Source organism: Salvelinus fontinalis, chromosome 39 (genome assembly GCF_029448725.1).
Source record: "Salvelinus fontinalis isolate EN_2023a chromosome 39, ASM2944872v1, whole genome shotgun sequence".
In the NCBI taxonomy this organism is placed as follows: Eukaryota; Metazoa; Chordata; class Actinopteri; order Salmoniformes; family Salmonidae; genus Salvelinus; species Salvelinus fontinalis.
The window spans coordinates 17,432,601-17,543,474 of NC_074703.1; the positions used below are offsets into that span (position 1 = coordinate 17,432,601).

At 43.8% G+C, this 110,874-nt stretch overlaps 5 protein-coding genes, 2 non-coding genes and 1 pseudogene across 7 annotated transcripts; 7 read left to right on the plus strand and 1 right to left on the minus strand.

Moving 5' to 3' along the window:
• Window positions 1-333: 333 nt before the first annotated feature.
• LOC129838778 (tetratricopeptide repeat protein 41-like) lies at window positions 334-14,258 on the minus strand. Its single transcript, XM_055905953.1, has 17 exons — window positions 14,027-14,258; window positions 9,264-10,103; window positions 8,876-9,062; window positions 8,495-8,712; window positions 5,977-6,134; window positions 5,341-5,824; window positions 4,929-5,168; window positions 4,495-4,684; window positions 4,093-4,286; window positions 3,916-3,975; window positions 3,696-3,826; window positions 3,207-3,396; window positions 2,916-3,066; window positions 2,571-2,723; window positions 2,225-2,361; window positions 1,975-2,101; window positions 334-1,853 (listed from the first exon to the last, which is right to left on the minus strand). Exons 2-17 carry the CDS (start codon window positions 10,066-10,068, stop codon window positions 1,208-1,210), a joined length of 4,071 nt encoding a protein of 1,356 aa, XP_055761928.1. The 5' UTR covers window positions 10,069-10,103; window positions 14,027-14,258; the 3' UTR covers window positions 334-1,207.
• Window positions 14,259-14,607: 349 nt separating this feature from the next.
• On the plus strand, window positions 14,608-15,357 carry LOC129838838 (endoplasmin-like; the record flags this gene model as incomplete). The annotated part of the gene is made up of 2 exons (XM_055906056.1): window positions 14,608-14,688; window positions 14,804-15,357. Coding segments are annotated over 2 exons (255 nt in total), but the record flags the coding sequence as incomplete, so codon positions are not given.
• Window positions 15,358-15,631: 274 nt separating this feature from the next.
• On the plus strand, window positions 15,632-20,956 carry ankrd16 (ankyrin repeat domain 16). Its single transcript, XM_055906055.1, has 7 exons — window positions 15,632-16,109; window positions 17,249-17,469; window positions 17,599-17,641; window positions 17,824-17,932; window positions 18,148-18,309; window positions 18,411-18,489; window positions 20,730-20,956. The coding sequence occupies exons 1-7, from the start codon at window positions 15,775-15,777 to the stop codon at window positions 20,882-20,884; spliced, it is 1,104 nt and encodes a 367-aa protein (XP_055762030.1). The 5' UTR covers window positions 15,632-15,774; the 3' UTR covers window positions 20,885-20,956.
• Window positions 16,246-16,333, plus strand: trnay-gua (transfer RNA tyrosine (anticodon GUA)). Its single transcript is given in 2 exon segments — window positions 16,246-16,282; window positions 16,298-16,333. It is a non-coding gene; the product is annotated as a tRNA-Tyr (tRNA).
• On the plus strand, window positions 16,906-16,993 carry trnay-gua (transfer RNA tyrosine (anticodon GUA)). Its single transcript is given in 2 exon segments — window positions 16,906-16,942; window positions 16,958-16,993. It is a non-coding gene; the product is annotated as a tRNA-Tyr (tRNA).
• A 2,251-nt stretch (window positions 20,957-23,207) lies between the features above and the next one.
• Window positions 23,208-35,109, plus strand: LOC129838835 (rab GDP dissociation inhibitor beta-like). The gene is made up of 11 exons (XM_055906054.1): window positions 23,208-23,369; window positions 30,330-30,437; window positions 30,773-30,872; window positions 31,244-31,378; window positions 31,674-31,872; window positions 32,171-32,302; window positions 32,635-32,734; window positions 32,840-33,011; window positions 33,412-33,556; window positions 33,643-33,697; window positions 33,831-35,109. Exons 1-11 carry the CDS (start codon window positions 23,325-23,327, stop codon window positions 33,984-33,986), a joined length of 1,347 nt encoding a protein of 448 aa, XP_055762029.1. The 5' UTR covers window positions 23,208-23,324; the 3' UTR covers window positions 33,987-35,109.
• A 7,793-nt stretch (window positions 35,110-42,902) lies between these two features.
• On the plus strand, window positions 42,903-44,388 carry LOC129838840 (ankyrin repeat and SOCS box protein 13-like; annotated as a pseudogene).
• Window positions 44,389-44,639: 251 nt separating this feature from the next.
• Window positions 44,640-51,610, plus strand: LOC129838839 (ankyrin repeat and SOCS box protein 13-like). The gene is made up of 6 exons (XM_055906057.1): window positions 44,640-44,799; window positions 45,099-45,286; window positions 45,512-45,668; window positions 45,743-45,877; window positions 46,044-46,235; window positions 48,814-51,610. The coding sequence occupies exons 1-6, from the start codon at window positions 44,754-44,756 to the stop codon at window positions 48,939-48,941; spliced, it is 846 nt and encodes a 281-aa protein (XP_055762032.1). The 5' UTR covers window positions 44,640-44,753; the 3' UTR covers window positions 48,942-51,610.
• The last annotated feature ends 59,264 nt before the right edge of the window (window positions 51,611-110,874 follow it).

Consider the following 110,874-nt stretch of genomic DNA (forward strand, 5'->3'; position numbering starts at 1 on the left):
CATGAGCTACCAAAATTATTATGAAGTGTGCCAGGCCTTGCAGTCCCAAGATAGAAGGGTGGGAGAATTTCGGCAAGCAAGAAAATGGCCTTGTCGAACTCCCTTCTAATTTCCATCATTTTGTCTCTAGAGTCAAATGCTTTCTGTGGCACACATCAGAGTCAAATACTTTCTGTAGAACAAACTTCACGTCAGGATAGGCAACCGAAATTAATAATTAATGTATGTGTGTTATATTAAATAGGAGGGAGTAAAATGTAGGCAAGCGATAAACATTTCAGAACGACTACGAGTCGAATAAGACATGGGAGAGATGACGAATTTTGGCAGAGATTTATTTCTTGACTAATACACTTGAAACAAATAGGCAAACCGAAAACTGCAGACATTACTAGTGAAATTTCAACTAGCAAGCAAGTCGCAGCAATGAAGAATTGAGTGTGTGCGTGTTCACCCGAAGGGGGGGAGAATTCCGTCAGGGGGGAGATTTTCTGCACAACACCTGTCGGGTTCCTATTGGTCAGTTACCCCGCTGCCTGTCCGCAGCATGAACCATTCCGATCGTATTGATTTATTTGATACCATTCCACTAATTCAGCTTCAGCCACTACCACGAGCCCGTCCTCCCTTATTAAAGGTGACACACACATACACTCAATTATACACAAACACACACCTTTGAACTCATGACCCAAACTCTACATTACATGATAAGGTCCAAACCGGCGTAGTCCTACTTCACAGCATCTGTAACATGTTGCTCAATTAATGCTTTCACTCACATCGTTTACTAGTGCTTACAATGATTGATTACATCACCCACTTTTGGGTCCTAGAAATACTATACGTACTGCCTTCTGAGAGAAAAGGTCAATGTTGTTGCGCAACAGGATGAGGAGCTAAACCATCTTACAAAACAGTTGATCAATATTTAGATGCAACCTTACAGAAAACAAAAAAGGATCGATTCATTTGACAACATGAAGTGAAGTCAAATAATTTATTTTTTGTACAAAATAGGGGCTATTTCACTCCATTTAAACATGCAAAAATAATATTTGAATTTATATGGAAAAAAATGTATTTTGAAAAATGTCAATATTGAAAAGAAAACAGCTGATTGGTATCAAAAGTGGTAAAAGATTAAACACTCAAACAGTTCAGTGGTCACCATGAGAGCAGTCTTCTCTAGATCTTTCTCTTCTCTCTAGTGCTTTCTGGCGGAATAAGACACTCTGTCTCTCCAGCTCTGTTCTCCTCCCTGTCCCTGTCCCTGTCCCTGTCCCTGTCCCTGTCCCTGTCCCGTCTGTCTGACCAGCAGTGTGCATCTCTGTGTGTGCAAAGGGAATCCAATCTCTCTGTTCAAAGCTGTTACTGTGCGTTCCTCTAGAACGTACCTGCCTGGTAGGTGGCACCAGCCTGCCCTACGCAGCACTCGGGTCCTGTCTATGGAACGAAAGCCCGGTGCTGAAGCAGGACTGGGTTTGAGTTCTGAGATCAGGTTTCTGATGTCACTCTGTGGCCCGAACACTGTGGTCTGGAAGGCAGACCGGGGCCTGGGAGAAGAAGACAGCCGGTTCTGTCTGTTGTTGAGGTTCTGGTACTCCACTGGTTCTGGTTTCAATTCTGGCTGTGTATTGCGGGACTTGTTGGATGGGGATGACAGGGATCTGTTTACAGAGGGGTCCAGAAGGGTGTGTGTGGTGCCCCTGTACCAGGCCAGGTGGGAGTGGAGGGGTGCGGCTCTGTTGGGTCTGGTCCCACTGCTTAGTCTCCTAGTGGAGAGGTGGGAGAGGGGTCTGGACCTGGGGACCCGAGGGGTCAGAGGTCTCCTGGATTCTGTGTTTAAAACCCTAAAAGGACAAAGTTCAACTCTGTTAGGTCCAATGACCTGTAACTTTCTCTTAGATCCTATGGAAATGCAAGAAGAAAATGTTAGCATTTTAAATTGTGTAGGAGCTAAAGAAGGTTTACTGTTGTAAGTCCCTGGTCAGTGTGTGATCAGACCCCAGGAAGCAGATGTACAGGTCCAGAGCTCTCTGCAGCAGTTCAACAGCCTCTCTACTCTCTGTCTTACCGGAGCCATGAAATATCTGCCTGCCTGCCATGACACACACAAGCTAAACATATTACACTCTGTGCAGTTGCTAACAGTCTAGAAAAAAAGTGTAAGAATGATTTGTGGTGAGTTGTGGTGCTTCTGTTTGAAAAATGAAATAATTACCAAGTTTGACCAAGGTGCCTGCGAGGCTGCATCCCTTCGCCTGAAGAAGTGGCGATGTGGGGGAACAAAGCTTCATGTCCTGGTCTTTGACGTGCACCGTGTGTCGATACAGCTCCACTGCTAGCCTCTGCCTCAACCTGAACACGTCACATCTTCACCACACTGTAACATTCATATACTGGGACTGACTGAGTAAACTACTGAGGAGGGGATGGGAGGAGGAAGAGAGAGAAGAGGGAGAACATTGACAGAGAAGAAACTACTAAGGAGACAATGGAGGACACAATTAATGATGAAGAAGAGGAGAAGAAGAACTAGAAGAACACTAGAAGAGAAGTATTTTCACCCTGCTGTGTCAGCGCAGGTGTCGGCCAAGACGTCTGCCAGGCACTCCTCCACCTCCACCACTAGAGGGTGTTCTTTACCATACCAGCGCCTCCTGGTCTTCAAGGCAACCTGGAAGTGCTTCTCAGCACCATGTGGGTCTTGCAGGCTGAGTCTGTCACATATACATTTTTTTAAAATCATGACATTAATCTAAGCTTGCCTAAATTGAGACATACAGTATCAAAAGTCATTCACATGGGTTTAGGTCTAACAACAGCAATAGACATAGAAACGCCAGTAGCTGAATCTATGCATAGAAACGTCACACATGAGACTATACCTATTGATGCTATTTAATACACACCTGTGTATCCCACAGAGCAGTGATACAGTGGCCTCAGCACACAGGTGGAGTTTGTGGTGTCCCATATTGATGATGTCACTGAGTATCTGAGAGGCCTCGACGGTTTGGAGGTCTGCAAACAGCAGCTGGCAGAGTACACAAAGCAACTGACCTGATAGGGGTGAAACATGAAATACATATCATTTCAGCACACTAAAAGCATTTACTTACTTTGTGAATGAAACAATGCATCATCAGGTTGATTATTTAAAAACACGAGACCCATAGTGCTCCAACTCTCTGGACAGATACCCTTTCTAACAGTGATTCTCTCATGTCTCTCAAGGCAGGTAGTGGTGAGAATCTGGGCGGTCTCCAGAGCTGATCTACAGTATGTCTCTGCCTCTCTGTGCTGGTCCGTCTCCACATAGAGCTCAGCCAAAGTCTGACGCACTGTCAGCAGTAACATCACACTCTCCCTGTTTCTGTCCTGCTCACCAGCCTAAAATGACAGGAAATTGGGAAGCAGAGCGATCATTTCAGCAGGCTGTATGAAAGCCTTTCATAAACATAACATGGTATTACTAGAGCAATTACAGTGTTAAAGCAAAATCTTAGCATCGTCGCTAGGTTTTAAAGGGATAATCCACTCAAAACTATCTTCTTGTATTTTTTTAATTAGTCCACTGTTGATATAGTCCAGAAATGTTTCATCATCATGATGATGTAGCCGGTATCGACAGTGGACTAATGAAAGAAAATAAAGTTTCCCTTTAAGAGTGAGTGGTGGGTCTAACTAACCTGTGTGAGGGTGTTCTCAGCTTGCAGTAGGATCTGCTCTGCTTCCCCCTTCCTGTTCAGACAGAGCAGCAACTCAGAGACCAACATCTCCACTCTCCCTTTCACACCTGGATCCCACTGACAACCATCTTCTACAGGTGGGGAACAAACAACAAAAACAGTCATAATCATCCCTGAGACATCATCAATAATCAATTTGTTATCAGGGATGAATAATTACCTTTGCCGTCACTTTGGGACTCAGTCACGAAGGCCATGTTGCTGTGTACCTCTCTCTGCTCTGGATTGAATGGAGACAATAGCTGCATTATTTACGGATGGTATATCTACAGTTTTATGATGTTATAACTGATCGCCACTGAATGCATGTTGAAATATGTAACCATGATGATTTTACCTGTATGTGTAGCAGGAGGGAATGCCCATCGCCCTGATTGGATAAAAGTAGGAGGGTGGCTTCCCTTACCCAGCAGGCTCTGGTACGAGGTGTAGGGGTCATAACCTCTGAGGATCAGGAGAGTCCAGTACCTGACAACATCCATTCTCAGCTGAGGAGACTGGCTCCAAGTTGTAGACAGGTGCTCTACAGTCCTAGGGTCAGATAGTAAGTGGATACCGTTATGTAAACAAATGATGGATAAACATGTGAATCTGTAATCTGATAAAAAGGCTCACCCAGTTTTGAAGTGTTAGGTTAAATATATGATGACAGATAATCTGCGGCTAAACTATTTTACCCAACAGTAACTGTGTGTGCCCCTAGTGTCCTTATGTGTGAAGTGTATGTCCATGCTCTTACTGTGAATCTATGAAGAAGGTGTGTAGCTCCCTCCAGGCCTCACTCTGCTCCAGGTGCCAGGGGAGCTCCTCCAGGATCTGAGGCCAGCTACAGAGCTCCCTGCCCTGCCTCTGGAAGAACTGGGCCAGGCTGAGATGGTAGCCCCGTCTGGTCCTCCTCAAGCCCCCTGAACCTTTACCGGGACGGACCCCTACAGATCAAAAAGTAGAAGACTAAGGAGAAGTGGAAATTAAATGATTGGTCAGTTGGACTCCTTAGTGCAGAAGAGTTCCACTTACATGCAGATACTCCACTTTCATTTTTAGACAAAGATGATCAACCAAGTAAAAAGCACCACCATGTTGGAAGGACCAACAAATGAAGGCCATTGTAAAATGTCCATTCTATGCTTTCTATTTCTAGGCTTGTAACTTCCGCTCCCGTCTGCCACTCACTCAGCAGGAGGAGGTCCATGGCTTGGCCCATTGATTGATGGGTAAGGCTCAGTGTTCCATTGGGTCTCTCCTGTACCCAGGGCCCAGCAGCAGTGCGGAACCGGGCCCACTCCAGAGGTAGAACCCGTATGGACCCAGGATAACCAAGAACCTCCAGCAGGACTAGGACCTGCTCCTCAGTCAGCCCAGCATGGGAGAGGTGAACCAGGCATAGAGTGTCCCATACCCAGCCTCTGAGATCTGGAGAGAAGGAAGCAGTAAGGTTAGATACAACAATTCATCATAGAGTGCCTACCTAACAATGTTCATTCTTCACCTTTATTGAGAAAACATTACAGTGGTTATTCTCGCTGTACGGCACTTAAAAAAAAAATCACAACTGAATAACTAGAGAGGGTAAAGATGATCCCACCTATGTTGGACACCTGAGAGGTAGGTCCTCCTGTTCCTTTGGCTGGACTGGCCGTATCCTCACTGACCCCGCCATAGTCATTGATCCAGCGCTGAATCACCCTGGCCCACAGCTCCGCCATAGAATCCACTTCCACATACTCCTCTATCAACTCCTCCTCCTCCTCCTTTCCCCTCAGGATGCGGCACGTCTGCAGCTCGCTAGCCACCACCGCCAGGAACAGCGGCAGGCGGCCCATTCCCAGCCTTGTAGTGGTTCCCAAGATGAATTGCAGTAGGGTCCTGTGCGGTTCCTGGCAGGGCAGGGTAAGGTGTTGGAGCAGGACGCTGCGGCGGACCCAGGGGTCTGATAGGCCGGGCCAGGGGAGGGTGTGAACGTCTGGGCGGAGGGTCAGCCTCTGGTAGGTGACGTCTGTGGAGGTCGCTGTGATGAGGATCTTACACTGGGGAGGCAGAGGGTCCGGGAGCCAGCATAGGTCCTTCACCTGACAATGAATGAATAAACGTTAGGAAATCATGTTCACTATATGAAATAATATGCTTTGTTTTTTATCTTGATTTATTTGAATGCTATCAATGTAAAATACACTGTACAAGAACCACCACTGGTAGTGGTCTGGGCAAAGTAAGGCATTACCTCCTGCATTGAGAGCCCGAGGGTCCCGGTAAGTCTGTCTAGTCCGTCCAGAACTAGAACACAGGGTCCCAGAGCAGCCGCAGCAGAGAAGGCCTGTACCACAACATGATCAGGCTTTACATGGTGCTGCAACCCCTCACTCCACTCAGCCTGGGGCCCTAGTACAGAGACACAATAACAACCCCTCACTCCACTCAGCCTGGGGCCCTAGTACAGAGACACAATAACAACCCCTCACTCCACTCAGCCTGGGGGTCTAGTACAGAGACACAATAACAACCCCTCACTCCACTCAGCCTGGGGCCCTAGTACAGAGACACAATAACAACCCCTCACTCCACTCAGCCTGGGGCCCTAGTACAGAGACACAATAACAACCCCTCACTCCACTCAGCCTGGGGCCCTAGTACAGAGACACAATAACAACCCCTCACTCCACTCAGCCTGGGGCCCTAGTACAGAGACACAATAACAACCCCTCACTCCACTCAGCCTGGGGCCCTAGTACAGAGACACAATAACAACCCCTCACTCCACTCAGCCTGGGGGTCTAGTACAGAGACACAATAACAACCCCTCACTCCACTCAGCATGGGGCCTAGTACAGAGACACAATAACAACCCCTCACTCCACTCAGCCTGGGGCCCTAGTACAGAGACACAACAACCCCTCACTCCACTCAGTATGGGGCCCTAGTACAGAGACACAAAACAACCCCTCACTCCACTCAGCCTGGGTCCCTAGTACAGAGACACAATAACAACCCCTCACTCCACTCAGCCTGGGGCCCTAGTACAGAGACACAATAACAACCCCTCACTCCACTCAGCCTGGGGCCCTAGTACAGAGACACAATAACAACCCCTCACTCCACTCAGCATGGGGCCCTAGTACAGAGACACAATAACAACCCCTCACTCCACTCAGCCTGGGGCCCTAGTACAGAGACACAACAACCCCTCACTCCACTCAGCCTGGGGCCCTAGTATAGAGACACAATAACAACCCCTCACTCCACTCAGCCTAGGGCCCTAGTACATAGACACAACAACCCCTCACTCCACTCACCCTGGGGCCCTAGTACAGAGACACAATAACAACCCCTCACTCCACTCAGCCTGGGGCCCATATTACAGAGACACAATAACAACCCCTCACTCCACTCAGCCTGGGGCCCTAGTATAGAGACACAATAACAACCCCTCACTCCACTCAGCCTGGGGCCCTAGTACAGAGACACAACAACCCCTCACTCCACTCAGCCTGGGGCCCTAGTACAGAGACACAATAACAACCCCTCACTCCACTCAGCCTGGGGCCCTAGTACAGAGACACAACAACCCCTCACTCCACTCAGCCTGGGGGTCTAGTACAGAGACACAATAACAACCCCTCACTCCACTCAGCCTGGGGCCCTAGTACAGAGACACAATAACAACCCCTCACTCAACTCAGCATGGGGCCCTAGTACAGAGACACAATAACAACCCCTCACTCCACTCAGCCTGGGGCCCTAGTACAGAGACACAATAACAACCCCTCACTCCACTCAGCCTGGGGCCCTAGTACAGAGACACAATAACAACCCCTCACTCCACTCAGCCTAGGGCCCTAGTACATAGACATAACAGTAAATGTGTAGCCTTAACAACGACTTAAAGAGAAATACCACTCAAAAACGATATTTTGGTATTGGTTTCATTAGCCCACTGTTGATACAGTCCCAAAATGTTTTGCATGTCATCAATCAAGTTTTCAAGATATAGAACTTTCTAAATATGTTTGATGCGTGCAGTAATGAAACAAATACCAAAATATTGTTTTTTTGTAGAATTTTCATTTGAACAGTTTTCCTCCTTGGCTGCAGTAAAAAGAAAAAACAAAAAGCACTAATAGCCTCTGTCTATGGCCGTCTGTTTATGCCATGGCCATGTGTGTCACTGAGCCACAATGCATCTGCATGTGTGACACGGTTGGTATATCTTGTAGTTTATTTTTTGCTGTTTTCTTGTATTATCATGTTGATTTGTTTATTGTTTGTTCTCAGTGCACCATTGAGAATGAGACCCTGGTTTCAATTAGGTTCCCCTGAATAAATCAAATGTATATATAAAAAATAGAAATACCACACTAGTTACTTAGAAGAGTGAGATGAGAGGGAACCATCGGTATGTCTCACCGGTCTAGACCAGACGAGTGGTATGACAATGTTGACCATGTTTCTTTCTTAAGAACAAGGTCAGTGTTTGGTTTCTCACAAAGTAAAGACATATTTTCTTTATAGTCAGTATTGAAGTACATCTTATCTAGCAGTAAAGTTTATATTCACAGGAAAAGTAATTGAGTGTAAACAAATTTCTGAATAAATGTCAAATTGGGAATGTAAGTATACAACAGTGCTACAACGGGTTACATTTGGAATTGATGGGTTAGATGACAAAGGAGTGAATAGGTTGATGTTATTGTAGTCATTTCTATCCCTCACAGACATAGGCAATAACACTCCGGAGTGTCTACCATAATGGGCCAGGTGTAGCTCAGTGGTGATATGTCTCAGTACAGATCTGATATCCACACTGGAGCTGCTGATTCCACAGAAGTGAGGGATGGCCGGGATTCTAGGATTCTTCTTCCGGAACTCCTGAAGCCACCAGGCGGCCAGTGAGGACTTCCCACAACCCCTCTCACCACAGAGCAGGAAAATAGACCCCTCGGAATCACGCTTATCATAGTTGCTGAGGGCAAAAGGAAATAGGAAGGACAGAAAAAATATGTTTTCCATTGATTACAAAAATATCTGAACACTATGAATGCATAACTCCATCTACTTTTAAGTATGGCAAATCTCACACTAATTCATCACTGATTCCAGCTTAATGTGGACACCAAAATTCTTACCCTGTTAACCTAATGGTTGAATTCCTTGAGGTTGCTAGACTCTGAGACGTGTCAGAATGAGTGAGAGAGGCAGTAAATGTGTTGAGTGCCTCCAGGACAGCAGTGATCTGGGTGGAGGGGGCAAACCAGCGACACAGAGCCTGGACAGCACCTTCATGATAACATCTATCAAGGGAGTCCAGGTGGCCTAAAGCGCAGGGGAGAAAGCATTGCTTTAGGGCTCGGAAGATCAGGCAGATCACTGAAAAACACAAATATGAACCAGACTGAGCTACGTTAGTCATCTTCGCCGTCTTTTCAAAGCTGGTTGAACTAAATGGAATTAAACAAAGTAGATGTAAACAGAACTAGATCAACTAACAGAACTGAGCTGCACTGGTTCACTTACCTGAACAGGTTGGCTGCAGGTCCAGGGACCCATAGAGCTGTTCCATGAGGCTCCTCCAGTCCCTCTTCACTAGGTCCCCCAGATCCTGCAGCGTTCTGAAGAACCTTACAGGTTGTAGGCTGTACACTACCCTGTTCTTCAGCTCCCTGGCTCTGTGTCTCTCCTCCTCTGTCAGTTTGGAGAACACGCTCAGCAACGACCTCTGACTTTCATCTGTGTACCTGTCTTCATCCTCCTCTTCCCCATGGAAAGAGTAGTCTCTGAAGTAGAAGAAGCAGTGTCTGGTGTCACCCATCAGGGCTGCCTGGGTGATCTGCAGCTCTGTCAGAGAGCACTTCTGGTTCCTCCCTGTGAGGACCCAGGGGTAGCCTCCATCCGCTGCAACATGCAGGTTCCTCTCCACCACAGAGAGGGCTTCTCGTTCTGGACCGGCAGCTGGGAGAGGTGTGGGGTCCTGCTCCGGCCTAAAGGGGCCGTATCGGTGGCCCAGGAGGCAGAGGAAGGAGGAGGAGCGGGTGATAAGGTCTAGGCTGATCTTCAACTGCTGGGAGGAGATGGAGGTACTATTGTCAGGGAGGTCAGAGGGACGATGGCTCTCCCGGTCAACCCACTGGGTGTCCAATGGTCTGAAGCAGGTGCCTCTGGCCTGGCAGAGGGCATCCAGGTGGGGGAACACCTGTGTTCTCAGGTAGTGCCACTCCTGAGACAGATCTCCAGGTACGGAACATAGCACAGGCTGGAGAGGAGCAGTAACAGGAGTGGCGGTGGAGTACGACCCTCCCCGGCCTCCCTCCTGTGGGTCCATCTCAGGCCGTTGTAGCTGTGACCTGCTGTGCCTGTCTGAACAAAATAATGAAAAACAAGCATAACAGGAATAATCATCAACTAGATATCTAGCCACAGTGTTTGGCAAGTACATGGTATTATTGGTGTAAATATTAGAGGTTGACCGATTAATTAGGGCCGATTTCAAGTTTTCATAACAATCAGTAATCGTCATTTTTGGACTCCGATTATGGCCGATTACATTGCATTCCACGAGTAAACTGCGTGGCAGGCTGACCACCTGTTACGCGAGAGCAGCAAGAAATCAAGGTAAGTTGCTAGCTAGCATTAAACTGATTGTTTTTTACAAGATAAATCTTCACATAATCACTAGTTAATATCGTGGTTTGTTGATATTACTAGGTTAACTAGCTTGTCCTGCGTTGCATATAATCAATGCAGTTGTAACGTTCGTTCTCCTCATCGGACCAATATGCAGCGAGGTATGAAGACATAATGATTTATTTAAATAATAATAACGAAGACGAAAAACACTAAATAAACTACAAAACAACAAACGACGTAAACAGACCTGAACATGAGAACTTACAGACAACGAAGAACGCACGAACAGGAACAAACTCACAAACGAAACAGTCCCGTGTGGCATAAACACTAACACAGGAACAATCACCGACAAACAAACGGTGTGAACAGCCTACCTTAATATGGTTCTCAATCAGAGGAAACGTAAAACACCTGCCCCTGATTGAGAACCATATCAGGCTAATTAACAATGAACCTAAACATAGAAACACATAACATAGAATGCCCACCCAGCTCACGTCCTGACCATACTAAACAAAGACAAAATAAAGGAAATAAGGTCAGGAACGTGACAGCGGTGCCTGTTAATTTATCATCGAATCACAGCCTACTTCGCCAAACGGGTGATGATTTAACAAAAGCACAATCGTTGCATGAATGTACCTAACCATAAACATCAATGCCTTTCTTAAAATCAATACACAGAAGTATATATATTTTTTAAACCTGCATACTAAGTTAAAAGAAATGCATGTTAGCAGGCAATATTAACTAGGGAAATTGTGTCACTTCTCTTGCGTTCATTGCACGCAGAGTCATGGTATATACAACAGTTTGGGCCGCCTGGCTCGTTGCGAACTAATTTGCCAGAATTTTACATAATTATGACATAACATTGAAGGTTGTGCAATGTAACAGCAATATTTAGACTTAGGGTTGCCACCCGTTCGATAAAATACGGAACGGTTCCGTATTTCACTGAAAGAATAAACGTTTTGTTTTCTAAATGATAGTTTCCGGACATGACCATATTAATGACCAAAGGCTCGTATTTCTGTGTTTATTATATTATAATTAAGTCTATGATTTGATATTTGATAGAGCAGTCTGACTGCGGGGTGGGAGAGAGCAGGCTCGTAAGCATTCATTCAAAATTTACTGTGTTTGCCAGCAGTTCTTAGCAATGCTTGATGCACTGCGCTGTTTATGACGTCAAGCCTATCAACTCCCGAGATTAGCCTAGCAATACTAAAGTGCCTATTAGAACATCCAATAGTCAAAGGAAAATGAAATACAAATGGTATAGATAGAAATAGTCAACGAGTCATAATTCCTATAATAACTACAACCTTAAACTTCTTAACTGGGAATATTGAAGAACTGGGAATATTGAACCACCAGCTTTCATATGTTCTGAGCAAGGAACTTAAACGTTAGCTTTTTTACATGGCACATATTGCACTTTTACTTTCTTCTCCAACACTGTGTTTTTGCATTATTTAAACCAAATTGAGCATGTTTCATTATCTATTTGAGACTGAAAAGATTTTATTCATGTATTATATCAAGTTAAAATAAGAGTGTTCATTCAGTATTGTAATTGTCATTATTACAAATATATATATACCATTTTTTATAAAAATCAGGCGATTAATCGATATTGCCTTTTTTTGGTCCTCCAATTATCAGTATCGGCATTGAAAAATCATAATCGGTCGACCTCTAGTAAATATGCACTGCAAATTCATGACATGCAGGGAACAGTGCATATTTCCCACATAAAACTGCTCAGTGACTGGATATCTACAGAACTAGAGGGGAACATTTAAGAAAAAATAAGACAAACTGTCACGTCCTGACCATAGTTCTTATGTGTTTTGCTTGTTTTAGTGTTGGTCAGGGCGTGAGCTGGGTGGGTATTCTATGTTGTGTGTACATTTAGTACATTCTTGTGTGTCACGGTACGTGTACGTTGGTTCTTGTGATTTTCGTGTTTCTCACTTTATTGTGGTGGAGCATTACTTTTAGAGTAGCGTCGTGTTTTCACCCGTGTGGGGAATTCAATTTGGAACGCTACTCTGAACTCTCTGTCTCCTGCGTTTGACTCCTTCATCCACTACACCCTGGGCATTACACAAACATCTAAATTAAGATGAACTCACACCTAATAAAACCCAATTTGTGGAAACATCTAGCTTGATGTAGGCCTAACCTGTAACATAAATGTGTGTGTGTCAGATATGTCACATGTTTGGTGGACTGTTGACAGGACCCATTTGAAGCTGCATCGCGGTGTCTTCTGACTGGCCATTCTTCTGGCAGAAGTTACGGGAAGCGAAGGCATAGAGAAATGGATTCAGGCAACTGTTGGCATAGGTCAGTAATACAACAAAATACAACTTGGTAGAGAAGTTTTTCAAGTTTTCAGACTTGGCCAAATGTCCAGACATGTTTAGCATGATAACAACTTGGAATGGCATTGAACAGATGACAAAAGTCACAATGATGCTGGTCTGGTCATCCTGGACTTTCGGAAGAAAGCTGAATGTTTCACTCTCTTATGGAGGCGGATGTAGGATGTTAGCAGGAGGGAGACAGATAATACTAATCCAAGTATCACCATCACCAAACCTCCCACCCCAGGGCTATACTTTTGTTTATTATAAGAGATGTTAACACAATGGAGATGGTTGTCCTCCCCCTCCACCATGTTGACTGTCAGGAACGGTGAAGATATTAAAACCACAACACCCCACAGTGTGGGAAACAACCACCTCCCCAAACTCCCCTCACGCCACCTGGCCCAGCACTGGGGTGCAGAACTTGGTAGTAGCGCTGGACACTCGTCGAGAGGATGGTCAGCAGGCTGGAGAATGTACAGCAGTAGGCAACGAAGACAAGGAGCTTGCAGAGACTGTTGCCCAAGTCCCAGCTGAAGAGTATTGCATAGACCAATAGCGGCACACATGCTCAGCATATCTGACACACCAGGCTCAAGAACAGTTTCATACTCAAGTTGTATCTGTACAGATGCCAACAGCTGATCACAGTTTTCACTGCTATGTTATGCCCAGAAGATAGCAGAGAGCCAGGACCACTCCACTGATCATGGTGCTAGTCGGTGGAATCAGGGATTCCAGAGGTGCAGTTGAAGTTGGAAGAGTTACAGGTGGAGGAGTTGAAACTGTCAATCGTTGTGAGACTGAAGATGAGGGAGAATGAGTTGAATTGAATGTAGACGAGCAGCTGAATGTTGTTAGCAGTTGAGATGTGGGTTGGTAGTGTCTGCAACTGAGTCGCTAGCAGGGTTTCAAAACGAGGAAGGAGAAAAACTCTGATCACATGAAAAAGAAAGGGGAGGGTCTATTCCATACCAAATATGTTGTTTTGAGATCTACAGCCTGTAACAATTGCACAAGCAAGTGAATGCTGGCATTTGAAATAGATGAGTAGCTATTCCAGATAGACTAATTTCATAAATCAAAGCAGAGATGCACATGCACGCACCTGGACACGCACGCACGCACACACACACACACACACACACACACACACACACACACACACACACACACACACACACACACACACACACAGAAAGACACAAACTATGCCACGTGTGAATGGACAATAAATTGTTGACAAACAAAATTCCATAAAAGTGTTGATACCTGTACTAGCGGCCAATAGTTCGTTCCAGAGATGGTTGCCAGATCACAAGGCTGTCTGTGTGATCCCGATTAAAATGGCTCACGTTACAAATAAAATCTGAATGGCTATCTGTAGAGTAGATGTTTTTCCTTGCAAAATATATGCATTTAGCAAACTAAAAACATGTTTGTAGGTAGTCTGAGGGGCTCGATCTTTTTAGTACAGCGTCGATGTCAATGCATGCCTGGTACTTCGCTGAGAAGTTGTGCATGACAAGCCATAGCAACAGAGGTCAACAGTAGTCAAGAGGAACGTGTGGGCTTCCGGATGAGCCTATCATAAATTGTTACACTGTAAATGTGCTGACGAATGTATATATTTCTAATGACGTGTTGCAATGTATCAGACATGATTTTATCGCGTTTTATGATAACAAAATCCGTGTTTAACGTGTAATTCGGCCAATGGAAACTAACCACGCGTTGAACATGTACAATCGGGCATGTAATACTACGATTGGAAGATTGAAGCGGCCAAAGCTTCTGCCATTGAATTGTGACATATACATACAGATTTTTGCATATTGCATCTTTAAATTTATTCTCTGTTCCATCAGGTTGACTCAGATGACCTTCCTCTGAACGTCTCAAGAGAAACTCTCCAGCAACACAAACTTCTCAAGGTGAGGCTTGCTTTCAAATCAAACAACGAAACCCACCTGGACCTCAACACTAAACTCAACCACTTTTCACTCAACAACTCTGCTAACAACATACTTAACATGCCTCTTTGGCCAGGTCATTCGCAAGAAGCTGGTGCGCAAGAACCTGGACATGATCAAGAAAATCGCAGAGGAGCAGTACAACGAGAAGTTCTGGAAGGAGTTTGGCACCAACATCAAGCTGGGTGTCATCGAGGACCACTCCATCCGGACACGTCTGGCCAAGCTAATATTCAGCCAAGCTGAATAAATGCTACAAAGAGAAGCTCCTTCACCCACTCAACTTTACTTTTTTTTTCTTCTTCAGGAAGTTCTTTCCAGATGTGCCTCATCTTGTTCACCCATCGAAAGCTCCGCGGGTGCCACATGCCTTCTTGTAGATAATTACTGAGATTGCGTTACACTCTACAATAGCAACTGTGCTTCCTAAATTATTTCTCATAGGATGCATGTTTTTTTTTTATAGCTTACCTTTACATGTTTTAGCCTATTGTAAAAAGAAAAGTAGATCTATAGGCCTACAATTGAATAACTTTACTATATAGGCCTACATAATTTGTGACAACTACCATTGCAAGCAGAAGTTATTTACAAAGTCTAAATCAATTAAATGTAATACACCTCAACCTATGCATTATCATTCAATAGAAGTTATTTTGAGAGTAATGAATTTCAAAAACTACAAGCCCCAGTGCACAATTCTGCTACAGCCTACTGGACGATCAGAGTGTATAACCGAATTTCTTGAAGGATCATGGTGCAAGCTATTTTAGCCTATAGCCAATGGTAGAACAGTGTGCATTGTGCATTGCTTTAACGTATTATTGTCAGGTATTAAGTTCACATTTCCTGTCTTTTGTGTTTTTAATGTAAAAAGTAGAGTAGAACTCAATTAAAATGTGTAGGCTTTTGGTTGACCAACAATTTAACCTTACGTGTCACCATTGAAGCTACTTGTCACCCTAGCTTCTGATCAAATACAGCATCAAGCTATTTTAGCAGTTTAAACGGTGTCAAATAGTTAATTTTATTACATGTATATGTTCAATGGATGATGAGAACGCATTGAAATATTTAATCAAGCTTACCCAGGATGGCGAATTGTGCACACTTAAAAAGGAACTTAGTGGCAACATTGTTGCACATTTTGTCAACAAAAAACATTTCGGGAAATCGGGTGATACATTGTTGCATTATGCCGCCCGTCATGGCCACTTGGACATTGTGCAATTTTTAGTAAAAGAGATTGGGATGGACATAGAGCTGTACAATACCGACTACAAAAGAGCTCTGCATGAAGCTGCGTCCATGGGACAGCGGGAGTGTTTGAGCTATCTGCTCAATGAAGGAGCCAAAGTAGACTGCTTAAAAAAGGCTGATTGGTGAGACATACATTAACACGCAAGCCATGTGCAAACAGTAAGACAACGTTATTCTATATATATTTTTATCCGACTTTCAAGTCTCTTTTAGGAAAAGATGTATTGAAAAACGCTTTTTTTCCTACGCTATATATCCCCTTCGATAGCTCAGTTGGTAGAGCGGAGGACTGTAGAGGCTAAATGCTGAAATCCTTAGGTCGCTGGTTCAAATCCGGCTCGAAGGAAAACATTTTCGTCGGCCCATGTCACATCAATTCGAAGTTTTTTCGTCATGTGCATAAATGCTTACTCACTAACTCTCCACAACAATGCATTACAATATCAATCAAGAATCAAATGCCAAGTCCATAAATAACAATACAAGTAATAAAACTCGTGAGATGTACGCAATAGAATAAATACTATGATTTATAAAATAATATATGTCCAATTATGATGACTGTTATATAAGTAGTAAAGTGAGAAGTAACTTGGTATAGCAGCTTAAATATATAGTAATAATAACTAGTAACAGCACTGGTGACCTTGTGTGCGTGTGTGTCGTGTATACCAAATAACAAATAAGTTGTTCTAAGATTCAATTAAAGTTTTGGTTATAATTGATCATATAGGTACTGATTAATTGAATGACCAGAGTCATATTCATTAGAGAGCAAATGTAAGCCTCCGGCCGAAACGGGGAAGGACTACCAGAATTTGTCAAATAAGAGAGGCTTGTTTTTTTTCAGTTGCTAAACGTTTTACTTCCTTGTGCACTAACGAATACGATCCTGCTTTTTCTGAATACGTATATCTCCCTTCGATAGCTCAGTTGGTAGAGCGGAGGACTGTAGAGGCAAACTGCTGAGATCCTTAGGTCGCTGGTTTAAATCCGGCTCGAAGGAAATATTTTAATAGGTCCGTGTAATATTATCGTGCCTGAATTGTATACCATTATAAACACACTAGTTATACTACAATATAACAAATCATTAAATACTACACAAAATTGGGGTGTGAGTAAAAACATATTGTATTTCCTTTGTGACCCAATAAAAACAATTGTTCACCAAAAAAAATTACCTCACAAAATGCAACATGTATGTGAATTGAGATATGTGCAATTCTGGTCCACCATCGTGACCCACCTCTACTTTCAGGACCCCTCTGATGATGGCCTGCACCCGAAGGAACCTGAGTGTGATCCAGGAACTGCTGTCCCATGAGGCCGACCCCACGCTGAAGAACAAGGACGGCTGGAACTCCTTCCACATCGCCTGCAGGGAGGGAGACCCTGCGGTCATACAGCACCTCTTACTGGCCAAACCTGAAGTCTGGAGGACAGAGAGCAAGACCCGGAGGACTCCTCTGCACACTGCAGGTAATCACTGTGCTAACAAATCAGACATGTCTCAGGTCTGAACATATTCACAGGTATTTTGAACAATATGCATAAAATATTTTTTTTCTGGTTCATTACCCCTTCTCTGTCTATTCTCTGTTCCTACAGCGATGCACGGCTGTGAAGAAGTGGTCAGCATCTTGGTACAGAGGTGTGTTTGTCTATGTTTGTGTGTGGGTGAGAGGAGGTATGAATTAGGATATGTCTCAGAGGATTTGCATACTTGTGAGAAGGCATGTTAGAGTGTCAGTGTTGAGGCTCTGTGTGTTAATGTGATCATGTGTACTTGTGTGTGGGTGTTGCGCTAACTGACCCTCACTTCTCTGTTTGCAGGTGTGGTTATGTTCCCGATGGCAGAGACAGCTGTGGGGTCACTCCATTTATGGACGCAGTGAGGAATGGACACATATCTGTGGCCAAGCTACTGCTGGAGAAGCACCAGGTACACTGGAGACTCTGGAGGAAAATAACATTCCCATCTATCAAAACATATCTGAGATAACTAAAATTTGCACCAAAAAATCAACTTCTCTGTATCTCACTTAAATTCCACCATAGTCCCCTTGGGAAAATTAATCCACCTCAACCACTCCAGTACCGTTGGACATTGAATAAGATACTGACCTGTATATACTAGCATTCTCGTGTGTCACACAGGCCTCTCCGACTGCAGCAGACATCCTGGGGGCCCAGCCAGTGCACCAAGTTGCTGTCACAGCCCAGGAAGAGGCGCTAGAGTTCCTAGTGAGGGACCTCGGAGTGGACGTGAACCAGACAGCCACTGACATGCAGCTCACTTCCCTGCACTACGCTGCCAAGGTTAGCTCTATTTTGTAAACTTCTATTATCAGGCCTATCCTGTACATAAAGGCAAATTGTGTGCATAATATTATATCATGCCTGATATTTTATATTTTCAGGAGGGCCACACAAGCACAATCAAAACACTCCTCACATTAGGAGCAGACCTTCACGTCAGGGACAAAAAGGGAAGAACAGGTACTGTAGAGAAGTGGTTCCCAAACTGTGGGGCGAGGGGTCGGCAGGGGGGACACGGGTCCCCCACCCCAAAAGTATATTATTACATTTTTTTTTTTTTTAAAGGAACTCAATCCGGCTTTAAACTGAAAGTTTTAATAGTAGAATGCACAAGATGTCATTTCAAAACTGCTAAATGTTCTCTGCACCCCATGACAACATGTGTAGAATTGCACGAAATAAGCTTTAAACCTGCAACATTTTCTCCACCAACAAGAGGGGTGTGAACAGTTTTTGTGCAGGGGTGGCGTGGGATGTTTCCCAATGCTGGAAGAGTGAAAAAGTTTGGGAACCCCTGTGTAGAGGCTAAATGCTGTATAATTATACATTATGATAATTGCACTTTGCTTGTAGCAATACACTTTAATCAAAACAACTGCTTGGATGCCAAATCTGAATTTATGCAACAAGAAAAACAGGAAATGTAAGTTGACATAATACAGGGAACAGGATGTGTTCTAATTACATAACTTCTGTCTAGCGTATGCAAGTAGTTCTGGCACTAGACCCAATTCTCAAACCACTCTATTTAAAAAACTGTTTTACCTTTATTTAACTAGGCAAGTCAGTTTAGAACAAATTCGTATTTCAATGACAGCCTAGGAACAGTGGATTAACTGCCTTGTACAGGGGCAGAATGACAGATTTTACCTTATCAGCTTGGGGATTTTATCTTGCAACCTTTCAGTTATTAGTCCAACGCTCCAACCACTAAGCTACTTGCCGCCCCCATATAGTCACAAATACAGTTGATCTTGAATGCAGGTCATTGAATCCTGTCCTCAGGCACCCTGTGTTAGGGGTTATTACAGGTTCCAAAATGGATCTGGGGCTTTCCCACCCGACCCGATATGCATAAAGTAATTTTCAAAAAACCTGTTCAGATTAGAGAGTAGAAAGAGAGAGAGAAAGAAACCTCAGACTGGGCGCTGCCACCTCCATCAATAAAAGAGTGATATTGGCGAAATGATCCACAGTTAGGCCCTACATGTCCTTAAAAACTGCCTATAACAAATGACAAAAAAACAATTTGTTTGTGTTTCGATGGGTAGAATATTCAAAACTTCATAGCCTATTGTTTCATTGGTTTTTACTGTCCTCAAACATTAACTGTCCAACTCACCGTTTAGCTGTTGGAGATTTGAGCGCTAAATGCATCAGGGCATTGCATGCATACAGGCCTAGACATCCACTATATGATATTATAAAAATATATATAAAGGAAGAAAAGCTTGGTCCTAGCCCAAGAGAGAAAGATAGAGGTATGCTGGCGCCATGTTCCCAACACCGACATGCATTTCTTTATACTTGTCAGATGGAACTTAATTTGTCCAACAAAAAAAACACTTATTGCATATTTAAAGAACCGGTTTAAACCTTTACAAACGTTTTGAACAGACTAGGCCTATATTGTAGCAACTACCCATCAAATGACAGCAATAGGCTAAAGCTATTCATTTTACAACAGGCCTACTTTTAACCTATGTTAAACTAAATACGGAGTACAAAGTTAAAAAAGACAGTTAACTTAATTTAGCCAACAAAAATGTCTCAACATAATGAAACAAAACACTTTTTGCATATTTAAAGAACTGGTTTAGATTCCTAAACAGGCCTACAAAAATAATAATGATATAGAATAATAATAATAAATATGAAAATAAATAAATACAAGTTCATAAATTGCATCAAACCTGACTTGCGAGTTGCACTCAGTCCATTTGGTCTTCTCATCTTTGTCCACTACAATATTAAAACTTGTCCCTGAGGACATTCCCCTTGTCGCCTTCTTTTCACTATACTATTTCTCCTCTAACTTTCGTTTTACTTTAATGAAAAAGGCCTCCATCTTAGCAATCAACAGTAGCCTAGTTCAAGGCTCTTTTCACTCCTTTCGCGTGTGAGGTGAGCAGGGGTAACCAGTATCCGCTGGACATAAGCTACAAGCTCATTCAGTTCTCATCACCTGACACACATTAAATTAGCAGAGGACGGATCCACCCGAGACCCGTGGCAATTATATCAGACCCGACCCAGATCTGAGACAAAAATTTGGGTCCTGGGTTGGATCTCTGAATTTTGGGTCTGTTGGACCCGTGAAGACCTCTACCCTGTGTGTGCACTGTGCAGGTCTCTGCGCCTGCAAGTATCTAACATTGATTCATTAATCTACTGCCTGTGTCTCTCTGTGCTTCCCCCAGCTCTTCATATGGCGTGCATAGGGCAGCATGCAGAAGCGGTCAGGACACTCCTACAGCTGGGGCTAGTAGACATGGTGGATGCCTCGGGCACCACTGCTCAACAGCTTGCCAAAAAAACAGATGTGCTCAGAGTGTTTGAATGTGATTTGACATAAACTACTGTCTGAATGGAGAATCAATAAATTATGGACATAAATGGTATTCTGGATTGCAGAATAATAACTTCATATCATTTCTTTCTGTGTGGATTTTGTTGATGAGGATGAAACAATACAGTGCCTTCAGAAAGTATTCACACTCTTTTACTTTTTCCACATTTTGTCGTGTTAAAACGTGGGATTAATCAAATAAAAAACAAAGGATATATCTTGAGTAGATAAGTAATCAACTCCCTGAGTCAATACATGTTAGAATCCCATTTGGCAGCAATTAAGCTGTGAGTCTTTCTGGGTACGTTTCTAAGAGCTTTGCACACCTGGATTGTACAATATTTGCACATTATTCTCTTTTAAATTCTTTAAGCTCTGTCAAGTTGATTGTTGATCATTGCTAGACAGCCATTTTCAAGTCTTGCCATAGATTTCCAAGCCGATTTAAGTCAAAACTGTAACTAGGCCACTCAGGAACATTACATGTTGTCTTGGTAAGCAACTCAAGTGTATATTTGGCCTTGTATTTTTGGTTATTATCCTGCTGAACGGTGAATTTGTCTCCCAGTGTCTGTTGGAAAGCAGACTGAACCAGATTTTCCTCTAGGATTTTACCTGTGCTTAGCTCTATTCCGTTTCTTTTTATCCTAAAAAAACTAGCATACCCATAACATGATGCAACCACCACCATGCTTGAAAATATGAAGAGTGGTAGTAAGTGATGTGTTGTGTTGGATTTGCCACAAACATAACACTTTGTATTCAGGACAAAAAGTGAATTGCTTTTGTTGTGGAAATTCTTTACAGGGACACTCAAATTCAATCTTAAATTAATCATTCTTTATTATCAGCACGCTGGAGAGGTTCCAACCAACTCAATGCACCAAGTACACATGCCGATCAGGAGCTCTACCCGGGGCAGTCCCGTTAGTTCTCTTATATAAATACAAGTTATATTTGCATGATTTAGCTTATTCATCATTCATAATTCATTCATCATTAACGTTTGCTTCATTCACGTGACCAACCAATACTGGGACATGCATGTGACAGACTAATACCTCACGAGGCTTCTTCTCTCGAAGCTGAGATCTTAAAACTGAGATATCCCTTGTTCAAAACAAGGGTCTGGGCGTACTGCCAAATTGCAGATACTGATAGTGAGGATTCACTCAATCACTTGCATGAACACAGAAATTGGTTATTAGAAAAGCACAAACATAAAATGCTCCATCACACTTTGCCAAATTTGTTGCACATTCACTTGAGTGCCTCTTGCCCGCACCTCCAACAACACTTCAACACTTCCATCCAGGGACTGGCCAGAACTAAGACTGGTTAACTTCAGAGGCAAGCCAGCAGCGGAATGCAGGGTGGGATGCTGCTGGCTCTTTGTAGTGACTGGATGTATTGATACACCATCCACAGTTTAATTAATAACTTCACCATGCTCAAAGGGAAATTCAATGTTGTTTTATTTTATTTTTCACCTACCAATAAGTGTCCTTCTTTGCGAGGCATTGGAAAACATCCCTGGTCTTTGTGGTTGAATCTGTGTTTGAAATTCACTGATTGACTGAGGGACAGAGATTAAGTAGTCATTCAAAAATATTGTTAAACAATATTATTGCACACAAAGTCAGTCCTTGCAACTTATTATGTGACTTGTTAAGCATATTTTAACTCCTGAAATAATTTAGGCTTGCCATAACAAAGAGGTTGAATACGTATTGACTCAAGACATTTCAACTTTTCATTTTCTGTTAATTAGTAAAATGTTTGGTAGTGTGTAGGCCAGTAAATTCAGGCTGTAACACGACAAAATGTGAAAAAAGTAAAGGGGTGTGAATGCTTTTTGAAGGCACTGCATGTGGCAGTTTGGAATATGAAGGATTAAAGAAAGGATTAGGAGAGTTTTTATGTTGTTATGATTGTGTTTGTCACCTGATCTACTGACTCACCAAAGCAAACTGAGGATGCAATGTGGACTGGATCCTGTCCATCCGGGAAAGACTTGCTAAGTGAACCAAGGTGATCTATGCATAGCAAACGCACACACACATGGGAGAAAACATACACACACCGTATAATGGGGCTAAGGACAATGTCACAAAGAGGACACCTCTGACAAAATAAATACTCAGCATAGGCAGGTGGTGGACTGGGGTAGCTACAGTAGACTTTTACAAATTACAAGACGAATAAAAGCACGATTCTTATGAAAAATATATTTAGGGAAATGTCCATTGATAAGTACATAATCGATTCATTATCAATACCCAGAAATTTGAGAAATGTTCGCCGTTATTGACAGACTATAGGCTCCTCCCCAACAGTGAAGCAGAATCGCTTGACGTTGAACCGCAGCCCTTTTCGTTTCCAGCTCAGCAGATCTCCATTTTCTTCGGGCCATTATTCAGGAAAAGAGGAGAAAATACTTGGGAAAATGAATGAAGAATACGACGTTATCGTGCTGGGTACCGGACTGACGGTGAGAATTATTTTACCATGCCATTTCGTTCCTTGAATAATCTAAACGATGCCCAGAGGGAATATGTTCCTTCAATTGCCACTTTGTGCTAGCTAGCGTAGTTCAACTATCGGTTGGGCCTAATAAGCTAGCTACCTACTGTCAGTGGTCACGTCTGTCAATGTTTGCATTCACAAATATTTTTCTCAATGAACTTAACTTTCGGTAGCTAGCTAGATAACTAATACGTTTAACGTCATTTAAGGTGGTGACTCAGTCTCATATTCATGCATACTGTTTATCAATCAAGTTGGAAAATCTAGCTGGCATTGGTAGCAAATTGGTTAGCATGATAGCTGGATAGCTACTGTAGCTAATGCCAGCTTTGTTTAGGCTAACGTGTCCCAGTTTGACAGTGTATTGTCCTTTTTTAGTTTTAAAAAGTGTGCATATGCTCTCATGTTGAGTGTGATACAAAGGTAGTGTACTTCGAGTTGGATACTAATTTATGTAACGTTACCATCACCATGCGATGAAGCTTTATTCATGAATTCTTGGATTTTTCAACAGGCGGTGGTTTTGGTTTGTTTTGGGGAGGAGATTCTCCCCGCGATTATTAGTTTAGCTACTGTAGTTAACTTGTAACTAGTTAGCTAATATAACTGGTGTACCTATAGTACACTGATCAGAAATATAAACGCAACATTTAAAAAGATTTTACTGGAGTTATAGTTCATGTAGGAAATCAGTCAATTGAAATAAATTAGGCCCTAATCTATGGATTTCACATGACCCAGAGTACAGATATGCATCTGTTGGTCTGGTTTGACCACCATTTGCATCATGCAACGTGACACATCTCCTTCACATAGAGTTGATTGTGGCTTGTGGAATGTTGTCCCACTCCTCTTCAATGGCTGCGCAAAGTTTTTGGATATTGGCGGGAACTGTAACAAGTTGTCCTACACGTCGATCCAGAGCATTCCAAACATGCTTAATGGGTGAGATGACTGGTGAGTATGCAGGCCATGGTAGAACTGGGACATTTTCAGCTTCCAGGAATTGTGTACAGATCCCTGTGAAATGTGTCTGCATTATGCTTAAACATGAGGTGATGGCGGTGGATGAATGGAACTAAAATGGGCCTCAGGATCTTGTCACAGTATCACTGTGCACTCAAGTTGCCATCAATAAAATGTTATTGTGTTCATTGTCTGTAGCTTATGCCTGCCTACCATAACCCCACCGCCATTTTGGGGCACTCTGTTCACAACGTTGACATCAGCAAACCACTCGCCCACACGACATCGTCTGCCATCTGCCCGGTACAGTTGAAACCGGGATTCATCCACGAAGAGCAAACTTCTCCAGCGTGCCATTGGCCATCGAATGTGAGCATTTGCCCACTGAAGCCGGTGACGACGCCAAACTGCAGTCAGGTCAAGATGACGAGCACGCAGATGAGCTTCCCTGAGACGGTTTCTGACAGTTTGTGCAGAAATTCTTTGGTTATGCAAAACCCCAGTTTCATCTGCTGCCTGGGTGGCTGGTCTCAGACAATCCCGCAGGTGAAGAAGCCAGATGTGGAAGTCCTGCCAAATTCTTTAAAACGGTGTTGGAGGTGGCTTGTGGTAGAGAAATGATCCTGCAACTGCCCTGGTGGACATTCCTGCAGTCAGCATGCCAATAGTACCCTCTCTCAGAACTTGAGACATCTGTGGCATTGTGTTATGTGACAACTGCACATTTTAGAGTGGCCTTTTATTGCCCCCAGAACAAGGTGCACCTGTGTAATGATCATACTGTTTAATCAGCTTCTTGATATGCCAGACCTATCAGTTGGATGGATTATCTTGGCAAAGGAGAAATGTTCACTAAAAGGGATGTAAACAAATTTGTGCACAAAATATGAGAAATAAGCTTTTTATGCATATGGAACATTTCTGGGGTCTTTTATTTCAGCTCATGAAACATGGGACTAACACTATCATGTTGCATATATATTTTTTGTTCAGTATAAATAGCTAGCTAATTCAGTGTTTGTAAAATTATTGCAGGTGTGTCTGTTGTTCACTACCCAATTTCTGAACCTTACTCCACTAAACCTGAATGTAGCGAGCTAATGTTACATAGCTCAGGGTTTCCCAAACTCTGTCCTGCCCAAGCACTGCACAGCTGACTCAAGTAATCAAAGCAAAAACCAAAACGTGCACCCAGGGGGAGCCCAAGGACCGAGTTTTGTAAACCCTGATTTCGCAAGCTAGTTTCTCAAGTTGATTCAGCAGTACTAGTTAATTACTTTGTATCCACTAGCCAGCCAGCAAATTATATTTTTATCAAAGGATATTCTGTCACGGATATTAGTTCTCGTACATTTTGTAGCTAGCTCACAAGAACATACATGGAATCATTGAGAGAACCAAAATGACCGATACTATGTTGTTCCCACTGCTTTACTCAGCTGTAAAACACTTGGTTGAGGCATGACAGGAAAAACTTGATAGAATTTGCTGTACTCTGAGGCCTCACTCAAATGATCTATTTACAGTTTCCTGTCTGTCTCGCATGTCTGACTCGGGTAGGGGAGTGTGCTAAAAAATAACAGTTCAGCAATAGAACACACATACAAGAAGACAATCATACTGTTCCATTGGGAAACAATCCATTGCCAAGGTTTGAAAGCAATACTGTCAATGATATAGGTCCAGCTAGTACCTTTGCTGTCAGTCACACTGACTGTCACACCATGATTACATCATTTAGTAATTCCATATTCCATCCAGGAATTGTGTGAAATCATTCAGAATCCTGTGCAGCCACGTTTTTGTAGTCCACTCCAACAGGATGTGGCAGTCAGGAAGGCATTTTGGCTTGTCAGCGGTAGGGGTAGGCAGCCTGGTTGAGAGTGTTGGTGACTCCTGTGTTGTTTTAGACTGCATATGGGTGTGGTTCGGTCGCGGAGGAACTGAGAGTACAGGGCAAGTTTAAGTTCTGCAAAAGCCAGACAGACCGTTGTCAGAGCTCTGAGGCGTCACGTAGACCTAACTGGCGCCATATACTATGATACAGTGGTAAGATACGAGAGATGGGCTTAGTTCCATCTGATGCAGGTCAACCCTAGCAAGTATCCAGTTCTGTTTGGCATCTATTCAAGCATCTCCCTGCTCGCCATACACTCCACACTGATTGTGGTCCATGTGGTTCCTCTGTGGTTGAGAAAGACATGGTGGGGAAAGGAGAACTGGCTGTTCTGGGATATGTTTTTATTGTATGAATCCTCCTCCCTCTGCAGCTGGGTCCTAGCAAACATCTACCTCTAGTCTCCCCAGCATCTGGGACGTGGCTGGGGGGATGGTGGTGTCCTTGTCCGTCTGTCCCCATACTTAAAGGATGGGCGGCAGGTAGCCTAGTGGTTAGAGCATTGGGCCAATAACCGAAAGGTTGCCAGATCGAATCCCCGAGCTGACAAGGTAAAAATCTGTCGTTCTGCCCCTGAACAAGGCAGTTAACCCACTGTTCCTAGTCCGTCATTGTAAATAAGAATTTGTTCTTAACTGACTTGCTTATTTAAATAAAGGTGAAATTAAAAAAATTAGGCACAGGAGGGCATGGTCATCAATATTATAGCCCCTTTTTTACACCACCACTTGATACTGTTGGTTGTCATGTGATGCCATTAATGTGATTTCATTCTGACCAATCACCTTTTTCCTGATAGAAGGATAGAGGGCTGCAGTAGCGGATGAAACATGGAGGCTAGATTTAGGTAATAACTTTGTCATTCAATTAGAGCAAGGGAAGAAGATGAGTTGATGGTTCTAGTACTGTGTGTGGATCCTGAGAGTGTGCAATGACATTACAGATGCAGTCCAGAGATATTGGATCACAAACCTTTGGAGTCACACATGAAGGAGTTGTGGGGAAATGTCAGCCAGGGTGGCACTATCACACAGTCACTCTTGTTCCCAGCGTGACTCACACTGTGGCCTTTTGAACTTCAGAGAGCCGCCCAACACTTTACCGTCTTCAGAGTGTGCCTCAGTCAGTCACTCATCATAAAAATCCACCTGCTTTTTATAGGGCTGCTGTGTTAAAGATTTAACTGTGAAATCCCCCCCTGACTTCAATGTGTTTTATTGGTTGTGTTTGACTCTTCCTGCATTGAGGATTGGTATCTTCCCATCTCTCACCCTGAGGTTGTGATGCCTAGGCTACCCCCACAGAATGTCAGAGCCTACAGACAGCAGGGCTGCCTGAGTCACATGCCACTCAAATTTGTGTCTGAAAGGCATCCGTTTACTGCCATATATTCTTCTGGAAGTTACAGCACAAAAAAAATTATATATGTTTTGTCACACCAGATAGTGAAATGTGTTGTTTAACAAGGTCAACCATAGTAGAACGGCGCCCCTGGAGCAAATTGGGCTTAACTGCCTTGACAGCCTTGACACGTCGACAGGTTTCTCACCTCGACGGCTCGGGTATTCAAACCAGCAACCTTTTTCCTTACTGGCCCAACACTCTAACCACTTGGCTACCTGCCACCCTCCATGTATATTTAATGGATTTACAAAACCGTGATGAGAAACAAGGACAATTTTACGCCACACAACCAAATTGAGAATAAGTCTCCAGCCTTCCTCTGATTGTCTTCCTAAATGAATAGGGAAATATGAATTCCTTCCCACATGGTGGAGTTTAGACATTTGCTGAGGTATTTTTCTCTAAGCCGAAATCCTCAAGACACGTTTGGACTTTCAGTTGCACCTTTCATTTTGCCCTTTTCCCACAAAAGAAATACTTCTGTAAATACTTGGTAGTAATTGGTACTAAAATGGTAATTTGGTCATTATGGATGGAACATCAAAGGCAAGTGCCAAAGGCATTACCTGCAACCTTTTCTACGATGCCTTTTATGAAACAGACGTACCTCATGTGCTTGTGGTTGACTACCAGTCAGTGAGATGAGCACATGCCCCCACTGCGGATCTGCAGCACAGGCAGTCCTACATCTTTAATCTCACGTTGAGTGACATCAATGCTTCTCTCTGAGAGTGGACATTGATTTTTTCCCCCCTGAGAGACCTGACCGGTCAGTGCTTTTTTTAGCTCAGTAAAAGTCCCTGTTTGTCAAACATTATGGTCTGAAAATGCAGTGGTGAGGAAATGATACTTCCCTTACCTTAAACTTGCCCAGCCCCAGACAGAGGGGTTGGCTAGGGCTAGCATGGGGCAGGCAAGTGGGTCAGGGACCCTGTATCCCCATGGTGACGGGAACAGCAGAGGTGGGGTGCTGTTTTTGTCCACCAGAGCCCTGTCCTAAGTTGCCCTGATCTGAATGCTGCTGACTCTAGGGAGATGGAAACTTAAACAATAGCCACACCAGAGTCACTTCCTGTGACATAATGCATTGTGTAAGACCTGGCAGCAGTGTACACCAGGAGTGTGGAATCATGATGCTGTGGTGTCCTGCTTGTCGTATTATTAGTCATTGTCAACACAGTGTAGCCTATAAAATAGGCCTCTACCACAAACACAACCTGTCACCTCTTCTCCCATATTATATTAAATCTGAGTCATTCCACGGTCTTATCTAGGGTGATTTGTTACAGTAAGATCAAATATTGTGGATTCAATATGTAGGCAGAAGCTACTGGATGAGGTAACCCTCTGTCAGCACAGTGTTCTGAATCAGGTCGCATTTCAGTTGAACTTCTTTTCTGAATAAAGTCCATGGAATCACATGACGCAGAGTGTTTTGCTGCTTCTACAAAGCAGCTGCCGTAATCTTAAGGCCTTTTGAAAGACGGTGGGAATTCGAGAGTCAGTCACACGCGCGCACTTTTTCCTCTGGCCGGCCGGCAATACTGTACCAGGCAGCCCGTGATTCTTGACTAACTTTGGGGAAACTATTGCCTTGACAGAGGAACTCGAATCGCAGCCTAGCACTGCAAAGGGAGAAACAGAAAGCTGCTGATCGGCAGCTTGGTTGTCCTATCTAGCCTAAATTCCGTCTTTTAAATGGAGTGTGAGTTGAATTGGACGCTCAAACCTACTCCCCTCTCTGCATAGCTCCCCTCTTCAGCGGCCATTTCTAAAACCCTTTATTTTGTGGCGACACTGTCACTACAGACTGCCTCTACTCTAGAATGACAGAGAATGTTGAATAGAGTTCTGTGTTGTAGATTCTAGAATCTCCTTCTCTACTGTTAAACATACTGAATTAACTCTGTGACTCTGGTCCCATCCACGCCCCCCCTCTCCTCCACTGCCCTCTTATCAAAAGTGGCGAACACACACCAGCACTGATGCCATCTTCAGTCACAGCCTTAGCAGGTCATGGTAGTTAGGCTACATAAGTCTACTCTCCCAGAAGATTCAACAGTAGATTTAATGTTTGTCTGTTGTGTCATATCAATCCTATTTTTATGAAATTCCTGCTTATTAGGCTAAATGATTGCTTACACTATATAATCAGTGTTAATCCATCTTAAGTACACACACGACTAGCAGAGGGGAAGCATGGGTAGATCACTAGCATTAGCTATCATTAGAGACCCTGCCAGCTAGACTGGTCCACTGTTGCCAGCCACACAGTCAGTTATCAGATTGGAGCATGAAAAGACAGGGAAAAACCAGACAGGGACCACATTCATTACTTTGACTACATCTGCGACAAAGCCTCAAATGTTTCCTTGTCTAGTTGAATCTGGGCTGTGTGGAATGTGAGTCTTTTAGTGCATTTTCTGCCGTAACGAGACCGTGACTGTCTGCCATTATGAAACACAATCCTATCTGGCGAAGAAGAAAAAACTGATACCAGCAATATTCATACAACAATACAATCTCAAACATGAAAATCAATATCTATGATTGAATTATCATTCCAAATGTTTGACCTGTGCGATATTGGCAACTATCCAGGTTTAAGTGATTTGTGTGATGCTCAAACCCCTCTCCTTCCTGCCTCTCGTCCAATAGGAATGCATCCTGTCAGGGATCATGTCGGTGAAGGGGAAGAAGGTCTTGCACATGGACCGGAACTCCTACTACGGGGCAGAGAGTGCCTCCATCACTCCCCTGGAGGATGTAAGTCAACCTCTGACCTCTGAGGCACTGACCCCTAAGGCCAATTTCAACAGGCCACACAAGACACAAACTAAGACTGCACCATTCTCTTACACAAGATAACAGGCAGGATGCCTACTCACCCATTTCCCAGAAATGTTTGTAACCGTATGAATCTGAATGAGGAGGCATGAGAAAGAGAACAAGGAACTAAGCATACAAATCTGAATATCCTTAAAAATGGGTGACAGCACATGATCAATATAGTCACAGTTGCTGCTTATATATGCACTCTGTTGTATTCCTCTTGGCTAAATTGCTGCTTCAACAAAATGGCAAATGATTCTCTCTTTTAGCTGTATAAACGCTTCAGTCTCCCAGGCGCCCCACCGGAGTCCATGGGAAAAGGCCGGGACTGGAATGTGGACCTCATCCCAAAGTTCCTCATGGCCAACGGTAAACACTAATCACCACTTTTTATTATGTATTATATTAACTAGGGCCAGGAGTTTTCCTGACCATGTCACCAGACAAGGAACAACTCTGGGCCTTAGATATAACACTTCATCCTTGGTCTCAGGGGAAAAGGGATGAATACCAAAAATGTGATTCTGGAATATTCAGTAGTTGGGTCGTGGCCATATTTGATAGTGCGACTGATCTTGTTGCCTAGCAATGATTGGATGTGGTTGACAGGATGAGGCAACAGAGAGAACTTTCAATTTGAAGACTAATGAAGCTGTATATGTAAAAGTGATTGGATTGAACTTTATTCTCTTAACCTGTCTGGGAAAGGTAACACTGATTTGTCTGTCTGACCTGTGCAGGTCAGTTGGTCCGCATGCTGCTGATCACACAGGTGACGCGATACCTGGACTTCAAGGTGATCGAAGGCAGCTTCGTCTACAAAAAGGGCAGCATCTACAAAGTGCCCTCCACTGAGACCGAGGCCCTGGCATCCAGTGAGTGGTACAGGGGGACTATGGGAAATAGAGGAGAGGTTGGGTTTTGTAGTTTTTATGTCTGATAAGCTCAGGTTAACTCTGCATACAGTAAACTTGTAATCAAGTCTAATATCCATCTGGCTTCCAGCAGTCTAAAACAGTGAATTGTTGACATGTCATACGTCAAAATGTCTTACTGTCATCACAGCTCCTCACAAATAACCTCTTCCTGGTTCTGTATTGTCTTGCTTTTCAGCTCTCAATCATGTAGATAATTAGCTACCCCTGAATAGCACAACTCTCTCCCATACAGGTCTGATGGGGCTGTTTGAGAAACGGCGCTTCAGGAAGTTCCTGGTTTTCGTGGCTAACTTCGATGAAAACGACCCCAAGACCATGGAGGGCGTGGACCCCAACAAGACGACGATGAGGGACGTGTTCAAGAAGTTTGACCTGGGCCAGGACGTCATCGACTTCACAGGACACTCCCTCGCCCTCTACCGGACAGACGAGTGAGTCACCTGCATCATCTTATTGGCTGAGCCAGAGATGGAAAGTGTTCGGACATTTTGGGGTTAACTAAAAAGCAAGAAGAATTCCAGGTAGTCTTGTTTGCAGTTGCACTACGTTGATTATCAGATTTCGGGATATAGCAATATTCTGAGACTGTGATAAATGTCACCGTTATGATATACCTTTTAGATGACAGGGTGTCAAAGGTAGTCATTATATTTTCCATTCTTTCAAGAAACTTGGTTCTATATTCAAAGAAAGCACTGTATTCATTCTTGTCTCTCCCCTCTCTCTCAGGTACCTGGACCTGCCTTGCATGGACTCGCTAAACAGGATCAAGCTGTACAGTGAGTCTCTGGCCAGATATGGCAAGAGTCCGTACCTCTACCCCCTCTACGGCCTGGGGGAGCTACCCCAAGGGTTCGCCAGGTAAGGCTCAACTCTGACCTCTAAACCTCTATCATTTTCCGTCTAGCTGCCTTTTTGTATCATCCGTGTTTTGGCTTGTTGACTTTCACTATGCAAATAAAAGTTTGACTCATTTGAATCCAAATACAATGTTCAGCAGTATGCCCAATGATTACTTCTTATTTTGCTGTTGGACTGTTCGAATTTAGATGGGTCTTTTTCAAAGTGTGCTATTTCTTGAAAGTATACAATAGAATTCTGAACCGTGTGCTTCTAGTTAAAATTGACATTGTCAGAGAATTGAACATGCTTTACATAATCTCTCCCTCTCGTTCCCTGTCTCCTTCCTGTAGACTAAGTGCTATCTACGGAGGAACCTACATGCTGAACAAGCCCATTGAGGAGATTGTCATGGAGGATGGAAAAGTAGTGGGAGTCAAGTCTGAGGGAGAGGTAAAAATCGTATTTCTCCCCGGCTTATATAGATGCCATACTCTGAGGACTAGAGGAAGGCATATGTAATCTTAGCGCTAATACTTAACCTATTCCCCCCCTTAGATCGCCCGCTGTAAGCAGCTGATCTGCGATCCCAGCTATCTAATGGACCGCACAACCAAGGTCGGTCAGGTGATCCGGGTCATCTGCATCATGAACCACCCCATCAAGAACACCAGCGACGCCAACTCCTGCCAGATCATCATCCCCCAAAACCAGGTCAACAGGAAGCACGGTGAGCCCCACTGCAGGAAGTGATGTCACCACGCAAGGCCCCTATGGAAACAACGCATGAGATTTATGAATTGAACATGAGACCATCTTCACGCTCAACTACCCAAAAGTATTGAGTACTCTACTTAAGACTGAGATGATACTAACATCACGTAGCAGGTGTAAAATAAATGCCTGAGGGGGGTTCCCACATCTGGGTTTAAGGGGAAAAGGAAGCTAGTTTGAAGATCTGTATCCCTGAAAACTGTTTCCCCTGACCCCGCTGAGGGTGAGATGATGGTGAATCAAATGAATCTTTGAAGGGTGGCATGGACCTAACCATATCACTGCCCCAAATCGCACCCAACTCGGACAAGGAGTGAAATATTGAATTGACTAATCTTTTTTCTTCTTTTTTTCAGATATCTACGTGTGCATGATCTCCTATACTCATAATGTGGCAGCACAGGGGAAGTATGTGGCCATCGTCAGCACCACAGTGGAGACGGACAACCCTGAGATGGAGGTCAAACCAGCCATGGACCTGCTGGAGCCTGTCGAGCAGAAGTACGAGCCTCATCACTAAACTGTTGTTGGATGTCTCCCACTAGTCTTTACTACGGTCATGTTGACTTTGTCATTTCTTTCTGCAGGTTTGTGAGCATCAGTGACCAGTACGCACCAACTGACATGGGTGCTGAAAGCCAGGTGGGTCCATTACTTCTGTTTGTTTCTGCTTAACCCAGTCAAATCCAGTGGCCTTGTGTTAACAAAAATACAATTATTGCTTGTTTTGTTTGCCTGTGTTTAACCATCTATTGTTTTCTTTTTGTTGGCGTAGATCTTCATGTCCCGTACCTACGACGCTACCACCCACTTCGAGACCACCTGCGACGACATCAAGGACATCTACAAGCGGATGACGGGAACCGAATTTGACTTTGCCGAGATGGAGCGCAAGAAGAACGATATCTTCGGCGACGCAGCTGACCAGTAGAGAAACGAGCGAGTCTGCAACACTCGTGAATATCAGATATTTGCCACCGACAACTGAAATCTTAAAAAAATAAGGAAAACCATCCACAAATATAGATAAATGGGCTGGCTGACGATCCAAGTATATGTTTTGCCCGTTATGGAAGTTCACCCTATATATGAAGTTACAATATAGCATCGCTGGAAAAGGGGTCCAGGCGGGAGTTATGCATTTTCTAATGGCATTCAGACAGTTGTTGCACTGAACATTGGTATACATACGCCCTACATTCTTTTTCATTATGTAACTGATAATTTTCTCTCCTGGATGAGGGCGTTTAGTCCAAATATGTCAAATCAATTGATCAATCAAAAGAAAACAGTACCACAGTTTGGGAGGGTCAAATCTTTTCTGTTCAAATACTAAAAATAAATAATGCAACCATGTAAAAGCATAAGTGTTTTGGGGAAGTGAATCATGAAATGTGATCAGATCAGTTGTATTTTTCTTGTCAGGTGTTTTTGTTGTGAGGGAGGTGAGTGAGTGGCTTGGCTTGTTCCAGTTATAACGAAGCAATATTCCTAACAGGCCGTAACCAAAAAAGGGTTTGGCCACCAAAGCTTCATTTGACCACCAAAACCTTGTGAGAGAGAGGAAGCTTTTAATTGTTTCCTGTTACCAGCTAATATAAATACTCCCATCGATTGTGATTGGGGGGGCCTTGTTTTTTGTTTTCATTTATCATCTCCCTTGTCCTAGTGGCTCATCTCCAGCCTCTAGTAGGCAGCCCTGGGCAAGGCATCTTACTGCACATAGGCCAAGCCACTGAACGAGCAAGTGTAGTCCAACTACCTGGACCTGTTTGCAGCAGCTCGAGTAACCCATAATGTAATAGAATACTATTCTTTCCTTTACTATTAAATATGAACAGACCCAAGCAGACTGAAGCAGGTTGGGAATTTGTGGTGAGGTTGACTAATTGCTTTAAAAGGACCAAATGTCTACTATGGCAGTATTGATATGACAACAGCCCTGTTTAAATGTCATCAATGTAAAAAAAAAAAAAAAAAAAAAGATTACAAAAAGACGGTGCTCAAATGATTTCTGTACTGCAAAGTAAAAATTAACTTGTGAAAAAACTAAAGTATTTGTTGTCCTTATTCAGTAGTGAGTCGATGTGAGTATTACTGTCTGATGGGCTTTTGTGTGGTCATTTGAGTATCAGGAGCTCTGCCTTTGACACTTCCTCTTTAATACTACACTGCTCAAAAAAATAAAGGGAACGCTTAAACAATACAATGTAACTCCAAGTCAATCACACTTCTGTGAAATCAAACTGTCCACTTAGGAAGCAACACTGATTGACAATAAATTTCACATGCTGTTGTGGAAATTATAGGCAATGAGCAAGACACCCCCCAAAAAAGGAGTGATTCTGCAGGTGGTGACCACAGACCACTTCTCAGTTCCTATGCTTCCTGGCTGATGTTTTGGTCACTTTTGAATGCTGGCGGTGCTCTCACTCTAGTGGTAGCATGAGACGGAGTCTACAACCCACACAAGTGGCTCAGGTAGTGCAGTTCATCCAGGATGGCACATCAATGCGAGCTGTGGCAAAAAGGTTTGCTGTGTCTGTCAGCGTAGTGTCCAGAGCATGGAGGCGCTACCAGGAGACAGGCCAGTACATCAGGAGACGTGGAGGAGGCCGTAGGAGGGCAACAACCCAGCAGCAGGACCGCTACCTCCGCCTTTGTGCAAGGAGGTGCACTGCCAGTGCCCTGCAAAAGGACCTCCAGCAGGCCACAAATGTGCATGTGTCAGCATATGCTCTTACAAGGGGTCTGAGGATCTCATCTCTGTACCTAATGGCAGTCAGGCTACCTCTGGCGAGCACATGGAGGGCTGTGCGGCCCCACAAAGAAATGCCACCTCACACCATGACTGACCCATCGCCAAACCGGTCATGGTGGAGGATGTTGCAGGCAGCAGAACGTTCTCCACGGCGTCTCCAGACTCTGTCACGTGCTCATGTGCTCAGTGTGAACCTGCTTTCATCTGTGAAGAGCACAGGGCGCCAGTGGCGAATTTGCCAATCTTGGTGTTCTCTGGCAAATGCCAAACGTCCTGCACGGTGTTGGGCTGTAAGCACAACCCCCACCTGTGGACGTCGGGCCCTCATACCACCCTCATGGAGTCTGCTTCTGACCGTTTGAGCAGACACATGCACATTTGTGGCCTGCTGGAGGTCATTTTGCAGGGCGCTGGCAGTGCACCTCCTTGCACAAAGGCGGAGGTAGCGGTCCTGCTGCTGGGTTGTTGCCCTCCTACGGCCTCCTCCACGTCTCCTGATGTACTGGCCTGTCTCCTGGTAGTGCCTCCATGCTCTGGACACTACGCTGACAGACACAGCAAACCTTTTTGCCACAGCTCGCATTGATGTGCCATCCTGGATGAACTGCACTACCTGAGCCACTTGTGTGGGTTGTAGACTCCGTCTCATGCTACCACTAGAGTGAGAGCACCGCCAGCATTCAAAAGTGACCAAAACATCAGCCAGGAAGCATAGGAACTGAGAAGTGGTCTGTGGTCACCACCTGCAGAATCACTCCTGTTTTGGGGGTGTCTTGCTAATTGCCTAAAATTTCCACCTTTTGTCTATTCCATTTGCACAACAGCATGTGAAATTTATTGTCAATCAGTGTTGCTTCCTAAGTGGACAGTTTGATTTCACAGAAGTGTGATTGACTTGGAGTTACATGGTGTTGTTTAAGTGTTCCCTTTATTTTTTTGAGCAGTGTATTTTATGATATCATCAACCTAAACTGTCTGCTGAAGCATCTATGAACTTTGCACTGAAGAGGATATTTGAGTTATTTATTGATGCAGGACTAAAAACAGAAAAGAACAGTCTGATTCTTATGACAAAGACCATCCTTTAATGAAGTGCAAAGATTACTCTGGGTTTGGTGAATTCCTGTATTGGCTGGTTGGTATTAATATGGCAGCCTATTTGTAACCGTTTTAATGTCTAATGGTAAAATGCACTGTTAACATGGCATGTCCACAGAATCAAAAAGCTGTTACATGTTTGGTCCTTCAAAGTCCCAAGTAAATCAAAATCCCAAGTAAGTAGTAACATTAACATGGTGCCTTCTAATTGCAGTCGCTGTACTCATAATATACAGGAGAACGATCGCCTTACGGCGAGGATAGCTGTGCTGCAAGCCCAGTTTCAGACGCAATCGTTAGGCAAGGGTAATTTCAGTGTAGGAAAGGATGAAACAGCGTCTGTGCCACCAGTAAGTACAGATAGTAGTATAAATCCCCTCGCACGGTCCCCGCAGCCGGACAACTTTCTCATGGCTTCTGGAGGGAAATGCTGTAGGAATGCTCAACCGGTGACAGAAACTTTCAACAGGTTCTCCCCGTTAAGCAGCGAGTCGGAGTCTGAGGCCAAGCCTTCTCTTGTATCTACTCCTCCCGTTACGGGGTCTGAGACGCCGAAGCTTCCCACCATTAGCTCTGACAAATTGAAAACCCTAGTCATTGGCGACTCCATTACCCGCAGTATTAGACTTAAAACGAATCATCGAGCGATCATACACTGTTTACCAGGGGGCAGGGCTACCGACGTTAAGGCTAATCTGAAGATGGTGCTGGCTAAAGCTAAAACTGGCGAGTATAGAGATATTGTTATCCACGTCGGCATCAACGATGTTAGGATGAAACAGTCAGAGGTCACCAAGCGCAACATAGCTTCAGAGTGTAAATCAGCTAGAAAGATGTGTCGGCATCGAGTAATTGTCTCTGGCCCCCTCCCAGTTAGGGGAAGTGACGAGCTCTACAGCAGAGTCTCACAACTCAATCGCTGGTTGAAAACTGTTTTCTGCCCCTCCCAAAAGATAGAATTTGTAGATAATTGGCCCTCTTTCTGGGACACACCCACAAACAGGACCAAGCCTGGCCTGCTGAGGAGTGACGGACTCCATCCTAGCTGGAGGGGTGCTCTCATTTTATCTACCAACATAGACAGGGCTCTAACTCCTCTAGCTCCACAATGAAATACGGTGCAGGCCAGGCAGCAGGCTGTTAGCCAGCCTGTCAGCTTAATGGAGTCTGCCACTAGCACAGTCAGTGTAGTCAGCTCAGCTATCTCCATTGAGACTGTGTCTGTGCCTCGACCTAGGTTGGGCAAAACTAAACATGGCGGTGTTCGCCTTAGCAATCTCACTAGGATAAAGACCTCCTCCATTCCTGCCATTATTGAAAGAGATTGTGATACCTCACATCTCAAAATAGGGCTACTTAATGTTAGATCCCTCACTTCAAAGGCAGTTATAGTCAATGAACTAATCACTGATCATAATCTTGATGTGATTGGCCTGACTGAAACATGACTTAAGCCTGATGAATTTACTGTGTTAAATGAGGCCTCACCTCCTGGTTACACTAGTGACCATATCCCCCGTGCATCCCGCAAAGGCGGAGGTGTTGCTAATACGTTTTCGTCTTTTGAGCTTCTAGTCATGAAATCTATGCAGCCTACTCAATCACTTTTTATAGCTACTGTTTACAGGCCTCCTGTCACGTTCTGACCATAGTTCTTTTGTGTTTTCTTTGTTTTAGTGTTGGTCAGGACGTGAGCTGAGTGTGCATTCTATGTTGTGTGTCTAGTTTTCCGTTTCTATGTTTGGCCTGATATGGTTCTCAATCAGAGGCAGGTGTTAGTCATTGTCTCTGATTGGGAACCACATTTAGGTAGCCTGTTTTGTGTTGGGTTTTGTGGGTGGTTGTCTTCTGTCGTTGTGTATTGCACCAGATAGGACTGTTTCGATTTTGCCACATTTGTTATTTTTGTAATTTTGTAGTGTTCACGTTTATCGTCTTTATTAAAACATGTTGAACACTAACCACGCTGCGCTTTGGTCCTCTCCTTCGTCCACAGAAGAAAGCCGTTACACCTCCTGGGCCATATACAGCGTTCCTCACTGAGTTCCCTGAATTGCTATCGGACCTTGTAGTCATAGCAGATAATATTCAAATTTTTGGTGATTTTAATATTCACATGGAAAAGTCCACAGACCCACTCCAAAAGGCTTTCGGAGCCATCATCGACTCAGTAGGTTTTGTCCAACATGTCTCTAGACCTACTCACTGCCACAGTCATACTCTGGACCTAGTTTTGTCCCATGGAATAAATGTTGTAGATCTTAATGTTTTTCCACAAAATCCTGGACTATCGGACCACCATTTTATTACGTTTGCAATCGCAACAAATAATCTGCTCAGACCCCAACCAAGGAGCATCAAAAGTCGTGCTATAAATTCTGACAACACAAAGATTCCTTGATGCCCTTCCAGACTCCTTCTGCCTACCCAAGGACGTCAGAGGACAGAAATCAGTTAACCACCTAACTGAGGAACTCAATTTAACCTTGCGCAATACCCTAGATGCAGTTGCACCCCTAAAAACTAAAAACATTTGTCATAAGAAACTAGCTCCCTGGTATACAGAAAATACCCGATCTCTGAAGAAAGCTTCCAGAAAATTGGAACGGAAATGGCGCCACACCAAACTGGAAGTCTTCCGACTAGCTTGGAAAGACAGTACCGTGCAGTATCGAAGAGCCCTCACTGCTGCTCAATCATCCTATTTTTCCAACTTAATTGAGGAAAATAAGAATAATCCAAAATTCTATTTTTGATACTGTTGCAAAGCTAACTAAAAAGCAGCATTCCCCAAGTGAGGATGGCTTTCACTTCAGCAGTAATAAATTCATTAACTTCTTTGAGGAAAAGATCATGATCATTAGAAAGCAAATTACGGACTCCTCTTTAAATCTGCATATTCCTCCAAAGCTCAGCTGTCCTGAGTCTGCACAACTCTGCCAGGACCTAGGATCAATAGAGACACTTAAGTGTTTTAGTACTATATCTCTTGACACAATGATGAAAATAATCATGGCCTCTAAACCTTCAAGCTGCATACTGGACCATATTCCAACTAAACTACTTAAAGAGCTGCTTCATGTGCTTGGCCCTCCTATGTTGAACATAATAAACGGCTCTCTATCCACCCGATGTGTACCAAACTCACTAAAAGTGGCAGTAGTAAAGCCTCTCTTGAAAAAGCCAAACCCAGAAAATATAAAAAACTATCGGCCTATATCGAATCTTCCATTCCTCTCAAAAAATGTTGAAAAAGCTGTTGCGCAGCAACTCACTGCCTTCCTGAAGACAAACAATTTATACAAAATGCTTCAGTCTGGTTTTAGACCCCATCATAGCACTGAGACTGCACTTGTGAAGGTGGTAAATGGCGTCAGACCGAGGCTCTGCATCTGTCCTCGTGCTACTAGACCTTAGTGCTGCCTTTGATACCATCGATCACCACATTCTTTTGGAGAGATTGGAAACCCAAATTGGTTTACACGGACAAGTTCTGGCCTGGTTTAGATCTTATCTGTCGGAAAGATATCAGTTTGTCTCTGTGAATGGTTTGTCCTCTGACAAATTAACTGTACATTTCGGTGTTCCTCAAGGTTCCGATTTAGGACCACTATTGTTTTCACTATATATTTTACCTCTTGGGGATGTCATTCGAAAACATAATGTTAACTTTCACAGCTATGCGGATGACACACAGCTGTACATTTCAATGAAACATGGTGAAGCCTCAAAATTGCCCTCGCTAGAAGCCTGTGTTTCAGACATAAGGAAGTGGATGGCTGAAAACTTTCTACTTTTAAACTCGGACAAAAACAGAGATGCTTGTTCTAGGTCCCAAGAAACAAAGAGATCTTCTGTTGAATCTGACAATTAATCTTGATGGTTGTAAAGTCGTCTCAAATAAAACTGTGAAGGCCCTCGGCGTTACTCTGGACCCTGATCTCTCTTTTGACGAACATATCAAGACTGTTTCAAGGACAGCTTTTTTCCATCTACGTAACATCGCAAAAATCAGAAATGTTCTGTCCAAAAATGATGCAGAAAAATTGATCCATGCTTTTGTTACTTCTAGGTTAGACTACTGCAATGCTCTACTTTCCGGCTACCCGGATAAAGCACTAAATAAACTTCAGTTAGTGCTAAATACAGCTGCTAGAATCCTGACTAGAACCCAAAAATTTGATCATATTACTCCAGTGCTAGCCTCCCTACACTGGCTTCCTATTAAGGCAAGGGCTGATTTCAAGGTTTTACTGTTAACCTACAAAGCGTTACATGGGCTTGCTCCTACCTATCTTTCCGAGTTGGTCCTACCGTACATACCTACACGTACGCTACGGTCACAAGACGCAGGCCTCCTAATTGTCCCTAGAATTTCTAAGCAAACAGCTGGAGGCAGGGCTTTCTCCTATAGATCTCCATTTTTATGGAATGGTCTGCCTACCCATGTGAGAGACGCAGACTCGGTCTCAACCTTTAAGTCTTTATTGAAGACTCATCTCTTCAGTAGGTCATACGATTGAGTGTAGTCTGGCCCAGGAGTGTGAAGGTGAACGGAAAGGCTCTGGAGCAACGAACCGCCCTTGCTGTCTGGCCGGTTCCCCTCTCTCCACTGGGATTCTCTGCCTCTAACCCTATTACAGGGGCTGAGTCACTGGCTTACTGGTGCTCTTTCATGCCGTACCTAGGAGGGGTGCGTCACTTGAGTGGGTTGATTTACTGACGTGATCTTCCTGTCTGGGTTGGCGCCCCCCCTTGGGTTGTGCCGTGGCGGAGATCTTTGTGGACTATACTCAGCCTTGTCTCAGGATGGTAAGTTGGTGGTTGAAGGTATCCCTCTAGTGGTGTGGGGGCTGTGCCTTGGCAAAGTGGGTGGGGTTATGTCCTTCCTGTTTGGCCCTGTCCGGGGGTATCATCGGATGGGGCCACAGTGTCTCCTGACCCCTCCTGTCTCAGCCTCCAGTATTTATGCTGCATTAGTTTATGTGTCTGGGGGCTAGGGTCAGTTTGTTATATCTGGAGTACTTCTGTCTTATCCGGTGTCCTGTGTGAATTTAAGTATGCTCTCTCTAATTCTCTCTTTCTTTCTCTCTCTCGGAGGACCTGAGCCCTAGGACCATGCCTCAGGACGACCTGACATGATGACTCCTTGCTGTCCCCAGTCCACCTGGCCGTGCTGCTGCTCCAGTTTCAACTGTTCTGCCTGCGGCTATGGAACCCTGACCTGTTCACCGGACGTGCTACCTGTCCCAGACCTGCTGTTTTCAACTCTCTAGAGACCGCAGGAGCGGTAGAGATACTGTTAATGATCGGCTATGAAAAGCCAACTGACATTTACTCCTGAGGTGCTGCACCCTCGACAACTACTGTGATTATTATTATTTGACCATGCTGGTCATTTATGAACATTTGAACATCTTGGCCATGTTCTGTTATAATCTCCACCCGGCACAGCCAGAAGAGGACTGGCCACCCCTCATAGCCTGGTTCCTCTCTTGGTTTCTTCCTAGGTTTTGGCCTTTCTATGGAGTTTTTCCTAGCCAACATGCTTCTACACCTGCATTGCTTGCTGTTTGGAGTTTTAGGCTGGGTTTCTGTACAGCACTTTGAGATATCAGCTGATGTACGAAGGGCTAAATAAATACATTTGATCTGATTTGATCTCAAGCTTAGAACTACAACTCCCAGAAGCCTATGTGGCTTCCCTGTCCTTATCGTAATATATATCGTCACATGGACCCTGTTCCTATAAATAAACCCAGTCCACCCATGTTGATTCTGTTTCTGTCACGCTAATATTTCACAATAAAAAATCCTGCAATAATGGAAATGACAGCGCCACAGCGTTCTAACTTTGGAAATATTGTTTTGCTTTTATTCATTGCCCAACAATGTTCATTGGATGAACGCATAATTGCGCAACCAAAGCGTAAATACGCAGGAGGTCGCGTTTGTGCCAGAGCCTCTCCCCTTCCTACTAGGGTTTTGGGCAGACCAAACCGCGTTTCATGAGGCGGGTCCTTAGGCAGGGCCCTCAGGTGAAACAGCTGATTGAGGGTGGCACATCTGTAAACATGGTGACAGTAGACAACATCACTCCTCTCCATGACGCATGCATCCAGGGACATCCAAACTTTGCCTGACTGCTACTAGATGCAGGGGCTCAGGTGAGGCAGCTACAGTAGGGCTAAATATATAGAGCTGTAGCAAGAGACACCAATACACCTAGAGCATGTGTACCAGTAGTGGTCCCCCTCCGCCCATCTCTTCATACCTTCCTCTTTACCCCCTCTCCCCCAGGTGGACATGAGGACCATCCATGGTAGCACTCCTCTCTGTAACGCCTGTGCTGCGAGGAGCCTGGACTGTGCAAAGATGCTGCTGGAACATGGAACCAAAGTCAACCCCTCCCTCACAGCCCTCACTGCCTCTCCCCTGCACGAGGCCTGCATAAAGGGTAAGACTGGGGAATGATGAGGGGGTATATGAATGGGGAAATGGTGATAAGGCACGGTCAGGTGGACTGGAGGAGGGAGAAAACAGAGCAGGAGAGGGAAGACTGACCAGGATAGGAGGGAAGAGACTAGTGGAATATGTTTTAACAGGAGAAAGAGAGGTAAGAGGACTGGAGGAAGAGGTAAGGCGATAAGGGGTAGCACTAGGGTGAGTGAAGTAGGAGTGCAAGAGAAGGGGTGGGTGTGAGGAGGATGCACCATATGTGTATAGATGTGTGTGAGAACTTCATATCCAATGAAACCATTTTGTATCCGTCTATATACTGTAGGTAATGCAGATATAGCGAAGCTAATGATAGCGCATGGAGCCTTGCTAGAGGCCTTTGACCTCCAGTTCGGTACCCCGCTACATGCTGCCTGTGCCACGGAGCATGTGGACTGTGCCAGGGTGCTGCTCAAAGCAGGTGAGGATGGGGACAAAGAGGAAAACATTGTCTCAGGCGACTGCTGTATTCATATCAATGGCTCTGCATGGCCATACAGTGTTTATGAATACGTTTTACATACAAGTATTTGTTATGCTGGGCGGACACTGTAGAATTTAATTCTGCCACAAAGCCACATTTTCCTGAACAATGCTTACAGTATTATGAAAGTAAGTCTAGAGGCAATAATATTTTCCATTTGTGATTCCATCCCTTGTGACTTTTGTCATTGTGGCTGTCTGGTTATCTCTAGGTAATCCTCTGAGTCTGCAGCAACTTAGCAGAGTGGCTCTGAGGACGTTGCTGGGTACCAGAGCTGTGGAGGTTGTTGCTGGGTACCAGAGCTCTGGAGGTCATAGGTCAACTGGACATATCTCAACGTACCATCAGCTCCATTCTCTGAGACATGAGGGGTGCTGATGCCGCCTTATGAACTGACTCATGGATGGATTTTAAAAAAAATATCAGGAAAAGGAAAAAGCTTGAATACTAAGTTGGGACACATCTCATCTTCTGCATATGTTTTGTTTACTGTGGGACACACATAAAATATGATGTGATGGATTACTATGTTATAAGCAGTAACAATACATTGTAAAATACATTTCAAGAAGGCCTGCAACAATGATGTTATAATATTTTATAGAGATGAAAGCTTGTTTTAGCATGGTTAGGCAAAATAAAGCCAAACAACTTCAGTTCTCTCCTCTTGCAGTAATATGAACATTTTGACAAAACATTTGTACTACAACTCCCAGCATGCCCTTAAATCCATCAGAGTCCATGACAAAACTAGTCACGTGATGTGTCAGTGCCGCATGTACACAGCTCAAATGTGTTTGTTTACTTCTCGCGGGACGTAATTTACAGTTTTTCAACATAAAACGGGATTTGACCAAATGATGGAGGTTGAAACTGCCAGACCATACTTCTTTGGAGACATAGGTGCGTATAAAAGCATTTCGGCTCCTTGAAATTGTATGTCAGCTAGCTAGCATTCATTTGGTTACTGCATGTCATAGCTAGCAAGCATGTGTTCATGATATAACAGCAACGTAAATCAGCTACATACGTGCCATGTTGTGTTTTAGTCCATATCGTTTGTCAAGTAAAGGTTTACGATGGCAAAATGTGATGTCAACACGAGATTATCTAGCATGCACTCACCTAGCGCCGGCTGATTATGTAGCAATAGGTATTCTCTTGCTGTTTGCTCTGGCTGATGACTGTGTGGCTTGCCCCAGGCTGCTGGTCGGAGAGGACCGAGGTGCACAAGGCGGCCTCCGAGGGACATGCTGCCCAGCTGCAGAAACTCATCCAGAGCGGAGCCTCCGTCAACATAGTGGCTGTGGACTCTATCACCCCCCTCCATGAGGCATGTGAAAGGGGGCAGACCCAGTGTGTCAGGCTGCTACTGGATGCTGGAGCACAGGTGAGACTGTCACTAAGATGAGAGAGATAGAGAAATAACGTCAATAAATGAGGTAGGTTAGGCATAGAAAAAGACAGGATTGTCAACAAACACTCTAGTCATATCACAGGAGAAAGGTGTGACCCAGATTCAACACAGGTTAAAGATCAACAGAAGAGAAAGTAATGTGTTATTTATAGTTAATCAGGATATATACATACATATAATGGCTGTGTTGTCCTGTAGGTGGATGCCCGTAACACGGATGGTAGCACCCCTCTGTGTGAGGCCTGCTCGGTCGGGAGCTTTGACTGTGTGAGGATGCTGCTGGAGCATGGGGCCAAGGTGAACCCCACCCTCTCTTCCCGGACCACCTCACCCCTACACGAAGCCTGCATGGGGGGTAAGTGTGAGGTGTAGGATGAGCGTGCATCACGAATGTTTGAGAACTTGTGACGGTCTGTACTTGTGTCTCAGGTAATGCTGATGTTGTGAAGATCATGATCGCTAAAGGTGCCAGTCTGGAGGCATATGACCTGTACTATGGGACCCCACTTCATGTGGCGTGTGCCAACGACCACACAGACTGTGTCAAGGCACTACTCAACGCAGGTGAGCGTTAGAGAATAGCACTATCTAACAACAAATTATTTGATTATGAAGAAGAAGAACACAATGAAGATAGACCTGAATAGAGAATAAAACCCTGGGTTTGAGTTCCCAACTCTGAGGTGAACCTTTAGTAATAACCTCCTTTTTGTGTCATTTGTTTCCTCAGGTGCCAAAGTGAATTATGCTCGGCTGCACAAGACGGCCCTGCACCATGCTGCTAAAGTGAAGAGTGCAGACATGATCGACATGCTGGTGGAGTTTGGGGCGAACATCTACGCCAAAGACAAAAACGATAAGAAGCCCATTGACTACATCGAACCCGGTTCTCCTGCTGCACTCTGCTTAGAGTTTTATGAAAGTAAGTCAGTGTGAGAGAGATTTTTAAACTACAGTTACCAGTTATAAGCAATAGACATGTACCCATATGTTTTTTGTGGATTTCTAAGCAATGTCACAATGTCACCAGTAGGTGGTGCCCATTGCTAATTTTTCAGGATCAAAAGTTACAGGTAGTGGAAAAGTAAAAAATAATTAAAATAATAACTTGATAATGTTGAACCCATCAAAAACAGCTGTTTGAACACTTCTTAATTGGTACACAATACTCGGGTCAAGGTAGATTTAATTTCTTCCTGGCACGGGGCCTCCTTTTTTTATGGGCCTAATTATAGAATGACATATAAAGTAGCATCCATATTCATTTAAAATCGAATCAAAATTTATTTGTCACATGCGCCGAGTACAACAAGTGTAGACCTTACCGTGAAATGCTTACTTACAAGACCTTAACCAACATTGCAGTTCAAGAAGAGTTAAGAAAATATTTACCAAATAAACTAAAGTAAAAAATAATAAAAAGTAACACAATAACATAACAATAATGAGGCTATATACAGGGGGGTACCGGTACTGAGTCAGTGTGCAGGGGTACAGGTTAGTTGAGTTAATTTGTACATCTAGGTGGGGGTGAAGGGACTACGCATAGATAATAAACAGCGAGTAGCAGCAGTGTACAAAATAAATGGAGCGGGGATCGTCAATGTAATAGTCCGGTGGCCATTTGATTAATTGTTCAGCAGTCTAATGTCTTGGGGGTAGAAGCTGTTAAGGAGCCTTTTGGTCCTAGATTTGGTGCTCCGGTACCACTTGCTGTGCGGTAGAAGAGAAAACCGTCTATGACTTGGGTGACTGGAGTCTCTGATAATTTTATGTGCTTTCCTCTGACACCGCCTATTTTATAGGTCCTGGGCCATACACACTACCCTCTGTAGCGCCTTACGGTCAGATGCCGAGCATTTGCCGTACCAGGCGGTCTTGGTGTGTTTGGACCATGATAGTTTGTTGGTGATGTGGACACCAAGGAACTTGAAACTCGACCCGCTCCACTACAGCCCCGTTGATGTTAATGGGGGCCTGTTCGACCCGCCTTTTCCTGTAGTCAACGATCATCTCATTAGTCTTGCTCACATTGAGGGAGAGGTTGTTGTCCTGGCACCACCTTTCCAGCGCTCTGACCTCCTTCCTATAGGCCGTCTCATCGTTGTCGGTGATCAGGCCTACCATTGTTGTGTCATCAGCAAACTTAATGATGGTGTTGGAGTCGTGTTTGGCCACGCAGTCGTGGGTGAACAGGGAGTACAGGAGGGGACTAAGTACACACCTCTGAGGCGCCCCAGTGTTGAGGATCAGCGTGGCAGACGTGTTGTTGCCTACCCTTTCCACCTGGGGGCGGCCCGTCAGGAAGTCCACGATCCAGTTGCAGAGGGAGGTATTTAGTCCCAGGGTCCTTAGCCTAATTTAATAGGATCTCTGTGGTTCTAGTAGTACAGATTTGTAATTTAACTTAACTAAAATGTATTACCTTTTAATGTTGCATAAACACAACCAGTCATGATGTTTTCATCTGATGTCAAACCATAAAAGGCTCATGTAGGCTCCACGCGCACGTTTGTCCACTCACAAATGAATTCCAACAGCCAAACAGTGCTATGTGCCCCAACCATTTGATGAATGGAAAGAAACATCTGTTAAAACACAAAGTGTAAGGACATTCTGCGATTGTCATTCTGCCTAAACTTATAGCCTGAATTGATGTCCGTGCGCGTCAGTCTTGGCCAGTCATCTCTGCCTTGGAAAAATGTCAGTGTTCTCCTCGAACCACACCACATTGTGGAGTGTCTATAATATGCCTCCCAATTTCAAGTCCATTTTTCATGCGGCTGACGTGGTCATGATAAATAATGTTGTAAAAGCCTACAGTTTTCTTGTCATTTTGTTTTAATTGTTGTGAAAGGGTCATGATTTACCGGTACGGTGTATCCCATCTGTCTTTTTTTAGTAAGCAATACCGGACCGTACTATCTTACTTTAACCCCTGACGATACGCAGTCTTACGTCAGAAAGATATTTCTCCAGTATTTTGAACATAGGCTAAGTTCATCTGTCCTTTCCCTCAAGCTAATGTCTATCCTGCTCATGTTCCAGGAGGCTGATTACATTAGTACCGGTCTATAACATTCAGCTTAGCTAGCTGTCAGTAACTGACGATGAGACCCAAACCCAGACAGATTCCTCTGCCACAGAGCCACTCGTGGAATGTGAGACCAGGTCTGTGTGAGAAGCCACACAGCAACAGTATCCTAGGCATCAGACACAGACACCTCTTGTAAGGAAAAATATAAACTTTATTTCATGAAGTGCAAGGACATTGTGACATACAGTTTTAAACATTTGCTCTACTCATTGAGTCCTATTGTTGGGTTATGCAAGCAAACATCAACATAATATCCCTGCTCAAAATCTCCAGTCTTTAAAGATACTAAATAGGACCCATATCTCTGACTGTGTATTGACACTTGAGTACTCTATTCCTGTGTTCTATATATTGTGGCTAGAGACTACATCTCCCATAAACCTTTGCGGTTGTCTACCTGTAGGTACTCCATTGAGTCTGCAGCAGCTGAGCAGAGTGACCCTGAGGACGATGCTGGGTATCAGAGCTCTGGAGGTCGTAGTTCAACTGGACATACCGAAGCAAATCATTAGCTTCCTCTGTTACCACTGACACCATTATCTTACTAAGGAGAAGAAAGGAAGCTCAGACATTGAAACCTTTCTATAAAACATCACAATTATCATAATGCTACAGTCTGAACCTTAGATGCCACTAGATTAGATGCATAAAAATAATATGCATACAGCAAAGCACAGGTTTCCAAACCAACAGTGTTTTTAAGCGGAGCACTTATTTTTTTGTCTTCAGAATGTGTGCCATATCATCACATTAGATACATATTTAAAGAACAGAAGCATAGGAGGTTTTAATGGGGACTTTTACATACAGTTTATTCCTTGAACTCCCATATCTTGTAAACCTACATGAAAGACAAATGAGGCCCTCAGGGAAAATGAAGAAGAGGGGGAGAGGAGAAAAGAAATGGAGGAGAGGAAGTGACTTTGGCAGCTGATCCTGTCCACTCTGCAATACTATCTGTGGACAATTCACCAGCATTTTAGTCGCCATGACAATGTGGCAGCAACACATCCCAGATCTCCGGTACATCCTCAGGGATGAGAAACGGTGTTGCAGCAGGAGGATGAGCTGCGTTCCCGTTGACACGCTCCAGATGTCACTATGTATCCCAGATTCCTCCCTGACATCGGAACAGAAACCACACCTGACAACTGGATGTGTTTGAGGCGGATGTGGAATCCAGGAAACAGAGAACCACCATGGAAAACGATCCTGCTTTTTTACCGTTAGCGTCTCTGAGCTGTTGCATCCACTATAGCTGAGACGGCCCAGGCCTGAATACGTTGTCTGTTTTTGGTATGTGTGATGAGGGTGTATGGATTCCTCAGAGTTACACGATGTCTCTCTGGTCACTGTATTGGTACTGTTATTTGACTTAACCCATCTTAATAATGGAACAGAGGAATATGTCTGTTATTATCAACATGATGTCTATGTAAGGCAATGTGCATTAATCAAAAAATTTGTTTATAAAAGATTATGACCTATTTAATCTCTCCCCACTGGCCACACTACCTCATTTCAGTGTGGATAATTGGGTAATATTTGGTTGAGACGTTAATCAATGAGATTACAACCTACATTAACCCACTCAAATTAAATTCCAATAGAAAAACAATGTTGATTTTTGGTTTAGTTGTCACCCAAAATGTTTCTTACTGCGCTTTCAACCATTTTAAAGCACAGCATAGCTCAAATGGAAATACAATGTCAGATATTGATAAATCCCTGTGCTTAATGTAATAGCAGAACCAAATGACCTGGATTGCAGTTGAGATTACATTAAAAGTACATGGGTGCAAGGGATCAATGCCGTTTTGAGATTCTGTGCAGATTATTACAGGAGTTGTGATGATCTCCACAGACCTGTGATCTATGCATGCTATCTTGCACATGCACCCTTTTATATGATTACAGTAACCTCAAAATGTGGTCATGGATGTGTTACTCTTTTTTTAAGTTTGAATGTTACATTCGTTTTTTAAGATATTCTAAAGTTAAGGCTATTTACTGTATTACAAAGTAATATTGTGTTTTGTTGACAACACAACCAAATATCAACATTTTAAAGGAGATTTTTCTTCTGCTTGGATAGTTCCATCTGAGCCACTGACTTAGTCTGGCTTTAATTCCAGTTTGTCTACAAATTAATAATTGCTATGTTGGATTCACGACTCCATCTAACCGAAAACGAATTTATTTTCCATATAGATTCCACGTCACAATATGTTGACAAATTGTTGAAACAACGTTTATAGTACCAAGTACAGCGCAGTGACTATCCTCTCAGATAATCCAAAATATGCCCTCGAAAAGCAATTTAAGTCAGTATCATAAATAAGCTCAAGCAGCCCCCCCCCCATTTAGCTTCTTCCAAATCTGGATGAGCATGTCTGCTGGACTATTGAGTAAATTACATATCTGTGTCAAGTGTGAAGGTTGTTAGATCATCGCTTGCGGCATTCGAGAGCTTTTTACCCGGACAGGAACCGATTTGGACCTGTTTTCTGTGGAAACAACGCGACCTCATCCATTACCGTCTTAACCGTTCAGAACACATCCAGAAATAAGCTCAGGAGCAGAAATAGCTGGAGCCCTCCCTGTTCACATGAGGTAACAAGGATAAATGCCCTCTTTCAAATAGCTTGTAAAAATAACTGACCCCGGTTCAGAAGGGATCTGCTACTGCTAAGTCTTAAAATAGGCTGACCGTGTAGATGATGGTTTGAAAGCATTTTTCTCAGTATTAACATTAAGATGAAACAGACGGAGGAGACGAGAACAGGCATGAGAAGAATGTCCAGTTATAAAACATATTTGAACAAAACAAAGTGAAATTTTGGGATTTTGGATCAGCCTTTAATAAAGGAATGATACACCTGTTTCAAAGGCACTTTCTCTGGCTGTTCAGATAAGGCAAAACCAGTCAAAGATATCTGCACAGGGATTTCAAACATCGGGTATTTGGTGCTGTGCAGCCAACAGCACACTTGATACAGTATATTCATGAATAAGTATTGGGTTTTAAGAATGCTACAAATACCTATTTATTATGATACATGTTTATGTAACTGTTTAAATCTGTCAGTCAAATACTATTGTAAATAAAATATCCTCCACAGAAATGTATGTATAGATGACTGTTGCGCTGTATACTGTGAGACTGGCATTGTGTGTTAATGAACGGCATTGTTGACATGCTCGCTGCCTTTTGGATTTTATTATGATAAGCTTGATTCATTCATCTAAATTGGGTCAACTGTTAGAGTAGGCCAATATCTTGATGAACAGAAATTGAAATGAGCAACAAGATGGATCTCCAGCCATAATGTTGTCCAGTGTCCACTAGGATGTGCCATAGGTTAGAAATTTGTTTAACAATCAATCTCCTCGCTCACTAGTCAAGTTACAAAGCAGCTGGACTGCCAGAGCATCAGGCCATGTTGTCTCTGAGACAAGGAAAACATATGCTCCAACACTAGTGGACAATAGGCTCTGAGTACAACAGTTTTCCTGAGTTGTCTGAGCTGATATGGAGATATAGTGAACCTTGAACTGTGCAGTTGAAGATATTGATCTATAGACTAGCATTTGAGACAACTAAATAAAAGGCTTAAAACGTACTCATTCTTGAGGGAGGCGAGAATACTCTCATTCACCCACCCTCTTAGATTACAGAATACAAGGCTAAGAGGTTAGCTAGATTGAGATGGATGGGACTACGGTATTCCCCTGTACTTCCTCTGTTGCTATCCTAACACAAAAACAACAGGTCACGTTGATGTGCTTTCCTAGTACAAACAGATGTAATCTATCTCAGAGATATGCCAAGGTTTATACGTGGAATGGAGTTACTCGTTAGCGTTCAACCTTTGAACTCCAACCTCTCAGTAGATATGCCAATGTGTATTATTCTCACATCTTTGTTAGCAATAAGAGACAACTCTTCACCTCTTTGTAGACAAGTTTGTAAACTTCTTCGTGGGGGAGGGGAGAGATTAAGGATGGATGTAGATAGATCAGGCAGGAATCTGAGAGGCTCAGTGTGTCTTAGAGGAGAGATAGACTTGATGCTGTGATGGTCTGCTAGGCTTTACTGGGAGAGCTCTTCAACTCCAGTTAGAAATCCTTCCCCCACTCAACGAGGAGCAGATGTGAGACAGTGTTTGTGCCAAGCTGGGACTCTGATAGGTACTTTCAACTATGAGCAACTGATTTAGGACCAGCATGTCTTGCACTCAGTCTTCACCTTAACCATAATGGGACTAACAACAAAATTGGCCCCGGACCAGTTATTAAAAGCTTGTTGTAATTATAGCTTCTCCACTCCCATATAATTATAGCAATGGGTTAGAAGTTCATATTAAGGACAATCTCTACCACACCATAACTCAGAACTGGTCAGGCACTACAACACACAGCACACACAGCCTCTGCTTGTTAGAGTAAGAGGTAGTGAGGCACCATTTTGGGTGTTTTGTGTCTCCTAAATCTGCTTTAAGGGTGACTGGTGGAATTGAATTATTCCGCTGCACTGGTAAATAAAGCACGGCGAATGGGAGGGGAATACTGGTTTGAAAGCAGCTCTTCTTTGAAGTGATCCTAATCTGTATGACTGAATGGACGTGTGTTTGACTGAAAACATCAAACGCATAGGCACACCTGTTTATGGCCTTGGTCTGAAATCACGTGGGACCTCTTCAGCGGTTCACTGCAGTATTGGTACTCAAAACATGGTTAGAATGATCAACTCTTCATAACTGTTTAGCTTTAATACCTTTAATACCTTTTTAGCACCATCTAGCTAGTCCACCTAACACGTCATAAATTAAACGTCACTTAGTCAGTATTCCAGAGAATTTATCCAGAAGGCCTCTGGCTGGGCGTCGTCATTCAGACTTACTGTAAAACAGCTTGGTCTCCTCCAGTCTGAAAAAATATGCACATCTGTCTAGTCACACACACACGCACACGCACACACACACTTCCCAGAAGCACACACATGTCCCAGAAGCACACACACGTCCCAGAAGCATAGCGAGCGGCCAGATGACCCAACCATCTGGTTATATTTCCTATAGGGAGTCCCCAGGCCAGTTCTACCCCACCCTGCTTCCTAGTCTTACACAGCATTACTCCAGTTCAGTCAGTGGGGGTGAAGTCAGCAGTTTCTTCTTCCCAGACAAAGTCTCTTTGTCTTTCTCTCTCCAATGACACATACGCCTGGTCAGCAGTAGTCAACTGGCCCACACCCCAGACGGACAGACTGTCCTGGGCTAGCCCGGGGAGCACAGGAGCACCCAGACGGACAGACTGTCCTGGGCTGGCCCGGGGAGCACAGGAGGGCCCAGACGGACAGACTGTCCTGGGCTAGCCCGGGGAGCACAGGAGGACCCAGACGGACAGACTGTCCTGGGCTGGCCCAGGGAGCACAGGAGGACCCAGACGGACAGACTGTCCTGGGCTAGCCCGGGGAGCACAGGAGCACCCAGACGGACAGACTGTCCTGGGCTGGCCCGGGGAGCACAGGAGGGCCCAGACGGACAGACTGTCCTGGGCTAGCCCGGGGAGCACAGGAGGGCCCAGACGGACAGACTGTCCTGGGCTAGCCCAGAGAGCACAGGAGGGCCCAGACTGACAGACTGTCCTGGGCTAGCCCGGGGAGCACAGGAGGGCCCAGACGGACAGACTGTCCTGGGCTAGCCCGGGGAGCACAGGAGGGCCCAGACGGACAGACTGTCCTGGGCTAGCCCGGGGAGCACAGGAGGGCCCAGACGGACAGACTGTCCTGGGCTAGCCCAGAGAGCACAGGAGGGCCCTGGGCTGGCCCGGGGAGCACAGGAGGGCCCAGACGGACAGACTGTCCTGGGCTAGCCCGGGGAGCACAGGAGCACCCAGACGGACAGACTGTCCTGGGCTGGCCCGGGGAGCACAGGAGGGCCCAGACGGACAGACTGTCCTGGGCTAGCCCGGGGAGCACAGGAGGACCCAGACGGACAGACTGTCCTGTGCTGGCCCAGGGAGCACAGGAGGACCCAGACGGACAGACTGTCCTGGGCTAGCCCGGGGAGCACAGGAGCACCCAGACGGACAGACTGTCCTGGGCTGGCCCGGGGAGCACAGGAGGGCCCAGACGGACAGACTGTCCTGGGCTAGCCCGGGGAGCACAGGAGGGCCCAGACGGACAGACTGTCCTGGGCTAGCCCAGAGAGCACAGGAGGGCCCAGACTGACAGACTGTCCTGGGCTAGCCCGGGGAGCACAGGAGGGCCCAGACGGACAGACTGTCCTGGGCTAGCCCGGGGAGCACAGGAGGGCCCAGACGGACAGACTGTCCTGGGCTAGCCCGGGGAGCACAGGAGGGCCCAGACGGACAGACTGTCCTGGGCTAGCCCGGGGAGCACAGGAGGGCCCAGACGGACAGACTGTCCTGGGCTAGCCCAGAGAGCACAGGAGGGCCCTGGGCTGGCCCGGGGAGCACAGGAGGGCCCAGACGGACAGACTGTCCTGGGCTAGCCCAGAGAGCACAGGAGGGCCCTGGGCTGGCCCGGGGAGCACAGGAGGGCCCAGACGGACAGACTGTCCTGGGCTAGCCCAGAGAGCACAGGAGGGCCCTGGGCTGGCCCGGGGAGCACAGGAGGGCCCAGACGGACAGACTGTACTGGGCTAGCCCAGAGAGCACAGGAGGGCCCTGGGCTGGCCCGGGGAGCACAGGAGGGCCCAGACGGACAGACTGTACTGGGCTAGCCCAGAGAGCACAGGAGGGCCCTGGGCTGGCCCGGGGAGCACAGGAGGGCCCAGACGGACAGACTGTACTGGGCTAGCCCAGAGAGCACAGGAGGGCCCTGGGCTGGCCCGGGGAGCACAGGAGGGCCCAGACGGACAGACTGTACTGGGCTAGCCCAGAGAGCACAGGAGGGCCCTGGGCTGGCCCGGGGAGCACAGGAGGGCCCAGACGGACAGACTGTACTGGGCTAGCCCAGGGAGCACAGGAGGGACCAGACTGGCACTATGACTAGAAATGCAGGCAAAAAAGCACACGTGCATGCACACATTTTATTTTTACTCACAAACACTTTGACAGACTGATTGTGTATGAGTCTGTCATGTTCTTACACACACTCTCCCCATCTCGCCAATATCCAATTTTTCTTTGTAAGCAAGTCTCAGCTTCTCGTGCTTCAAGTCTGCACTCTATTGAAAGATAACGAAGAAAAGCTAAATGCTGATTGGATTGGTTTGAGACCTCGGGGGCCTTTGGTAACCACAGTACAACAGAAAGAGCTGTGGGCTTTTTTAAGAAGACAAAGCAGCAAATGTGGAACCTGTTATTTCCCTCCTCAGAGGCCTTCAGCTCCATCTGCAGTTGCGTTCACATGGTGCCTTTTGTCAAAGCTATTGGTTATGGGTATTTGCTACCTTAGGGGCAAAATTCACATGCACACCCGACATATATGCAAACACACACATAGACACACAACTACCCCCTTCTCACAAAAGCACATTAAATATCCACACATTCTCAGAAGTCGAGTATTTAAACTGGTCTGATTTCCTTTGCACACCACAAGAAAAGGAACAATGTTCTTTGTGAGCAGTCAAACACATATTTGGGTGAAGGATAAGTTGTACAGTGCCTTGCAAAAGTATTCATTCCCCTTGGCGTTTTTCCTATTTTGTTGCATTACAACATGTAACTTAAATGGATTATTATTTGGATCTCATGTAATGGACATACACAAAATAGTCCAAATTGGTAAAGTGAAATTTAAAAAAGTACTTGTTTAAAAAAAAAAAAAAAAAATGGAAAAGGGGTGCGTGCATGTGTATTCATCCCCTTTGCTATGAAGCCCCTAAATAAGATCTCGTGCAACCAATTACCTTCAGAAGTCACATAATTAGTTAAATAAAGTCCACCCGTGTGCAATCTAAGTGTCACATGATCTGTCACATGATCTCAGTATATATACACCTGTTCTGAAAGGCCCCAGAGTCTGCAACACCACTAAGCAAGGGGCACCATGAAGACCAAGGAGCTCTCCAAACAGGTCAGGGACAAAATTGTGGAAAAGTACAGATCAGGGTTGGGTTATAAAAAAATATCAGAAACTTTGAACATCCCACGGAGCACCATTAAATCCATTATTAAAAAATGGAAAGAATATGGCACCACAACAAATCTGCCAAGAGAGGGCCGCCCACCAAAACTCACGGACCAGGCAAGGAGGGCATTAATCAGAGAGGCAACAAAGAGATCAAAGATAACCCTGAAGGAGCTGCAGAGCTCCACAGTGGCGATCTGAGTATCTGTTCATAGGACCAATTTAAGCCGTACACTCCACAGAGGTGGGCTTTAGGAAATGTGGCCAGAAAAAAAGCCATTGCTTGAAGAAGAAAATAAGCAAACACGTTTGGTGTTCGCCAAAAGGCATGTGGAAGACTCCCCAAACGTATGGATAAGGTACTCTGGTCAGATGAGACTAAAATTGAGCTTTTTGGCCATCAAGGAAAACGCTATGTCTGGCGCAAACCCAACACCTCTCATCACCCCGAGAACACCATCCCATGTTTTTCATCGGCAGGGACTGGGAAACTGGTCAGAATTGAAGGAATGATGGATGGCGCTAAATACAGGGAAATTCTTGAGGGAAACCTGTTTCAGTCTTCCAGAGATTTGAGCCTGGGATGGATGTTCACCTTCCAGCAGGGCAATAACCCTAAGCATACTGCTAAAGCAACACTCAAGTGGTTTAAGAGGAAACATTTAGATGTCTTGGAATGGCCTAGTCATCCCAGACCTCAATCCAATTGAGAATCTGTGGTATGAATTGAAGATTGCTCTACACCAGCGGAACCCATCCAGCTTGAAGGAGCTGGAGCAGTTTTGCCTTGAAGAATGGGCTAAATATCCCAGTGTCTAGATGTGCCAAGCTTATAGAGACACCCCAAGAGACTTGCAGCTGTAATTGCTGCCAAAGGTGGCTCTACAAAGTATTGACTTTGCAATTTTTCTGTTTTTTTGTCTTACTTCTTGTTTATTTCACAAAAAATATTTTGCATCTTCAAAGTGTTAGGCATGTTGTGTAAATCAAATGATACAAACCCCCCCCAAAAATAGAAACAATGCCACGGGGGGTGAATACTTTCCCAAGCCACTGTATGTAACCCAAATATCCCTGTATCAATCAATCAAATGTATTTATAAAACCCTTTTTACATCAGCATTTAGAAGGAAACGATGGGTCTGGTTGTATGGCTGTAGAATAAGGTCCTGAAGCTACTGTCTCCTGCGATGGTTGGTGGAGCTGGCCAGAGAAACAATGTGATCCAGAACAGAATGTACTCCAGCTTGTTTCCCTGTTGCTAATAGACCTGTTCTCTTTCTCACAACCATCAATTTGACATTTTATCGCCCACAATAATGACACGGTGTGACAGGCTGCCCAACATGGATTTACTATGCTTTTTACATTATGAAACACTTTTACTGCATGTTCCTCTCTGGCGGTTTGACCTTATTTAGACTAGGAAAGCAGTGTCAACTAGACTGGTTGTTCTCTGTACAGGTGAAATAACTATGTTGGTAGGGGAACGGGAGGATGAAAAGGAGGGAGATGTGACTTTTTGGCTGTAGAAGAAACTGCACAGTCAGACATTGTGTAGACCGTTATGTTATTGTAAGATCTTGTTTATTTTCCTGCTGATTTAATGCAGATGATAAATCGTTTTCGGGGAAAATCTCTAAGCTCAAACAGGACAGGTACTATATTACCCTGTCCTTCACTGACCTAACTAAAGACCTTAGTGATCAAGGACAGTACAATGACATGATCCTATCATTTCCACAGTAGTATGTATCAATGAGCCAAGCTAGTGAATAACAACAGAGGTAGGAGGGTAATAATCAAGTTTGAATCTGAACTTTCCCGCTCTGGGATTTACAACCAGTTTGTTATTTTGGGCGAATAGGTGGATTATAACACTCAGAACGATCATGCCGTAGTGCTTTATAATTTGTGGGTGTTTGAGAGGGAAAACATAAGAAAGAGTTGAGTAAGTGATTCTGTGTCTGGTTTGTTTTCATGCCAGTGTTTGAGTGTTTTGGTCCATTGCGTGGCGACGACAGTAAAGAAGAATTCAAGGTTTGATTCAACACAGCATTTTTCAGTGGCCTTAATTCACGGCTGTTGCTTTTTAAGGCTTGTTTATATGGAGATAAGATTAGCCACTAAGTAACAGTTTGGCGCCTGAAAGGTCCCGAGGGGAAATATTTACACCTGTGACTGAGTTTCTGTCTCAGTTTAGTGGTATCACATAGTTCTTCTATTTTGGGCTTAGTGCCGTGACTGGTGCTTCCGCCACTTCATTCAGGATCTGGCCTGTTTATTTTGAGGTGATTGTGTTGGTTAGTGCTCAGGGATTGGAATTCCTGACGTTCTTCAGGCACATATCTCTCCTCTCAGCTCTCCTTCCCTAGCTGATTCAGTGGCATGTGGCTTATATCAAGAGTGATAGGAGGAACATTTCTTTGTGTGTGTGTCCTTGTTAACGTGGGTCTGTCTGATTTAACACGATGCCTCCCATGGGCTAACTGCACCATACATCCTCCTAACTATGAGTTTTATGGCGTGGGTCTTGTGCTGTGTCCTCAGAGCCCTGACCTTTGATCTGGGGAACACAGAGACCAGCTCATATCCTCTACCCTGGCACTGCTCAACCATGACCCCCAAGACAGGACAACCTTTACCTCATCTCTACTTCATGTGTGTCCCCCCGCCCCCTTTCTCTCTGACTCACACTTGTTACCGTACTCGAGACATTTGAACAAATCAGTTGAAGATGCCCCATTTTCTGATTTTCTATTTGGAAAGTTTATCTCATAAAGTCTCTCTGAAAAAGTGGTTCTGATGAGAATAGGTGAGGGGCTGATTCCTGGAACTGACTCTACCCCCCCCCCCCCCCCCCCCCAGACCCTAACCCCATTTCTGCCACAGTAACCCCCCTTCATGACCTCCAGAAGAGCTGTGTCCTAGGAGCCAGAGGTGAGGGGTCAGTAAGGGGTGCCTGTCGTGTGAGGCGGCCTGAGTGAGAGGGTCACCCAGCTGCTCTAATCAGTTGAGTCCAGGACGACCCTATGGGACATCTGCCGCGTACCTCACATTCCGATATACACACACAGTGGTGTAAAGTACTTAAGTAAATATACTACTTAAGTAGTTTCTGTACTTTACTTAACTATTTATATTTTTAACAACTTTTACTTCACCTCATTCCTGAAGAAAATAATGTACTTTTTACTCCTTACATTTTCCTGACACTCAAAAGTACTTGATACATTTTGAATGCTTAGCAGGACAGAAATGGTAAAATTCACCCACTTGTCAAGAGAACCTCCCTGGTCATCCCTACTGCCTCTGATCTGGTGGACTCACTAAACACACATGCTTCATTTGTAAATGATGTCTTGAGTGTTAGAGTATGCCCGTGGCTATAAATACAAGGAAATGGTGCCTTCTGGTTTGCTTAAAATAAGGAATTTGAAATTATTTGTACTTTTACTCTTGATACATAAGTATATTTTAAACCAAATACTTTTCGACTTTTGCTCAAGTAGTGTTTTACTGGGTGACTTTCACTTTTACTTGAGTTCTCTTCTATTAAGGCATCTTTACTTTTACAATTGGGTACGTTTTATACTACTGTGCACGCACGCACGCACTCACACACACACACACACACACACAAATTGCAATACATTGTGAGAATTGTGAGAATTTCAATAAATATCGTATTGGTATTGTGATGATATCGTATCATGAGGTCTCTAGCAATTCCCAGCCCTAGTTTATTGTGCTTCTTCATTCCTACACACTACAGACAACCTTGGACCATGAGAAGCCAACATCACGTTTATACCACAACCCCACACACACGTATCAAACAAGCAAAGCGTCAATACAGGATTAAGATTGAGTCCTACTACACCGGCTCTGACGCTCGTCGGATGTGGCAGGGCTTGAAAACTATTACGGACTACAAAGGGAAACCCAGACACGAGCTGCACAGTGACTGGAGCTTACCAGACAAGCGAAATGCCTTTTATGCTTGCTTTGAGGCAAGCAACACTGAAGAATGCACGAGAGCGCCAGCTGTTCTGGATGAATGTGTGATAACGCTCTCGGTAGCCGATGTGACAAGACCTTTAAACAGGTCAACATTCACAAGGCCGCAGGGCCAGACGGATTACCAGGACGTGTACTCAAAGCATGCGCGGACCAACTGGCAAGTGTCTTCACTGACATTTTCAACCTCTCCCTGACTGAGTTTGTAATACCTACATGTTTCAAGCAGACCACCATAGTCCCTGTGCCCAAGGAAGTGAAGGTAACCTGCCTAAATGATTACCGCCCCGTAGCACTCACGTCGCGAGCCATGAAGTGTTTTGAAAAGCTGGCCATGGCTCACCCTCCTGTACTCCCTGTTCACCCACGACTGAGTGGCCAAACACGACTCAAACACCATCATTAAGTTTGCTGACGACACAACAGTGGTAGGCCTGATCACCGACAACGATGAGACGGCCTATAGGGAGGAGGTCAGAGAACTGGCAGTGTGGTGCCAGGACAACAACCTCTCCCTCAATGTGAACAAGACAAAGGAGCTGATCGTGGACTACAGGAAAAGGCAAGCCGAACAGGCCCCCGTTAACATGAACGGGGCTGTAGTGGAGCGGGTCGAGAGTTTCAAGTTCCTTGGTATCCACATCCCCAACGATCTATCATGGTCCAAACACACAAAGACAGTCATGAAGAGGGCACGACAAAACCTTTTCCCCCACAGGAGACTGAAAAGATCCTCAAAAAATTCTACAGCTGCACCATCGAGAGCATCTTGACCGGTTGCATCACCTCCTGGTATGGCAACTGCTCGGCATCTGACCGTAAAGCGCTACAGAGGGTAGTGCGTATGGCCCATTACATCACTGGGGCCAAGCTTCCTGCCATCCAGGACCTATATACTGGGCGGTGTCAGAGGAAAGCCCATAAAATTATCAGAGACTCCAGTCACTCAAGTCATAGACGGTTTTCTCTTCTACCGCACAGCAAGTGGTACCAGAGCTCCAAGTCTAGGACCAAAAGGCTCCTTAACAGCTTCTACCCCCAAGACATTAGACTGCTGAACAATTAATCAAATGGCCACCGGACCGTTACATTTATTTTGTACACTGCTGCTACTTGCTTTTTATTATCTATGCATAGTCACTTCACACCTGCATACATGTACAAATGACCTCTAACCTGTACCCCCGCACACTGACTCTGTACCGGTACCCCCTGTATATAGCCTCGTTATTGTTATGTTATTGTGTTACTTTTTATAATTTTTTACTTTAGTTTATTTGGTAAATATTTTCTTAACTCTTCTTGAACCGCACTGTTGGTTAAGGGCTTGTAAGTAAGCATTTCACGGCGCATGTGACAAATAAAGTTTGATTTGATCAGAGCGAAACTATACCTTCCTCACATAAATATTGACAAAAGTCTGGTCTGCTACATCACACGTGTAGGGTCGATAAGCACTCCTCCACGCCTCCCCTGGTGGTTTTATACCCCCTACAACCTACACTCTGAGAAAAAGGTGCTATCTAGAACCTAAAAGGGTTATCCTACGGAGACAGCTGAAGAACCCTTCTGGAACCCTTTTGTCTAAGAGTGTAGACCTGTCGGACTCACACAGAGTATCGGCATGTCTGCTAATCTACAACATGTAGTCCCCAGGAACCATACAGGGTATTGGGTAATGTCTGGATTCCGTACATGGTGGTTGACTAGGAAAAATGCAACCATGTAGTATAGGTTGTCTCAGTCTGGTAAGGCAATAGTCTTGGAAATGAGAGATATTGGCATCCCAGCCACCAAAAATATTAAATAATAATAACTTAAGCGTCCACAGTTTTCCGTTAAAGGCAACTTGCCTAATGTCTACTGCGGGTGTCTGAAAGCTCCAACACCAGGCAAGTGAAATAAGAGACTCTGCTGTAAGTGTGTTTGTGTGTGTGATCATTTTAACGTTTCAGCACGGCCAGCTGGCGGTCCTAAATGTTATTGAGATTTTATTGCTCAGTCTCAGTTTTCGGGAGGAAAACCTACAATGAATATTTTACCAGACCGTTAAAATACTTCAGACAGATCACAATGGTCATAGCAGAGTGAGTTTGATGCCGGACACATCCATGCACACATTCACCAATTCACACAGACAGACACACACACACAAACTGTTGAGAGATGTTCTGGAGTGGGTATGTGTGTGCCATGTTGAGGTGTAGGGGCCAGGGTTCTTAGAAGGGCAGGTGTGGGTCTTCAGGCTTTGAACCCAATGAACAAAAGGTCAAAGGTTAAATTCTTAAAAAGGAGGTCAGTAGCAGTTAGTTTCAACAGCTTGTCCAAGAGCTACAAACATGGTACATTTTCATAGATCATGCAAGTCCAGTGGTTTGTGTCAAAGGACTTAAAACAAGACTATCAATAACATGGATTGTTCAACACTACCTGCTTAAAACTCCCTCAGAAGGCAATACGTCTGAAAATATAGAGCTGATTGAAAGTGCTTTTTGGTTCTCAACAATATTTCTTGAGCTTTCCAATTATCTTTACATAACATATCATTTTTTGACACTATGAATTTGAGATAAACGATGGAATAACCTCTGGCTGTTATTGGACTGTTTTACATATGACGACAACCACATAACGAAACGACCACAGATCAGATCCACTGTAAGAAGTCCCTTTCTCTGTAGTTAGTCCACTGCTGCTATCAGATTATGCCAGCTCTTGGAATGACATACTTTGCTTTTTCTCTCCAACATCTCTTTTGTTACTGTGGTTATATAACCCTTTTCCAGGCATTCAGATGAAGCAACTCTCCAATGGTTTCAGTAAGACAAGACCTTGGAGAGAGAGAGAGAGTGTGTGGTGGGAGGAGCTAGGAGGACTGGCTCATTGTAATGGATGAAATGGAATAAATGGAACAGGATCAAACCCATGGAAACCACATGTCTGACTCCGTTCAATATATTCCATTCCAGCCATTACAATGAGCCAGTCCTCCTAGCTCCTCCCACCAGCCTCCTCTGATACACACTCCAAGGTCTTCTTTTACTGATTGCTTTGTCTGAGTGTCTGGAAAAGGGTTATACAAAAGAGATGTAGGGGATTAGTCTACCCATATGTGTCTCTCTCTCTTTTCATCACCCTATCCTTAGGATTTAAATTGAAATCATCTGCCCAACTAATGGGTCTTTCCAATCCAGGCCTCCTTTGGAAGACTCCCTTGTCTGTGGCTACACCTGCTGCTAGTTTATGGACCTTACCGTCTTGATGGAAACAGTGACACCAACACACACACACACACACTACTGTTCTCCTGGAGCCTTTGATCTGACGCCTGGACCAACTCTATCCCAGGCCTCCCAACACCTACCATACATTGACATTGTACGTTCCCAGTCCTTTACTACTTCCAGGCAGCGGTCCACCTCCACCCTCTCCCTCTCCCTGCCCCCTCCAACCTGTGTCTCACATCTGCTTTGCTGGCTAGATGTGTAATTTCACCTGTTACGTCATACTCTTACACTCAGGCGCTCCGGACACACATACAGACAAAGCTATTAGAACCGTATGCTCAACAGGGTCTGGCACTACCAGACAAAGAGCCTTTTCATACAAAACGTCAGCATCTCCAGTCCTTCCCAATACCAGCAAGGTCATCTCTACTTTATTGCTTGTTAATGCGTATGGTGTACGGAGAGACTATTGAAAACAGGGGAAAATTCACACATACAATTGAAGCACAAGATCTGGACAGAATATGAAACACATAATCCATGATCAAAATGTCTTCTTTTGATTTTTTTTACATGAGACATTTCTTATTATATTGGGACTAGTCCTCATTCACTCAAACAGCTGCACTGTTGCTGCCCTCCAAGAGGTGAGTCCCCTACTTTAGACTACATTGGCTTTGAAAGGGGACCTGACACCTGCTTAGGAAGTAAATGAACACCAGAGCAAGATGACAGTAAACCCTCTCAGAGGAACTAATGAGAGCCCTTCCTTAGTTCCTGCTGGTTCAGGTTGCTGCTGAAGAAGTGGATCTGGAGAAGTTGTGACCATCCATGACTCACCAGTGACAAGACCGTCTATTCATCACCTGTGCTGATCACAAGTACTGACTGCTACTGTTCTGTTGTACTTCTACAATGGCCATAAAGACACACATTTACTTTTATAAGGACTTTTGGATCCAAAACAATGACTTCTCTTATTAGATATTCTTATGAGAAATAGATTGGGTAAGTACAACGTCAAACAAATCAAGTGCGAAATGAGCGTTCCAGTTGAGTAAAACACATTTTCATTACAGATTGGCATCGCGTGAGGAAAATACCCTGCACGGTTGAACTGATTTCATGGAGTGGACACACCTTGTTGCTGGGGCACGTGAGACTCAGCGGGCCAGAACATCTGTGGGGCTCAAAGGGACAGACAGGCTGGGGTCAGACGTCCTGGGCTAAACGCTTCTGGGAAAGGGTGAGATTTAGGGAGGGGAAAGCGGTTGGGGGGGGGGGGGGGGGGGGGGGGGGGGGGCAAGAGAAAAGATGGAGGGAGAATGTACATTAAGTACACTCTTAGAAAAAAGGGTCCCAAAAGGGTTCTTTGGCTGTCCCTGTAGGATAAGGTTCTACCTGCAACCGCAAATGGTTCTTCAAATGGTTATCCTTTTGGGACAGCCGAAGAACCCTTTAAGGTTCTAGATAGCACCTTTTTTTCTAAGAGCATACCACCAAACCAAAGGGAGAGAAATGTAATAGGTGAGAGAAAAGGATGAAAGATAAAGAAAGGGAGGAGGAGAGAGAAAGATGGCAGAAAGGACAGAGGGAGGAAGAAGGGAGGAGGGGAGAGAAAGAGGGCAGAAAGGTATGGGGGGGAAGAAGGGAGAAGGGGAGAGAAAGAGGGCAGAAGGGTATGGGGAGGAAGAAAGGGAAAGGAAAGTCATCACCAATGAGGATGGCAGGGAGTGAGCTGGCTGGTGTGTTTGAACTGCCAGAGCCCTGGGACCATTAGCTGTACTAATGCAGCGTTTGGAGGGAGGGAAACCGAGCCCCCAGAAAACCTTTTAATGTCTGCCATAACTCCTTTACCATGTGGAACATCCAGAGCCTTTTTAACATGTCTGCTGTATGCATTTGGAACTGGGACAGATAACTGTGCCACCCAAACCCTCTCCTACTAGACCTGCTATTAGAAGGCGTTTGTGTGTGTGTGTACGTGCATATGTGCATGTGAGCACGCTTTAGGAAATGAGGCCCAATTAAACTGGGCAGTGTCTGCCTTATTACAAAAACTGTGTTTGTACAGGGAGCACTGGAGAGAAATAAAAACAGCCAGCTCTGTGAAAAAAAGTGCACTGATCAGCAGCACAGACACACACACACACACACCCACACAAAGACAAGACAGAGTCAATCATTTAGGGAAATTCCCAGCCTCCTACACCTACAGCTATAGGAACTTAATTTGACCAACAGTATCAGTCAAAAGTTTGGACACACCTACCCATTCAAGGGTTTTTGTTTATTTTTACTATTTTCAAAATTGTAGAATAATAGTGAAGACATCAAAACTATGAAATAACACATATGGAATCATGTAGTAACCAAACAAGTGTTTTATATTTGAGATTCTTCAAAGTGACCACCCTTTGCCTTCGACGACAGCTTTGCACACTCTTGGCATTCTCTCAAACAGCTTCATGAGGTAGTCACCTGGAATGCATTTCAATTAACAGGTGTACCTTGTTAATTTGTGGAATTTCTTTCCTTAATGCGTTTGACCCAATCAGTTGTGTTGTGATTGTGGGGGGGTATACAGAAGATAGCTCTATTAGGTAAAAGACTGAGTCCATATTATGGCAAGAACATCTCAAATAAGCAAAGAGAAACGACAGTCCATCATTACTTTAAGACATGAAGGTCAGTCAATTCGGAAAATTTCAAAAACTTTGAAAGTTTCTTCAAGTGCACTCGCCAAAAAAACATCAAGCGCTATAATGAAACTGGCTCTCATGACGACCGCCACAGGAAAGGAAGACCCAGAGTTATCGCTGCTGCAGAGGATAAGTTCAGTAGCGTTAACTGCACCTCAGATTGCAGCCCAAATAAACGCTTCACGCACATCACAACATCAACTGTTCAGAGGAGACTGTGTGAATCAGGCTTTCATGGTCGAATTACTGCAAAGAAACCACTACTAAAGGTCACCAATAGTAATAAGAGACTTGCTTGGGCCAAGAAACACAAGCAATGGATATTAGACCGGTGGAAATCTGTCCTTTGGTCTGATGAGTCCAAATTTGAGATTTTTGGTTCCAATCGCTGTGTCTTTGTGAGATGTAGAATAGGTCAACGGATGATCTCCGCATGTGTGGTTCCCACCACGAAGCATGGAGGAGGTGGTGTGGGGGTACTTTGCTGGTGACACTGTCAGTGATTTATTTAGAATTCAAGGCACACTTAACCAGCATGGCCATTCTGCAACCATATGCCATCCCATCTGGTTTGCGCTTAGTGGGACTATCATTTGTTTTTCAACAGGACAATGAGAAAACACATATCCAGGCTGGTTAAGGGAGAGTGATGAAGTGCTGCATCATGACCTGGCCTCCATAATCACATGACCTCAACCCAATTGAGATAGTTTGGGATGAGTTGGACCACAGAGTGAAGGAAAAGCAGCCAACAAATGCTCAGCATATGTTGGAACTCCTTCAAGACTGTTAGAACAGCCTTCCTCATGAAGCTGGGAGAAGTGAGAGAATGCCAAGAGTGTGCAAAGTTGTCATAAAGGCAAAGGGTGGCTACTTTGAAGAATCTCAAATATAAATATATTTTGATTTGTTTAACACTTTTTTGGTTACTACATGATTCCATGTGTGTTATTTGATAGTTTTGATGTCTTCACAATTTTTCTACAATGTAGAAAATAGTAAAAATAAAGAAAAACCCTTGAATGAGTAGGTGTGTCCAAACTTTTGACTGGTACTGTATATTGTCACAGAAAAATAATCCTGCAGCAACAGGATTTTAACGGTTAGTCCATAATGTTGGTGGATCGGTGGTTAGGCTAAGAGCTGGCCAAAAGTAGGCTACGTGAAAAGTGCAATACTGTTAAAGGAATACTTTAGGATTTTGGCAGTGAAGCCCTTTATCTACTTCCCCAGAGTCTGATGAATTCATGGATACCATTTTTATGTCTCTGCATCCAGTATGATGGAAGCAAGAGGTAATTTTGTGAGCCAATTCTAGCTAGCGTTAGCGCAATGACTGGACATCTATAGTATCTACTAGCATGCTAGCAGATACCATAGACTTCCAGTCATTGCACTAACTCAAGTTAGCAAGTGCGTTAACGCTAGTTGGGTCATTCCTACTCTGCGATACCTTTTCTGTCCCCAGCAAATATCATTTCTTATTTAGTGCAAAAAAAGGTTAAAATGTGGACTCTAAAAGGCTTTAAATATAAGGTCAGGTGTTATTTACCTTAAAATCACAAAATTATGGATCTTGAAAGGGAATTGTATGTATTTTGATCACTTTTTTTCAGTGGATGTAGGCCTTTTTGCCATGTCCCCGGGTGTTATTCATCAACTTCTACGATAAATATATGCCATAAAATAATAACTTTATTTAAAATGTTTCTTTATTATTTTATAGTCCTAGTTAAAATCTCTCATCAAAAACATTCTGTTCATGATTATTGTATTATTATTGTGTTTATAATTTTCTGTGCTCTCTAATTTAGCTCTCCACCTGTTACCTTGTAGTAATTCCCCTTAAATAAAATATACAGCCCCTTCCCACAATTACATCACATTCAGCAAGTGTCATCATTTTTTGGGCGGGAAAACAATGGTGCAAAGCTGAATACATATAAACACTCGGTTGTATCTATTTTTCCATGTTTCATGCTGTTAGTCTGTTTGTATCCAACCTGTCAGGCTAAATTATAGAGAAAATAAATTGCATTTGAAAATGTCAATATACGTTTGATATAGAAGTTAAAATCCTCTTCAAGTGTCAATCATTATGCTAGCTCATTCTCAATCACCCACAGAGCTATGGCTAATTAGGTTCCACCCTGTTAGGATTATGCCCCTAACAGTGGTGAATTGTTTTTTTAGGTGCCTGAGCTTGACCAACATGTTGTTCTGAAAGTCAAAGATGTCCTTTTTGTTGTTGATGTTGTTTTGTTATGAGGTCCAGAAGGCACTGGACCGTAGGAATGACCCATCTAGGAACTTCCTTCAAACTGCACGCAGAGAGATACAAATGGTATCCACAAGTTCATCTGACTCTGGGGACGTAGCGAAATGGCTTCATTGCCAAAATCCTGAAGTATCCTTCTAATATACATTTGTAGTTTGTGTGTGTTTTCAGTGAATTTACGTAAATCACGAAGGTCATCTGCAGGGAAATTCTCAGCAACAGAAGAATGAAGATCCTTCATTTGTAAGAGCAGGGTTTAACAAGATGAGCTGATAAACAAATTTCTTTGAGAGAGAGAGGCAAAAAAAGATGAAGGTAAGTAATGAGCGAGGGTGACGCAGAAAGAAAAGACGGAGAGATAACAATTGGCTATCCAAAAGGTACAATTTATTAATGTAATGAAGGTTGGCGTCTTGTTTGAATGGCATGCTCAGCGCGCTCCGCATCCACTCGTATAATAACCAAACCCTGGGTTGTCTGTTTCCACTCCAACACACTAGAGTGCACTTAAACTAACACCCAGACTCCAATCTCCTCTGCTGTTATTAACGACTACTGTTAGACAAGCTCGTGGACAGGGGAGACCATAAATACCAGGCCAGCGAGGTCATTTGTGCGGTTGTTCGCATTCACGACACACGTTGACCTCAAGCTGCCAGAGCAGCAGCAATGAAGCTGCCAGAGCAGCAGGAATGAAACCCACTCAGCCATCCCCGCAGTAGGAACTAGGAACTCTGGGATACTATAGAGCAGGTACATGGGGTTTCTTTCTCCAATCCACCTGGCCTACACCTCTCATACAGTACATACCCCTGTAACTGAGCCACCATGTTTAATCCAGACTTTTTCCTCCAGTTCAGTCCCAATCTGAAGGAGGCCATTGTTGCAGAGAATCACAGAGGTATTTTTGGCAGGTTCCTATCTCTCAAAACGGAGGACAGACAAATTGTACCTTTGGCTGCCCTGGTTCATATACACAAAGAGAGGATTTAAAGTTCAGTTGATTGCTTGGTTTACTGCCCACGATGAGAAGGAGAGAGAGAGAGAGAGAATAGGAGAGACTACGGGGAAATGAAGCTCTATCTTATCTGGTAAGTCTACACTTTGAGCATGCCAAGCCATTATACAACAGGCTGGCAGACACACCGCACGCAGGTCTTACAGAACTTTTGCATCCTTTCGGTGAGAACAGAAGAGCGAACATATTTGTAGTAATAGCTATATTTAAACATCCGAAATGTCCTACGTCAAGTAAAGGTCGGCCAGAGAAATGGAATGACTAATTATAGTTCAATGAGGTCAACATTCTTGCTAGGTTGTGACTTTTTCACCTCAGACACACCTTGTTTACTAACTCTAATCCACCAGAGGAGACAGAAAGATCCCCCGGCATCAAATGACAGATAATAATTACACTATTACTCAACACAGAGTAGCCCAGCCAGCGTGCTACAGTACTTCTACCTCAACTCTGCCCAGCTATTGCCTGCTCTGCAGTCCTGTTTAGCAGGTATGATTAGGGCATGGTGAAGGGGCAGCTCAGCAGCAGGGTTGCGTGCTAGCGGTAAATCTAACCTAATTGGCCGTCATTAGACTATATCACACTTCATCACCTAGTCACCGAGAGGTGAATCAGGGTGCCAGGATGCCTGAATCTGGGCCAACGACCTGTCACATACACCCCTGGAAGCTCATTGGATGACACGGGAGCCTGAAGTACACATAACGAGTGGTCATGACCCCCGATGAGAGAACAAAGGACACACATGAGAGGTTGTGACCCTGTTGGGTAGAGTAAAGAAAAACACTCATGGGGGTTTGAGTGACACGAGGTGTCCATTAAGTTTAATGATGAGCACATCCCAGACAGTCCCTTTATAGTCCCCATCGCCACTCTGTCTGATAATGCACGCCACCTTACTGTCACCAGTCTACAGGTTAGAACACACACACATCAAATATAAAGTGAGGCAGATCTGGAGATCCAAACAAAGTGATGAAATATGAGCGTGAGATGAACAAGACAAAAAAGAGAGCGATCAAAGTGGGAGAGGAGAGGAGAAGAGAGAGAGGATCTGGAGAACATCAGTGTAGTGGACGGGGTACAACTCAGTAAGCACTGCAGAGCACTGCCAGAAGAACCCAGGAGCGCTCTGAGGGTGTCTGCGTATGTCAACGTGTGTAAATATGTCTGTGTGTGTGTTGAGTGTGTGTGTCAGCAACTTGTTCCTACAGTGTGTTATAGTTAGATGTTCTGGCGCCTGGAGAAACATCAGACGTGGAGAAACAGAGCAATAACAAAAGCAATAACCACACAGAGAGATATATAGATAGAGGGGACAGACAGATACAGAGAGGAAAAGAGACAGAGAAGGGAAGTTAGACAGAGGCTGAGAAAGATGTGAGTAGTGGGGTCATTTCTGCCACGTGCATATTGTACAGTCTGTAGCCTCAGACTCAGATAAACACATGAGCTCTTTGGCTGCAGGCAGAGACAAAAGCTAAACTCCTGGGTCAGCCAAATACAGTCTTAGGAGGAGAGGAGAGCCAGAGCAATTAGAGAAAAGGAGAGAGTCAAAACGTAGATAGAGAGAGATAAGGAGAGAAAATGAGAGTAAAATAAAACAGAAGAGTAGAGAGTCAAAACGGAGAGAGAGAGAGAGAAAAGGAGAGAAGTACAGCAGTTGGGCCAGTAGCAGTATCCCCTGTCTGGAGCTAGGGAACCTGAGAAGGTCCTCTCAAGCTCTGCTGGCCAGATCTGGGTCAACAGTGTACCAGACAGGAAAGGAGAGGAAAGACCCAAACCACTGGTCTGCACACTCTTCTCACTTCAGCATTTCCTCAGGAAACATCAGAGGAGAGGGGAGGGGAACTGGGACCTGGTCAACCAGCCAAGATGAGGTGCTAATTGAGTTCATGGTAGATGATTATCAAAAGTAGAGGTCCCTCACTTTTGTTTCAAAGCGTCTTTTCAAAGGCTTCCTGGTCCCATGTTTCAGCAGAGTGAGCACGTTGTCAAAGCAGTGGCCGGTGATACTGAGTTGAAAGGTTGTACAGCAGCTTTCGAGGTTCGGGGTGGGGACGGAGCCGGGGAGGTTTTACAAGGGCTAAGCGATGGAAAAATGCTGAGGGAGAGCTTTTCCTAGATCCCTTGGTTGAACTAATTCCAAATTCAGCAAGGTAATTATTTATTTCACTTGTGTAAGCTGTTTTACCACCGGTCCAGCAGTATCCGAGGTCTAGGATTACTGCATAAGGATAAGGTGAGGTACAAGACACGCCATTGAATTTTAATGATACACTGCAACGTTTTTATAATGTTGCAACAGACTGCAAAAGCAACACAAAGTTCTCTTAAGTTAGTATTATTTCAGTGAACGATACAGCAGCAATCTTCAAGACAGGATCTGTAAAATCCATTCACACCATCGTGCTGGTCATTTCAAATGTGTAGCACGTGCAGCTCTCTTGTCCTCTGCAAAAAGAGGTACACCAGAGGTATACAACTGAAAAATATAACCCCTTGTATTTCCCATTCCCACTAATTGAGGACATTTGTTAACCTGAAAGTGTGTGTTTAAAATCCGTTGTGTTTGCTGTGGGCCTTTAGAAGACACCGTGTTAAAAGCTTTAAAGATTCCATCTCTCCTCTCCACTCTGTTTATATCTCTCTGATGTGTGTTTGCAGGCAGATAAAGAACGACCCCTGGAGCAAGTCTAAAAGCAGAGCTTACAGATCTGATTGCTGCCTGCCTGGGTGGCTCTATCTATGTTTGACTGGCTCACACGGGTGTTTGAACGGCCTTCACAACAACCCGGGTTTGACGAGTTTCAGAAGAGAACTCCTGGCCCGGGTTAAGAGCGCTGTGGCATGCAGGTCTGTTGTTTGGTGAGGATTAGATTTCAGCATCAAGCTTTTAGCTACTCCTCCTCTCTTCCCTTCTCTCCATGACCCCCACCTTCCTTACCCTACGTTACGCTCTTTAAAAAAAAGGTGCTATATGGATCCGAAAGGGTTCTTTGGCTTTCCCCATAGGAAACCCCTTTGAAGTACCCTTCTTCAGGTAGAACCCTTTCCACAGAGGGTTCTACACGGAACCCTAAAGAGTTCTAGCTGGAACCAAAAAGAATTCTACCTGGAACCAAAAAGTGTACTCAGTATTCCCCGCAGTTTGTTTTCTACCAAAACTGTGCAACCCCTCCTAACCCTCCCGCTCTCCCTTCATCTTGCCTTTTGACCCGTTTTGACTGGGGAATCAAAGGCAGGCTTTGCTGGGTAAACAACAGGAGCAGGGAGGCTGGAGGATCATTTAAGAGGAGAGTGAACGTGGAAAGAATGAGTGAGTGCGATAAAAGAAGGGATCCTGGATCACGGCCATCAGTTTAAAGAGAAAGACGGTCCGCCTGGTGATTAGAGCGTGCATCACGGATCAAAGACCTCACTGGTGCTCATCATCGCAGGCAACTGCGTGGCCAGAAGTTGTTTCACAAAGCCCGACTTACAGCTCATCACAGACAATTGGCAAAGGAGTTTTTTCTTGAATCTTGATCTAAATGGGTTTGCGTACAAGCGATTATGTGTTAGTAACAGTGCTTGCATGCGAGCATGTGACTATGCTTTAATGCTTTTGACCAACTCTCAAAATTCAAAATACAATGCATGCATTGTATGATATTATATACACTGACTGCACCTCAAACTGCTGTACTGTCATGTGTTGTACAAAATAATCATGTTAATTCATAATAATTAATACATTTCTGCTACTGTACTGCAAAGGAAAACAAGGTTAATGAATGACTCTTTCACTCATGCCTTTCATTCTACCCTTCTCTGCCTCCCACTCTACCTTTCTCTCTCTCCCAGTCCTCTCTCTCTCCCTCTCTCTATCCCACTCTCTGTCGCATACTCTGTCTCCCAGTCCTCTCTCTCTCCCTCTCTCGATCCCACTCTCCGTCACTTTCTCTCTCTCCCAGTCCTCTCTCTCTCTCTCTGTCCTTTCTCCCCTTCACGCTGAGGTAATAGGGCTCCTAGCTGTGTCGATCTCCTCTGGATTAGGCAGGAATGCAGCTTCACATGGAGGCTTCAACTGGACTGGTCTTTTCTAAAGCGTCTCCACCTCTATCAATAGCTGACTGCGACGGACCCCATGCATGGAACCAAACTGACTGACTTAGTCTAGGCTTATTACTGCAGTGGCTGGCTACTGTATTTAGAAACCTCCCCTACAACCCAGTTGGCCAGAAAAGTCCACACGTACATATACACACAGAACCACAAAGGCAGATAGATCGTATTCTAAGTCTGGCACCACAGAACTATCACCCTATTTATCACACGTATCACACGACTAATGCAGTTATGACATCATTTGGCCTCCTTTAAAATCCAGGTTCCCAAACTAAGCAGCTATACTTATTTGCGGTTTTGTGAAGCCTAAGGCCTCAGCGCAGCACTACACTGACATTCAGGGGGGTGATCGTCACTCAATTGTCATCACTCAATTGTCGTCACTCAAACATCAAACAACAGCTCCCCCACGAGGGTCGAAACCATAATGTTACATCACTACATCGGTGGGCCAAGGTGTTGTCCTGAAGCACACATCCATCAAACCTCCTTTGGCAGCCTATGTGTTTTCTTCCTCAGGGAGAATTAGAATCGCCTCTCTCTGTTGACTCTCCTGCCCTGTCAGACCAATTACCCTTTAACCCAATGAGATAAGACTAGAACTGAGTTTCTCAAGGACACAGTCAGTTTGCCTAAGAGAATTAACCATTTCCTCATTCTTCACCAGGGCAACTTCATGTTTCAAAAATGCTTTGGTCTTTATCACAGGAAGAGAGCAATGTTCACACAACCACTTGTAATCCACTTTCAGGTAGAAATGGCTGTTGACTCTGTTCTTCTTGACCTCACCTTTTCCACTCCGGTTTAACCCATAAGAGTGTAAGCCCTGTCTAAGCCGGGGAAGTGGGTTGGGGGGATGTTTTTTCTTCTTCTAAGCTATATGGAGTTGTTTTATGGTCATACCAAGGATCAATTTGCTGTTTGATTTTGAATTTTAAGACCACTTGAAGTATAAAAATAAAAACAAATATTTGATGACAATTTTTATTTGGCCTTAGAGCTATTAGCCCATACAAATGCATTGAGTAAGATATTTACTACATTGAACAACAGATAGTCCCAAAAATGTAACATGTATTTAACCCCTTATTTTTGTCACTTAACAGTCTCCATATATACTGTACTTCCATAAATGTTTTCAACTGGTACAGAGGGACCTTCAGACGAGTCTTGTGAGGCCTGTGGGCGTTCTAATCATGTACATGTTTGTGAGAGTCATATTAGTGTGTAGCCCAAACTGTTCGTACGCTACAGACAGAAGTTGGCAGATCGGCTGTACCGACTTCAGACGAGTCCCAAGGCACTTGTGGGGGGTCATAGAGCAAAATGGAGAACAACATCATGTACGTGGGAGTCTCATCTTTCCATAGGCGGATGCAGTGGATTGAGAAGCATCCAATGCATAAAAAACAGATATCTCAAGCTTAAACTGACCCATTTGTTTGGGGTATTATGCTAATTTGATTTACGAGGGGGCGTGGACATCAACCTTATTTATTTTGTTAAACAAGAGTAAGAGAGATATCTAAAACATAAAAACCTAATCTCTTGAATCCTAACCTCAAAACATCAGCCACCGTGAAAAGTCTAGGAACTAGAGTGGGTAGCCAATAAGTGTGTTTTCATGAGGGCATTGAGAAGAGTTTTTAAAGAGGGATCTGTCAAGAGTTGTGCACAGCCCAACAAAAAGGACACAACAACCAATGAACGAGCTCATATCCAAGGATAGTGTAGTGACATCAGCAGGGTATCATCAAGGTGTAAAAAAGGGCCATTAAACTTTCTGTGACAGACAGACCGTACTTTGGTCAAAACATTACTGTCACACCATAAAACCCTAGCCTTCTCCTTCATGGGAAAGCTTTAATTCACACAGATTAAACCTCTCTAAAAAAAAGATAAAATGAGCTCTGGGGCTATCAGTGTTGGCATTAGCCCACTAGCCCGTTACTCCACCTCTCCTGTCTCCAATCCCCCGCCCATGTGTAATGTACAGCATGTGGCAGATTTGGAGTTTACATGAGCGCATATCTTTCAACTGGGCTAACCTCTGAGCTGATCTCTGGGATGCTTGGCTTGTGAGGAGGCTACCATCAGGCAGTACAGTCTATTCAAACACCCACCCTGCCTCAAATCTGAACCTCAGCTCTCAACGGTCCAATGCAGGGTCCCAATGCTAAAAGCTAACAGGCAGGCCTGACGTCAACCCTTCAGATTAAAGTTAATGACCAATGACACACTATGGGAATGTAATATATTACTTTGGATGCTCAGCGTTTTTTTATTGGTGGAATATTATATAGATTTTTTGTGTGTTTTAATTTCATTGTGTTGTAGTTGTAAAGATATCATTCAATAACACTGTAAAAATAACTTAATAGAACAACTTCTGGCTTTGGTCCATGAGTTCATTACAGGTTCAAGACACTGGTGACTAGTCCAATATTCAATATGGCAAAGAAACATGCTATCAAAAAATGTATTCAGAAAATAGCATTCCAAAGGCCCCATTTTTCTTCCAGTTAGCTACCTGTACTAAGTGAGAGGAGACTTCTTGACATTAAACACTGTTCTTCTTTCTTCAGCAATTCACATTGGTTCACATGGGATCAATGGTTGATGACGAATGGGACAGATAATGAATGATAAATGCCCCGGTTCGCTTAGCTAAGGGAAACCACATGTGCTCTCTCTCTTTGGCCTGATCTGAGTCCCTCATTTGAGCCAGAGAAAGAGAAAATAAAAAAAATGTCTGTGTGTTTTCAGAAGCACAAAAGAGTTCTTTGTTGTCAACCTAGCAACCACAGGTGAATGACATCACCCCCCCCCCCCCCCCTCTGTGACTGCAGCAAATTGGAATTAAGCGGTCCGGTATGTGTGACTCTGTGTGTGTGACCTTGGTGATTGAAGCCATATCTCAGTGTGTGTGTGTGATTGTGTGTCTCGGTATCAGTTTTCCCATGAGAGAGAAACAGGGAAAACCCACGCATTACCAGGTAGCTACTGACTCCCTACCACCAACCATTGGCCCAGCTACATTCAAATATTTCACCCAGAGCTAAAACAGGACAATGATGTTAAAACACAGACACAGACCTCTAATGGAGACGAGAAGACATGAGTATACCACATATATTCATGACGTCATGCATACAGCTACCACCATGTGGTTGGGTTACACACTGCAACCATAGCCAACACACCTTTCTCACAATGTCACCAGGACTGTTAAACACACAAGCTACACACATGATAAACACACTGCACGGAAGCACTGGGGTTATGTTAGCATGTTAGCTACATACATTATAAACACACCACACAGAAGAACTGGGGTTAAGTTAGCATGTTAGCTACCCTCAAAAACTGTGAGAGAGACTGTTGGCAGCGGTGGAGCGATATAGGGTTACCCCCGCCAACAGAAGCCAGTGTTTGCATGTCCCTTTGTGTCCCTTCTCTCTACAACACGTGACACAGAGACATGTGTATACCGTTCACACAAACACACACACACACACATACTGAGGAACAGAGTGTTTGTCACAAAAGTAATTTGAGCAGTGGAAGCAGAATATCTTTGCATGACACAGATTTCAATAATGTAAATGCATTGGTTGGTAGAGTGTGTTGATGTACAGGTGAGTATGCTTTTTGCAGGCCTTTATACTATATATGGGAAAGACAGAGAGAGTCAGATTCACAGATTCAACCACAAAGACCAGGCAGGTTTCCATACCTTGCAAAGAAGGGCACCTATAGGTAGATGGGCAAAAAAAATCAGACATTGAATATCCCTTTGAGCAAGGTGAAGTTATTAATTACACTTTGGATGGTGTATCATTACACCCAGTCACTACAAAGATACAGGCGTCCTCCCTAACTCAGTTGCCGGAGAGGAAGGAAACCTCTGAGGCCAATTGTGACTTTAAAACAGTTACAGTTCAATGGCTGTGATAGGAGAACACTGAGGTTGGATCAACAACATTGTAGTTTCTCCACAATACTAACCTAATTGACAGAGTGAAAATATAGAAAGCCTGTAGAGAATACAAATATTTCAAAACATGCATCCTGTTTACAACAAGCCACTAAAGTAATATTGCAAAAAATGTGACAAAGCAATTAACTTTTTGTCCTAAATACAAAGTGTTATGTTTGGGGCAAATCCAATGCAACACATTACTGAAAACCACTCTCCATATTTTCAAGCATAGTGTAGGCTGCATCATGTTATAGGTATGCTTGTAATCGTTAGGACTGGGGAGTTTTTCAGGATAAAAAATAAACGGAATGGAGCTAAGAACCGGCAAAATCTTAGAGGAAAACCTGGTTCAGTTGGCTTTCGACCAGACACTAGGACATGAATTTAATGTGATTTTCACATGATTATTTTTTACATGTGAACTTGCAATTCACATGTGAGGTGAAAACTTGGTTTTCTCCTCACACGAGAAAAGGTGCCGTTAACATGTGAACTCTAACTCTAACATGTGACATTTTAGCTCAACATGTACAAATATGAAACTGCAAATGTAATGTTGTTTTTTTGTAATGCAGCAGAAATCAGATTACAGTCACCTGCACAGCGCTGCATCAAAGGAGCCTTTCTCATTGGGTCTGAGGTCAAGATTATTGCAGGTGACAAACAACATTTCTTCATTCATTATCTCCACTCAGACTGGGACTATTGTTCATAATCTACCCCTGCCTGGAGGCTGAAAGTCAAAGCTATGAGGGATGGAAGGGAGTGACAGTTTCAACCATGGCAGTATGGTATGTTGAGAAGTACACAAACAGAAGCGGGTTAATTGTAGTCTGCCAGACAGCAGAGAGATGAGAGAAAACGATAAGAGTCGACAGACAGAGTAAACAAGGGGACACTCCAACTACACATCCTGACTGGTGACAGAGGAGTGTCAGGGGAGATCTTGGTTGAATTTATTAACACTGATGTCATGTTAGGGCTGTTTGTGTCTGAAATGGCATCCTGTTCTAGTCTATAAAGTACACTACTTTTGACCAGGGCCCATACGGCTCTGGTCAAAAGTAGTGCACTATATAGAGAATAAGGTGCCATGGGCTCTGGTCAAAAGTAGTGCACTAGAATGCCATTTTGGACTCTCCTTTGAGACTCCATTGTTCGAAACACAATTCTAATAGAATTGGAGGGGTTCTAAAGATAGAATGGAAGTACCTTTCATTGTGAAATATCTACTTTTGTCAAGGTGCCCCTTGCTGACATCGCTAAAACAGGTTCATGAGGCTCATGCTCTATTTTGAAGACATATTTTGGATTTATCCCGTGTCACGCTGAGCTGAGGGAATGATTCCAGAATAATGCTGTAACTTTTGTTTCAGGGCACTCGTAATATAAAAACTGAAAAGAGCTGCTGGGCTCGATTACAAATAGTCACACAAAGTACAGTAGCAAAAGTTTCACTCCGTAACAGAGGAATAAAAATAACAATATATACTTTAATATCTGCTCCAGCAGTGTTCAATACATCACCGGGTCTTCTCTCTCTCTCTCTCTCCGCAGGGCATATTGAAATGGACTAAACAGATGCAGGTTGGCATGTATTGTCATCAATCTTTCCCTGAGGCCGCTTTGCAGAATGGTAACAAGCTGGCACAGCCACAAAGTCATAAAATCTGATTTTAAACCACACTGCTAACCATAATGCCTAACCCTAACCTTAAATGAAGACCAAAAAGCTCATTTTTGTTTTCATGAATTTTTACGATATAGAATATTTTTACTTTGCTGCTGGCCCATCTAGTGGAAATCGCTCAGTTCTGCCTCGAGGACAATAAACGTCAACGTGCTAAACAGACGGCCAATCTGGCAACCTGCTGAGTCAATCTGACTGTGAGGTTAGAACAGTATGCAGCAGTGTTCTTGGGGAGAATCCATTGTCTAACCACAGATGGAGTAATACCACCAGTAAATAACACTAATAATAATCATGTCTGAAAGGCTGTGGGCTCTTGGACACACAGGCGGTGGTGTTCTTTCTGAGGAAACAGACACAACCTAAAGTAAAGTCAATATTTAGGTTGGCCGTGTTTTCTCGCAGTCACCCACTTCACCATTCCTCCCTGCTGCTATAGAGGCTAATTATGGAATAAGTCATAGAGAGAGAGTGAGACAAGGTGGTGTAGAGTACAGCGCATCACTCTAGGGTAGCAATGCTTTCCCTTGTGATGCCACGGCTCGCACACACACACACACACACACACACGCACACGCACACGCACACGCACACACACACACACACACGCCCCGTGAGCAAGGCTGACAGAGGTTGGTGGACACAGAGACACAGACAGAGCTCCCTGGTCTGTAGACAGCGGACCTCCTCAGTAGAGGGAGTACTGGTGAGTAAAGGGAGTACTGGTGACCCTCTCACATGACTCAGACTTAATGAGTGAAAGTACATTTATACCCAGACTAACTACTACACATACTAACTACTACCCAGACTAACTACTACCCAGACTAACTACTACCCAGACTAACTACTACCCAGACTAACTACTACCCAGACTAACTACTACCCAGACTAACTACTACACATACTAACTACTACCCATACTAACTACTACCCAGACTAACTACTACACATACTAACTACTACACATACTAATCACTCACAGTGACCCTCCTCCACATAGATTAAAAGGCAACGATGTAAATAATTCAAATACTCAATAAAATAAACTGGCTGAATGAATTTTGACTAGAAAATGAAAAATGCACATATATTATGTGATAACCCAATGACAAAATCACATTTTCCCCCAAAATTTAAATCTAACTAATGCATTACAGCAATATATGGCCACATCAGTATTTTTCACCATCAGTGTAGCTAAACCAAATCCACAATGTGTATGATGTCTACCTGGAGTATCACATCTGGGGAGTATTAATTACCTCATGATACCTGTTATTATATAGGATGATCGGATCACACAGAAACTGATACGCAGCACACGTGACTTAAGCAGACAGGCTGCTGATAGACACAGATAGAGACACAGCTTCCTGTTTAGTAGACTCTCAGAGGGAGTATACTGATGTCCCCCTCCGATGAATCACAGTGTTTAGAGAGAGAGAGAGCCAGAGGAATACAAACCCAGACTTTTGCAGTCTCATCCTATCCCCGCCAGTCGCCCAGACAGTGACAAACAGTCTCAACATCATCCTACCACCCCTCCGCATACTTGAATGAAAACAGCAGTTCAATAAAGATTGACACAGCTGTTACACAACGATTCCATAAGCTGCTATAACTAATGAGCCGACTGGAGACACGACCGTCCCATTAAAACCTAATTGTGACTAATGTGGAAAGGAGAAGGGGACGAACATTAGACAACCCTATTCAAATGATAAAGTGCATTCGCTAACTAACATATGAAGACCTCACCATCATATCAAGTTTAACATGAGATGAATAAAGCGCGATATCCAAGTCAAGTAAAAGTCAGATTTTTCTATATGGGTCCAGTTTATCTCAATGTACACCCTAAAACCCTCAGCTGTAGGGAGTTAATCAACCTAGAGAACCAATTTCACCTCCCACCCGTTTCCCTGCACTCCTCCCCTCGTCACCCTGTCCCTCCTTGTACACAACCTTCCCTGTATTCCTTGATTAACAGAGCTCTGCGGTCGACAGCGGCTTCTCATATTTCGGTAATAAACTTCCTCAAGGGGTAATCAGGCGACCTCTCTCAGTGCAGCAGGGAGTAAAATAATACCGCCACCGCCACCTCGCTCCTGGCAGGCAGTCAGACAGGAAGTGCTTTAATCAGGGCTTCCTGCGCAGCTCGCTGCGAGAGGGCCTTGTTTTGTCTGAGAAAGGGAGAGTAATGCATCCACCAGCTGTTGCTAGGACCCATGGCTGCAGCTGGAGGCTTAGGGCTTAGGGCTTAGGGCTTAGGGCCCGGGAGAAATACTGAGTGAGAAGTTCAGCACTGGCGAATAAGGGGAGCATCAGAAGCGATATACTACTTTTTATGAGCCAAAATCCCATCATATATCATTTCCAAGTAGTGGGCCGAGTCAATCTTTAGCGTTATGTTGACATGGGTTAACACTACACAGTTTGTCATGTTTGCATGGGGCCTCATTTTGATTCTCACATCCTCTTTCTGTAGCCTCATTCAGTGTGTTGGTTGGCCATACTGCAACCCTTAACACTCACACAACAACAACATAACAAGAAAGTCATGTATGAGTTACAAGGCAGGCCCAGCTGGACAAAAGATGCATTGAGGACGAAACACGAGCTCACTAACAGTCACATCTATGTATACAGACCGGTTTTCAGGCACAAAGAGTTCTGTCAATGTCCCTGGAACAATAAAAGAACCATTCTGGAATGTGATGCGTCACCTTGTCTTCAATGTCTATCAGGCATGGATATCGATAGCAACCGTCAGGAGCTGTTGTTTTGGTAGCACAAAACAAACCGTTTGAGGACAGCCGAAAGGACAGATTAGACAGTTCAGCATTGTTTCAGCGTGAACCAAGTGATACTCAGACAGGGTATGAACTCACCACAGGAAGGCCACTGTTTGTTCTCTCTCTGTGTTTTGATACCAAACCTCACGCCTTTAGGGGTCTTTATCTTATCCTCTGATGAGGTGGCCATGTCCTTGTCATGTCTTGCTCCCTCCCTCGCTCTCTCTTGCTCAATCTCTCTCCCTTTCTCTACAGTTGATAATGCGAAGGTTGTCCAGACATTTGTCCCGCTGCAAGGGATTTATTTTTTGATTGTACATACCCAATGGTGGAGTATTGTCAACAAAGACAGAGAATGCCTGTGTGTCTGACATCACTGTATAGTGTACATACAGTGCAATTCATTCATATCTTGATATCTACTGTAACTGGTGATATTTGATATCTACTGTAACTGGTGGTATTTGATATCTACTGTAACTGGTGATATTTGATATCTACTGCAACTGATGGTATTTGATATCTACTGTAACTGGTGGTATTTGATATCTACTGTAACTGGTGGTATTTGATATCTACTGTAACTGGTGATATTTGATATCTACTGTAACTGGTGGTGTTTGATATGGTGGTATTTGATATCTACTGTAACTGGTGGTATTTGATATCTACTGTAACTGGTGGTATTTGATATCTACTGTAACTGGTGGTATTTGATATCTACTGTAACTGGTGATATTTGATATCTACTGTACCTGGTGGTGTTTGATATGGTGGTATTTGATATCTACTGTAACTGGTGATATTTGATATCTACTGTAACTGGTGGTATTTGATATCTACTGTAACTGGTGATATTTGATATCTACTGTAACTGGTGGTATTTGATATCTACTGTAACTGGTGATATTTGATATCTACTGTAACTGGTGGTATTTGATATCTACTGTAACTGGTGGTGTTTGATATCTACTGTAACTGGTGGTAGTTGATATCTACTGTAACTGGTGGTATTTGATATCTACTGTAACTGGTGGTATTTGATATCTACTGTAACTGGTGGTATTTGATATCTACTGTAACTGATGGTTTTCGATATCTACTGTAACTGGTGGTATTTGATATCTACTGTAACTGGTGGTATTTGATATCTACTGTAACTAGTGGTATTTGATATCACCTATAACTGGTGGCGTTTGATATGGTGGTATTTGATATCTACTGTAACTGGTGGTATTTGATATCTACTGTAACTGGTGATATTTGATATCTACTGTAACTGGTGGTATTTGATATCTACTGTAACTGGTGGTATTTGATATCTACTGTAACTGATGGTTTTTGATATCTACTGTAACTGGTGGTATTTGATATCTACTGTAACTGATGGTATTTGATATCTACTGTAACTGGTGGTATTTGATATCTACTGTAACTGGTGGCATTTGATATCTACTGTAACTGGTGGTATTTGATATCTACTGTAACTGGTGGTATTTGATATCTACTGTAACTGGTGGTATTTGATATCTACTGTAACTGATGGTATTTGATATCTACTGTAACTGGTGGTATTTGATATCTACTGTAACTGGTGGTATTTGATATCTACTGTAACTGGTGGTATTTGATATCTACTGTAACTGGTGGTATTTGATATCTACTGTAACTGGTGGTATTTGATATCTACTGTAACTGGTGGTGTTTGATATGGTGGTATTTGATATCTACTGTAACTGGTGGTATTTGATATCTACTGTAACTGGTGGTATTTGATATCTACTGTAACTGGTGGTATTTGATATCTACTGTAACTGGTGGTATTTGATATCTACTGTAACTGGTGATATTTTATATCTCCTGTAACTGGTGGTATTTGATATCTACTGTAACTAGTGGTATTTGATATCTACTGTAACTGGTGGTATTTGCTATCTACTGTAACTGGTGGTATTGATATCTACTGTAACTGGTTGTATTTGATATCTACTGTACCTGGCGATGTTTGATATCTACTGTAACTGGTGATATTTGCTATCTACTGTAACTGGTGATATTTGATATCTACTGTAACTGGTGGTATTTGCTATCTACTGTAACTGGTGGTATTTGATATCGACTGTAACTGATGGTATTTGATATCTACTGTAACTGGTGGTATTTGATATCTACTGTACCTGGTGGTATTTGATATCTACTGTAACTGGTGGTATTTGATATCTACTGTAACTGGTGGTGTTTGATATCTACTGTAACTGGTGGTATTTGATATCTACTGTAACTGATGGTATTTGATATCTACTGTAACTGGTGGTATTTGATATCTACTGTAACTGGTGGTATTTGATATCTACTGTAACTGGTGGTATTTGATATCTACTGTAACTGGTGGTATTTGATATCTACTGTAACTGGTGGTATTTGATATCTACTGTAACTGGTGGTGTTTGATATGGTGGTATTTGATATCTACTGTAACTGGTGGTATTTGATATCTACTGTAACTGGTGGTATTTGATATCTACTGTAACTGGTGGTATTTGATATCTACTGTAACTGGTGGTATTTGATATCTACTGTAACTGGTGGTATTTGATATCTACTGTAACTGGTGGTATTTGATATCTACTGTAACTGGTGGTATTTGATATCTACTGTAACTGGTGGTGTTTGATATGGTGGTATTTGATATCTACTGTAACTGGTGGTATTTGATATCTACTGTAACTGGTGGTATTTGATATCTACTGTAACTGGTGATATTTGATATCTACTGTACCTGGTGGTATTTGATATCTACTGTAACTGGTGATATTTTATATCTCCTGTAACTGGTGGTATTTGATATCTACTGTAACTAGTGGTATTTGATATCTACTGTAACTGGTGGTATTTGCTATCTACTGTAACTGGTGGTATTGATATCTACTGTAACTGGTTGTATTTGATATCTACTGTACCTGGCGATATTTGATATCTACTGTAACTGGTGGTATTTGCTATCTACTGTAACTGGTGATATTTGATATCTACTGTAACTGGTGGTATTTGCTATCTACTGTAACTGGTGGTATTTGATATCGACTGTAACTGATGGTATTTGATATCTACTGTAACTGGTGGTATTTGATATCTACTGTAACTGGTGGTATTTGATATCTACTGTAACTGGTGGTGTTTGATATCTACTGTAACTGGTGGTATTTGATATCTACTGTAACTGGTGGTATTTGATATCTACTGTAACTGGTGGTATTTGATATCTACTGCAACTGGTGGTATTTGATATCTACTGTAACTGGTGGTATTTGATATCTACTGTAACTGGTGGTATTTGATATCTACTGTAACTGGTGGTGTTTGATATGGTGGTATTTGATATCTACTGTAACTGGTGGTATTTGATATCTACTGTAACTGGTGGTATTTGATATCTACTGTAACTGGTGGTATTTGATATCTACTGTAACTGGTGGTATTTGATATCTACTGTAACTGGTGATATTTTATATCTCCTGTAACTGGTGGTATTTGATATCTACTGTAACTAGTGGTATTTGCTATCTACTGTAACTGGTGGTATTTGCTATCTACTGTAACTGGTGGTATTGATATCTACTGTAACTGGTTGTATTTGATATCTACTGTACCTGGCGATATTTGATATCTACTGTAACTGGTGGTATTTGCTATCTACTGTAACTGGTGATATTTGATATCTACTGTAACTGGTGGTATTTGCTATCTACTGTAACTGGTGGTATTTGATATCGACTGTAACTGATGGTATTTGATATCTACTGTAACTGGTGGTATTTGATATCTACTGTACCTGGTGGTATTTGATATCTACTGTAACTGGTGGTGTTTGATATCTACCGGGGTATCCTGTGGGGTTTCCACTTGTATACTACCACAAGCAGCTGTTCTGTCTGAAAACATGGCATTTTCTTTGTCATAGCGCAGGCGAATGTGGTCTTGCTGTCTGCACATGACTCGATCATCAGTCAGTTTGCCCACAAAGGAGACTGGGCCACTCTGACTCAGAATGGTACCTGGCAACCAACATTGGCTGCTTGTGAAGTTGCGGATGTAGACAGTGTCATTGGGTTTTAACTGTCTCTCCCTCATGTGGTGTTCATGTCTCTCTTTTTGTTTCTCCTGCTTCCGTTCCACTCGTGCTTTGATATCCAGACGCAGTAGATCCAGGTGAGCTTTTGGCTTTCTGCCCATCAACATCTCAGCTGGAGTCTGTCCTGTTGTTTTTTGTGTTGTCATGGGGTACTGGAACAAGAACCGAGAGAGCTTAGTTGTGATGGTTCCCCCAGTCATCCTTTTGAGCCCCTCTTTCAGTGTCGCTAAGCCGTTCGAGGCCGGGTGAAACAGCGCACTGCGGACATGGCGAATCCCGTTTTTCCGCATTAATTCTTGGAACAAATCACAGGTAAAGGTTGTTGTATTGTCGGACACGAGAGTCAGGCAGGCCATGGGTTGCAAACACCTGACGAAACTTTTCGATGGTTGTGGTCGCTGTGATGTTGCTCATGATGTGAGCCTCCAGCCACTTGGAGTGCGTGCCCACCATGATAAGGAACATGTGGCCTACGAAAGGGCCTGCAAAGTCGATGTGCAGCCTGGACCATGGGTGATCAGGCCACTCCCACAGATGTAGTGGCACGGGTGGCGACATCTTCTGGTTGATCTGGCACTCAGAACATGATTTCACTTTGTTTTATAGTTCCTGATCTGTGTTAGGCCATCAGATGAAAGATCTGGCTAAACTTTTCATCCGGGGGGCACCCGAGTGAGCCTCATGGACCTTATCCATGACTTGTGAATGGACAGGGGGCGGAACAACCACTCTGGACCACCAGACTATGCAGCATCCTGCACACTCAGCTCAGTTTTACGCTTGGCATAATATCTCAGTCCATCATCCTCTATTACAGGAGGCCAGCCCTGCATAAGGAATCTTTTCACTAGGGCCAGGATAGGATCCCGGTCTGTCTATTGTTTGATCTGTTTGGCATTCACAGGAGGTTTGACAATCTCTCCATTAGGAAAATTGTCTCGGGAGGCACCACAGTTGTGGCGGGTATCTCTGGTAGCAGGAGACGGCTGAACGCGTCTGTTTTTGCATTGTCCTTCCCCGCTCTGTACACGATAGTGTACTGGTAAGCTGACAGTGTGAGGGCCCAGCGCTGTATCCTTGCTGAAGCCATGGGAGGAATGCATCTTGATTCACTGAAAAGGCTCATCAGTGGTTTGTGGTCAGTGCATATGGTGAAATGACAGCCGTAGAGGTACTAATGAAAGCGTTTCATAGCTAAAACTATGGCCAGACCTTCCTTGTGTAACTGAATAACCCTTCTCAGCACTCGTCAGCTGCGTTATGCGAGTCCAATGGGTTTCTCTGACTCATCCTCCATCTGATGAGAGAGTGCTGCCCCGACGCCATAGGGCAAGGCGTCACATGACAGAATGATCTCTTTGTCTTGGTCAAAATGAACCAGCAGTTGTGCTGATTGTAGTAGTGCTTCACTTCCTGGAAAGCTTTCTCTTAAGCTGGCCTCCACTTCCATTTACAGTCTTTGTGGAGCAGCTGATAAAGTGGAGCCAAAACTGTTGACAGCTCCGGGAGGAACTTACCATAGTAGTTCCCCATGGCCAGGAACGACCTGAGCTCAGACACATTCTTGGGATTTGGAGCATCCTTGATTGCCCTGACTTTGTCCTCCACAAGACACAGACCCTGCGCTGTGATCTTGTGACCTAGGTATGTCACACTCTGTGCTTGGAATGTGAAATTGCTACGCTTCAGGCGCAGCCCTGCCTTGGAGAATCTCTCTAACACCTGATCCAGATGGTGGAGGTGCTCCTCCTCCGTCTCCCCTGTAACCAGGATGTCGTCCAGGTACACTGCTACATGAAGGATCCCCTACAGCAGATTGTCCTCTGGAAAATGGCCGGACTGGACGGCACTCCGAAAACCAAGCGGTTGTACCTGAACAAGCCTTTGTGTGTGTTGACTGTGACATACTCTTTTGAGTCCTCGTGCAGGAGGAGCTGTTGGTAGGTGTCTCATATCAAGCTTTGAGGATGTCTTGCCTCCAGCAAGAGTCGCAAACAGGATCTACACCTGTGGCAGCGGGTAAGCATCCAGCTTAGAGGCCCTGTTGATGGTGAGCTTGTAGTCCCCACATATATGCACCGTGCCATCACTTTTCAGAACGGGAACGATTGGAGCTGCCCAGCGGGAGAACTGAATGGGAGTAATGATGTTTGTATCCTGCAGCCGCTCCAACTCATCCTCAACTTTCTTTTTCATGACGTATGGCACTGTCCTTGGCTTGAAAAAGCGAGGCTCGGCCTGAGGATCCACGAACAGCTTAACTGCAGTGCCATGCAGTGTGCCCAGTTCATCTTTGAATATCGAAGGGTACTTTTGAATGACATCCTCAGTCACTCAGGTGTGTTTTATCTCACCCCAGTTCAGTTGTATTTTGGTGAGCCAGATAGTTCCAATGCTCTCTTGAATGTCAGTGTGGCTTCTCCCAGCAACCGGCGCTGTATGCTGTCCTCCTTAATGCCACAGACTAATCTGTCACGGAGCATGTCCTTTAACATAGCCCCAAACTCACAATATTCAGAGTTCACGTAATTTAGCAACAAAGGTAGCAACAGACTGACCTGTTTTCCCGAAAATGGCAGTTCAATTTGAACCTCTGGACAATCACTGAAGGCTTTGGATTGTGATGAGTCTGAAAGAGAGCAACTAGATCCACAAAAGGAATTTCTCCCGGTCTCCGTGGTGTAGCCAAATTCCTCATTAGTTTATAGAGCGCTGATTAGCTTCATCTGTAATTCCATTTCCAACAAAAAGTGTCCCAACCTTTCAACAATTTCATCTGTAATTCCAATTTCAAGATGATCACACATTTCACACTGTGTCCCTACCAGTTCAGTTTTGCCCCTGCACTACCAGGTCTGAAGCATGTTCTGACCTGCTTTGGGAGTTTAACCCAACCTTACCCCACCTTTCCACCGACACACAAGCAATCTATCTCTAATCAGTTCAACAAAAGCTTGACGTTTTTCCCAAGTGTTCTGTCACTGCTTGAGGGGTAAACCAACCTGCCCTCGAGTTGTCATGCTGTAATATTGTGTCTGATAAACCATAATGAGAAGGGGAGTTTTCCCTTTGCCTTTCTCACGCCGGTCATAGTGTATGTTACCACTGAACTGTAAACTCAAGTGGAGTTGGGTGTGTATAGTATGGTGTTGCATGCTATCCATACCAGGCGATCATCCCTCAATTCAGTGTATTTGTGTTTTACAGATGTAGCACAATGTAAAGGGGTGTCCCCCATAGGTATGGGTTACAACATGCAGTAAACAAAAGGCTAGATATAGATTACTTATTGGAATACAATAACTGCTGTTCTGAGGGCCTTCTGTTTAGCTTTAGGCAGCTGACAGGTCTTACCACGGCTTGTTCATATTAAATGTATTTTTTTGTGCAGATTTTTTTTAAATATGTAAACAGCTCAGTATACTGTTGCCAAGGTTACACTTTGGAAAAGCCTTTTTTTCAGTTAGTGGAAAACAGAGAGGAAACAACTCCCTCTTTAATAAAAGGAAAGATAATAAAACCTTACAACCATGAAAAAGAATATCTTACGAAGCATTATGTTAGCAGAGAAATGTACATCCTCCACATCCACTCCTGTGTTTTTATGGTAATACCTTAGGGCCCTCTGAAAATACCGCCCACTTTACCCCCACTGGATAATGTATTACTATTAAAGTCTTAGTGGACATTGTTACTAGACTGATGAGGGCTTCACGATTATTGCAGTGGAATGTTTCCATTTCATTTGCCCTTTGGCTCAGTTAAATTGACTCTTCTCACAAACAGCTTGATTTCACTGTTCTGGTTGACTGCCTGCCTCTGACATTTTGAACTCACAGGGATTATTGTTTTATTTAGGTAGGAACTTTGGATAGATAAAAAATTATGGAATTTATATTTATAGTTATAGTATTATAGTATTTATTTACATTTATTTTGAAGCTATGTGATCTCTCATCTACACTCTTAGAAGAATAGGTGCTTTCTAGAATCTAAAATAATTATTTGGGACAGCCAAATAATGGAGAACCCTTTTATTTCGCAGGAAGAACCCTTTTCACACAGGGTTCTACATGGAACCCAAACTGGTTCTACCTGGAACCAAAAAAAAGGGTTATCCTATTGAGACAGCCGAAGAACTCTTTTGGAGTGTCCTATTGTCCCTACACTGGGTCTTTTTTCATACTCACCTGTTTACGTCCTCTGTCCCATACATGCAAGAGGTATCAGTCTGGAGAAGGCATGCAAAGACAAAGGAGACATTATCTAAATCTGTCCTAGAAACACCTCAGTAAGCTTCTGAACAAGAGGCTTATGGGCCCCAAATCCTAGTAAACCAAACCTTAACAGCGTGATCCAGGTGTAAGCCTGATGGCTTTAGAGTCGAGACATTCGACACCTTGGAACAGGTTGGAGAGTGCATGGTTCTGCCAGGTGTTCTGGTTTACATTCCCTGCTCCTAGAGCCTTCATTGTAAATGATCCGAGTGTTCAATCCAGGTCAAATAAAGGTAAGTATTACAACAACTTTGAAGAGCATACCAAAGTCAATATTGCACCTAGATAAACCACGCAGCAGTTAGACCTATAATACACTGGGGTGGATACCCTAAGAACCTCCTTCCCTCCAAGTCAGTCTGCTAGAGGGCCAGACAAGGACTGGTATGCACAGACAGTACAGTGGGCCCTCCGTCATGCTCAAATGTTTTGACCACCAGAACTAAACCCAGACGGTTGCTATTGTCGCTTGGGGGCTGAAGAGAGCACAAGAGACGAGGGCCAGTGTTTTCATAGGAATACTCCTGTGGAGAAAGACAATATTGTCATGTTTGAGCTTCTTAGCCTGCTGAGAGATGTAATACTGTACCGCGCTGCAGCTGTTTGATGTTTCAGCTTGTCAGCCATGATTGTATTTGGGGTGAAGAGTTTTGTTATTGAATGTAACCTGTGTTACCTGTGTTGTTGTAATTCAACTTGAAGTGCTCTGTTGAGGCGTGCTGTCTGACGTGTCGCCGGCAGCTTAACGGATGGCACAGCTCTGTATTCTCTCTCTGTTTGTCTCCGTAGCCAAGTTGACTGTTGGCAAGGGGTGACTCAACCAGTGTTGTCAAAGGAAGGCCGGCCCACAAAAAGGTGTCAGGCCAAAGTGTGTACTGGAGAGTGTACTGCTAGGCCCGAGGTAAACTGAGGGAGTGAATGAGTAACACAGTGATTAACACCTTGAACAACACATGGTGTTCCCTGAGGACATGGATGAGATCCAGATGGCTGGGCCTCTCACACGCGATCGGCTGCAGGGAACGGGTTGACCTGACCCAGGTAAGGACCAGACCAGGCCCAGTGACACTCTGGGAGGGGTTTCCCAGCTCCAGAGAATATAGAGACAGAAGGGTGTGTGTTTGGGAATCGTGTGCAGAAACTTTCAGAGCAGAGAGTTTGCATACTGGACACACCTCAGTGCCCAGACGGCTGACCGACACCGACGTGTCCGTCATCGGTGGTTAAGAAATTCAGCACTCCACCCAAACCTGCGCTCACACGCACCCACAAACAGACACACACACTCATTGTTAATCGCTCGCTTAGAAACACATTGTTACTCAATCTCTTTCTTGTTGACACACAAAAACAGTCTTCTACCACATATTGCGCAAAAAAGAAAAACACACTCACTCTCACCTTTCAACCTCTCACCTGAGCTGCTGCATTGCAGCAACACTATAGGACATTCATGGCTTCTGGTTTGGGTTTGTGGAACTCTTATGAAACATCCACATGTAGAGAGCATGTATGTGCACCACTATGTTCTTTTAGGTTACAGGTGCAAGTCGAAGCCTCTCTCTGCCTCATCGGCACAATCGACCTGCTGTCTATTTTGACATGTACAGTCCTAAGTAGCTACGTTCTCCATGCTACCATGTCAGGGACACAAAGTAAAGAACACGTGTTATTACCTGCAGGCTGACATGATCATTAGACATTTGCCCTTAAGTAGTGATTATGAAATATAATTACAGTCAAATTAGCGTTTCATAAGAGCACACTCCATTATTTTAACATTGCATGTGAATGTCATTTCTAAGCAATATGGATAATAGTTTAGGAGGATGACGTTGATGCTAGTAAACTGAGCGTCGATTTTAACGAGATGTTCCCTGTCCGGATGACCCTTTTGAGGCAAGAAAGAAATGAGAGACAGACAAAGGTGGAAAAAAAACAGATGAGAAGAAAGACATGCGAGAGAAAGAGACATATAGGGGATTAAAAAACAACCTGCTGTGTTGGAATCAAAGACATCAAGTTTCCCAACAGTCAGAAAAGGGAACACATCATTTGAGCTTGAGGACACTGTCTTCTCGCTTTGATGTTGGTGTGGAGTGGAGCGATGGTCTGGAAGTAAATCAAGGTCTTGACTAAACAGAACTTGCTCACCTTGTTTAACAGGCAGAGGACAAGATCGGAAAGAGGGCGGGCGGGGAGGACAGAGATGTTTGTACAATGATGGGCCGTGGGTTGGTGTTTGTATATTCTAGCTGTTTGACAGAGTTGGATGTTGTTCAGAACGCTATCAGAATGCTTTACATGACAGGAGACACTGATTCTCAGAAACCAGAAGGTAAAACCTACATAAAACGGCCATTCAGAATTCCTTAATTTTTAAAGGAATATTTTTGTTTTTGTCCGCTATGGAAAATTATTCAAATTGAACCAAACTAGATTACAGTGTTCCTGTACAAAAGCAATAGTTGTCCAGTGTTTCCCCTAAATTAATTTAGCAGCGGCGGCCGTGGCCTCCACTCCAAAAAATATGATATTTTAAATCGTTTTTGGGATGATAAAACACTTTCAGTGTAAACTTAAACAACTAAAACCAGACATACATTATGTAGAAAAGATAATGGAGTTTTTAAAAAAGAATATTTTTAAATAAGATAATCTTTGAGAACTAACAACCACCAGAATAAAAACCAGACAGTCAGGAAGAATCTAACATTTCCCAAATGTCATGGCATGGGGCCTCCACTGATTTTGTTAAAAGGTTTGAGGAAGAACACGGCATGAGCCATGGTAAAAAGTGTAGAATTGCAGGAAATTTGCTTTAAAACAGCAACATTTTGTCTCTGTGGCCGGAGACCGTGCCATTGGCCATGCCTACTACCTCGCCCACTACCCCGCCACTAACTTTGCCACTGCTGCTTCAAACAATCCTAGGGGAAACACTCATCTCTGTGACTGCTCCTCATCCACCATGCTAAGCCCAGTGTGAAGACATGACAAATTGGAGTTAACCTGTTTGAAACCCACCGGGCGGGGACAGGGGCCACACAAGGTTCACTGAAGAACAATGGATCAGTAGTTCAATGCTGCCTCCTCTGCAGCTCCCTAAAAGATTCTAAATCTGGTTTACCAGGAATACAGACATAGCACAGAGGGGAGATGTGGGATTTTTCAACAAGTCTAAATCAAGTCTAAACAAGTCTAACCACATAGCCTCAGGGAAGGATTTGAGTTCACACCCACCCATCCACATAACCCAGAACCCACCTCCTCCCCAGCTCTGAGGGTTAATGTAATTGTATAATTTTTTTAATTTCTGATGCCGGTTTGGAAGACTGACAATTCAGAGGGAGATCAGTCTCTACGATCCTGAACTTGGCTCATAAATATCACAATTTTTTAAGAGATATTTATTCCTAGACCACACAGCTAGGGGGAAAGGCCTCGGGATACAATCATACAGATTTCCTAGCAGGTCAACCATCCAGAAATGTAACTGTATGGTCCTCCTAATTGAGAGACTCAAGACCTCCAAAATACCTGAGTGGAGTACTCTTATATACCATACTTCCAAAGTCAGTATATCAACTTTAGAAGAGTATTTTTTCCCCCAAATAACCATTACATTATCCTGAAAACAGAGAACAGGGGACTACTGAAGGTGGGATACTGGTGTATGTATGAAGGAGAGGTAGAGTTGCCTAGAGCCGTCCACATGCTTTGGTTCGGCTGAAGCGAACAAGTGTTAAAACCTTTTGTCAATAGGGGGGCGCTATTTTCACTTTGTAAAAAATCGTGCCCAAATTAAACTGCCTCGTACTCTATTCTTGCTCGTAAAATATGCATATTATTATTACTATTGGATAGAAAACACTCTCAAGTTTCTAAAACCGTTTGAATTATATCTGTGAGTAAAACAGAACTCATTTTGCAGCAAACTTCCTGTTAGGAAGTGAAAAATCTGAAATCGAGGCTCGGTTCCAGGGCCTTCCTATTCATTTGCTTGAAATCTATGGATATACATGCACTTCATACACCTTTCACTAGATGTCAACAGGCAGTGGGAGGTGGAATGGGGTGTCTAGCTTGATCTGAGGTTGAACAAGAGCTCTTGGAATGACGTGACCCCAATTTCCTTTGTCTAGCAAGGCGCGGGAAGGACATCGACATTGGCTTCTGAAAAGCGTTCGGTATAGACGTCTAATAACTCCGGCTTTGATTTTATTTGATACATGTGATAATATCATCGTAAAGTATGTTTTTTCAATATAGTTTTATCAGGTTATTGAACGTTTATCGGGAGTTTTGGCGTTTTCCGTTCTCTGCGTTTGGTGAAGATGGACATCTTCGCGCCACTTGGCTAGCTAAGGTTGCTAATTCGACAGGCGAAGAGGACATTCTAAAACCAAACAACGATTTATTCTGGACAAAGGACTCCTTGTACAAGATTCTGATGGAAGCTCAGCAAAAGTAGGAACCATTTATGATGTTATTTCGTATTTCTGTGGAAAATGTTTAGTTCTATTTTCCGCCCTCATTGCAGGCGCTGTCTCGCTATAACGTAAGCTGTATGTCGTACTAAAGTTATTTTTAAAAATCTAACACGGCGATTGCATTAAGAACTAGTGTATCTTTCATTTGCTGTACAACATGTATTTTTTAGTAAAGTTTATGATGAGGTCTTTGATTAGATTAGGTGACTGTCCAAATATCTCCGGATAATTTTGTGCAGTTTGGCTACGTATTCACATTGTAAAACCACGATTTGTACCGCTAAATATGCACATTTTTGAACAAAACATATATGTATTGTGTAACATGATGTTATAGGACTGTCATCTGATGAAGTTTGTCAAGGTTAGTGAATAATTTTATATCTTTTGCTGTTTTTTTGCGATTGCTACCTTTGCGGTGAATGAATGCGGTTGTGTGGTTGGCTATTGTGGTAAGCTAATATAATGCTATATTGTGTTTTCGCTGTAAAACACTTAAAAAAATCTGAAATATTGGCTGGATTCACAAGATGTTTATCTTTCATTTGCTGTACACCATGTATTTTTCATAAATGTTTTATGATGAGTATTTAGGTATTTCACGTTGCTCTCTGTAATTATTCCGGCTGCTTTGGTGATATTTTTTATGGTAGCTGCAATGGTAAACTATGATTTATACCTCAAATATGCACATTTTCAAACAAAACATAGATTTATTGTATAACATGTTATAAGACTGTCATCTGATGAAGTTGTTTCTTGGTTAGTGACTAATTATATCTCTATTTGGTCGGTTTTGTGATAGCTACCTATGCGGTAAAAAAATTGTGAAAATATGCGGTTGAGTCTTGCTAATGTGGTTAGCTAATAGAAATACATATTGTGTTTTTGCTGTAAAACATTAAAAAAATCGGAAATGATGGCTGGATTCACAAGATGTGTATCTTTCATTTGGTGTCTTGGACTTGTGATTTCATGACATTTATATGCTAGTATTTACTTGTCGCGCTATGCTAGGCTATGCTAGTCAGCTTTTTTACTGATGAGGATGCTCACGGATCCGGGATGGTGACCAAGTAGAAGTTAAAAGACCCCTTGAGGCCGTAGCCAGTATACTTCCTCAAAATAGTCTGAATTAATCTAAGATAACTCAAGAAATCTGTCATTAATTTTGACATTTTTGCAGAGGAGATCTTAGTCACGCAAACTAAGATGTTATTGCAGTATTTCTCGCATGAAAACGATTTGTCTCTCGCTGAATGACAACAAACACTTCATTGAAGAATCACTAATGTTGACCAATCACCGATGACGGGGCGTAGACTTCGGCTTGCCTCGAGAGAAAAAATTGCCAAAGACCTCAAATATACTTTGAGGTTTTAAATAGTTTTAAATTATATAGTTTTAAATTTCCTGCATTGTAGGAAAGTTCTCCTACATCTTTAACAAAAGGCTGCTAATTCAAACTCTGTTGACTTTTTTGAAGTAGAACTCCAGAGAGGAACACAGAGACTAAAGCCTTAAGGCAGTACGGCAGGAGGTTGGTTGTTCTGGGTGACTTTAACCTCCCCACGTCTACCTTTGACTCATTCCTCTCTGCCTCCTTCTTTCCACTCCTCTCCTCTTTTGACCTCACCCTCTCACCTTCCCCCCCTACTCACAAGGCAGGCAATACGCTTGACCTCATCTTTACTAGATGCTGTTCTTCCACTAACCTCATTGCAACTCCCCTCCAAGTCTCCGACCACTACCTTGTATCCTTTTCCCTCTCGCTCTCATCCAACACTTCCCACACTGCCCCTACTCGGATGGTATCGCGCCGTCCCAACCTTCGCTCTCTCTCCCCCGCTACTCTCTCCTCTTCCATCCTATCATCTCTTCCCTCTGCCCAAACCTTCTCCAACCTATCTCCTGATTCTGCCTCCTCAACCCTCCTCTCCTCCCTTTCTGCATCCTTTGACTCTCTATGTCCCCTATCCTCCAGGCCGGCTCGGTCCTCCCCTCCCGCTCCGTGGCTCAACGACTCATTGCGAGCTCACAGAACAGGGCTCCGGGCAGCCGAGCGGAAATGGAGGAAAACTCGCCTCCCTGCGGACCTGGCATCCTTTCACTCCCTCCTCTCTACATTTTCCTCTTCTGTCTCTGCTGCTAAAGCCACTTTCTACCACTCTAAATTCCAAGCATCTGCCTCTAACCCTAGGAAGCTCTTTGCCACCTTCTCCTCCCTCCTGAATCCTCCTCCCCCTCCCCCCCTCCTCCCTCTCTGCAGACGACTTCGTCAACCATTTTGAAAAGAAGGTCGACGACATCCGATCCTCGTTTGCTAAGTCAAACGACACCGCTGGTTCTGCTCACACTGCCCTACCCTGTGCTTTGACCTCTTTCTCCCCTCTCTCTCCAGATGAAATCTCGCGTCTTGTGACGGCCGGCCGCCCAACAACCTGCCCGCTTGACCCTATCCCCTCCTCTCTTCTCCAGACCATTTCCGGAGACCTTCTCCCTTACCTCACCTCGCTCATCAACTCATCCTTGACCGCTGGCTACGTCCCTTCCGTCTTCAAGAGAGCGAGAGTTGCACCCCTTCTGAAAAAACCTACACTCGATCCCTCCGATGTCAACAACTACAGACCAGTATCCCTTCTTTCTTTTCTCTCCAAAACTCTTGAACGTGCCGTCCTTGGCCAGCTCTCCTGCTATCTCTCTCAGAATGACCTTCTTGATCCAAATCAGTCAGGTTTCAAGACTAGTCACTCAACTGAGACTGCTCTTCTCTGTATCACGGAGGCGCTCCGCACTGCTAAAGCTAACTCTCTCTCCTCTGCTCTCATCCTTCTAGACCTATCGGCTGCCTTCGATACTGTGAACCATCAGATCCTCCTCTCCACCCTCTCCGAGTTGGGCATCTCCGGCGCGGCCCACACTTGGATTGCGTCCTACCTGACAGGTCGCTCCTACCAGGTGGCGTGGCGAGAATCTGTCTCCTCACCACGCGCTCTCACCACTGGTGTTCCCCAGGGCTCTGTTCTAGGCCCTCTCCTATTCTCGCTATACACCAAGTCACTTGGCTCTGTCATAACCTCACATGGTCTCTCCTATCACTGCTATGCAGACGACACACAATTAATCTTCTCCTTTCCCCCTTCTGATGACCAGGTGGCGAATCGCATCTCTGCATGTCTGGCAGACATATCAGTGTGGATGACGGATCACCACCTCAAGCTGAACCTCGGCAAGACAGAGCTGCTCTTCCTCCCGGGGAAGGACTGCCCGTTCCATGATCTCGCCATCACGGTTGACAACTCCATTGTGTCCTCCTCCCAGAGCGCTAAGAACCTTGGCGTGATCCTGGACAACACCCTGTCGTTCTCAACTAACATCATAGGCGGTGGCCCGTTCCTGTAGGTTCATGCTCTACAACATCCGCAGAGTACGACCCTGCCTCACACAGGAAGCGGCGCAGGTCCTAATCCAGGCACTTGTCATCTCCCGTCTGGATTACTGCAACTCGCTGTTGGCTGGGCTCCCTGCCTGTGCCATTAAACCCCTACAACTCATCCAGAATGCCGCAGCCCGTCTGGTGTTCAACCTTCCCAAGTTCTCTCACGTCACCCCGCTCCTCCGCTCTCTCCACTGGCTTCCAGTTGAAGCTCGCATCCGCTACAAGACCATGGTGCTTGCCTACGGAGCTGTGAGGGGAACGGCACCTCAGTACCTTCAGGCTCTGATCAGGCCCTACACCCAAACAAGGGCACTGCGTTCATCCACCTCTGGCCTGCTCGCATCCCTACCACTGAGGAAGTACAGTTCCCGCTCAGCCCAGTCAAAACTGTTCGCTGCTCTGGCACCCCAATGGTGGAACAAACTCCCTCACGACGCCAGGACAGCGGAGTCAATCACCACCTTCCGGAGACACCTGAAACCCCACCTCTTCAAGGAATACCTAGGATAAAGCAATCCTTCTGCCCCCCCCCCCCCCCCTTAAAAGATTTAGATGCACTATTGTAAAGTGGCTGTTCCACTGGATGTCATTAGGTGAATGCACCAATTTGTAAGTCGCTCTGAATAAGAGCGTCTGCTAAATGACTTAAATGTAAATGTAAATGTGCCAAGTCTTCATTTAAAGGTCCATGTTGTGTACACAAATAGAACTGTGTAACTCAGGACACTTATAAATCACTATCTCATTCCTCTGTTCATGGGGCAGTGTTCTCTAGCCCTGGTCTGTTGTACATACAGAGCCTCCTAACAAACAAACAAACAAGCAAACAAACAAACAAACAAGCAAACAAACAAACAAACAAACAAACAAACAAACAAACAAACACCAACGCACGCACGCACGCACGCACACACACACACACACACACACACACACACACACATACATACACGACTCCCTCCTTATCTGGCGACAGTAGCAGAGCATGAGATATGGAGAACCAATTTTACATAATACAGTAATGAAGTGGGGTTTACCTAGACAGAGACACACTAACACTGGGCCACAGCTCTGGCTTAGTCTCTCCGGACCATCATCGAACCTGTCAGCAGAAATCTATAATGAATCGGTGATCTTGACACATTTGTATTTTTTTAACAAACATAAGGTTTGGTCATTAAAATGCTGTATGCTGCCCCACCTGCCCTGAATGACGGGTCGACACTGTCACTGAACCATTCATATAAGAAACCGCAGGGAGGGCCAAAGCAAAGGCAAAGCCAAGACACCATTAGTCAAGACAATCTGAGCCTATAGATACTGAAGGAAATGTAGATTTATTTTCGGGGCCTCCGTGATGTGAAAGACAGAGTAAAGTAAAATGAAGGGGTGGAATTTCAGCACTTCTCACAGATCATAAAAATATCTTATCTGCAGTGTGCGTGCCTCTAAAATAGTATGATGTGAATCTAGATGGATGTATGTATATATATATATATGCGTGTGTGTGTGTGTGTGTGTGTGTGTGTGTGTGTGTGTGTGTGTGTGTGTGTGTGTGTGTGTGTGTGTGTGTGTGTGTGTGTGTGTGTGTGTGTGTGTGTGTGTGTGTGTGTGTGTCTCTCTCTCTGTGTGTGTGTGATAACCATCTATGAAGTTGTTTGTGTGCATTTATGCCAGTCTTGGCAGACAGTTGGGCAGACAGAACTCATAGCTCCTCTCCTTGCTGGCCTCAGTATCTCGGCATATAAGGGTCGGTCGATTACACACTCACTACCACAGGACAACGTTACAAATGACTGGGAAAGAGAAATGCTTGACGTAGCTGTGCAGGCATCCAAGAAAAACTCCACTTCAGTCTGAGCAGAGTGAGTGGTTTAGACCCCTAAAGCCACAGGCTTTCACAGAGGAAATGAAAGGACTGCTTCAAGAGCAATATGTAGCCTACCTGGTTGTCACACCAGAAATGGGCAGAATACTGGGGGAATAAACACAGATTTGAACTATAAGGCATCTAATAATGTTCTGCCTCAAAAAGCATGTACTGTTTGCACTAATTGGCTACACTACTAGTACATTCCCAAGATGCAGTTGGCTGGCAATACTGTACCAAATTGTATCCCACCTCAAAATCATACGGTCTACATACAGAAGTAGGATCTTAATTTGATCACCCTGTTGCAGTAGAACTTTCCTGCCATGCAGGACATTTTAAACTTGAGGTTTAAAAAGTCTTCGTAAGCGTGTAATTTCCACTTTTAAATTTCAGACTTGATTTTTCCTTACGAAAAAATCTATCAACCTCCACAAACATGTCCATTAATTCTAATAGACATAATAATTCACACAGTCATATATGTGTAGATAATGTGCAGTACATTATCTCTCTCTCTCTCTCTCTCTCTGCTGTGTCACTCATTTTACACTGAGTATACAACACATTAAGAACACTCTTTCCATGACATAGACAGACCAGGTGAATCCAGGCGAAAGCTACAGTATGATCCTTATTGTTGTCACATGTTAAATCCACTAGATGAAGTGGAGGAGACAGGTTAAAGAAGGATTTTTAAGCTTTCCGACAATTGAGACAAGGATTGTGTGCCATTCAGAGGGTGAATGAGCAAGACAAAAAATGTAAGCGCCTTTGAACGGGGTATGGTAGTAGGCGCCAGTTCTGGTGTCAAGAACTGCAGCGCTCAACAGTTTCCCGTGTGTATCAAGAATGATTCACCACACTGCTTGCAGAAAACAATCGCTTTCAAACTAGGGATTTCGTGGCTAATAGTGGAGGTTTATAAAGGTGGCGGCCCCCATGCACTCACCACAAAATGCCTGGTTTGCTAAGTTCGCTGTATTCTATATTTCTCTCCTTTAGACTTACTATTTTGTGTGTTGTCATTAGCCCAGTGTACACTGGCAATATGAAAAAACTAAAAAGTATATTGTGCTGATTTATTGGCATGCAGAATCATGTCACTCACCGTAGTTAAAAAAAAACTTTGTGAATACTGGTAAAACAATGACAGTCTGAATTCAACATCTTTTTTGCATTAAGGTAAAACAGTAATTCTGCTCATAGATAATGCATGTATGAACTACACATTGACACATCCAACCCAAGAGAGAGGTTTAAAAAATACTCACTGTAGTCGCCAAAATAGTCTACCGGAATGTCTCTTTAAATGCAGAAGACACATTTCAGTTGAATGCATTCAGTTGTACAACTGACTAGGTTTCCCCTTTCCGTTCCCCATATTCCCCAAACATATTCCAGACATATTGAAAATCGTTAGATATGTCCTAACTGTGGGGGAAAACAACTCAGCCTCCATATAACACCATAGATTTATGCTCAATACGCATGAATAACACAGCACTAGTAAAATGCCATGTGTGTAAAGAGGCCAGACATGAACCAGGATAGGGGTGTTGTGACTGGTATGAAACATGGCATTGGCAATGAGCCTGCCATGCATTGCCCATTAGGTACTTGTGATTATGGCAAACTAATCCCCAGTGGTGGAAAAAGTACTCAATTGTCATACTTGAGTAAAAGTAAAGACCTTAATAGAAAATGACTCAAGTAAAAGTGAGTCACCCAGTAAAATACTACTTTAGGAAAAGTCTAAAAGTATTTGGTTTTAAAGATACTTAAGTATCAAAAGTAAGTGTAGTTGCTAAAATATACTTAAGTATCAAAAGTAAAAGTAAAAGTATGAATAAAATTCCTTATATTAAGCAAACCAGATGGCACAATTTTCTTGTTTTTTATTTATTTATGGGTAGCAGGGTCACACTCAAACACTCAGACATCATTTAAAAACAAAGCATTTGTGTTTAGTGAGTCCGCCAGATCAGAGGCAGTAGGGATGACCTGGGATGTTCTCTTGTTAAGTGTGGTCCATTTTCCGTCCTGATAAGCATTCAAAATGGAACGAGTACTTGGGTGTCAGGGAAAATGTATGGAGTAAAAAGTACATAATTTTCTTTAGGAATGTAGTGAAGCAAAAGTAAATGTTGTCAAAAATATAAATAGTAAAGTAAAGTACAGATACCCAAAAATAGCTACTTAAGTAGTACTATAAAGTATTTTTACTTAAGTACTTTACCCCACTGCTAATCCATTTGGTTTTGTGAGTTAACCAAGGTGTGTGGTTTCTGGGTTACTCGCCTAAAGCCACACCTGCATGTTTATACCCTTTTATACATCTTCTATTTAAACATTTTCTATTTAAATATCTGAGAAGTGGGTGAGAGTGATTACACAGAAGTATCATGCTTCAAAAACTAGGTTGGAAAGATAATGGTGAGCATCAGATTGATATGAACCAGAAAATGTTATAGTCAAGATGACAATTGGTTACATATTAAGTTAGTATAATACCACACATGACTCAGTCACAATTAAGTTTATCCCATTGTCAATAGAGATTTATCCACCCATTCTGCTAAACTAGTGACCTTCTACACTTGAAGGCATGATTAAGGACTTCTAAATGTCAGTGGTATTGAATTGTATTTATTTATTTTTTATTTAACGTTAATTTCTCTAGGCAAGTCAGTTAAGAACAGATTCTTATTTACAATGACGGCCTACTTGGTATTTGGTGGTATTCTTCACTGTATCTTTTGGAGCTTAACGATTGAAGGATTGATAACTGCCGTTAGAGCAAGACAACGTTGAAGTTACATTTCAGACTGAAACAGGTTAATCTTATTTTGGGTCCATTTTGAGCTGTCTTTCAGGGTGAATTCACTCACCTGAGGCGACTGTCTATGGCGGAAATCCCTGAGACTGTTTGTCTTAGAGGAAAAGGCATTTAGCTGACAGGTTCTTGTGACACGGTGTTAGTGGTGACTGAACGTGCCTTTTAATTCTACACTCTGATGCCCTGGTATGTCAGGGTGAGGATGGAGGACCGCTTCTGTGACAGAAACATGAAGGCTGGCTTTCAAATGGGGCGCCTTTGTACCCATGTGACTTGGGGTCCATAGAAGTTGCCTTAAGCACTGGCCTCAAGTCATATGTTATATTTAGCTCCAAATTAGTTCAGTTTGAGATGTCGGTTGGGAAAACTGATCCTAGGTCTGTGCAAAGTGGGTAATTTCTACCTTGAGAGTCTGACCCACTGACATAACAAAGAGTTTAGCAGGTTCACTCTGTTCTGACTCGCAGCACTATAAGGGAGGCAACTCTGTTGAGGGCTTTTCATCAAACATAACATCTATCACATGATAATCCTTGTTCTGTAATATGTATGTACTTGTGTGTAGGGGAGGATGACCTTTTGGCTATTCATGGGCCTCACTTATTACGATTCAGAACCAATTGGATTTCAAAGGACTCTTTGATGGCGTGTGCATATGTTTTACATTTTCACTGGGGGTGGTGAGGATTGACTTGGGGAGCTTGTCCAAAGCATTGGAGTGTGGGGTTGCACTATTAGGGAAATACAAAACAGTTTGGTCATTGAGCTAGCCCGGGGGTAGTGCACTGATATGGGAGTGTGTATAGAGGAGAGTGTGTTATTGCCTTTCTCCATTGTAGTCTTTGTCAAGTTGGTTTGATTCCGGAACTGAGTAACAGTGTCACTTTCATGGCACTGTTAAGGTAATATGTGTATGTAACTTAGTCACTTAGTAGAAAAGTTGCTGCTTCCCTATTTGGTCTGAATCATATCCCTGTGTCTCTTTGTCACCCCAGGGGTAATAGAGAAGTAGGCTGTCTATCCGGAAGAGTTCGGATGAGTGATGCATGGTGGGGGGTTTAGGATGAGTGTTACCGGATGGAGGGGTGATCAGTTACTGCAACGAGCCACAGCTGTCTATCTCAATCAGCTCCCCCAAGCTCGTTCAACTACATGTCCCCATGAGCTGCTGAGAGGAATATTTTTTAGGGTGGACGAGAGTTTTGATATGTGTTTGTTAGTCCATTCTTCAGTATTCACATATCAACATTTAGTAGCAATTATATGGTATCATGCAATAGGGGATTTTGGCCATGGTTTTGTGGAGGTGTGCATTGATTGATTGTTAGGACACTGGGTAGCTTCAACTACATGGACTAAAGAGACAGCTTCCTGCCATGCTGGATACAAGCCAGCTTTGTTGAATACCCAATAACTTTGACAACTGATGCCACTGCGGTATCACAATCACTTCCTGATATGGTCTCTGCATATCTCTCCAAATCAATCTCTTTCTCCATATCAATATCTACAGGTATAACAGTGTCCAGAGCAATACTTTGACTCTGTAGCCTCATAAAGAATAATATGGTGTAACTGTCTGCGTCAAAGACCATGCATTAAATTACATACATCCACACCTCAAAAGTACACACTTGAGACAAAGCCCTGTTACGCAACCGCAGTTGTTACTGTTAATGGTGTGCTTGGCAGTTTTATCGAGCACTTTAAGCCAAATGTTCCCTCGTTTGTTTAGAAACACCCTAAGCACAAAAGACAACAGCGAACGCCTGGGGGTTTTCTCCCGAGTGACTCCCCTCCTCCCTTCCGCTCCAAAGACGAAGTAAGATGGTGTATAATAGTGTTGCACAACGATGGATGTTACCCAGTTCTCCAAATTGGGGGTCAAAGGAAAACACAAGAAACGAAACATGAGTTTAACACAGTGATGAGGGTGTTGTAATACTTTCAGAGGGCTTGGAGCCTGACAACCCCTCAAGCAGTCAGCTGACACTGGTTCATGTTTAGTCTCAGTCAGGGTTGTTAAATGACAATCACTGACAATCATTTCTCATTTTGACATTCTTTGTAGGAAAAGGCACAAATATCCCTTTCCTCAAGCAGATAAAAACAATGTACAGGGGGGCAAAAAAGTATTTAGTCAGCCACCTATTGTGCAAGTTCTCCCACTTAAAAAGATGAGGCCTGTAATTTTCATCATAGGTACACTTCAACTATGACAGACAAAATGAGAAAAGAAAATCCAGAAAATCACATTGTAGGATTTTTTTATGAATTTATTTGCAAATTATGGTGGAAAATAAGTATTTGGTCACCTACAAACAAGCAAGATTTCTGGCTCTCACAGACCTGTAACTTCTTCTTTAAGAGGCTCCTCTGTCCTCCACTCGTTACCTGTATTAATGGCACCTGTTTGAACTTGTTATCAGTATAAAAGACACCTGTCCACAACCTCAAACAGTCACACTCCAAATTCCACTATGGCCAAGACCAAAGAGATGTCAAAGGACACCAGAAACAAAATTGTAGACCTGCACCAGACTGGGAAGACTGAATCTGCAATAGGTAAGCAGCTTGGTTTGAAGAAATCAACTGTGGGAGCAATTATTAGGAAATGGAAGACATACAAGACCACTGATAATCTCCCACGATCTGGGGCTCCACGCAAGGTCTCACCCTGTGGGGTCAAAATGATCACAAGAACGGTGAGCAAAAATCCCAGAACCACACGGGGGGACCTAGTGAATGACCTGCAGAGAGCTGGGACCAACGTAACAAAGTCTACCATCAGTAACACACTACGCCGCCAGGGACTCAAATCCTGCAGTGCCAGACGTGTCCCCCTGCTTAAGCCAGTACATGTCCAGGCCCGTCTGAAGTTTGCTAGAAAGCATTTGGATGATCCAGAAGAAGATTGGGAGAATGTCATATGGTCAGATGAAACCAAAATAGAACTTTTTGGTAAAAACTCAACTCGTCGTGTTTGGAGGACAAAGAATGCTGAGTTGCATCCAAAGAACACCATACCTACTGTGAAGCATGGGGGTGGAAACATCATGCTTTGGGGCTGTTTTTTCTGCAAAGGGACCAGGACGACTGATCCGTGTAAAGGAAAGAATGAATGGGGCCATGTATCGTGAGATTTTGAGTGAAACCTCCTTCCATCAGCAAGGGCAGATGAAACGTGGCTCCCAAACACACCGCCCGGGCAACGAAGGAGTGGCTTCGTAAGAAGCATTTCAAGGTCCTGGAGTGGCCTAGCCAGTCTCCAGATCTCAACCCCATAGAAAATCTTTGGAGAGTTGAAAGTCCGTGTTGCCCAGCAACAGCCCCAAAACATCACTACTCTAGAGGAGATCTGCATGGAGGAATGGGCCAAAATACCAGCAACAGTGTGTGAAAACCTTGTGAAGACTAACAGAAAACGTTTGACCTCTGTCATTGCCAACAAAGGGTATATAACAAAGTATTGAGATACATTTTTGTTATTGACCAAATACTTATTTTCCACCATAATTTGCAAATAAAATCATTAAAAATCCTACAATGTGATTTTCTGGATTTTTTTTCTCATTTTGTCTGTCATAGTTGAAGTGTACCTATGACGGAAATTACAGGCCTCTCATCTTTTTAAGTGGGAGAACTTGCACAATTGGTGGCTGACTAAATACTTTTTTGCCCCACTGTAAGTAAATGTTTTAGTTTCTACTGACTACAGACACTTGATAGGAACCTTACATTACCTCACAGGCAAATACAGTTAAGTGTCCAATTGTTAAATTGTAACAATTATGTACTTGTGTATATAAGGCCTGGGTTAAAGTAAATATGCAACAGCAGGTTTTGTTTTGTGGAGAGAATGAGCGAATGCTCGGAGAATTCTCCTATTACTGAAAAGCAGACATGAGGCCATTTCTCCATAAAAGCTGAACCCGAGCTCGGCCCTGCCAAGCGGCACTGGCTGCACAGAGACCAATTAAAATGGCTGTAAGTTAAACCAGTCTAACAAATTACTTTATGCTGCTGGACATGAATGTATTTACAGTGATGTCTGCAATGGACTCCCTATCTCTCTCTCTCTCGCCCATAGCCCATAACTTAACTCCATACTTATGTTGGCACTATTTTACCAATCACATTATTGGACACACCTTATACACTGAGTTTACCAAACACTAAGAACACCTTCCTAATATTGAGTTGTACCTCCCTTTTTTGCCCTCAGAACAGCCTCAATTAGTTGGGTCATGGACTCTACAAGGTGTCGAAAGCGTTCCACCGAGTCTTACTGGCCCATGTTGACTCCAATGCTTCCCACAGTTGTGTCAAGTTGGCTGTATGTCCTTTGGGTGGTGGACCCTTCTTGATACACACGGGAAACTGTTGTGCGTGAAAAACCCAGCAGCTTTGCAGTTCTTGACACATTGTCTCAAGGCTTAAAAATCCTTCTTTAACCAGTCTCCTCCCCTTCATCCTCACTGATTGAAGTGGATTTAACAAGTGACATCAATAAGGGATCATATCTTTCACCTGGATTCACCTGGTCAGTCTATGTCATGGAAGAGCAGGTGTTCTTAATATTTTGTATACTCAGTGTATATCTCCTCTTCAATAAAAAGCACTTTGATATCTAAATGTGTGAACAAAGGATTCCGATTTGACTCTGCCATACCTCTGCCCATCCAACATTTCCTCATCTCCCACCCCTTCTAATGCGACTAGCCCCGATGCCGATCCCTCTTTTTCCCTGCCACGCTACAAACTTTCTCCCTGCAGGCAGTCACTGAGTCTGAGGTGCTAGAGGAGCTCCTGAAACTTGACCCCCAAAAAACATCTGAGTCAGATGGTTTAGATCCTTTCTTCTTTAAGGTTGCTGCCTCCATCATCGTCAAGCCCATCTCCAACCTTTTTTAAACCGTCTCTCCTCTCTGGGGAGGTTCCCCATTGCTCGGAAGGCAGCCACGGTTCATCCTTTATTTAAAGTGGGAGATCAAGCTGATCCTAACGGATATATATTTCTATTTTGCCGTGTTTAACAAAAGTGTTGGAAAAACTTGTCAATAATCAACTGACTGGCTTTCTTTATGTCTATAGTATTCTCTCTGGTATGCAATCTGGTTTCCGCTCAGGTTATGGATGTGTCACTGCAACCAAGGCGCGATCCTAGGCCCCACGCTCTTCTCAATTTACATCAGCAACATAGCTCAGGCAGTAGGAAGCTCTCTCATCCATTTATATGCAGATGGAACAGTCTTATACTCAGCTGCCCCCTCCCCGGATTTTGTGTTAAACGCTCAACAACAAAGCTTTCTTAGTGTCCAACAAGCTCTATGCCCTTAACCTTGTTCTGAACACCTCCAAAACAAAGGTCATGTGGTTTGGTAAGAATGCCCCTCTCCCCACCGATGTGATTACTACCTCTGAGAGTTTAGAGCTTGAGGTAGTCACCTCAAACAAGTACTTGGGAGTAGGGCTAGATGGTACACTGTCCTTCTCTCAGCACATATCAAAGCTGCAGGCTAAAGTTAAATCTAGACTTGGCTTCCTCTATGATAATCACTCCTCTTTCACCCCAGCTGCCAAACTAACTCTGATTCAGATGACCATCCTACCCATGCTAGATTGCGGAGACATAATTTATAGATCGGCAGGCACGGGTGCTCTCGAGCGGCTAGATGTTCTTTACCATTCGGCCATCAGATTTGACACCAATGCTCCTTATAGGACACATCACTGCACTCTATAGTCCTCTGTAAACTGGTCATCTCTGTAAACCCGTCGCAAGACCCACTGGTTGATGCTTGTTTATAAAACCCTCGTAGGCCTATCTGAGATACCTACTGCAGCCCTCATCCTCCACATACAACACCCATTCTGCCAGTCACATTCTGTTAAAGGTCTCCAAAGCACACACATCTCTGGGTCGCTCCTCTTTTCAGTTCGCTGCAGCTAGCGACTGGAACGAGCTGCAGTAAACACTCAAACTGGACAGTTTTATCTCCATCTCATTCAAAGACTCAACCATGGACACTCTTACTGAAAGTTGTGGTTGCTTCACGTGATGTATTGTTGTCTCTACCTTCTTGCCTTTGTGCTGTTGTCTGTGCCCAATAATGTTTGTACCATGTTTTTTATGCTACCATGTTGTGCTGCTGCCATGTTTTATTGCTACCATGTTGTCATGTGTTGTTGCCATGCTATGCTGTTGTCTTACGTCTCTCTTTATGTAGTGTTGTGTTGTCTCTCTTTTTTTTGTCCTATATATATTTTTAACCAGCCCCAGTCTCCGCAGGAGGCCTTTTGGCTTTTGGTAGGCCTTCATTGAAAATAAGAAATTGTTGTTAAATAAAGGTTAAAAAAAACCAAATCTAGTCTCTCTTGTCATAACAACCTATATGAACCCTCAATTGCCACTGTTAACATGCTAATGGTATTAAAGGGTTTTGATGGTCCGTCCGTTAAGTCCCCCCTTTCAGAGTGAGGCTTTTCTGTTAATACGGTCAGTGGTGTTGTGAGGAATGGAAGATCTGGGGACAGACTGAGGTACAGTGCATTCTGAAAGTATTCAGACCTCTTCCCTTTTTCTACATTTTGTTACATTACAGCCTTATTCTAAAATGGATTAAATAAACAAATGTCCTCATCAATCTACACACAATACCCCATAACGACAAAGTAAAACATGTTTTTAGAATTTTTTCTAAATGTATTACAAACAAAAAACATAAATACCTTATTTGCATAAATATTGGAGACTCAAAATTGAGCTCAGCTTCCTAGAACTGGCCGCCTGGCCAAACTTGGGGGAGAAGGGTCTGGTCAGGGAGGTGATCAAGAACCCGATGGTCACTTGACAGAGCTCCAGAGTTCCTCTATGGAGATGGGAGAACCTTCCAGAAGGACAACCATCTCTGCAGCACTCCACCAATCAGGCCTTTATGGTAGTGGCCAGACAGAAGCCACTACTCAGTAAAAGGCACATGACAGCCTGCTTCGAGTTTGCTAAAAGGCATCTAAAAGACTCTCAGATCACGAGAAACAAGATTATCTGGTCTGATGAAACCAAGATTGAAATCTTTGGCCTGAATGCCAAGCGTCACATTTGGAGGAAACCTGGCACCATCCCTACGGTGGAACATGGTGATGGCAGCAAAATATCGAATCAAATCAAAGTTTATTTGTCACTTGCGCCGAATACAACAGGTGTAGACCTTACAGTGAAATGGTTACTTACAGGCTCTAACCAATAGTGCAAAAAAGGTATTCGGTGAACAACAGGTAAGTAAAGAAATAAAACAACAGTAAAAAGACAAGCTATATACAGTAGCGTGGCTATAACAGTAGCGAGGCTACATACAGACACCGGTTAGTCAGGCTGATTGAGGTAGTATGTACATATAGATATGGTTAAAGTGACTATGCATATATGATGAACCGAGAGTAGCAGTAGCGTAAAAGAGGGGTTGGTGGGTGGTGGGTGGCGGG

What these genes read in the sequence shown, in the direction of transcription:
- LOC129838839 (XM_055906057.1), top strand. Translation starts at nt 44,754, where the DNA reads ATGATGGAGGTTGAAACTGCCAGACCATACTTCTTTGGAGACATAG. An exon ending in TACTGGATGCTGGAGCACAG is followed by an intron (nt 45,287 to 45,511) that starts GTGAGACTGTCA and finishes GTTGTCCTGTAG; the next exon opens with GTGGATGCCCGTAACACGGA. An exon ending in ACACGAAGCCTGCATGGGGG is followed by an intron (nt 45,669 to 45,742) that starts GTAAGTGTGAGG and finishes CTTGTGTCTCAG; the next exon opens with GTAATGCTGATGTTGTGAAG.
- LOC129838778 (XM_055905953.1), bottom strand. Translation starts at nt 10,068, where the DNA reads ATGGACCCACAGGAGGGAGGCCGGGGAGGGTCGTACTCCACCGCCACT. An exon ending in CCCTCCTGCTACACATACAG is followed by an intron (nt 3,976 to 4,092) that starts GTAAAATCATCA and finishes CATTCAATCCAG; the next exon opens with AGCAGAGAGAGGTACACAGC. An exon ending in AGGCACCTTGGTCAAACTTG is followed by an intron (nt 2,102 to 2,224) that starts GTAATTATTTCA and finishes GTGTCATGGCAG; the next exon opens with GCAGGCAGATATTTCATGGC.
- LOC129838835 (XM_055906054.1), top strand. Translation starts at nt 23,325, where the DNA reads ATGAATGAAGAATACGACGTTATCGTGCTGGGTACCGGACTGACG. An exon ending in CCAGGTCAACAGGAAGCACG is followed by an intron (nt 33,012 to 33,411) that starts GTGAGCCCCACT and finishes TCTTTTTTTCAG; the next exon opens with ATATCTACGTGTGCATGATC. An exon ending in CTGGAGCCTGTCGAGCAGAA is followed by an intron (nt 33,557 to 33,642) that starts GTACGAGCCTCA and finishes TTCTTTCTGCAG; the next exon opens with GTTTGTGAGCATCAGTGACC.
- ankrd16 (XM_055906055.1), top strand. Translation starts at nt 15,775, where the DNA reads ATGGATGATGAGAACGCATTGAAATATTTAATCAAGCTTACCCAGGAT. An exon ending in TGCTTAAAAAAGGCTGATTG is followed by an intron (nt 16,110 to 17,248) that starts GTGAGACATACA and finishes CTCTACTTTCAG; the next exon opens with GACCCCTCTGATGATGGCCT. An exon ending in TACTGCTGGAGAAGCACCAG is followed by an intron (nt 17,933 to 18,147) that starts GTACACTGGAGA and finishes TGTGTCACACAG; the next exon opens with GCCTCTCCGACTGCAGCAGA.